The 105,839-nt window shown below is 40.1% G+C and overlaps 3 protein-coding genes across 3 annotated transcripts in view; 2 read left to right on the plus strand and 1 right to left on the minus strand.

Moving 5' to 3' along the window:
- PPP2CB (protein phosphatase 2 catalytic subunit beta) overlaps nt 1-14,948 on the plus strand; it is a 22,286-nt gene extending 7,338 nt beyond the window's left edge. Inside the window, exons 2-7 of the mRNA XM_090258313.1 lie at nt 2,198-2,407; nt 4,909-5,082; nt 8,780-8,869; nt 8,981-9,142; nt 9,897-10,015; nt 14,793-14,948. Coding sequence (XP_090114439.1) covers nt 2,198-2,407; nt 4,909-5,082; nt 8,780-8,869; nt 8,981-9,142; nt 9,897-10,015; nt 14,793-14,865 — 828 coding nt within the window. The 3' untranslated portion in view covers nt 14,866-14,948. The remainder of the gene's footprint in view (nt 1-2,197; nt 2,408-4,908; nt 5,083-8,779; nt 8,870-8,980; nt 9,143-9,896; nt 10,016-14,792) is intronic.
- An 11,351-nt stretch (nt 14,949-26,299) lies between these two features.
- On the minus strand, nt 26,300-45,725 carry UBXN8 (UBX domain protein 8). The gene is made up of 8 exons (XM_090258530.1): nt 45,591-45,725; nt 42,009-42,131; nt 40,285-40,355; nt 37,843-37,965; nt 35,373-35,510; nt 33,950-33,991; nt 27,641-27,715; nt 26,300-26,935 (listed from the first exon to the last, which is right to left on the minus strand). The coding sequence occupies exons 1-8, from the start codon at nt 45,676-45,678 to the stop codon at nt 26,768-26,770; spliced, it is 828 nt and encodes a 275-aa protein (XP_090114656.1). The 5' UTR covers nt 45,679-45,725; the 3' UTR covers nt 26,300-26,767.
- Nucleotides 45,726-54,430: 8,705 nt separating this feature from the next.
- On the plus strand, nt 54,431-89,845 carry GSR (glutathione-disulfide reductase). The gene is made up of 13 exons (XM_090258392.1): nt 54,431-54,795; nt 65,473-65,499; nt 69,045-69,133; nt 70,751-70,820; nt 73,131-73,278; nt 73,630-73,684; nt 75,705-75,804; nt 80,399-80,485; nt 81,924-82,082; nt 84,151-84,262; nt 85,952-86,083; nt 86,827-86,960; nt 88,940-89,845. The coding sequence occupies exons 1-13, from the start codon at nt 54,502-54,504 to the stop codon at nt 89,087-89,089; spliced, it is 1,557 nt and encodes a 518-aa protein (XP_090114518.1). The 5' UTR covers nt 54,431-54,501; the 3' UTR covers nt 89,090-89,845.
- The last annotated feature ends 15,994 nt before the right edge of the window (nt 89,846-105,839 follow it).

Genomic DNA, 105,839 nt, shown 5'->3' on the forward strand with positions numbered 1-105,839 from the left:
CTGGGAACAATACAATTAAAATGAATCCCTACATTTTACCCTACAGCTCTGGAGTACGGACTTGTTAAATGTGAAAGCAAAAGCTTCTGGGATAAAAATACAGGAGTGCCTTTTCGACTTCTGTGTAGGAATCAGTTTCTAAAACAAGACCCAAATAGCACAGACCATAAAGGGAGAAGAGTAATAGATTTGGCTATTTTAAAGTTTAGAAGCAACAACACAGCTTTAGTAGTACTAAGCAAAATGAAAACACCAGCCCCAGACTGTGAGAAGATATTTAAAATACATAAAGCCAGTACAAGGTAAATATTTATAATTCTAAAAAGAAACAAAACTGGTACAAATCAATAGGGAACATATAAACAACCAAGTAGAAAAAATAGGCTAATTTTGTGAATAGGTATTTCACACACACAAAAAATATCCAGTGACCAATAAACAGGATAATCTGCATTTTAGAAAGCATCAAAGGTGCAAATTAAAAGAAAACTGACTAATTGACAGGAATGGTAAGTCTGTTGACAAAGATACCGAGAAATAGGAACTTAATATTATGTGTAGAGAAACTAAAAATCTCTGTTTTAAAATGCTCTTTAGATTAGCAGATCCCTGGAGGAGGAAATGTCTGTCCCTAAACCCTCAGTCTCCCCACCAGTGTCAGCTCTTCCCCACTGGGTTCTGCCTAAGCTTCACCTGAGTGTTCGGCTTCTGTTGCCCAGTGTCATTTTTGCTACCATCACTGTCACTGTGAGGCTGTTTCTTTCTTGTTTGTATGTCTGTATTAGTTCCGGTTCTTACCTCTTGCCCTTCATGGTTTTCTGTTAGGAATCTCTCATAGACCTGGAAATGCGATAAATAGCTTTTTAGAATTTTATACGTGACAAGTAAAGAGGTCCAGAATAAGGCCTAATAGGTTCTTCTGGTGGCTGATGGGTAGGTGTATATACTTTTATCGTATCTTTTTTATTATAGGCCTTCTGCGGCCTTTTTATTTATTATTATTTTATGATTCTAGGATCTTTTTCCTATTAGGCAAAATTGGTAAATAGATGAAATGTAATAAACTTGAATTTAGTCTGTACATTTAATCTGTCATTGTTTAAATATAAGCTCTGTATAAACCCAGGGCCTTATAATGGTATATTCTAACTTGCCTCATAAAACATAAAACAGTTGGAATAAAGAAGCTGGAGTTTGTCTTATGAATTGGTTGAAGAATATGTTTCTTTATAAAAGAATTTGAATAATTTGTGAGTTTTTCTTAACCTATTTTAAGTGGTAAATAAGATTATCTTTTTAAAATACAGCTTTTATTGAGCCATAATTCCTATACCATATAATTCATCCATTTAGACTATACAGTTCAGTGGCTTTTAGTACCTTCACAGATACAGATCCATCAGAACATTTTCAGTACCCCCGAGAAGAAATCCTGTTATACCCTCCCCCAGGCTCCCCAGCCCTAGGCAGCCACTCATCAGTCTGCTTTCTGTCTATGTAGATTTATCTGTTATGGACATTTAAGGTAAATAGAGCCATACAATACGTGATAATTTGTGATTGCCTCCTTTCACGTAATACAGCAAGCCGCCCTTATTTACAGTTTTACTTTCCGCAGTTTGGTACCCAAGGCCAACCACAGTCCAAAAATATAGAACAGAAAAATTTCAGAAATAATTCATGTTTTAAATTGTATGCCTTTCTGAGGAGCACGAAGACATCTCTTGCTGTCTCGCTCTGTCCTTCCAGGATGTGACACATCCCTTTGTCCGGCATCTCCATGCTGCAGACCCTCCTCTCCATTGGTCACTTAGTAGCTCTCTTGGTGATCAGATCAACTGTTGGGGTATCTTAAGAGTGGAATTGCTGGATCTTAGGATAATTCTGTTTTTTGACTTACTGAAAATCTTCCAGACTGTATTCCACAGCGGTTACACCATTTCACATTTCACCCACAGTGTGTGAGAGTTCCAGTTCCTTCACATCCTCCCTCACAGACACTTGCTATTATCTGTCTTTAATTTAGCCACCCGCCTTAGGTGTAAAGTGCTATCTCGTTGTGGGGTTTTAGTTCTGTGATTTTATAAGGCACAATTCAGGTCCCCCGCCCCCATTTTATTTTAATACGTAAGGAATGATGCCTTTAAGTTTGATAACTTTTTTTTTTTTTTAATTGTTGATTTTCTTTTCCTAACAGGCTAAGGAAATTTTAACAAAAGAATCAAATGTGCAAGAGGTTCGTTGTCCTGTTACTGTCTGCGGAGATGTTCATGGTCAATTCCATGACCTTATGGAACTCTTTAGAATTGGAGGAAAATCACCAGATACAAACTATCTGTTCATGGGCGACTATGTAGACAGAGGTTACTATTCAGTGGAGACTGTGACACTTCTTGTAGCATTAAAGGTATGATTAATGAAATTCAATTTTTTTCAAGCTTTAAACCAGCAAAGGGCAAAAATGGCAGTGTTGCATTATCATCTGTTCTGTTTAATGATTCTTTCAGTTTATAACCCCTTAAAATAATAGCTGATTTTACATCTTTTAAAAGAGAGATGAGAATAATACATTAAACTTTACTGCTTGCTTCTGGTAAGTCATTCTCTTGGGAAATCCATAGCTGAAGTCTGGGATCATCACGTTTGACTCAGTCACTTATCCTTCATGTTTAGTCAATTAACAAGTCTTTTTATTTATTTTTAACAAGCCTTTTAAAATTCTTGCCTTGAAAAGGCTGTTATTCCTGTGTCTTTCTATTTTTACTATCTCCACCCAATTTGTATCTTTAGCACTTCCCACTCTGATTATTGCCATAGCAGTAATATTAGTAATGAATATTTCTGCCTCCAAGAAATGACCCCTCCACATTTTCCTTGCCTTTGCATGTGCTGCCAGATTAAATCTCTTTAACACTTCCATCCTGTCACTTTCTGCTCCCAAATTTTTTCATGTTGCTTTAGACTCAAGCTCAAACTCCTTGACTGGCCCTCTATCCTGTAGCCTGAATTTGCCTGCCAGTAGTTGGTAGCATAAACACTTTGTGTCAAATCAAAGAATTTTAGTGCTCAGTCTGTCTCCACATATTTCCTTACTCAATTTCTTCACAAGATTACCCTGTGATTTCTTACCGCTTGTGCCGAGACTCAGTGTAAGTTCTTCCATTAAAGTCTTCAACCATTTTAGCCTTATTCTTTTACTCTAAATTACTGTGAAAAGTATTGTCCCGCCCCTTATTTATGTCACATAGTGATTTATTTCAGTGAGATGCAAAAGTCATATACAATATTATACTTGTGGAGACCTCACCTACCTTGAAGCACTGAGTTTAATGCTGGACATGCATAATGGATGCTTAGTAAATATATATGAATGAAAGTATGTATTTGCAGCTTTTGGTTAATTAGGTTTACAGAATCTGGTGCTTTTTATGACTTATTAGACATATTCTTAACTAAATAGTATGTTTTAAGGTATGCATCTATATTTTGTTATGGAAAAGAGATTATTAATATATTTGAAATCGTGCCTAGATTTGGCAAAGGCCTATTTTTGTTGGCAAATACAATCTCCTCATGGGAAATAAAAGTTGAAAGGGGAGGGAAAAGTTAGTCTGTAGAGGAGTTTGTCTCAGGTCCAAATCTCTCATCTCCAAGTTACTTACAAAGGTGTTCCCATAAGACTGTCAGCTGATTTCTCAAAAGAAACTGCACACAAGAGGGGGCTGGCAAGAAGCATTCAAAGTAATGAAAAGCAAGGGCCTACAACCAAGATTACTCTATCCAGCAAAGCTATCATTTAGAATGGAAGGGCAGATAAAATGCTTCCCAGGCAAGGTAAAGCTAAAGGAGTTTATCATTACCAAGCCCTTATTATATGAAATGTTAAAGGGACTTACTTAGGAAAAAGAAGAAAGTCAAAACTATGAACAGTAAAATGACAACAAACTCATAACTCAACAAATGATTAAAAAAAAAAAAGCTAAGCAAACAACTAGAACAAACAGAACCATAGATGTGGAGACTTGTCAGTGGGGAGGGGGAGGAGGAAGAATGGGGGAAAAAGTTCAGGGATCAAGAAGCATAACTGATAGGTACAAAATAAACAGGGGTATGTTAAAAATAGTATAGGAAAGGGAGGAGCCGAAGAACTTTAAATGCATGACCCATGGACATGAACTAAGGGAGAGGGGATTGCTGGAGAGAAGGGAGGTTACCAGGCAAAGGGGAAAAAATTGGGACAACCGTAATAGCATAATCAATAAAATATACTTTTTTTTTTTTTTTTTTAAATAATTTATTTGTTTGTTGATTTTTCTTTTTGTTTATTTATTTTTTAGAGAGAGGGGAAAGGAGAAAGAGAGGGAGAGAAACATCACTGTGTGGTTGCCTCTCACTCGCGCCCCCAACTGGGGATCTGACGTGCAACCTAATCATGTGCCCTGACTGGGAATCGAACCAGCGACACTTGGCTCGCAGGCCGATGCTCTATCCACTGAGCCACAGCAGCCAGGCTTATAAAATATACTTTTTAAAAAAAGTCACAGTACAGTGTTCCGGGAAGATTTAAAAGATTAGTGATAGTTTGAGGATGAAGGTATTGGAGACGAAGAATCACATAGCAATTTATTACATTAATATAGTTGTCAGTTAATAAGGATTCCAGTGAAGGTTATAGTAAAGAAAAAGGATATCTACACGAAATATTTCATCATCATTTAATCAGTAGGATCTGGTTATGAATGAGAACTTTTTTTACTCTGAAAAATATCATATTTAACATTTAACTTACTAGCATACAAAGAGTCATTTAAAGAAATGGGTCACAGTTTAATGTATTTAACATGTCACTGGTAAAAATGTGGTTTATACCATGGGTGTTTTGTTCTTGTTTTTCTGCTCTTCCTCCAGGTGCGTTATCCAGAACGCATTACGATACTGAGAGGAAACCACGAAAGCCGACAAATCACCCAGGTGTATGGCTTTTATGACGAATGCCTACGGAAGTATGGAAATGCCAATGTTTGGAGATACTTCACGGATCTGTTTGACTACCTGCCGCTCACAGCTTTAGTGGATGGGCAGGTGTGTGTGCACGTGCTCACAGGGGTGGGTGGGTGGGATGGGATGCAAGGAGGAATAGGGCTTCTCTCAGTAACCTAGGGTCTAGATGTATGTGATGTGTTCTTTTGTCTCTTAGTCCTCTTTGCATCTTCCTCTTATACTTAAGATTTTAGAACAAGGACTTGGATAAGTTTTATGCATACTGAGACCACCAAATTTTCAGGTTACCAGAAATGTGTCTAAATCTTTTGGCAAGATAATATGCTAATATACTTCTTTATTATACATAAAATATGGTAAATAAATGATTAAGACCCTAATGTATAATACTAGTAAAGCAAAGCTGATTTTTAAAACTATCTTCACATGAGTGTTTCCTGGCTGCCATTAATAACTTTTTATTCCAATTTTTGTGGTAACCGCAAGCAGTCATTGTGTATTACATCTTTTTTACTAAGAAATTAATGCTTTGTTTTCACCTATAACAAGTATTGCAGACTTACTGTAAAACGGTATATAAAAATAAAAACATTCAAAAGTACAAGAAAAAAATAACATGTTTCCTATTATCCCAGTTTATAGACATAACTTCTGTGAGCATGAACTGATTTTAATTTAAATATAAAACATACCACATAACTACAGTTTTTAAACTAAAACCTCAGAGGTGTCAAGGCTGTAATAAATCTCTCTTGGACTGCTTGTGAGAATATAATTTGGTTAAGACCTTTCCTGTGTGATCCTGATCACGTTTTCCCAGCCATGATTTTGGAGTGTGGTCATTAGTTTAGAAGGACACCTTTGCCTGCACTTGTTAAAATGAAAGAAAATAATGTGATTTAAAAAAATTTTTTGTTTGTTAACCAAAAACACTAATTGGAAGGAACATAAGCACCCCTGTGCTCATTGCAGCATTATTTACAATCGCCAAGATTTGGAGGCAGCCCAGGTGTCCATCAGTAGATGAGTGGATAAAATAACTATGGGACACTCACACAATGGAATACTACTCAGCTGTAAAAAAGAAGAAAATTTTACCTTTTGTGACAGTATGGATGATCCTGGAGAACATTCTAAGTGAAATAAGCCAGTCAGAGAAAGACAAATAGTATATATTTAATTCATAAGTGGAATCTAATGAATAAACTAAACTAACAAGCAAAATAGAGACAGACTCATGGATGGAGAGCAGGACAACAGCTAAGGCAGGGGAGGGGAGGGGGTGGAAGGATTGAGCAAAAAGGCAAAATGACTCATGGACATGGTCAACAGTGTGGCGATTGCAGGGGCCGAGGGGTGTATAAGGGTACTAAATGGTAAAGGCAAAAATACAATAAAATAATTTCTTTAATAAAATAAAAATGCTTTGTTGAAGCTCATGTAATAAAAATTTTTGTTTATTTTATTCATTAGATTTTACTTAACAAGTGAGATCATATGGTATTGTTTTTCTCTGACTGGCTTATTTCCCTTAGCATAATACTCTCCTTATCCATCCATGGAAAACAACATGCTATTAAAGGATGTTAAATTTTAATTAAGGTTTTTATTTTAAAAATCAGCACAGTCTATAGTTACATAATTAATAGACAAAATTATTTCAGAAGGACAGCCTATCTGTGTTGATGGTGAATCTAGTTTTTAAATGGTGCATTAGTAGAGTTTTTCTTTATTGACTGTGTTTCAGTTAAATTATATATGTTTGCCATCAACCTCTTACCTTCATTGGGCCATTCATTTTTCCTATCACAGTTCTTTTAAGGAACAAAACAGCCAATACACACACCATTGGTGGCAGGTTATTGTTTAGAAAATCTTATGGGAAAACATTATATACCTCAGAAGTCAAGGGACTGAAAATTAAATAAGCAAATAGGGTATATGAACAATGGGAGAAGCTTACCTAACAGATATAGACAGTATATATATATAGCCTTTGGTTCATTGGTACCCAACAAACAGAAAACAGATAATCTTTCCACATATTCATTCCATCTTTCTTTTCTATTTTACTCCTTTCCATTTACCCACCCCTCATCTATTTTTATATCATGTCTTAAGTGACAGTCACCAATTCTAGGTAGTAAGACGGAGCTCAGACTAGACACTAAATAGAAAAGGAAAAAGAAAAACCTGCTTGAGAAAACTTACAGTCTTCAACTAACACTCAAAATTAAAAGTGAGAATCTAAATAATTTCTTAATGATAGTGAAGTATGGTGTAGACTAAAATTTTCAGATGTAAACAAGGGATGAAATGCAAGGAAATGCATATTACATTTGTTTTGTACTAAAAAAGAAAGGAAATGTTAAAAACATTTAGCGTAATGAATGCAAGAGTAAAATAAACTTAAAAGAATTCATTAAATATAAAAGCAGAAATGCATACAAAAAAATAGAGTTGATCAATATGGCCAAAAGCAGGTTTTTAAAAGTCTACTACCAAAGAAATATAATGGTCAAAACTGATCTAGGAAAAAAGAGGAAGTTCAGGTCACATAAAACAGTAGGGATGAGAAATAAGGCATTACCGTAAATATGGGGGTGCTTACATGTCACAGTAATGGGTGTAGCATTATCTTAATAAATTTGAAAAGATGGGCAAAATTTATTACAGCAAAATATTGTTAAATTGTTTTTGAAGAAATTAGATTAATGTAAATAGACTACCCAACTTAGAAGAAATTGGGAAAATAACTAGGTCAAGGTACTTTATAGGCTAATTTTAGCACCCTTTAAATAACATCATTTCTGTGTTCTGGGTTTGAGTTTCAAAAACCACTCCATACAGCTAGTATAACGCTGATACCAAACTAGACATGACAAGCACAGAAAACCAAAATCAGACGGTAACTGTTTGGGAAAAAGTCCTGTATTACTTATTATTTAAAACTCAGTTATTAAGGAGTAAAATAAAATAACATTAATTGGGTAAAGAAACATATGCTGACTGTACTTCTTAGCAAAACATCAGAAACCGTTTCATCAAAATCAGGAGAAAAATTCTCTCCAAAACTTGATTCCAGATCTCTAGAGGTTGGGCCTGGGAATAGGTGTTTTACCAAAAAAACAAAAACAGAAACCACTTAACTTGCATTGTTTAATTTTGTTTTGGAAATTCTAGCCAGTACACTGAGCAATTAAAAAGAATTAAAAGGTTTAAACATTGAAAAGGAAAGAAAAATATATTTGCATGATTAAGTACTCAGAAAAATCAATCAAAACTGAAAAATTATTGAATCCAATAAAAGAAATTTGTAGGGTCTTTGTGCTAAGAGGAAAAAAATGTATACATCAGCAACCAATGGGAAACTAGTATAATTGACCCATGGAAATTAACAACAGAGAGGGGATTGACTGGGGGAGAGGGGAGAGCACCAGGGGGGGATGGGACAACTGTAGTAGAACAACAATTAAAAAATGTTTTAAATAATCATAAAGAAAAAGAAAAAAATGTATTGATTGGTCACAAGGTCTCATTCACCAGAGAAGGGGGAAAAAGCACTATAAAATACTAGGACTTTTAAAGATAAAAGACATATAGAAATGTTAACACTCTGCTGTGATTTTTGTTTCCCTTTTCATTGTATCTTATAAATTCTCCACTGAATATTTTAAAACTATTTTGGAAAAAGCTATTAGGGTTGACATTTATGATCATTACTTACTTTCCATTAATTTTTAGCAACTAATAAATTTCTTTTTAAATTCATAAACAGATATTCTGCCTCCACGGTGGCCTCTCTCCATCCATAGATACACTGGATCACATAAGAGCCCTGGATCGTTTACAAGAAGTTCCACATGAGGTAAATTTAGTTTAAATTAAAGAAAAATAAATAATCAACATTGTAGTAAAGCTTAATTAGTTAAATATAACTACTAACAATTTATAACATGAGCTTAATTTTCTTTGACAGGGCCCTATGTGTGATCTGTTGTGGTCAGATCCAGATGATCGTGGTGGATGGGGTATTTCACCACGTGGTGCTGGCTACACATTTGGACAAGACATTTCGGAAACATTTAATCATGCCAATGGTCTCACACTGGTTTCTCGTGCTCACCAGCTTGTAATGGAGGTATGTCCTTTTTCTACAGGATGGTGATCTTTATTTCAAATAAACATATGTGTCTATAACAAAGCCTTCCTGCCTTAGAATAACAGAAGCGTTTTTCACCATTATCTAAGTGGAAGGAGAAAAAACTTAGCTGGCTTTAGCAAGTAGAGAGAGTACGTACTAGTTTGCTAGAGCAAATTATAACTCACTTTTGAAGTTAATTTAGACTTAGAGAAAAGTTACAAAAATAGTACCAAATAACTCCTTCGTATCTGAAAGTCAGATTCCTCAAATATAACTATTTTAATATTTGCTTTATCATTTTGTTTCTTTTTCCTTCCCCCCTTCCCTTGCACACATTACTTTCTTTTGAACTGTTTGAATGTCAGTTGCAGATATGATGTTCCTTTACCTCCAAATTGCCATATGTATTTATAGAAATACAGACTTTTCTCTCTCTAAAAGTGAATAAATTTTAAAAAGAAGAAGAAAAGAAATCTACCATAATGGAGGGGGAATAGAGTACAGATCATAGCCACAACTGCAAGCGTAGATTAAGCCAAAACAAGGCAGTTACTGAGCTCCCTGTAGTAATAAAACCCTGTGCCCAGCAGTTGAGCATTCCTTGCCCAGGTGCACAATATTAATGATGGATTCTGTGTAAGGTAACTTAGAAGACTGCGTTTCTACAGAAAATATTTGCAATTTTTAAGTTTAAATTTATCTGTGTCAAGATTAAAATTATATAGTGATAATACTTTTTTTAATGCCACAGGGCTATAACTGGTGTCATGACCGCAACGTGGTGACCATTTTCAGTGCGCCCAATTACTGTTACCGTTGTGGGAACCAGGCTGCTATCATGGAGTTAGATGACACTTTAAAATATTCCTTGTAAGTAACTTCAACTTTTAATTGTTATAATCACTTTTAGGAGCAAAATTAAAAATATAGATTATTAAAATGGGAGGTAGAGAATTTCTGATCCTGGAATAATGGAGTAAGCAATGTGGTAAACTGTCTCCCCAGTAAAAATAACTGTTTAACTGGAGATAATTTTTTTTAAACAAGTACTTCAAATGTTTGGAAGTTGTCTTAAGTATATATAGCAAATAGAGAAACACTTATTCTAGAATATCTATTAAATCTCAGTAATAACATCCAGAGTCTGGAATTGATGCCATAGTGGAATCCCTTCCCCTAGTCCTAGATCCCTTGTATGGAAACTACACTGCGCACTGCACTCTGCGTGGTATGGACAAGGATATGGGGGTTTTTCCCTTCCCTAGCTCCCACTCTAGGGCTGTGGTTTTACCCCCAGAGGCCCATATGCCAGCATATCACACCTACCCCAGTCCTGGGTTACAGGACCTCTGTTGCTGGTGGGTGCAGTCAAATAGGCTGAGATTCCCTTCCCCTGTCTAGTTCCTAGGGTGGAATCTGTACTCCAGGTGTGCATGGCAGAATGAGAATGCTGGGTCTTTGGTGTTCTTTTCCAGCTCCTGCTCATCACCAGGGGCTGTCACTAGGGAGTGGTGAAATGGGAGTATATAATACACAACATAGTGACTAGTTAATACTAGACTGTATATTGGAAAGTTGCTAAGAGAATAGATCTTAAAAGTTCTCACCACAAGAAAAAAATTTGTAACTGTAGGTGGTGATGGATGTTTACTAGACATATTACGGTCATCGTTTATTACAGTGTATACATTTATTGAATCATTATGTGTGCACCTGAGAATAATGTATGTTAATTACATCTCAATTTTTAAAAAATGGGTAACAGGACCTACGCACACTAGCTTCAGCAAAAAGGAATAAAATAAAATAATGTAGGGTAGCGGATAAACAGCTTCAAAGCAGTGACATAGAAGTTCTGTTCAGGGCGATATGCAGAACAAAAAGTTCCTCAGCTCTGCCTGGGGGGACTGATCTTACATAGAACAGAGGGTAGAGCATCCCAAGCCTAAAAATTTTGTTGAAAACAACGAGGATCATGGTAGAGAACAATTAAGAGGACTCTCATCACTCTCATACTGTTAGCATCAAGCAAAAGAGCAGAGCAATTTTAACAGATAAAAATAATGCAGAATAAATGAACGGAGCCTCAGAAATGTGGGGCATCTTCAGTTGCACCAGTGTAAGTGTATGGGAGTTCCAGTAGAGGAGAGGGAAAGGGGGACAGAAAGAATATTTGACGAAATATGGCTGAAAACTTCTTAAATTTGATGATAAACATTAATTTGCACATCCAAGAAGCTCAGCTAACTCTTAACTTAGATAAATTCAAAGAAATCCATACCCAGACATGTCAGAGTTAAAATGCTAAAAGTCTAAAATAAAAAATCTAGGAAGCATTAAGAGAAAAAGGACTTACAAAAGGGAACCTGACTAGGATAATCAACTGACAATCTCACCAGAAAGGCAGTAGGACAATATATTCATTGAAAGGGCTGAAAATAAAAAACTCAGCCAAGAAACATCCAGCAAAAGAAAAATGTCCCCACATAAGCAAAGTTGAGAGAATTCAATACTAGCAGGCCTGCCAGGAGGGTCTACTTCAGGCTGAAAAGCAGGTAACACCAGAAGGTAAATCAAATGCACATGCTCGCACACGGTGGCCATCGTAAAAGTACAATTGCAGCCTCTTAACTGATTTAAAAACCAGTTGTATTACACAATATGAATATGTTTTTAATATAGTTGAACTTACAGGAAATGTAATATATACAAATGTAGGATATTTGACAGTAACTATAGAGGAGATGGGTGGGAATAAAGCTTGTTGAAGAAAAAAGTAACACTAAATGTTAACTTGAATCCTAAGGAAGAATATGAAGAAAATAAAAATGAGGTTAATATGACAAAATCTATAAATATATACTTCTTTCACTCTCACTTCTTCAAGGTCATAAGATGATGTAAAATTAAAACAAGTATTTTGGGGTTTATAATTATATATATGTGTTTGTGTATATATGTATATAACATCAATAGCAAAAAAAGGAGAATGGAAAGGAGTTATTTATACTATATAGGAGTAAATTTCTCTAATGCACTAGAACTAAGTATAAATCTGAAGTAGAATTCATGTTAAGTTGTGTATTGTAAGCTCTAGAGCAACCACTAATAAAATAATTTTAAAAAAGTAATTGTAAAGTTGTTAAAGGAATTTAAGTGGTGCACTAGAAAATATTCTTTTTTTTTTTTTAAAGAAAACAGTTAAAGCAGGAACCAAGAAACAAAGAAGACACATTTTATTTTTTTAAGTATATTTTATTGATTATGCTGTTACAGTTGTCCCAATTTTTCCCCCTTTGTCCCCCTCTGCCCGGTACCCTCTTCCCTCCAGCAATGCCCCCATCCCCTTAGTTCATGTTCATGGGTCATTCATATAAGTTCTTTGGCTTCTCCATTTCCTTTACTATTCTTAACATCCCTCTGTCTGTTTTGTTCCTACCGATTATGAGAAGACACATTTTTTAAATGGAAGGTATAAATTCAGTCATAGCAATAATATTAAATGTGAGCAGTTCAAGCAATGCAAGCGCAAGACATCAGGTTTTTTTGGGATACAGTGCTATGATCTCTATAGGAAACATAATTTACATTAAAAAATACAAATAGGTTAAAAGTAAAATGGTAGGAAAAGATAGACCATGCAGATAGCAACCACAAGAACACTGGACTGGATAAAATGTCAGACAAAATAGATTTCAAAATAAAAATTGTTGCTAGACATAAAGAAGGATATTTCATAATGATAAAAGAGAAGGAAGGCCTAGACAGTTCAGCAGTAATTGTTGGAGACTTTATTGTACCACTTTCAATAATGAAACTAGGCAGAAGATCAACAGAGAAATAGAAAACTTAAGAGACAATATACACTATACCTAACATCTGCAGAACACTCCACCCACAACAGCAGACTAGAGTCTTCTCAAATGCATATGAAACATTTTCCACGTACGCTAGGCTATAAACCAAGCCTCAGTTTAAGAAGATTGAAATCATACAAAGTGCGTTCTCCAAACACAGTGGACTGAAATTAGAAATAATAAGGAAAACTGGAAAAGTTAAAAATATGTGAAAGTTAGCACACTTCTAAATAACCTTTGTTTCAAAGAAGAAATCACAGGGAAAATTAGAAATACTTGAAGAGGAATGAAGGCGAAAATAGAATGTACCAAAACTCAGGGGATGCTTTGAAAATAGTGTTTATAGGAAAATTTATAGCTGTAAATGGTCTATATTAAAAATCAAGAAAGATCTCAAATCAGAAACCGAACTGTTCACATAAAGGAACCAGGAAAAGCAAAGCAAACTAAACCCAGTGCAAGGCAAGTTTAGTGTGAAAATAAAACGAGATAGTAGAAAAACAACAAAATCAACAAAACCAAAAGTTGATTCTTTCTAACGTAAGTATTGACTTCTTTTTTTTCCAATGAAAAGGCTAGACTGGCCGAGAAAATAGTGAACACACATCAAATCACTACTGACCTTACTGAAATAAAAGGAATTAGAAGGGAATGCAATGAATAACTGTATGGCAACACATTAGGTTAACTTGAATGAAATGGGAAAATTTCTAGAAAGACAGAAACTACCAAAACTGACTCAATTAGAAATAGAATTCATAACTTTAAAACTTTCTACAAAGAAAAGCCCAGCCCCATTGTCTTCTCTAGGAAACTGACCAAATATTTAAAAAGGAATTAAGCCCTACCAGTTTGGCTCAGTTGGTTGGGCAACATCCCGCAAAACAAAAGGTCTCCAGTTTGATTTCTGGTCAGGGCACATGCCTGGGCTGCAGCCTGGTCCCTGGTTGGGGTGCAGGCTGGAGGCAGCCAGTTGATGTTTCTTTCACACCTCGATGTTTCCCTCTCTTCCTATCTTCCTCTCTTTCTAAAAATAAAATCTTTTAAAAATAAAAAGGAATTAACACCAATCCTTCAAACACCTTCAAAAAACAGAAGAGAGGGATTACTTCCCAGCTCATTCTTTGAGACCCATATAGCCCTAAAACCCAAATCCAAGACATTTTTAAGGTAACTACAGATGAAAACTGTCAATCCATATAGACGCAGGTATCTGCAACAAAATATTAGCAAACTGAAGGCAGCAATATGTAAAAAGGATGATATACCGTGGCCAAGTGGAGTTTACCCTGGGAAGGCAAAGTTTGTTCAAAACATGAAAATCAATCAATACAATGAACTATATTAATAGAATAAAGGATAAAAACCACATGATCATCTCAGTAAAGACAGAAAAAGTGCTATCAAAATCCAGCACCCTTTCATAATGAAAATAACAAGCTAGTCAAAGAAGGGAACTTCCTCATCCTGATAAAGGGCATCAACAAAAAACCCATAACTAACATTCTTAATAGTAAAAGACCGAATACTTTGCCCTAAAGTCTCGCATAAAACAAGCATGTCTGCTCTCACCACTTCCATTTAACTGATAATAATATTGCAAACTTTTTATTTGGGCACCAAATTGGACATTCTATTGGCTTAAATTTTCACCGAAGCTCTGTGAAAAAGTCGCATGGAGAACACCTGCAGTGACTTGCTCAGTCCAGGCATGACATTGATTGTTTGCTTACAATTGCAAATCCTTTAACTATTGGGTTTTTGTTTTGTTTTGTTTTTGCCATTTACAGCCTTCAGTTCGACCCAGCACCTCGTCGTGGAGAGCCTCACGTTACGCGGCGCACCCCAGACTACTTCCTGTAAATTCCTCTTGGAAAAACTGCCTTCGTATGTGGAAGTATACTGGCTTTAAAAAAAAATTATATAAATACACACACACACATACACACACAAAAGCAACAGTAATCTCTGTGTATCTGTAACAAATTGGGAATTGGGGTCTGTCTTGGCATTAAACCATATCATGGACCAAAACATGCCACCCTTATGACGAGCACTTAGCACAGTGACGAGCGCTGAGACTGACACGCGGTCCCTTTCTAGATCAGTCCGTCCTGACAGTTTGCCTGCTGTGTTTGTGGTAACCATTTTCCTCTTGACTGTTCAAGCGAAACAAACCCCTCCATCTCCTGCACTTACTTGGAAGTTTTAGTTATAGTGTTTAACTGGCATGGATTAACAGAATTGGAGTTTTTAAAAGAATTCACAAGTTAACTTTCACTTAATCCATTATCCTTTATTTTATTGAACTGTATAATTAATTGAAGAAAAGATTCTTCTTGGAAGTACGTTGTCATAGCATTTAAAGAGATTTCCCTTCATTTAAACTAAATTACTGTTTTATGTTGATCTGCATATTTCTGTATATTTGTCATAACAGTGCTTGCATCCTCCTGTTTGGTGTACTGAGCAAATAAACTTTTTATTTTAAACAAAAACATTGATTTACTGTGATATACTTGAAATGAAAATTTTATTATTTTGAAATTTGATATAAAATCTTGTAATGAACAATGGTGAGGTAATTTAAATTAATGTTCTTTGTATAAGGCTTGTTTATGAGAAAAAAATTTAAATAGGACCTGATATCTTTTAGACCATAAAAAAGCCATTTGTAGTTCTAAACATGTCATTAGGTGATTTGTGTTAATGTTTTTAATGTTTTTAACTATGAATTGTATGCTAAAACTGTAGAATATTATATAGCTGGGAGGTGTCTTTTAAAAAACAAAATATATGGTTAAGCCCCAAAAGAGTTTAGTAGAAATAGTAGTAATCATGCTATTCAAATGTAAATGTAAATTCCAAATAGTAGAGGAGAAAATAGGGGGTCAGTTTGGGGGTAATGATGGGGTTGAAAGAAACAAGAGAAAAAAACTATTTAAGTGTTTATATAAGAAAAAGATGGTATAAATAAGTGTGCATATCTCAAAATTATAATTAAATGTAGATCAGATTCTCTAATTAAAAGACAAAGGGTCAAATGTGTTTTTTTATATTTTAAACCAGCTATATACTGATGACAAGACACACACCAACAGCAAAGTGAATTGGGTAGATTGAAAATGAAAACATAAAATAGATCAAGATACATAAACAGAGGAAATTTGGAGTGGCTGAACTAACATTAAATAGACTTTGTGACAAAATTTAAGAACAGTGTCAATGCAAATAAAGTTAAGACTTTACCTGTATGCACATACCAAATAGCCTAAATATGTTAAAAACAATAATCCTTAGAAATGCGAAAACAAATTGAAGTTTTCATTTACGCTGACAGGTTTCAGCTAGCTTTTCTACTGAGTCAACAAAAGATGTAGAAGAAATGAATAATACATTTTAATAAGATGGTATAAACATATATAGATCTCTGCACTGTGACAGAGAATACACATTCTTGTTAAGTTATAAAAATTGGCAATTATACCAAAAACTCAAAAAAATCAGTATGTTACACCAAAATCTTGGACTACAATGCAGTTTAAAGGTCAGTAGCAAAAATATAATTTTTTGAAATCCATTTTGAAATTTTACTCAATCAAAGATGAAATAAAGGAAATTTAAATTTAGAAAAATGGTTGTAAAATATATATGTGTGGACAAAGCATATAGAATACCCAGATTTTGAAAAATTTAAATTAACTTCCGCATTTCAAAACTTACTATAAGACTAGTTTTCAAGACAGTATAGTATAGGAGTAAATGGACATAATAGCTCAATTAACAGAATCAAAAGTCCAGAAATAAATGCTTAATGTTTATAGTAAATTGTTTTTCAACAAACAGACAAAGCAATTCATTGAGGGAAGAATTTGTCTGTTCATCAAATAGTGTTAGGACAACTGTATATCCACATGGAAAAGGATGACCTTAGATACTCGTATCTTAGAAAAATATTCACTAAAAATGGATCATAGGCTTAGGTAAAATGCCTGATACAAACTTTTACAAGAAAACACAGAACCCCATTTAGACCTTGGGTTAGGCAAAGATTTTTTAAATAACAATACCAAAAAAAATGGTCTGTAAAATTTTAAAAATGAATAATTGAACCTCATGAAAATTTAAAACTTTGTATTTCAAAGGGCAGAATTAAATGAAAAGACTGTACTCTGCCAGAAAGTATTTGCAGAACATACCTGATAAAGGACTTGTATCCATATTTTACAAGAACTCTTGCCACTCAGTAATAATAAGACAACCCAATCAGAACATGGGCAGAAGATGTGAATAGACATTTCATTGAAGAAGCTACACAAATTGCTAAGAAGTATGTGGAAACATTAACATCTGTCATCTTGCTGTTTGTTTTCTATTTGCCTCATCTTTTTTTCTTAATTCTTTTGGATTAATTGGATATATTTCACGTATCTCCTGTGTGACTTATTAGCTATACCTGTTCATTGTTAACGTTAGTGGTTGCTTTAGGATCTGTGGTATACATCTTTAACTTTACCGTCTACCTTCAAGTAATGGTGCATAAAATTTAGTATAAGAACCTTGCAATGTAGTGTACTTCGCATTTATCCCCTCAAACTCTGCCATTGTCACATATTTTGCTTTTTACATGTATTAAAAAACCCCATATAACTATTACTTTTGTTTCAACATTAGGTTTTTAAAGGAATTTAAATAACAAAAAACTTATGTGTTTACTCGTGTTAATATATACTATTTCCAATGCTCTTCATGTCTTTGCATAGATTCATATTTCCTCCTGGTATAATTTTCTTCTGCATTAAAGACTTACTTGACTATTTCTTCTAGTCCAGGTGTGTCAGTGATGAATCTCTTCAACTTTTGTGTCTGAAAAATGTTTCATGTTCATTTTTGAAAGATATTTTTACAAGGTATAGAATTCCGTTGTGACTCAGCCCAGTGACCTCAAACTCTGCTAATGCTGTTACTTTGTGCTTTGGATGGGGTGGGGGGTGCTAGGTTTTCCCGTGCGCCTGCTTTCCCTGGTCTCTGCATGCCTGTATCAGAGAGGGGACCTTTTTCCTGCTCTTACACCTCCCCGTTTATAGACTGTTACTGCTTGTCGCTGGGTCCTAAGCTCGTGGTAGGAGCAGGTGAGATGCCCCGTTGTTCCAACTTGGCCTCAGTCGCGGCGTTTGTGCTTTGCCTTCAGAGGCGGGGTTTTCTCAGCATTACTGTTCCTCCTGCCTGTGGCAGCAAACCCTGCCTTGTATCTGTGGTTGGTCTGGGGCAGTGGCTTGCTTTTTCTGTACCTGCTCCTCCCTCAAGAGTAGAGAATATTGTATTTGCTTCTGCCCTTTCCCCAGCAGCACTAAGTATTTGCCTGCGTCCTGGAAGAGGCGGATGGATTTTGCTTTTACTGCTTTTGCAGAAACAGATCTCTACCAGTGTCCTTGTGGCCATAGCGTTTGGTTAGCTGCCCCCAAGAAGCGGGCGGAGCTTTGAGTGTGGTCCTCTGCAGCCACCAGTTGCCTCGTTGGCACCAAGGTGGCTTTCTGTGGTCGCCTGCACACCTCTCACCCCTCATGAACACCGGGTAAAGGCCAGTGGAGAAGAGTTTTCAGGTGAGTGGGAACTCCTTTGGTACCCAAGTCCCCCAGCCAGGACTGGCTTGGTGTGTGGCCTGTGCAGTCACACACAACCCCACACTTGCAAGGGCTTCATGCTTGCTTTAACTCTGCTGTCACCATCTTGAATTCTTTAGTTTTGAGCAAGAAGTCCTGTCTGCATTTGCATTTCGCACTAAGGCCCACAAATTAAATAGCCAGTCCTGTTCCAAAGTGATGCAGTGACCCACAGTTGGCCTTTAAAAATGTTAAAATCTTAGCTGACTTTTCCTTACCTTCTTGTGTAGCAGCCACCTTTTCTCCCATGCTCTGCCCAAGGGAGGGCTGTCCTCCGAGGGGATCGTCCTCTGTCGTTCAGTTTCCACGATTGCTTTGCACCTGAGGGCTCGAAAATATTGTGATTTTGTATATCATCCTGCTGTTTCTTGTTAGGGTTTAAGAAACATTCTTTGCAGCTTTCTACGTCCCAAGTAAAAGTCCAAAACTGCTGTATGTTTAGAACTTGTTATTCTTAGGCTTTCAATTTCAGCCTGCAGAGCAATGAACTAATTAAGGTTAGTCCTCCCCTTCCCCCTCCCCATTACCTTCAGAAAAAGATGGCTTTACGCTTTTTATTTCCTTGTCTCCCCAAACCAGAATACCTCTCAGTCACTGTCCTTATAGTAGAACAATCTAAAATGACATATGTTTTGATAATAGGCAGCTTACTGTATTGTTAAACTCAAATGAACTCATCTTCCCACATCAGTCTATTACAGTGAGGGAGTTTACAAAGTGAAGCATGACCAGAGATCAAGCGTAATAAAAGTAAGGGACATTCTCCAAAGATATGTGGCTTGTGTTCTAGAGGTGTATAGGTTAGAGAGTGCACTCCTGAGCATTTGGACTGTGCTCTTTTTAAATACCCAGAATATTCTTAAGTATGCTGAAAATGTAGGTCTTCAGCATTTTTCAGTTTCACTTTTTCATTGAAGTGGTTTATTAAAAACCATAATAAAATGAAACGACCACCAACTTACACCATACACCAAAATAAACTCAAGATGGATCAAAGACTTAAATGTAAGCTGTGACACCAAAACAGTCCTCGAGCAGTGGTTCTCAACCTTCCTAATGCCACGACCCTTTAATAATAGTTCCTCATGTTGTGTTGACCCCCAACCATAAAATTATTTTCATTGCTACTTCATAACTAATTTTGCTACTGTTATGAATCGTAATTAAATATCTGATATGTAGGATGTATTTTCATTGTTACAAATTGAACAAAATTAAAGCATACTGATTAATCACAAAAACAGTATGTAATTACATATGTGTTTTCCGATGGTCTTCGGCGACCCCTGTGAAAGGGTTGTTCGACGCCCAAAGGGGTCACGACCCACAGGTTGAGAACTGCTGTCCTAGGGGAAAACATAGGCTGGAAAATCTCAGATATCCCACGCAGCAATATTTTCACTGATACATCTCTTAGGGCAAGGGGAATGATGGAATGAACAAATGGGACTACGTCAAACTGCTGAAGGGTTTCTGCTCAGCAAAGGAGAACATCAGCAAGATGAAAAGGGAACCAACCACATGGGAAAATATATTCGCCAATGATACCTCAAGCAGGGGATTGATTTCCAAAATGTATAAAGATCTTATATGACTCAACACCAAGAGGACAGACAACACAATTAAAAAATGGGCAAAGGACCTGAACATTCTCCAAAGAAGATATACAAAGGATCCAAAGCCATATGAAAAAATGCTCAACATCACTAGCCATCGGAGAGATGCAAATAAAAACCACAATGAGACGCCCCCTCACACTGGTCAGAATGGCCATCATCAACAAATCAAGTGCTGGCGAGGATGTGGAGAAAAGGGAACCCTAGCGCACTGTTGGTGGGAATGCAGACTGGTGCAGCCACTGTGGAAAACAGTATGGAGTTTCCTCAAAAAAACTAAAAATGGAACTGCCTTTTGAACCAGCAATTCCATTGCTAGGATTGTATCTGAAGAATCCTGAAACCAATTCAGGGAAGCCTGTGCACTCCTGTGTTCATAGCAGCACTGTTTGTAATGGCCAAGTGCTGGAAACAGCCTAAGTGCCCATCTGTGGATGAGTGGATCAAAAAACTGTGGTACATTTACACGATGGGGTACTGCGTAGCAGAGGGAAGGAAGGAACTTCTACCATTTGCAACAACATGGATCGAACTAGAGAGAATTATGCTTAGTGAAATAAGCCAGGCAACAAAAGAAAAATACCATATTATATCACCTAATACAGAAGACTAATGAACAACCCAAACAAACGAGCAAAATTGAACCAGAGGGCATAAGCCTATGATCTCATTACCTGAGTGATTGTCTGATACAACAAGGACGCCAGCCTGTTAAACCAAGCACAGCCAACTGACCTGGAGTCTGCACGATCCTTCCCCATGTGGGAAGGGCACCCTCCCCACTACACCCCCAACTCTCATTAGGGATTTCTGGACCCAAGGGTAGGTAGGACGACGACCATGTCCAGCTTGAAGCAGCTAGAGGAGCACGAGACCTTTGCCCATTGTCCTTTATAAGATTATAAAGGGTCTTAAGTTTGAGGGGGGAATTGTTATTTTTTATTGTTATAAAAAATAATTAAAAAATAGTAATATAGGAAAGGGTGAAGCCAAGGAACTTCTTATATGCATGACCCATGGATGTGAACTAAGGTGGGTGGGATAGCTGGGGTAAAGGGGGTACTGGGTGGAGGGGAGCCAAGGGGAAAACAATTGGAACTATTGTAACAACATGATAAAATATACTTAAAAAAAAAACATAATAAATATGCTAAGTTGAAATAAGATTCAAGTTTGTTTTCCCTGGGGCTTTTTTCAAAGAAATTTAAGCTATTTTAAGCCATAGCCTTATTTTGTCACTTGACAAATTTACAAGTCTGCTTGCTCCTTTTTTTATCTTCAGCCTGTTATCTTGAAACATTTTATGGAAACTGATGCAAAAACCTCAATGTACCTTTTACTTCGTTTTAGTATTTATTAACCTATATCTCCACCTACAGTTCCCCCTCCCAATTATTTTGACGTATATTTTGGCCGTAATTCATATATTCTAGTATGTATCTTTAGAAAGCTATTCTCTGTCCCCCTTCCTTTCTCTCTCTCCTTCCCTCTCTCTCTCTCTCAACCACAATACCGTCATCACACCCAGAAAAAATTATTCCTTAATTACTGTATGTTTCTGATTTTTCCAGCTCATTTCAAACGGACTACAGTATGAAAGAACAGTGGTATTAACCAAGAATCTAAAGAACTAAGGCATCTGTTGTTCCTTTCCCTATATTCAGAGGAAGAATTAGCTTTTGCAACCAAGGAAACAATTGGTCATCTCTTTTTAGCCTTTTAGTTGTACATGCAACTGATAGTGTTTTTTTCTTTGTGTTAAAGGAAAATGTATTGCCACGCAAAGAAATGGCCCTAATGATTTTTGTGTTGCAAATTGGGAGGGAGGGAGAACGTTTATTCCACAAATTTTAGGAACTAGTTGTTAATTACTGAAATTTTGGCTTTTAAAAGATGATTTTTAAAAATATTTGTTTTATTTATTTACTTATTTATTATTTTTAGAGAGAAGGGAAAGGAGAAAGAGAGGGAGAGAAACATCACTGTGTGGTTGCCTCTCACTCATGCCCCCAACTGGGGACCTGACATGCAACCTAGTCATGTGCCCTGACTGGGAATTGAACCAGCGACACTTGGCTAAAAGATGATTTTTTAATGGTAATTATTTTCTGTAGTGAGTATCCTTGGAAATGGATGTGGATGGACAGTTGAAAATAGAGCCTGTGAAAGTCTGTGATCAGATCAGGTAAATATGAAAATGTTTCTCCTTTTTCTTTTGTATTTATATTTGCATTTGAGTCTATTCCAAAGACTAATAATGGGAGCTTACTGAACCTGTGAAAGGAATCCTGACTAAGCTATTAACAGCTATCAAAACCAAAGGGCGTACCCAGAAAAGTAAGTCATTCCTAAAGACATCTTTTCATTGTTGGGGGAAATGCCCTGAATAGTTATTGTATTAGTTATTTATTGCCACATAACAGATTTCCCCAAACATTTTAGCTTAAAACATTTATTGCCTCCCACAGTTTGTGGGTCAGGAATCCAGGAGCAGCTTAGCTGGTGGTTCTGGCTCAAGGTCCCTCATTAAGTTGCAGACAAGGTATTGGCCAGGCCTATAGTCTTTCGATATGACTGGTGCTGGAAGATTAATTCCAAGCTGTAGGCAGATACAGTATAATACAATGGTAAATGTTTGTGTATTTAAAAATATCTATAAACAGCCCTGGCTGGTGAGGCTCAGTGGATTGAGCGCTGGCCTGCAAATCAAATGGTCGCCGGTTCGATTCCCAGTCAGGGCACATGCCTGGGTTGTGGGCCAGGTCTCCAGATGGGGGCATGCGAGAGGTTACCGATCAATGTTTCTCTCACACATCATCGATGTTTCTCTCCCTCTTACTCCCTCCCTCCCCTTTCTCTAAAAATGAATAAATAAAATCTGTTTTGAAAAAGAAAGAAAAATACCAAAACGTAGAAAAGATACAGTAAAAATGTGGCATAAAAGATACAAGATGGTACACCTGTGTAGAGCGTGTAGCGCACTTGACAATGAATGGAGCTTGCAGCACTGGAAGTTGCTCTGGGTGAGTGAGTGAGTGGTGAGTGAATATGAAGGCCCAGGGTATCACTGCCCCCTACTGTGGACATAAAACACTGTGCGCTCAGCCTACACTAAATTTATTTTAATATAGTCCTTCAACAATAACTTAACCTTAGCTTCCTGTAATGTTTTTACTTTATAAACTTTTTAATTTTTTAAACTTTTCAACCCTTTATAATAACACTTAGCTCAAAACACATTGTACAGCTGTACAAAAATATCTTTAGATCTTTGCGTTTATAGCCGCACAGTAGGTTGTTTACACCAGGATCACCACAAACGTGAGTAATGTACTGAACTAGGACATTATGATGGCTACAGTGTCACCAGGCAGTAGGAATTTTTCAGCCCCATTATAAATCTTGTGGGACCACCACTGTGTACAGTTCATCTCAAACATTGTTATGGGGTGCAGGACTGTACTTCGTTTCTCTTAAAGTCCGAGTTTCCAAGAACCTGTCGATTATGTTAAGTGAGGACTTATTGTACTTCCGGTTAATTCTATTGATCATATTGATCAACCCTGGTACGTTGTGGGAGGGAACAACACAAAAGTGAATACCAGGACACAGGGATCGTTGGGGGCCATCTTGGAGGCTGGTTGCCACAGCCTGTACCCTCTAGCCCCTCATGATTCACCCTCTCCCAAAGCACCCAAAAGTAGACCCATTACAGCATCAGCTCAAAGTCCAGACTCTTGTCATCTAAATCAAGTCCAAATGAGGAACCTGGGTGTATGTAGTTCTTAAGTACAGCTCTCAAGTACATTTCCTCCTGATCTGTAGACCTGTGAACTAAAGATGTGTTATTGCCCCTCCCCCCGCCCAGTACACAGTGGTGGAACAGACAGGATGATTCCTGTTCAGAAAGACTGACAATGATGGCACACAGAAGTTCCTGGTCTGTGAGCAGGTCTGAAGCTCAGCTGGGCAAGTATTAGAAATTCCTTGACTAGAATTCAGTTCTGCTCCCTGCCAGGAAAGTACTTTCCAATCTCTCTTGACTCATTCTTCAAAGGCCTTGGCTTCACCTCCGTCATTCTTTTACGTGACAGGTGGCACAGGTTTGCAGCAGAGCCATTTTCTCAGCTTGCTTGAATTTTGGGGGTGGAAAAGCCTCTTAGTTTTTGCTTCTCTGCCTCTCTCCAGGCTACAACTGGTAGAATTATTTTTTTAATTTTGAATATTGTGAATCTTATTCTGAGGTATTACCTTTGACCTTCTCAGATCTTTTTTTGTTTTTTTCAATTAAAAATTTCAATTGTAGTTATTCAATATTAGTTTCAGGTGTATAGCATAGTAGTCAGATAAATAACTTAAGAAGCAGTCTCTGTGGTAAGTCTAGTACCCACCTGACACCGTACATAGTTATTATATTATTGACTGTATTCCCTGTGCTGTACTTTACATCCCCATGACTGTGTTCTCCCAATTTGTACTTCTTACTTCCTTCGCCTTTTTCAATCGTACCCCAAACCTCCCTCCTGACAACCTTCAGTTTATTCTTTTTATGTTTGTTTTGTTAGAATCCACATATAAGTAAAATCACATGGTATTTATATTTGTCTGACTTCACTTAGCACAGTATCCTCTAGGTTCATCCATGTTGTCACAAATGGTAAGATTTCATTTTTTTTTTTTTATGGCTGAGTAATATTCTATTGTATATGTGTTGCACAGCTGCTTTATCCAATCATTTGTCAATGGACACTTGGGTCTTATTTTCTTAGCTACCCCGTGTGTTTTGATTAGAGCATTTAATCCACTTAAAGTAATTATTGATCGGTATGTAGCTATTCACATTTTTAGTTTTTCTTTTCCTTCTTAAAGGAAATCCTTTTAATGTTTTCTGTAATACTAGTTTGGTGGTGATGAACTCCTTTAGCTTTTTCTTGTCTCGGAGATCTGTTTCAGGTCTTAACAAATGATTTTACATTAAGCTCCTGGCTTAATCTTTTTTATCTTCACCTGAGGATATGTTTATTGATTTGAGAGAGAGATATCAGTTGGTTGCTCTTGTATGCACCCAACCTGGGATGGAACCTGCAACCTAGGTATGTACCGTGACTGGGAATCGAACCCACAGCCTTTTTGGTGTACAGGACGATGCTCCAACAAACTGAGCTACCCAGCAAGGGCTTCACTTCATCTTTAGACCAGGCTTTCCTGAGAATATTCTTGATTTGATCTTTGCTCTGAAGCCATTTCTTAATTCTAGCTTTATTTGCCACCTCTAGAGGCTGGGAATCTTCCAAACCAGTGATCCCTGGTTTCTTTTTAAGACCTTTCTTTAGTTTATCTCTCTCCTCATTTTACCATAGGCAGCAAGAAACAGGTGGTATTTTCAGTGTTCTAGTTGGAAATATACTAGGCTAGATCATTTAATTCATTAGCTGTTTCCTACTTCCCGCGTAATTGCCAGCGATAGCATTGCTACACCCTCTGCCACTATATGAGGGTTTTCCTTCCTCCAGTTTCCAGTAATATGTACCTCACTTTCCTGCATGTCCTCGCCTGTAGTCTTATAGTTAGGAGCCTTTATCAACAATTTCAAGGCACTTTAAACTTTTACACACTCTCCTCAAACCCCACTGCCTGGTTCCAAAGCCACTCCCATATTTTGTTTTTATGCTGCAGCTGCTCCTCACAGGTTCTAAATGTGTATGTTCTATATTGCTCCATACAGATTAGCTCAAAACTTATCTGCTTAAAACATTTGTTATCTCACACATCATCAGAGTCAAGAATCTGGAAGCATCATTGCCAGGTGTTTCTGGCTCAGGGTTCTCATGAAGTCGCAATCAAGCTGTTGATAGAGCTGCAGCCTTTGGACTTAACTGGGGCTGGAGGTCCAGCTCCAAGACTCCTCGTGTTGCTGTGCAGTTCCTTGCACGTGGCTCCTGTCCCGCCCTCTGCCATGTTGGGTGAGTGAGTGACCCAAGAGAGCACCAAGATAGAAGTCAGTCTTTTATAGTCCAGTCTCAGAAGTGACACACACACACAACCTGTGAATTTTATTCTACGGAAGTTCTATAGTAAAACACCGCAAAATAACTGAATCACAGATTAAAGGCCAATTTTGCCTATTTTTAGAGCAAGGAAAGGAGAGAAAGTGAGAAAGAAAAACATCAATGTGTTGTTCGACTTATTTATGCATTCATTGGTTGATTCTTCCATGTGTCTTGACTAGGGATCAAACCCGCAACCTTGGAGTATCGAGATGGCACTCTAACCAACTGAGCTACCTGGCCAGGGCTCATTTGGTACATTATAAAATGGCATTCCAAAAATTATTATACAGAGAGCAGACCTTTTCTAATCCTTTGTGCCCATATATCCTCATGGATATCAACATGAAAGTGTACTGGCATGATTTCAATGTGAATCTTTTATGGTCCTGTAGGTCATGACATAAGTGATTTTATGTAGCACAGGAAGTTCTCATTTCTAGTTGCTTGGCTCTTTTTCTTCCACATTGAGTACAGTATCCACAGTTATTCCTATGTCCTGCAGTGACCAGCCTCCCTCCACTTCCAGAGGCCTTCTGGGAAAGGAAGTAGAAAGGCTGTATAGGGATGTGTGGTACCCAATTTTCAGCATCCAGTCAAATAGAGCCTAAAAGGTAAGAAACATAGTTGTCAATATTGTACACACTTGTGTCCCTCAGGGTCACTGTGGTATTTTACAATTCGTTCACTGTTAAGCTCCTAGGAATAATGAAACAGAACTTCTACCTCTTTTAAAGGAACTTTCTGGAGTGTAAAGAAAAATGGCATGCCATGGATCTTGAGGTGTGAACAACCTTTAATACATTTGTTTAAGGCCTAGGGACTCCAGGCACCCCAGAGTCAACAGAGGCATTTAACAAATAGCAAAGCCCCAGCTATAGGGAAGGGGAAGATTAGTCAGTAAAAAGACTGAGAACAAAAGGGTAACATTTGGGGAAAACATGATTTAGATCATAATCTAAGTCACATCAGAATCATGCAGGAACTGACTGAAGAGAATGTAACAAAGTTAATACCCGCTGCTTTTAAAGCATCTTACTCACCAAGCTGTGAAAATGTAATTATAACAAAAATAAAACAAAAATAAATAGGAAAAAAAGCATTGCAGAACTCACAGTTCAAAAGGACCCAGCATGCCAATTACCTACATTTCTGTAACAAAGGATACACATAAATTCCCTTTATCCTCAACGTGGGAGTACATGTAAGGGAGGAGGCTACCGGACAAGAGTGTGATACTTCTCCCACTGCGTGGGAATAAACGACTGCCAAAGTCAATAAAAAATATTTCTCAAAATATAAATGTCCTTACCTGCGAACTGCAAGACTTAAAAAACCTTCTCCTCAGGACCCTCCCGCTTGGACACCGGAGAGCAACAGTAACTACCTGAGGGAATAAAAATGTTCAGGTAAGAATTCAATCCACTGCTCTTTGCAATTCCAAAATTATGACATCTGTCATTATAAGAGCTCACGTGAGGTTTTATAGGAATTTAGCTCTGAGGGAGTAGACCAACATAAATTAGGTCCAGATAAAATTCTCTCTAAAGAAATAATTATTCTGAAACTGAAAAACATCTTCCTATTGGTTGAGATCTGTGACAAAACCTTCCAGAGATGAACCAGAGACTAAATTTTGTCTGCCCAGCTAACATCCAGCTTGCAGTTGGACTTCACAAGTGACCTACCAAACCAAGAAGCTCCAGTGCCAGCTCAGTCTAGACACAAGGAACTAGACTGGAAGGAGACACAAGGTCAGCCAGTCCACTCTGTCACCATAGGCTGTGCCCTTGTCATCCAGGCCAACGAGAGACGAGCCTCGAGTTGGCCCTGGAGGCGATGAGCTCAGAGGCCGCCTGCCCTGGGAACAGTGCAGTCCCACTTTATCTGCATTATGTATGAGTTTCCCCATAATCTTTCCTTTAACAACACTAAAAGTTTAACAGTCAAAATGTGTTTACAGCTGCTAGTATATTAATGGACATTCTAAAATATATAGTGAATTAGGCATTTCTTCTGATGTTCATTATTTATTTACCTGTCAGGAAACCCTATGGTCTTATCCTAACTATCCTGGGAGTTAATGTGAGTAGCACAGTATATAGAAATGGTGGTTTTACAGCAGCACCTACCACTTCAGGAAAGCCATGTTGGAAAATATTTTCATTCAACTAGGTAAGGTATTTGACTCACTTCCAGATCACCTGAGCTGTTATTTCTACTAAAGAAGTTTTATAATAAAACATCACAAAATAACTGAATCACAGATTAAAGGCCAATTTTGCCTATTTTTAGAAGTAAAATTTAACTTTTTTTTTTAGTTGCATTTTGTTTTTATTTTTTAGATTCAGTTGTTGATAGTTGTGAGTTTGTTGTCATTTTAGTGTTCATAGTTTTGATCTTCTTTTTCTTAAGTCCCTTTGACATTTCATATAATAATGGCTTGGTGATGATGAACTCCTTTAGCTTCACTTTGTCCGGGAAGCACTTCATCTGCCCTTCCATTCCAAATGATAGCCTTGCTGGATAGAGTAGTCTTGGTTGCAGGTTGCCTTTCATCACATTGAATACTGCTTGCCAGTCCCTTCCTGCCTGCAAAGTGTCCTCTGAGAAATCAGCTGATAGTCCTACACACACACCCCGGTAGGCAACTCTCCACCTCTCTCTTGCTGCCCCCAGGACCCTGTCTTTATCTTTCACCTTTGGCATCTCATGATGTGTCCTGGTGTGGTCCCCTCTGGGTCCAGCTCGCCGGGGACCCTCCATGCTTCCTGATCTGTATTGTCCATCTCGTTCGCAAAATTTGAGAAGTTTTCCCCATTTTTTAAAATTCTTGCTTCCTCATTCTGCACTGGTTGACTGTTTTTTTCTTCCTTATGTTCCAAATCATTGATTTGAACCCCGGTTTCCTTCCCTTCACCATTGGTTTTGTGTGGATTTTCCTTCATTTCACTTAGTATAGCCTGCACTTCTTATGTGTTTGCCGTACTCAAGCATATCTGTCAAGCCTGTGAGCATCCTTATCACCAGTGTTTTGAATTCTGCGTCTGTTAGGCTATCTATCTCCTCATCTGTTAGGTTGGCTATCTCCTCATCGCTTAGTTCTCCCACTGGAACCTTTATCCTTTCCCCCTTTTGGGCCATAGTTTTCTGTCTCCTCATTCTGACAGGCTCCTGTGTTTACCTCTGTGTCCCAGGTAGAGCTGTTGCTCCTGTTACGTTTTAAGGGGCGGAGCCCTAGGGATTTGTCAGTACAGGGTGACCTGTTTCACCACATTGTGGCACTGTATGTGGGGGAGGGGTCCGAGAGGGAACAATGCCGCCAGGCCAGCACTCACCCCTTTTCCAGGCACTTCTCCCACTTTTGCATCAGACTGGCACCTCTCTAGCTGTTGCCCTGGCTGTTGTTTCCAGAGTGGGTGGGTCTGCGGACGTTCTAGAACCATTAAACAAGCGGACTCTGCTGACAGACCTGTAGTTTCTGCCTCCGCCCCAACCCCCACTGGTCAGCACAGTCAGAAGCAATGAGGCTTGATTTTCCCTGGTACTGGGACCTTGAGCTGCAAGGTACAGTGAAGAGCTGGGAACGCTCCCAGGTGTCCATCCTGACTTTTTAAAACGTGTGACTGTGCTTTCTGCCCGCCTGCCGCTGCCACTGCTGCTGCCGCCGCCACCATATCACATCCTCTCTGCCCCCGTTCCGCCCCTCCTGTCTGGATGAGTATTTCTTCTTTATATCTTTGCTGGACTTCTATGCAGTTAGATTTTTCTGGAACTTCTGGTTGTTTCTAGTTTTGAGGTAGTTGTATTCATTCTTAGTTGTGGAGGGAGATGCAGCGTGTCTGTCTACGCCTCTATCTTAGCCAGAAGTCAAAATTTAACTTTTTCAATGACCTTTTTCCAAACAGTGATCTGAGAGGAGAATTAAAGCCAAATGCTTTATGAGAAACAAGGGTTAAAATACAGTGAATTAAATGTTTTCCATTATGATTAAATGAAACTTGAGAGAAACAAACTATTATTGTTTGAAATCTAGCAATGTTCTGTTATTACAATTACCATGAAAGTTGGTTGTGCAGTTTCCCTTAAAATGTTACTGACAGTGTAAAGGACTGATTATGAATGGGTAAAAGGCCTGGGCCACAATCCAGAATTAGAAAGTAAATCACTGTAACAAACACAGACTGTTAAATGATATCTAAATTAAAAGTAACAGCAAAAATTAATATTTTGTTTCCAGGTACTCCTTAAAATGAAATAAGACAGCGTACAATAATGAAAATAGTTACTAGGGTAATATGGTAACATTATATGATAATTTACAAAATTATTTTCAAATTATCGTAAATTCTACAGTTATTGTCTTTGCAAGTTAGAAGTAGAACAGCAACGTATGGTAAATCCTCTGTTGTGACTTCTATACCGCCATGAGTTATCTCCTCCTCTCATTTTTAAAGTTTTACCATATTGTTTTAGAACTCTAGGGATAGTTGTAATACTAAATATACAACAGGCACTAAAAAAATCAAGGTGTTCTATTAGGAAAGAATTGATTAATTATGTGTCACATCCTCCCTTCCTTACCATAAATCCATGCTAGTCGTTAGTTCCCTCATCTATTAGTCTGCTCCTAAATCCAAGCCAGGTTCCCACTCTAACGAGAATTTTCTCATATAGCTCATTATTATAGTCACAGTTATATGTACAAAAATATATAGACAGATAGTGAAATCTTTACCTGGTTCTGATACCCTTGAAAATGAATGTTAGTCCCTTTCCCTGGCAATACAGAGTCATAAAAATGTCCCTCGATTCTGTGGGTGACACCAGACATTTAACGGACCTAACTTTAATAAGGAAATAGAGAATTTCCTGAAAATTATTATGTCCAGTGTTCCCAAAAGTAAAATTTCTTTTTTATATATGTACTTATAATACAGTTATATAGCTTAGGGATTATAATATACTTCTTTTATTTTAAAGTTTTATTTTTAATTGATTTGAGAGAGAGAGAAAGAGGAAGAGAAACATCAATTTGTAGTCCCACTTATTTATCCATTCATTGGTTGCTTCTTGTATGTGCCCTGACCAGGGATCAAACCCACAGCCATGGCATATCAGGATGATGCTCTAACTAATTGAGCTACTTCAGCCAGGACTAAAATATACTTGTTTTAACAGGGGCAGGCTTTACGTATGATGATATGTCATGATTATGTAATCAGACATAGTAATGATAATAATACCAGAGCAAAATTGTTGAGATCACAAAATAGGAAATAGTATTTTTTTCAGAAAGCCAGAAACAATATGACTTCATAACTTACAAACACATTATTAGGTATCCTAAAATCTTGGGTAGCTATGGTAACTCTCATTTCCTACCTCAGGAATGTCTTCTTTATTTTGAAAATATTTCATTGAGGTGATAGATGGAGGATGTGTTGTCAAGGCACACTCCCCAAAATAGAACAAACACTTTCTTTTTGTTCTTAACTTTTATGATGATAATGGATACTCCATGCTTACTATTTTCATTTTTTTGAAAAAGTCAGCTACAGTGGAGGGGTGAAGCTGGGCAGAGAAGTCTGGAAGGACCAGGCTAACTGCCCAGAAGTGGCCATTAGATCAAAATCTAGGTCAGTGAGAACAGGAGAATTACTGAAAGATGGAGTGGGACATTTAAAGTCATCCAGGGAAATAAGACTAACACCTTGTGAATGGGTAGTGGGGAATTAAGAATGTTTAGCATTGACTTCTTAGAAGTCTGTGAGCAGTAGAAACAGTACAGATGGAAAATGCCTTACCCAATGATAATTCTGATAGAATCAAAATATTCCAGTATTTAGTTTTTCTTGATTAGTGTGGAATAGAATACACTGTAAAAGTATTGAGCAGTATCAACTAACTATACATTAGTGGTATTAATACAACTTCATTATAAAAGTTGCTTGTACTAATTAATACACTATATATGCTGTATACATTTTACATGTGATTCTCAGGTAATGATTATTTACCTAACTTTGTTGACTTTATTAACCAAAAACAGAAGAGGACCAAAACTCAGAGCAGGGAGAAGAAAAGAGGGATAGTATTGCATACAGAGTGAATAAGGAAGGAGTACTGGCCACATCCCAGGAGGCCCAGGTTCTCCCAGAAGATACCTTGGAAACCCTTACTGCAGCTTCAGCTTCAAGTGAGGAGCTGGGATGAGTTATTTAGGTTCATTCCAGCTCTAAAATCCCATTACTCAGACATACACTTTAGTGAGTTTAACACAGAATGTCGCCTAACAAGTAATGGAAAAGGGTAGAGAAGAAACCAAAATGGAATGACAATAAATAACTAATGGAGAGGAGAGCAACATCAACTGCCTCGGGCAGAGGTTGCTCAGCCTTTTTAGGGTCACAGATCTGAGACTGTGAAGAAAAACACCGTCCTTTTACATATAATAAAAAAGGTACAAATTAGAAAAATTCACTGACAACCTGAGATCTATAATCCATGCACCTTTGGTGACAGACTGCTATTTTGTGGAATATGATGTATTTCAAAGCCAGAGTAAATTCATAAAAGGTCTTCCCTGTCAAACCTGAGCTATGTTTAAATACCCCTGTATTATAAATTGTTGTCATAGATACCAAAGCAGAGCTTGACAGGAAGTGAGAATGTAGAAGTGTATGGACATTATATATCATAGGCATAAATTTATTACTTACAACAGGGAGGAATTAAAAGTTAAAAAAATTGTGTTTCTCCTGCATTATACCTTTTATTATCTCTGTCTTTGTAAGACTTTCAGATTTCTCTGATGTCCAAAGTACTAAATTTAAATGTTGGAAATGTGTTGACAAAAACGAGACGCTCCCAGAGACTTTCATGGCTATCTCAAAAATGGTTTTGAAGGACTTGGCATAGTCCCTGAGCCCCCCGTAATGCAGACCATCAGGGTTCTCCTTTGCCCGAAGGACTGAGTGGCTTTAAAGCACGTGCTCCCATACACTGGAGATGTATCTAAAAACCAGCTAGGCAGTGGCAGCAAGGCCGCACAGATGATAGCAAAGCAACTGGGCAGGAAGCAGCTCAGTGCAGTGTGGGGTTCTGTCCGGCCCTGCAAACCATCCTTCCATTTAAATGTCTACAAAGTGGCTGCGTTCTCATTTTCTCTCTTTTAAGGGGAAAACTGCAATTTGAAGTCATCTGCCTGTTTGATTCTATTTTATCAATAGTGAGTAACTAATTTGCTGACTTGAAGTTTTGGGAAAGCCCATGTATTCCTTTATTTTTTAAATGAATTTATTGGGGTGACATTCGTTCATAAAATTATAAAGGTTTCGGGTGTGCAATTCTATAGAAAAGCCCATGTATTCCATCTCTGCCTGATGCAGAAGGAAGGCTCTAAGCTCTAAAAAGCACACCCAGCAGACGCCAGGTTTCCAGACAGGACTCGAGCTGAGGGGCTGATATTATGCCACATTCAAAACAAGACATAATTACATGCAGTCACATAAACGCTTATGCTGTCCTTACTCTCAAACCCACATTTAGATGAAACATACTTGCTGATGTTAAAGGAAACAAAATATATTTAATTTTCAAAGGAAAAAAATAAGCTTACTTCTTTAGCTGCTTCAGGAGGTTCTTCAGGTAAATCTGGAACCTAAAGAAAAGTATTAGTAATAGGAATGTAAACATTTTGAAGAAAAAATTGTGTCAACAAGAAGAGTTCCCTTTCAGTATAGGTTTTAGATAAATCTAAGCATAGTGAAATCTTTTTATTCCACATACACATATAAGCTGACAATGAAAAGAAGAGCTTGGTTAATAAACATGGTTGGGGAAGCAACTGTGTGCTCACAAAAGATCATAAAAATAGGATTTTAGGTGACAGCTGCCAATCTATACACATTTAAACAATTTTGTTTTCATGATGTTCCAAGATACTATATAAAATGTACTGTTTAAAGAAACAGGATAAGTATTAAGTTCAATAAGACCCCAAAATTATTTAGGTTCATACATATATATGTTTTAAGAGGACTGCATATTTTTCTTCACTGGTCTGCTGCAGGACTAGCTAACAACCATTGCCTTTGGTAGCTTTTGTGATTTACTCATTGTTTCCCTGTTTCCGTGGATCTGTTAAGAAACCAGATGTTCAGACTTTTTCTCTTGTTAAAATACCTGTTACCAACAATTTCACCTCTAGGGACACCTTTTATTTTTTAATACTCTGGACTCCATGTTTTAAAACATCTTATCTAGCTAACATTAATTGCATTTATTAAATAAACCATCTGTTTTCCTTTGGTATCAAAAGCATGTGACAGTCCACTAAAATTTACCATCAGCATGAAATAATCTATGCTAATAACAAAAAACAAAGAATCTTAAATTTTTACTTGGTCCATACAGTTCCTGAGACCTTTGTAAAATGTTAGAAATTGTTGGAATGACCCAATTCTCACCCTCAGGCTCCATTAACGAAACCTCAGACTGAGAAGCAATGCATTAGAAACCACTTTCAAGGACTGAATAGATATCCTGCCAGCTTTCCCTAAGAGTCAGTACAAACAGGCTTATTTCTGCCCTTTGCTAGCTTTAAATTTAACTTAAAGATTAAAAATTTGAGAAAGAAGGAATAATAAACCTGGGCACTCGTCCGAAGTGAATGGTCACTAACCCATTCCCTAGAAGGGCCACTCACTGAGGGGGGCTTAATCATGTCCTAGCTACCCCCAGGAATGTTTCCTTAGTAAAACTATATTTTTTATTTCTACATAATCAAATTACTTCCTCAAAAGAAACAAGTATTTTCTAAACCTGCTGTCATTTATCTTCATAGTCTCCTTCTTAGTTTGTCTCAGAACATTAATAGTAAGCAGGAAAACTGAGTCAGTGAAGGCAATCACTCTGTAAGGCAGTGGGAAGACATCACCTCAATTAAAAGCCAGTTCTTCACTCAGTCTACCACCTCCCCCACAGAACAATATTCCTGCTACACGGTGATACATGCAGTGAGCAGGCAGTACGTAACCAACCTGTTCTGGCATGGGCCGTTCAGCAGGCGGTGAAACTCTGGTTGAAGGTGTAGGCAAGTTCCGTCTCTTTGCTGCTTTTCTGTTTGATGTTTCAAAAGATGTCTGACTCTCATTTTCAGGCACCAAATCTTCATCACCCTGGTCAAAAACAACAGACGACTTCAAAAGAGATGCTTTCCTTCAACTTTATTCACAATGGTGGTTTCTTTTACCCTGATGGCACTTAAGTAAAAAAATATAATTAAAAGTTAATACAAGACCCAAAAAATAAAGCACTATCTCCTAAGACAGGAAAACACAGAGCTTAACATCTTGTAGACACTACCCTTATCCAGCTCTGGGGTTCTCTCTGACAGATACAAGGCTGGGAGAGACCATTCCATTTTAATTGATCCCCACATTTTTCAGAAGCATGGAAGAAAGAAGACAATCTGGGTAATATCCTTTCCTCCTTTCAGGAAAGGAAGTAAGGCAGTGCAAGGAATTATGCCTTAAAAGCCTTAAAAGCTGTGAAAATAGAACATATACATAAAAACATGTCTCTGTATATGACCATGCAAAGCTCCCATAGCTGAATGTAGCCCTAGTATCTTGTTATATATAAATGTATTTTATTTCTCAAATTCAAACTTTGAGCTTCCATTTGAATTAATCACTTTAGGAGGCAAAGGATTTTATCCCAGAAATCGTAAAGATTAACTTTATTATCTATTAAAACATTTTCCTTAGCAAGATAATTCACTTAAGTGTCAAATTCTCAAATATATACTTATTAGTTCACTGTCTTTCTTCCATATATACTGACCTTCTAAAAGTTCTCTTTATCAGACTAAAACGGACAGGACTTTGCTGGGTAGTTTTCCCCATTCCTTTATCCCAAGAGAAGCTGATGGAAGGAGCGTGGGGAATGGAAGTCAAAAGGCCTTGATGCTGAACAGTGAGCTGACCAAACTTAACCTGCTTCACTGCAAATGACGGGCTGGATCAGCTGGTGGGTACACCTGATGCAGCTCTAACATTCCAGTTCTCATGTTCTTTGATAATCCTAAGAGCCTTTTAAGTCATAACACCGAAGGTCTACCCTGTCCGACTTTTTGTTGTCTCACTACTTACGTTAAAATATATATTGTGTTGGCCAAAAAGTCCATTATGCTTTTTCTGTACAATGGCTCTAGTAGTTCTTAGTTGTCTTGAATGTCATTCAAAACAATTTTGTTAGATTGTGACAGCTCTCATCTCAGTGTGCGTTTAAAAAGAACATATCAAAATGGGTGAATTTTTGTGCAGCCATTTTAATATTGAAAATTGAAGAAAACAAGCAACATTTTCGGTGTATTATGCTTTATTATTTCAATGCAACTGAAATGCAAAAAAAGATTTGTGCAGTTTGTGGAGAAGGTGCTGTGACTGATCAAGCGTGTGACAAGTGGTTTGCAAAGTTTCTTGGTTCTACTGACATCTTGGCCAAATAATTCTTTGCTGTGGGACTGTCCTATGCATTGGAGGAGGTTTAGCAGCACCCCTGGCCTCTACCCACCAGAAACCAATAGCAGGAGGTAGACAATGTACTCAAAATATCCAAATCAATAGTTATTAGTGAAAATAAAAAACGTATCCTTTATTTTACGGAAAAAAACAACAGACTTTTTGGCCAGCCCAGTACTAGTAGTGCCATGAAGACACAGCCTAAGTGCAAGGAGCAAAATGAGTAAGTCACACTGTGACCATTGCAGAAAGAGACACGGCAGGCTAAGTCAGGCTGTCGATGTCTGACACCACGCCACTGAAGACAAACTCAACTCAGAGGTGAAATCACTACATAGAGCAAATGCGTTTGTTGTTGCCCATCTTTCACATTAATTTTCTTACCCACCCTTCATTGTTTTATGACATATTTACCGATAGAAAATGAATAAAAACATTCTGTTTCACTATAAGAATCCTGTACACCTTTCCAGAATCATTTTCTTTACAAGATGGTGAAAGGGACAATATAAACAGAAAGCAAAAAAGCCTTTGGGACAAAAATAAGCTTACATCTAAAATCTACAGCCAGTTATTCTAAAACTTAATACCTTTATGAATATCCTTCTTCCTCTGTAAGAAAACAAAACTGTAAACTTCCATTAGCAAATGACAAAATTCATAGTCAAGGCCCAAGGAAGAAAAGTAAAAGGTTACTTTGGCTTTACAAAAACAGAGTCAAACAAAATAAATATGTGAGCTTATAATACCATGGAGATCTTTCTTAAAGAAAAATCTGAATTCTTTAATATAAAACACAGTATTATAGTTAACAATTTTCTTAAAGTCTACCTCATGTTAGACCTTTTCAAGGCTCTAAGTTATACGTTCTTAGGCACTTAACCATTATATAATCATTAATAAAGACTCCTAAAAAGGCTGTATTAACATCATTTGCAATTTTTAAAAATCAGTATTCAAAATATAAAATGGAATCTTTTCTAACCCCAAGTTTATGACCATTGCTTAACTTCCAGGTTTCACCCGTCATTCGATAAAAGCGCTCTTCCAGTTTTTTCAATTTCATTTCCTGGTGAGGCTTTAGAACATTCTCTATGTATCTGCTGGCCTGTTCAAAAAAATAAATCAGGTGTTGTTACTATTCATTACCATGCCTAAGATTTTACATCATCTAGAAAGTTGTACGAACCAGGTAAGAAAGTGTCTTTTCACACTAACTCAATTTTGCCAGAAGAGCAGCATCTTCCACTTTGCATCAGTCACTCTCTAAAAACTTGCATTTGCACATAATGCAAATAACACAAATATTCTATACTTATGCTTGTATGGCCGCCTGCCTCTATATGCTGTCACGTGTTTTCAGTGCAACCAAAGCTTACTGAGGGCTGGGGATGCAAAGATGGCTTCTAAGAGCCTGAAGTCAGGGCAGTTTGTGCAAGGTATGAACTCCTTGGAAAGAATGATGATTGATAGCTTGATCATGTTAAAGTAGAAACTATTTTTGGACTCAAAAGAAGTGGAAATTCTGGTTTTAAGATAACAGAGTGTAATTATTTCTGCCTCCCTCTCATTTTGAAAGTCATTCCAAAACAACCAAAGAAACAATAGAAACCCAAATTCCATTACTGACAAAACAAACAAATATTACAACACCCAAATCACTATATGTGTGGGCAGATGGAGAAGTTGTAACAGATATAACAGTGAGAAAGATGCAACCTAAGTGCTTGTAAAGGGGGTAACAATAAGAAGCCGGTCAGTCTAGTCCTGACTGGTGTGGCTCAGTTGGTTGGAGTGTCATCTCGCAAAGCAAAAGGTTGGCAGTTCAATTCCCAGTCAGGGCACATGCCTGGGTTGTGGGTTCGGTCCCTGGCTGGGGAGTGTACAAGAAGTAACCAGTCAGTGGTTTTCACATCAATGTTTCTGTCCCTGTCTTTCTCCATCCCTTCCCCTCTCCCTAAAAATAAATAAATAAAATCTTTTAAAATAAAAAATAAAATGAAGTTCTTCTTTTAAAAAAAGAATAGGAAATCCTAACAGACCTAACAAGAGGTTAAATCAGTAATTAAAAACCAACAAAGAAAAGCCCAGGACCAGCCTTGGCAGCTGTGGCTCAGTGGATTGAGCGCTGGCCTGAGAACCAAAGGGTCACCGGTTCACTTCCCAGTCAGGGCACATGCCTGAGTTGTGGGCCAGGTCCTCAGTAGGGGGTGCATGAGAGGCAACCACACATTGATGTCGCTCTCTATATATATTTCTCTGGTCCTCCCCCTCTCTATAGAAATAAATAAATAATCTTAAAGGGAAAAAAAAAGTTCAGGACCAGATGGACTCAACTGGTAAATTCTAGACAACCTTTAAAAAAAAGTTAATGCTAGCAGCACTATTCACAATAGCCAAAAGGTAGAAATAACCTAAATGTTTATCAGCAAATAAATGGATAATCAAATTTTGATAATTCCATACAACAGAATATTACTCAGCCATAAAAAGGAATGACCTACTGATACATAATATTTTGATGAACCTCAGAAAATATGTTAGGTGAAAGAAATCAGACACAAAATGTTGTGTTATATGATTCCATTTATATGAAATATCCAGAGTGGATAAATCCATACAAACAGAAAGCAGATTGGTGGTTGCCAAAGGATGGAAGGAGGTGGGGAATGAGGAAGTAACTATTTAAAGGGGATGCGGTTTTCTTTTTATTTACACTTAGGCTATGAATCCGTAGGGAATGGTTTCCTTTCCATTGGTTCTCACAAAGTGTGCTTCTTTGGGGGGAGCAGATGATGCTTCAGTTGAACCTACATACCTTTCTCTTTGGCTTCCTTCTTTTTCTGATCATTTTCCTCTACACGTTTTAAGAAGCTATCTTGGCTCTTAAGAATGCTTAATATGCTCAATACATTCATTCATTCTCTTGGCAAGAATCTTGCCCTTAACTTGATTATTTACAACAATACCCACCGCATGTTGGGTGACATTGTGGACTTTCAGTTTGCCATGGAAACATCTGTGGGTCATCTTGAATGGTGCCCATCCCCTTGTCTATAATATCACCTTTCTTGGAGACTCACATGTATTCTGCCAAAGGAACAACTCCATGTTTTCTAAAAGGCCTTAAGAACACATAGCAGGTGCCCATATCGTCCGGCCAAAATGTGAGATTTTCTTCTGAGGTGGAGAAAATGTTTTGGAACTAGATGGTAGTAGTGCTTGCACAACACTGTGAATGCTCTAAATGCCACCGAATTGTTCACTTTAAACATTAATAGTTAATTTTATGTCACGTGAATTTGACCTCAGTAATTAAAAAAAAAAAATCTGAGCACAAACACAGAGAGCAAAGGACCTAAATTTTAAATGCTCCACATATTTTTTGTATTCTTTCAAGTTATATTTGCTAAAAATTATGCTTTACCTTCTCACCCTGTGCCTCTTGTTGCTTTTTTCTCACAAGTTTTTGCCTTTTCTCATTCTTCTCTTCTTCTTCTAAGACATCAAAACATAAGTTTTTTAATTTCCAATTATCAATAAGTTGAATGCTATTTTCTCTGAAAATGAACTGTAGATCTTAACAGTTTTTGAGAGACAAGTCTTCAAAAAAAGATACGTTTTAAATAATGAAAATGAAATACAGACAGTTGAAACTAAGAAATCTGCAAGTAAAATAGTAAGAAAAGGTCTGTTCTGAAACAAGAATTGCAACATGTATTAGTATTATTGTAATTTGAGTGAGGCGGCTTCAAGAATGCTTATAATGGGCTTATAACAGTAAGAGAGACAGAAGGTGTGGAGCAGGCTGATTTTCTATTTATTCGAAAAAAATAATGACAATAACTATGCCCTATACACAATCTTAATTACTAATTAGTTTCAGCTTTCAGTGATGATGATGTCTCAAAATTGTCAACAAAAAATGTACCAAATAACTTGCACTCCTGGCAACATAAAGGTACAGCTTAAGGTAAGAAACTGTCAGGTGCATGTTTCCCTTATTTGTAGAACATAAAATACTTGACCTGCTAGTTTAACATGTGCAGCTAATATCCTCCTGATATCAAAATGTGCTTAGTACAGTTTCTTAGAGAAGTTACGATCAGTTATTTTAATTCTCCAACAGAGTAATTTGAAATTGAAGAGATCAAATAATTTACCAAAAGAAGAAAGAAAAATTTCTAAAATCTATGATTGCGAGACGCTTAAACATCTATATTGTCTCCTATATTGTGATTGAATAGTGTAAACTTTAAGAATTACGATTTTATTCATAGTTAATCTGAAAGGGCTATAAGTTAAGTACTGATAATTTTCCTTTTATATTTACATTTAAATAAACAACAAAACAAAACAGAATGTCTCAAAGGCTTCTAATACTGCCCCAGAAGGATTTTTGTGTCACACAAGGGAATGCCTTGACAGAGAGGGGCTTGCTGGTGGTGTGTGCACGTTCAGTACTGCCAGGACGAGAGACCTGGCTCATCTTTGAGGAGCTCTCCGATGTCTTGTGCAGGGTGGCCGACTTGGCCGATTTTGTGAAAATTGTTCACTCTAAGCCAGCATTCAGAGAGGCAGCACAAGAAGCTTCTGTAAGTATTGGCACCAGGATAAAAAAGTTTAACACAAATGTGGAATTATATCCAAGTTTGCAAAAACTACTAGCTAATAAAAGCCTTCTAATACAATTTTCACTGGTCAAAAAACAAGCATGGTTTCCTAAAATTAAGAGCACCTAACTATATATAAGAGAAAAGTGCGGAAATAAAAAATGCCAGAGTGGAATGAAAAATAATTTAGGACGAAAAGCCTTCAGGGATTAACTATATAGTAGATATAGTTAACATTTGTAGAGTCGTTTATAAGCTGTACCTATCAAACAGCAGTTAAGTTGCATAAATACAACTTAAAATGAGAATTTGCAATGTGCCAAGTTACAAGTTATATAGTTCCCTTATGATTTCTCATAAAAATGTTGGGATTTATGGTCCATAAAAAATCATGACTAAAGTTGTAATGATGACTACCTTGAAATTACACTGCACAAATTAATGGCAAAATGATTCTTATTGTGCCAAGTTCTAGTATAAATAAAGGAAACAGATTTCAGTAGAAAAGTGTAAAAGGGTAGGTAAATAATAAACTTACCTTTCAGGTAAACTTGGGGAGATTTAAATGAGTTAAGCCATGAGGTAGTCACAGAAATAATTAAAGTAAGAAGAGCAAGCAGTAAGAAAATCCGGCCACACAGCAAAATTATATCTTTAATTCCTTATGAAGGGTAAAAAAAAAAAAAAAAAATTAAAATTAAAAACACTTTTCTTGATACTAATAATAAATATTAACACATTAGAAAATTATATGTTCTAGAAAAGTACAGTAAAAGTTAAGTTGTGCAACTGCCTTATGATTTTGCATAATCTTTTGGCACCCAAATTCATCATGGTTGTCAATACCAGAACAAGTTTTCAGAAAACATTTCTAGAACATCTTCTGTCTCAGGAATATATGTATAATTCAAGTGAGTGTCTACATTATAAATATTATGACTATCACTAATGCAGAAATTCTGGTTTCCCTTCTACCCAGAGAAAGAGATAAAATTATCTTCATATTTAAGGAATTAAATAATGGTGATAGTATCGTCTTTTCAAATTCTAGTTCTATTTAAAAAGTCATTCCTACCGAAACACCAATTTCTTCTTTTTCACAGTTAAATTATGAAACTGTGTACTTTATTTCTCAATTCGGTCATTTGTAAAAAAAATGACCAAATACATGTTTGCCTAGGAAAAAAAGTCAGTATTTGATTTTACATTATTTTAAGAACCAGTGTAACAAGTGCCTACTTTGTGTAATATAATTTGCTAAACGGTGAAGGAAGGAAGATATAAAGTTGGGTTAAAAATAGTTTCTACCCCCCAGGAATTTTTAGTTTTGTTTTTTAAGTCAAACATGACCAGGCAGAGGGACAGAGGAACCGTCTTACCAACATGATGGGGCTGGTAGTTAGTGAAATAACTAAAAATTAAAGAAGGAATTATATATGCAAACATATATATTTATATTTTTTGCATCACAACCCCTCCGACTTTTGCCAGCATTAACCACTGATTCAGGTATTGTTCAATACAACAAGTAAATGTGGGGTAACTGGCCATGACAAAAGTAATGCAATACCTAGGGTACTGGCATTTAAAGAAACCACTCAATTATGGGATTTATGCTCCATAATATTGCTTTTTGTTTTAACAAGCAAGCAATTTGCAAATGTTATATGGGAATATAGAAAGACCTAATTTGTGTGTACACCTCTCAGGTAAAAAAAATTAAAAAAAAATTTTTTTTTGCACCTACTCTCAAGACCCCATGTACAGGGCACTTCAAAGGATAACAAATATGAGGAACCAGCATTAAATTATTTAGCTTAGGTACCAGGAAAAATGTATTGGCAATGAAGGCTTTTACAGCGGAGAAAAAGACAGGGATTGCCCTAGCTGGTGTGGCTCAGTGGATTGAGTGCTGGCCTGAGATCTGAAAGGTTGCCAGATCGATTCCCACTCAGGGCACATGCCTGAGTTGTGGGTCCCCAGGTGGGGGCATGTGAGAGGCAACTGATCAATATTTCTCTTCCTCTCTCCCTCCTTCCCTTCTCTCTAAAATAAATAAATAAAAATAAACTGCTCCTGCTTTTCGAAAAAGACAGATCATTTTTTAACATGTCCAAAAATACAACCCCAGTGAATGTAAGGGCTAGGAATTCCACTCCCCACCCACAACTGGAAATTCAACTAGCAGCTCCAGCTAAGAGTGTTAGTATCTTTAAGTACTGTTCCACACATAACTAGCCCCGCAGCTGCTGCACTGGGATGTATGACTGGTTAAATAGACTTCATTACTGTCCGTGGATAATTGCTGAACCATTATCAAGAAACCAAAGTAAGTGACCATGATTTCACAAGTTGAGAGAGGATTCTAGGAAAAAGAAATTAAGTAAAGTTTAAAGGAACTCGATGGAGATGGTGTTAGGAACCCAGCTGCATTTTCCAGACTTTTTGGCCTACTGTTGTTATTTAGACATTGTGTAAGTGCTGGGAATACAAAAACAAATTAGATTGGTCTTTGCCCTCAAGAAGTGTATTTCCCCAGGCTCAGAGCTGATCCTGTGAACAGATCTCCTTCTGTAACTTCAGTAACCACCTTCTCATTGACTAAGTGACTCATCTGTTGGTGCAAAGTAGACGATTCCAAATGGGCAGAGTAGAGATGGATGCTATAAAGGCAAAGGACCAAAGTGAATTCTGTAATAGGTAAATGTGAATTCAACATTTCTGTATGTCATTTGGACAAAGGTCTTGTAAGATTCCAGTACATCTTGAGTTGAATCAGGCTTCTGGAGAGACTAAAATTTTTTAAAGCATTTTATTTTTTATTTTTTTAAAGATTTTATTTATTTATTTTTAGAGAGAGGGGAAGAGAGGGAGAAAGAGAGGGAGAGAAAGATCTGTCTGTTGCCTCTTGCACACCCCCAACTGGGGACCTGGCGCATGTGTCCTGACTAGGAATCCAACCAGCAACCTTTCCCTTCACAGGCCAGCACTTAATCCACTGATCCCTACCAGCCAGGATTAAAGCTTAAAAAAAAACAAAACTCAAAAACAAAAAGTATTTGAATTTATTTCAAGCAACATTTCTGGGTAACTAACTTCTTAGAAGTGGCCGAGGGAGGGTGAAGAGACAAGTAAATATTAAAGCTGAGTTTCATCACGGTCTCTAACTTGAGAACTAAGGTGAATGAGGGAGATATGTAAACTGATCCCATCTGTCCAAAAATGAACTGGTTCTCCACAGTTCCTTTCATTGTTCCCGTTATTTTTGGCAGTACCAACGACTTGGCGTTGCTCTAGTCATCCTTGAGTCCCTCCTTTCCCTCATCCCAAGCAATCCATCAACAAACCCTGTGGTTTGTACTTTGTAAATATCCCAAATCTGTGCGCATTTCATGTTACCATCTTTGTCCCGGCCACCATCATCACTTGGCGACTTCAAAAACCTCATCGGCTCCATTGCCTCCACTATAGTTTCCTTCCTAAACATTCTCCATACTGAATCCAGTAACGTTTTTAAAACCGTAAGCTACTTAACGTCCCTACATCTCAGTTTCCTCAACTGTAATTGTAGATGATTATAGGAGTAACAGCCGCCTACAGTTGTAATGCTAATTAGATAATTAAAAAGCATTTAGTGGTAGGCTTATAATAGGTGTTCAATGACTGTTATCTTCAGCCACTCTCCCCCACTGAGCCAGTGATCTTCGTTCTTTTGCTTCAACTCGTCACCGTTCCTTTTGTGGGGAATGTTTTTGCCCCGGCTTTTCGAAGGGGTGGCTCCTCATTAAAATGTGTTTAGATTCCTCAGAAGGCGTCCATCCCATTGCCCTATTTCCTTTTGAGCATATCAACACAACTTCATAGTGGTGGCTGTTTGTCCCTGGGCTTTCTGCGTCTCTCTGCCTACACGTAAAACTTCGCCTCTGCAGGGGCACTTTTCGGACGAGTGGGGTCCGCGTCCCCAGGGACACCGACACTTACTGCGGAGGGACCGGCCCCGCCGGAAGAGGGGCGCAGCAGCAGTGCAGCCTGGGATTCGTAGTCAACGCTGGTACTTCTGCGCCACGTTCATGGGGAGGTTACCAGGGTGTGATTGCCAAGAGGAAAAGCCAGCACTTACCTAGGTCCGGGATCCCTCGCCGGAATTCTAGACACAAGAGGGGCACCGCGGAGAGGAGGAAAATGCCAACGACCCCGCGGGCTGCCATGGTGGGCGAAGGCCCTCCTCTTCCGGTTCCGCCTCCCTGGGGAAGGTGGTGAGGAAGTGTTCCCTGAGGGGGATTTGGGAGAGCTGGAGCGTGGAGGCGGGTCGGTACTCAGGCTTGTTTCTGAACTCATTATCTGTGGCTTTATGTAAGAAGAAACACGAGTCACCTCCCCGCATCACAAGGTGTCGGGGGAAGACGGCTATTGCGAAAGCAACGCTTGAACTCCAGCTTGACCGCGCCCCGGAGAAGAGGCCCGCAGCGCCTGCCCTTCGGCCATAGGACTCTGGAGACTGAGAGAGAGCGCTCAAGAGTAAAATCAACTGGAAGAGAAAGTGTATTCGCAGTTGACGCTGTGGGTAGACAGCCTGGCCCCTTGGTGTTGTCAGTAATGGGTGATTGTGGACTTTTGGATCCAAGCTACTAAGCGCCACCCTTCTTTGGAAACACCTGCCTTGCCTCTGAATGGATCCCTGTCGGTCCGTGGGCTTTGGTGTTTGCGGAAAGATGATTCGGCTGGCACCGAATTCCAGATCCTGGAGACCCGCCACCTCTTGTTCTGACTGCTTGTCAGTTTTGCCAATAGGTGTTGTTAATGACTTGGCCTCACAGATACGTGATCATGGACGGGAATGGGGCCACATGCTAAACATGACAAGCTCAGTGGAGGCGTGCATGGCAGCTTTACAAACTCAGAAAGTAACCACATAGGATGGTCTGAAATAAAAACTTTATAACTAAAAGCGGTTCATGGCGGGTAGTCATGTCCAAGGGCAGTATTTTTCCGTAACAAAGGTTAGTCTTGCCCTTACAACTGAGCCTGTCTTCTTTCTGCATGTAGGATAACGCACCTGATAACATGGCTTTAGAATAACAAGGTAATTTCTCTTTTTCCGGACCTCAAAGCTCAACCACCTCACGAGAGGCAAGACCACAAATTCCCTCGTTATTGTTATTGTGTTCATTGTCGAGTGTTAACTATCCAGTACCCGCCTATATAAAAGAAGTATGTGTCTATTCATTTTATTTTTTATACAATCCAAGAGGTTTCCCCATTTTGCTTTCTCCTTCCGCCCTCATCTATCATCTATTAATTTCATGTAACGCCCTTACATCTACCCCTCTGATTTTTATGTAGAAAAAAAAGTAGTAAAACTGCCATTTTCCGGAGCATTTTCTCAGTTTGTTGAGATTTTGCCTCCCGGCAGTTTGGCTCAAATAAACTCATAGAAGTTCATACAGGTTTGGGCATTTCTTAGGTTGACACTTAATTGCCGTCACATGACTTACCTGTATGGCGCTCCTGCCAGCCTGCAGCTCAGTTAAGCTATTGAGGTCCTAACAGCTTAACAAGATTTTATGCTTTGAATGTTTTGTTTCCAGTCCATAAAGCCTTCCATTTCACCCTTCAGTTTAATTCAAAAAACACTTACTGAGCCTCACAATTTGCCTGGTATTGTAGAGACTCAGATACTGTAAGTTACTGAATTTGTCCTCATGAAACTCAGTTTAGTGAGAAAGATAGCCCTGTAAACAGGTAAATAAAATACAGTGCCTGAGTGCTTATGATAGGGATACTCCAGGGTGCTGGCGAATCCTACCCCAGGGCTTGGGGGAAGGCTCTCCTGAAAGAAACCATGACTAAATTGTGTTGTAAAGGTTAGGAATGAGGGTGGGGTACAAAAGGAAGAGTGGGAGTTTAAGTTTAGGAAACAATGCAGAGGAACTACCAGCAGTTAAAATATTGGAGTTTAAGGTTTGAATGGAGGTGCATATCGGTTGGTGGGAGCTAGGACCACAGAGGGCTTTGCTTTGTATGAAGGCTAAGAAATGCATCCTGGAAGTGAACACGCAACAGATGAGGGCACCATCTCAAAATTGATCCCTAGGTGTGGTGTGATTTCCCACAGCAGCTTTACTTTGTTTCCATGCGCACTAATGCTATTGAGGACTTTTTGGGGTGCTTATTGGCTGTTCATTTAATCTTCCATTTTGAAGTATCTGTTCAGATGTATTTAACTGTATTGTTTCTCTTTTGTAATTATGAGGTGTAGGAGTGCTTTATATAGCCTCAATACCAGTCATATGTGAATATTTCAGTCTGTAGTACACCTACTTATTTTCTTAATATTTAAAAAAGTTTTAATTTTAAAAACCAATTTGTCAAATAATCTTTTACGGTCATTGCTTTCTAAGAAACTTTCGCTTGCCCTGAGGTTGAAGGGTTTTCCTATTGTTTTCCCTAAAGCTTTATATTTTAGCTTTTATACTTAGGTTTATGCAATTCTTTTTGGTTTTTTTTCCCCCTAAATAATGGGAAAGATGGCTGCTTTTGAAAGTACTTCTTCCCTAGGCTTTATTCCCAACAATTGAACACGTAAATTGCAAAAATAATTTAATTTCACTTCTCACTTCGTTTTAGAGATACCTTGATGTGCTCTATAGGACCTTGATCCGATGAATGTAACTTAGTGATCTGGTGGAACATATTCTGTGGTGAATTTGTAGATTAATGTTTTCTGTTCTTTTTAACTTGTATTTAAGCATAAATGTCCTTTAGCTTCCTATCTTTATGCAGTGATCCATTATGCATGTAAATTAAAACATATGACCAAGAATATAAACTATTTAAAACTGTAAACTGGTCAAAACCTCCAGAGCAGTTTCAGTGTTCAGCAAACTTAGTGATCTTTCCTTTCTCTGACTTGATAGCACTCATTGCTTTTTACCTTCATTTGGAATGCCATAATATTATTTTCATATTGTTATTGAACTTTTCATGTATATATGGACTTCTTCCACAGAGATTCTGATTTAGGAGCTATTATTCAAAGCTCCTCACTCCTCAATGGTATCTAAGTATGTCTTATAAAATAATATACAATAACAATACCAAATGTGGGCAAGGAAATAGAAAAACTAAGTCATTCATACATTGCTGGTGGGAAGATAAGGTGGTACAGCCAGTCTGAAAAATATGACATTTTCTTACAGAATTAAACGTGTGTTTACCATATGACCCAACAATTGCACTCTTGGGCATTTATCTCTCAGAAATAAAAACTTGCCCTGGCTGGTGTGGCTTAGTGGATTGAGCACTGGACTGTGAACTGGAGGGTTGCCAGTTCAGTTCCCAGTCAGGGACCGTGCCTGGGTTGTGGGCCAGGTCCCCATTTGGGGGTGTGAGAGAGGCAACCAATCTCTCACACAACAATATATCTCTCCCTCTCTGTCTCCCTCTCTTCCCCGCTCTCTAAAAATATTTTTAAAACTTAAAAAAAAATTAAAAATTCCTTTCTCCTTTGAAACTAGCAGAGTCATAGACTTTTACTTCCTTTCATCTTCTTTATGTTTGCTTAATAGAGTCATTTTCTCCCCATAGTTCCTGGTTCAAGATTTGTTATCTTTGACCCTTATATCCCCCCTCCCCCAACTTGTCAATTTCACTTCTTTATGTCTGTGCAATCTGTTCCTTCCCTGTTCTCAGTACTTCCACCTGTTTTCCTTGCCTCCTATACTGCCAGTTTCACTATCTCCAGTTCATTTCATATATTTCCAGGGAAACACACCTCTGAAAAATCTCCAGTGACTGTTTCTTTGGAGTAATGTCTAAATACTTGTGCCTGGTTACAGCCAAAATCTTCCAGGATTTCACCCATCTCCCATTACCCTCTTCCAGCTGCCTCTGGTCTAGCCAGTCTGCACTGCTCTGCTTACTGTTTCCAGTTTTTGCCAGGTGATTTCCTCCACTCTGTTATTCTCTTTGACGTGCTTATTTTCTTTTGGTCAGCCATCCTGTTTTACAGATGAAGAAACTGAAACTCAGAGAGGTTAAGTAACTATGACAGTGCCTGTGGTATGATATGAATCCAAGTTTCTCTGACTCAGACTTAACTCCCAAATACTTCAGTGCATATCTCTGAAGAACAAGGATCTTCTTTCATAACCACAGTACAGTGATCAAACCCAGGAAATTTTGTATCAATGTACTACCATTATATATTGTACAGGCCATATTTAAATTTCACCAATTGTCCTAATTCCATCCAGGATCAAGCCTGACTTTTAGTTGTCATATTTCTTCCGTCTTTAACCTGGAATATTTCCTCATCCTTGCTTTGTTTTTAAGACATGGATAGTTTTTAATCTATAAGGTTATTTGTAAAATTTCCCCCATTGTGGGTTTTTTCTGAGGGTTACCTCTTGATTAGGCGACATGCAGGACGCGTCGCAGGCACCTCATGTGGAAGCTGTTGAGTTTCCTTTCGTGCCTTGCGTAGGTGGTCCACGTCTCGCTGCCATAGAGGAGAGTGCTGAGTACGCAGGCTTGGTAGATGCGCAGTTTGGTTTTCTCAGTGAGGCTGGAATTGTTCCACACTCGCTGGTTCAGTTTGGCCATAACTGTGGCTGCCCTGGCGATTCTCCGGTTGACCTCCAAGTCAACTGACAGAGAGCTCGAGATGGTGGACCCGAGGTAAGTGAAGTCGTTGACAACCTCCAGGGTGTATCCGTCGATGGTGATGCATGGGGGAGTCCCCGTGCCTTGAGCCATAACGTTCGCCTGGACGGATAAGGTTCCCAACACCGAGGTGCTGAAGCGAGCCAACATGAGCAGTTTGCATGCAGTTCTTAGCGAGAGACGCCTCAGGTGGCTCGGCCATGTCAAAAGAATGGATGCAGGCCGTATCCCCAAAGACCTCCTCTACGGCGAGCTAGCAGAAGGCCAGAGGATGGCAGGGCGCCCAAAACTGCGGTTCAAAGACATCTGCAAAAAGGATATGACACAATGCTCCATCAATCTCAACACATGGGAAGTTCAAGCAGACGACCGCCTAGCCTGGAGGCTCAAGGTGCGTCACGCGCAGAGGCTGCGCGCAACGAGGAGGCGGTCCAGAAAAGATCGAGGCGGAAGCAGCGTCAACAGCAGCAACAACGGCCATCTGCCTTCACCTGTAACAAGTGCGGCAGGGATTGTCACTCCCGAGTCGGACTGCACAGCCATTCTCGGCGGTGCAGATAGACTCTCAAGAAGCTACGCCATCGTCTCTCGAGACGGACGGCTGCCGATGAGGTGATGACCTCTTGATTAATTCAGGTTATGGATTTTTAGCAGGAATACTACATGAGTGAAGCCATGCACTTCTTATGGCATCATGTCATGAGGTACATGATGACAACTGTCTCATTACTGGCAACGTTTAACTTTGATCACTTGGGTAAGGTGGCACGTCATCCGATGTAAACTTACCATTTTCCCATCTGTGATTAATAAGCAACCTGTGGGGACCTATTCAGAGACTGTGTAATAATCCTTTTGCCATCCAAGTTTCACCAAGTGGTTTTAACATTCACTGACAGTTAATGACAATTATAACTATTATAGTTACAAAAACGGTGACTTCTAACTCTCTTGTTCCTTCTACATTTATTACATGGCGTTCTACTGGAAGGAAGAACGTTCCCATTTTCCTCTTTCTGATCAGGAAAAAACCCTAAAAGCTTCAAAAAATAATTGGATACTATTCTAATTGGAGTGTGGTTGATACCCAGTCCCCTTCAGTGTGCTGGGCACCCCACCTGTGACCTGGACCTTCACTCCTCTGATTCTAGAGCGCTCAGCCTGTAGGAGATGGGCACAGGCAGTGGCCTGTCACCACAACAATTCAAATAAACCCACTACTTTGTTGTCCAATCGGTAGCTCCAGATATTGTTTAAAAAAAAAAATACCTCAGTCTGAGCAGGTTGAGAGGAAAATGCTTCTGTGTTTCCATCTCTACCCTATCTATATACTTCATCTGTGCATCACATTAGGGAGCAGAATTTCCCCACTCTACCCTTTACTTCTTCTGGCTAGACTAGTTATAATGAAATTGACACAAGACTAGGTTAACAGGAGGAAAAAAAACATTTTAATACATGTGCATGGGAGAAATGACAATATGATGCTCAGATCATAAAATGAGGCTCAAATAAATGATTGAACTAGGCACCCTTTTGTACTTTTTAGATAAACAAAATTGTGAGAAATTGACAGGACGAAGTTGGAGTACATTACAAATGAATCTAAGCAAGGTTTAGGTGTTTGCGAGGAATCTATGAAGTTCGGGCTTGGGCGGTAAAATCAGTAAAGGCTTCACAAGGTTTAAATATGCTTTTCAAGTCTGGATTTTATAACTTGTGATAAGGCTGCCTCTGGACCCTTCAGGAGCTGGGAGGGCACCTATGATGGAGTTTTAGTTCCTGCTTTTAGGGGGACAGAGGAGATTCAGAAAGCTCCTCCTGCTCTTGCTGCTTCTCAGATGATTGTGTTAGAAATAGTCAATATACCATTGTGGATTATCTTGAGTCAGACTGCCCTGGGTCCTGACAATCACAAAATTCATTATTCTTTTGCTTCCCAAACTAAGTATGTTTAGGATTCAGCTGAAAGCTGGGAAGTGTGTTATTTTTTTAATTGTATTTTATTGATTATGTTATTACAGTTGTCCCAATTGCTCCTCTCTTCCCACCCCCAGCTCAATCCTTCAAGCAATTCTCACGCCATTGTCCATGTCCATGGGTCATGAATATATGTTCCCTGGCTACTCTGTTCCCTATGCTGTACTTTACATCCCCATGGCTATTCTGTAACTACCAATTTGTACTTCTTAATCCATTCACCCTTTTTGCCCATCCCTCCAACTTCCCTCCCATCTGGCAACCATCAAAACGTTCTCTGTATCTATGATTCTGTTTCTGTTTTGCTTGTTCATTTTGTTTTTTAGATTCAATTGTTGATAGGTATCTGTTTATTGTCATTTTAATGTTCATAGTTTTTATCTTTTTCTTAAATAAGTCCCTTTAACATTTCATATAATAATGACTTGGTGATGATGAACTCTTTTAGTTTTTTCTTGTCTGGGAAGCTCTGTATCTGCCCTTTGATTCTAAATGATAGCTTTGCTAGGTAATCTTGGTTGTATATCCTTGCTTTTCATCACTTTGAATATTTCTTGCTACCCCCTTCTAGCCTGCAAAGTTTGTTTTGAGAAATCAGCTGACAGTCTTCTGGCGGCTCCCTTGTAGGTAACAAATTGCTTTTCTCTTGTTGTGTTTGAGGTTCTCCCTTTGTCTTTAAGCTTTGGCATTTTAATTATGTGTGGGCCTCTTTGGATTTATCTTGTTTGGGACTCTGTGCTTTCTGGACTTACATATCTATTTCCTTTATTAAGTTAGGGAAATCTTCTGTAATTTTTTTCAAATAGATTTCCAGTTTCTTGCTCTCTCTCTTCTCCTTCTGGTACCCTCATGAAGCAAGTCTTGGTATGCTTAAAGTTGTCCCAGACGCTCTTTACACTATCCTCATTTTTTTTAGATTCACTTCCTTCTTGCTGTTCTGATTGGTTGTTTTTTGCTTTCTTAAATTCCAAATCACTGATTTGATTCTTGGCTTCATCCACTCTACTGTTGTTTCCCTATAGATTGTTCTTTATTTAAATAGTCTATCCTTTGTTTCTGACTGGATCTTTTCTATGTTGTTGAAGTTCTAAGTTCCTTGAGCATCCTTATAACCAGTGTTTTGAACTCTACATCTAGTACGTTGCTTGTCTCCATTTTATTCTGTTCTTTGATTTGGACCATGTTTCTCTGTCTCCTCATTGTATTAGGTAGAGCTGCTACATCTCCCAGGCTTGGTAAGTGGCCTAATCTAATAAGTGTCCTGTAGGGTCCAGTGGCACAGCTTCCCCTACTACCCAAGTTGGGTACTTGAGGTGCTCCCACTGTGGGCTATGTACACCCTCCTGTTGTAGTTGAGCATGTGCAAGGTCAGTTACCTCAAAGTGGTCTGCAGATGGCTGCTACTTGTACTGGTCTCAGAGATGCCCAGGTGAGGCCAACCTGTGAACCAAGACCACCTGCTGCTAGTGCCAGGCCTGGGGCAACTTTGTGAGAGGGCTCACTAAAGTCAGATGCTGCTTGTTTGAGAGAATTTAAGAAAATCGGAAGCATGGCCAAGATAAGCCATTTGTATGGAAAAGCCACTGGAAACAGCCTGGGTGGGCCCAAAAGTTGGGTGGTGCAGGGCCTCAAGGAATCACCAGGGTGATGGTTCTACATCTGTAATATTGATGTAGTTGGGTGAGGAGGCCAGCCGTGTTTACCTATGCCACCATCTTGACAGGAAGTCTTGAGTTTGCTGTTTAAAACAGGGGTCCCCAACCCCCAGGGCCCAAAGACCGGTACCACCCATGGCCTGTTAGGAACCTGCTGCACAGCAGAAGGTGAGCAGCGAGCATTACTGCCTGAGCTCACCACTCCTGTCTTCTCTTCCCCCCACTCTTCCCCGAAAAATTGTCTTCCCCAAAACCGGTCCCTGGTGCCCCAAAGGTTGGGGACCTCTGGTTTATAGTGTAGATTGCTGGGTCGGCAGTCAGAAGCTCCCATTTAGTAGATCTGGTTAGAGCCTAGAAATCAGTACTCCACATGGTCTGGGATTAGACTTTGAGAAACATCAACCTACAAAATAATGGAGGGCAGTTCTCCAAAAGCTGGATGAAATAAAGGAGGTCCTTCATCCTTCCTCTACTCACGGGCCTTCAGAAACCTCCGTCTAGTTGTTGTCACTCCAGTGCGGGACCCAGGTTGGGTGACTACGGAGGCGTAGTGATCACTCCTCCCACCCCCAGCTCCTCACCGGCCGGAAACCCATTCCCCGCCCAGCACCCCATCCCGCCACGCCCCAGGTGCTTAGTCATCTCCGTGAGGCAGAGCTTGCCTGGGGCCTGCTCCCCCTCCTTCCCGGGCGACCGCCCCGGGGCCGTCCCCCTCCACGCACTTCCGTGTGCATGGCCTGGCTGCTCGGGGCCCTGCGCAAGAGCGCGCGGCCGAGCTCGCGGGGGGTGGCGCGCGCCTTCGCTGGCTTCCCGCTGTGTCAGCCGCAGCCGGTTAGTGCGGTGGCCCGCGCAATGGCGTGCAGGCAGGAGCTGCAGCCGCAGGGCCCGCCGCCCCCCGCCGGCGCCGTGGTCTACGACTACCTGGTGATCGGCGGCGGCTCCGGCGGGCTGGCCAGCGCGCGCCGGGCGGCCGAGCTGGGCGCCAGGGTCGCGGTGGTGGAGAGCCACAAGCTGGGCGGCACTTGCGTGAGTACCGGGTGCTCCTCGCGCTTCTGTCTCTGCTGCAGCGTTGCACCCCGCAACCCCGCTTTCCCTTCGCTTCTCCAGAAACAGTCTGCGCTCTTTCCCCGCACAGTCCCTTCCTCCGGGCCCCTAGGGTACCGCTCCGTGCTGCGATTGCTGCTTTAGCGCCGCTGCTGAAGGCAGGATCCCAACAGGTTTAGATGAAGGACGGGTAAAGGGGCGTCCCTGCGGTCCCCAAAGCCAAAGTCCCTTCAAGCCCAGGTGCCAAATTAGCGATGGCCGTAGGTGGTTAAATCTAATGTGACTGTCCCGCGTCCTTACTCCTCAATGTGGAAGAATATTTATTGTGTTCCACGCTTGAGTCCATAACCAGATCCATGATATGCAAAACTGCATCTTAAAAAATTGCAGGTGCCTTGTGTGTATAGGGGGAGAAGGTGGAGGATGCCCTTGAGCAAAGTGGGTCCTGGTCCTCTCCCTTCAATTTCAAGGGCAGAGTGATTTTTCTCACCCCTGGCTGCACATTCGAATTACCTAAGGAGTTGAAAAAACTGCCTGGGTTCCGCTCTCAAGGCTTCTGATTTCATTGAGGTGCAGCCTGGGGTTGGGATTCTTAGAAGTTCCATAGGTGATTCTGAATTTCAGCCAAGGTTGAGAACCACTGATTACAGGCTACCTTGATATTGAATTAACTATTAAATGAATTTTTAGACTTTTTGCTTGTGTGTGTGTGTACCCATGCACGCACGCACGTGTGTGCAGGGGGCATATTTTAAAACTACCTGAAAAAAGGGGGTTGTAAATCGTGTGATTGAAAGATATCATTTTTAATAAGTTTTGTTCCTAAGTTATTGCTGTGGCCTTTCCTATCATGAGATTTGGGTGAGGTACTTGTTGTTAATATTTAAATGCCTCCAAGAATAACCTGGGATTGGGGATGGGTTCTCTGAATTCCTTTGGAAACTGATGTTTAAGTTCTGCTAAATTGGGAACTCCTTAAGGGCAGGGATGGGTTCATGTGTTTGTGCACCTCCTAACAAATACCTGGCTCAATAACTATATGTGACATTGTTACAGGGAAGGAGTCCTGGCCCCCAGAGGGTCTGCCTAGAGGCAACTGCTAGTGTGTGGGTTCTGATTTAGTGCAGGAAAGTCTGCACAACACGAGTCCAGGTGATTTTTAGAGGACGTTTATTAAAATGGGAGACACCAAAACAAGGAAGGACCTAGGACAGAAGAAGCAACAGGAGAGGAACCAGTGGGGAAATGAGCCTGGTCAGGGCTGCTTTGGCTCACTGAGAAGTCAGAAAATGGAGCCTTGGGGACAGGGTCAGGGGGTTAGCCCGGGGCCAGCTGCCACTGCCCATTGCTCCCTGGTTGCAAGCCTCATGGGGTCCCTTGGGGATTAGGAGATATATGCCTGTGGGGAAGGTGAAGGGGAGGGGAAGGGAAAGGGACAGCATACTCCTGGAAGAGAAAGTGTGCCTTGGACCCTCATTCTGAAAGGTTTTTAAGTCTGGTGGTTTCGAGGAAGTCTTGGGGAGGATTCAATAGAATATTTATCAGCTTTACGCTGATGTACCAAAATGAAATGTATTCCCTTAACTTCAGTTGTCCTTAGGTGTGGTTGGCAAGTGGCACTAATTAGATTTCTGCCCTCTCTCTCCAGAGTAGGGTGATTTAAGCTATTTACCCTCTAGTTGGGGAGAAGTGTAAACTATTTAACTCTTACGTGCCCTTGGTTACAGAAGAGAGGATTTACTAGATTGCTGTCAATTGCTTGGCAGTTGAACTGTTTCCTCCTTCCGCGTGTCCCAACTTACTAGCCTGACTCAAAGTGAACGAAACTTAATATTGACAGCTATAAAAGGGCTGACTCCTACATCCAGTCCTCGTTTTTCAAGTTCAAAATGAAAATGGGATTGAGAAAAGGAGAAAAAAATTCGTGTTAATTATCAGCTTTCACCTTTACACCTTAGACCAGAGAAACTCAATTAGAAGTGTGTCTCTGCAGGAAGATCGAGGGGTGCCACTGAAAGGTCTCCTAACAACTTGATTACTGCTCATATTTGTATTGGCAGCCAAGTGGAACCAGGTGTAGACCAGTGGAGTCAAACCAGACCTTGGTACTTGAGTCCTGGCTGAGAAAGAATTCAGAGCCCAGACTGAAGGTCTAAGAGACCGTTTATTTAGCCCTGGCCAAGTTGCTCAGTTGGTTAGAGCGTTGTCCCGACACACCAAGGTTGCAGGTTTGATACCCTGTCAGGGCGCATACAGGAATCAACCAATGAATGCATAAATAAATAGAACATATCGATGTTTCTCTCTGTCACTTCCTTTCTCTTTAAAATCAATTTTTAAAAATGAATTTAAAAAAAGAGAAAGTTTACTTAGAAAGTCATAAAGGTAGAGAAAGTGAGCCATAGAAGAAAGAGGCTCAGGAAACAAGAGAGGCCAAAGGAGGGCCCTTTAGAGCTCCGGAGTGAGAGCGGCAAGGGGACTGGGGTGGGGAAGGGCATTGGTGTGCTGGGGAGAGAGTGCATTGCGTCTTCAGTCCTGAGGGCTTTTTTAAGGGTGGGGATTTTAGGGGCGGTCCCAGGGGAGGATTCAAACTATTCATCAGCTTTTCAGGCCTGTCCTTTCAGGGTCATGGTCTCCAATGATTGGTCAGCACCCGGACAGGAGGTCATTAGTCAAGTGCAGCTGGCCCTGATGTCAGCCAGGGCATCCCTTGTCAGGTTTAGCCGCTTTTCTGGGCCTGAGGCTGAAACAACTGAGGCCTAGATGTTTGTGATGCAGGTCAAAACCTCGTTGTCCTGGGGGCTTGATGCTTAAGGCCTATTCCCCTGCCTCCTCTAAGAGGGTGTAGACTGCATTGCCAGTGATATGCTAGGGAAGGAAAGGTCGCCCTGGGGTGAGGTCCTTGTTTTCCCTGCTTTGCCTGTTGCTTAGGCACCTGGGTCTTTCCGCTCTGGTGACCTTCTGCACCTGGCCTATCATCCCTGCTCTGCTCAGGTCTATCTAACTGCCCACCACATTTGTACTTCATTGCTTTTCTTCTTCACTATTTATTACATAATAAGCTTGTGGTGTTCCTGGTCATTATCTGGTTCTACTGGTATTAACCAAGAAGGGGCTGTCCCATTTTTAAGTTCCTGTTAGTAATGTGGGTACACAAAGGGATAAACTACTTCTGAAAGTGAGCAAAGGACAATCAGCATTTTTTACTGCTTTACTGCTTTCAGAAGAAGCACCTGGCCTTTCTTACTTCATTCTCCTGCAGCAACTTTTATTTTCCTGTAAGCATTGATGTGTTGGGGAAAATCCTCTCCCTTTTCATGACATTCCATTTGGGCTCATCTCAAACTGGCTTTTTTACAAGGAAGGGTTAAATAGAAGAGAAGATATAACCAACTCATAAGACATGAGTTTAGATTTGTTCAGATTCCAGTTAGCTGGGCTGTCCTCAGTTGCAAAAATAAATTTCTTCTGTGCAGGAATTTCCAAGCAGGTGTAGGGAAACTTGAGCCTTCCTGAAGAACATCATTTCATTTGTTCATGTCTTTATTTCTTGTATTCCAAGTGCTAAATTGGGACTGGCTGAGAGAAGAGGGTAGATACCTCCATTTGTAAGACAAACTTCCCTCCTCTCAAAGTATTTACAGTATAGTGGGGAACAAAATGTAGACAATCCACCCCAAAGTGAGATGGCCTGTATTAATTGCTGCATTAATAGCAAATAACCATAGCTGAGAGGAGAGTTGCAATTAATCATTTCTCCCTGGTCATCATGGGACGGTTTCATGGAGACAGTATCTTAATGCACTTGGTGGGTAAACATTTTTTGTGAGGGTAGAGTCAGAACAAAGGTCTAGAGACAGGGTACGTTGTGTAATCAAATCTGACTGGAGCAGAGGGTGTCTCTACTGGAAGAGATGGGAAGCTAATGGGTAGGTGATTGTGGTAAAAAGGAATGTGAAGTTTCTGAAAGTGTCACTGGAAGGGAACTGGCCCAAAGCAGGTCTGCCACAGGCCAACTGGCAGTGTGTGGGTTCTTGACTTTGTGCAGGAAACATTTCACAAAACAAGTCCAGGTGACTTTGAGAGTACATTTATTAAAGCTGGAAGCAGTGAAACAAAGGAAGGGCTTAGCAAGGAAGCCGCAAAAATAGAGGGCCTAGGCAGTGCTCTGCTTTGGCTCCCTGGAAAAGTTATAGGAAAGAAGTAAGCCAAGGTGCGGCTGCTCTCAGCTCCCTGGAAAGTCAGAGAAAGGCAGCCCTTGGAGACAGGGTCAGGGGGTCAGCCCAAAATGAGCTGCCTGTTGCTCTCCTGGTTACAGGTCTTGTGGGAACACCTAGACTGTAGGAGAGAAAAGTAAAGATACGCACGCCTGAGACGGAAGGAAGTCCTGGGCATGCTTGTCTTGAGGGCTCTTATGTGTTTTCTAAAGGTGGGTGTTTTAGGGGAGGGTCGCAATAGAATATTCATCAGTTTATGCTGATGCACCGCAATGAGGCTTATTCCCCTGACTGCATCTGTCCTTGGGTGTGGTTGGCACAAATGGTACTAATGGGATTTCTGTTACCTATCACACCTGAGGCTATGTTAATAAGGTGTCTTTCGCAGAGCTTGTCGGCAGGGGAACCAACCTTGTGATTTCAGGGTTGGCATTTCAGTCCTACCCCCTTGACGTCGGGGGAGGGGAGAAGAACTGGAAGTTGAATCAATTGTCAGTGGCCAACTAGTTAATCATGCGTATGTCATGAAGCCTCCATAACAAACCCAAAAGGGGGGTTCAGAGAGCTTTCAGGTTGGTGAACATGTGGTGTTTTGAGGGGAGTAGTGCACTCTGAGAGAGCATGGAAGCTCTGTACCCCTTCCCCCATACCTTGCCCTATACATCTCTTCCATCTGACTGTTCCTGAGTTATATTCTTTTATAATGAACTGGTAATCTAGTAAGTAAAATGTTTCTCTGAGTTCTGTGAGCTTCCTTTCAATTACAAGACAATGCTCCAACCAACTGAGCCACACTGGCCAGGGCCATATTCCAAACTTTAAAAAAAATGTGCCTTGAATAGCTTTCAAAAAGCTTAAAATGTACATGAGGAGTAATTAATGGTATGTAAGAGTGATTCAGAATGTTTAGTGCCTTATGACAATTTGAGTTGCTTTTAAAGATTCCTGGGAAGCTGGAGAAGGTTGACTAGAGGACAAGCAGAGCATATTTATTTAATATATTGAACTGTTATCTACTTTTGGAGAATTGCTTTTGGAGTCTGTCCTCGTTGAAGCCTTTTAGTGAACTTAAGCTGCAAAATTGTGGATGAGAAGCACTTTGCCAAATGAACTGGAGAAGCCAAGTCTGATTATAAAATCATCCCACGCAGGGCTGGCATTAGTCTCCCCACTAGGATTCTGCTGCCTTTCCCTCTTCTGCCACCCAGGAAACACCTGCCATCTTTCTTCCTTGGAGTGGGCTTACTCCATATATCCCCATGGCTTCATCAAACACTTGGGAGATGAGAAATAGCATGTTCTTGGCTTGTTGAGATGGGAGGGCCAGCTAGGTAGAAAAACATAAATTGTTCTAATTGCTGACATTAAGTACTTTATTTTATTAGGCTTGAATTCTGCATCTTTCTGTCAGTCCTATGAGCTCCTGATTCTATTGCCCTGTGAATCCTTATTGTAGCATAATCTCATAAAAAAGTGGAAGTCAACAACTAGAAAGTGTATTACCTAACTTTCTAGGGAAAAAAATAAAAACCAAATGACTGATAATTTGAGAACTCTACAGAAACATAACTCACTCCTTTTAATTTCTAAGCGCAGAATAATAAATTGTAGGGTTATAATGAAATTACAGTGGATATGCTGTTAGCAAATAGAATTTTAGAGGAATAGAAAGTTACTATTCGACAAGACCCACTTTTTCAAACATTTGCAATCTTAATGGGATTTAGGCAGTTTCATTTTAATCTGGGATTTCATATCAAGTCCCTTGGCAAGTGTGTATGAGGTTTAGGTTTCAACATAGGACAGCCAGAAAATATTTTGCTATAAGAATAGGCTTGTATTCTTTGGGCATATAGAGAACCAACCTAGTTTCTTATGGTCATGATTAGCAGGGCTATAAGCACCTGTTATAACTTATATCTAGAAGGCATTTGTTCCCATATAATAGAAAAAAATTGTTTTATAGAAAATATTGAAAACAGACAAAAGAAATGAAAGACTCTCCCATCTAAATTCCACTACCCAGGTAAAATCATTGTGGTTTATTTCCTTGTTCTAATGAATTATACAAGTAATGCATGATGGTATTACCATTATACACCACGTTAGCGAGATACAGTATTCCCTTACTTATCATGGGTATTATGTTCCAGACCCCTCCGCGAAGTAGTGACCTTACATCTCTTCTACACTCTTAAACCTACGTAAGTTTAACAACATACATATACAGTACCGCAAAAATCCCGTGATATAGCGAAAAATCTGCGATAAATAATTCAATATAATATTTTTTTAAATCCCGCAATAGAGTGAGGCCGCGATAAATGAACAACAATATAGAGAGGGACTACTCTATATTCAGTTATTTATCGTGGATTTTTTGCTATATCGCAGGATTTTGCAGTACTGTATACGAATGTTGTTAAAGTTACGTAAGTTTAAGAGTGTAGAATATGTTTAAGAACATTAGTGTTTATAAAAGTGTGGGAAAGGTTAATAAGGGACTGGGAATGGTTTATAAGTAAATAAATACTAAAATTAAGGTTCCTACTTTGCGGATTTTTGCCTATCGCGGGGGGTGGAGGTGTCTAGAACGTAATACCCGTGGTAAGTGAGGGAATACTGTAAATGATAAAAATCATGATCTTATCAATATATGCAGAAAAGCATGTGAAAAGATATAACATCCATTTATGATTAAAACACTCAGTACAATGGGTATAGAAGGAAAGTACTTCATCATAATAAAGGTCATATTTGACAAACCCTCAGCTGATATCCCAGTCAGTGGTGAAAAACTGAAAGCTCTCCTCTAAGATCAGGAACAAGAAAAGGCTGCCCATTTTCACCACTCTTATGTACTGGAAGTTTCAGCCAGAGCAACCAGGCAAGAGAAAGGAATTTTAAAAAGCTTCCAAGTTGGGAATGAAGAAGTAAAATTAGGGAGCATTTGAGATCTTGCTTTCTGGCAGCAGCATCACTTTGGCTTAAATAAACTCATAAAAATTTTCTCTCTTAAAAAAAAAAGGTAAAATTGTCACTTTTTGCAGGCAGGATTCTTTATATAAAGACTGCACCAAAAACCTATTAGAAAAAGTAAATAAGTACAATAAAGTTGCAGGATACAAAATCAGTGTACAAAAATCCATTGCATTACTATATGATTACAGTGAAATTTTAGAAAAATAAAAAAATGCAATTATTTTTGCAATTGCACCAAGAAGAATAAAATACCTAGGAATAAACTTAAAGGATATGAGGGACCTGTATACTGAGAACTACATACAAAGCATTATTCAAAGTGATTGAAAAAGACACAATGAAATGATAAGATTTTTTGTGTTTATGGATTGGAAGAATCAACATAGTTAAACTTGCCGTATTACCCAAAGCAATATACAGATTTAATGCAATCCCCATCAGAATCCCAATGTTATTTTTTAAAGAAATAGAACAAAAAATCATCAAATTTGTATAGAACCACAAAAGACCCTGAATAGGCAAAGCAATCCTGAAAAAAAGAACAACTGGAGGTATCACACACCCTGACTTCAAGTATACTACAAAGCGACTATAATCAAAACAGCATGGTATTGGCCGAAAAACACACAGACCAACGGAACAAAATTCAGAACCCAGAAAGAAACCCACATGTATATGGGCAAACAATCTTTGACAAAGGAGCCAAAAACATACACTAGAGAAAAGGAACCCCCTTCAATAAATGGTGCTGTGATCATTGGAAAGCCACATGCAAAAGAATAAAACTAGACTGCTATTTGTTACCATAAATAAGAATTAGCTCAAAATGGGTCAAAGACCTAAATATAAAACCTGAGGCAATAAATCACATAGGAAAAAACATAGATACTAAACTTCTGGACCTTGGTTTAATAGAGGATTTTATGAATTTAAGTACCCTGGCTGGTTTGGCTCAGTGGATTGAGCGTCGGCCTGCAAGCTAAGTGTCGCTGGTTCGATCTTCCAGTCAGGGCACATCAGAGAAGGAAAACTCTGACTCCAAAAAACCTCCGCTGCCTTGCGGCATACCTCTTCAGGGGAAAGGCTAAGGGAGTAAACCCCGACAGAAAATCCGGAACCGGAGTCCCTAAGGCGGTTTGACGCTGCAGTCAACACCGGCAACTCCTGCGGCGCACCTGAAGCCAAGCTGTATTGACTCCGTCTTTCCCTTGGACCCTTCAGCTGCGAAGAGAGGGGGGGGGGTCTGCTGCATGGGCAACAGCAGACCCTCCATATCACCCTGCCCAGGCTCTGTAGCTTCAGCTTCACTGGAGAGGACACTCCAGCGTCATCGCAAGATGTCGATTCAACACGGGAGGAGACAGATACCGTGTCACTCCCGAGTCGGACTGCACGGCCATTCTCGGCGGTGCAGATAGACTCTTAAGAAGCTACACCATCGTCTCTCGAGACGGACGGCTGCCAATGACGACGATGAATTTAACCTCAAAGGCAAGGGAAGCAAATGCAGTAATAAATTAATGGGACTATATCAAACTAAAAAGTGTCTGCACAGCAAAATAATTCATGAACAACTAAAAAAGGCAACCAACTGAATTGGAAAGATATTTGCAAACAACATCTCCAATAAGGGGTTAATATCTTAAATATATAAAGAACTTATAAAACTCAAAAACAACAACAAAAAACAATCCAATTAAAAAATAGGCAGAGAACATGAACAGACACTTCTCCTGGGAACACATACAGATGGCCAACAGATGTATGATAAGCTGCTCAATTTCACTAGCTATTGGGGAAATGCAAATCAAAACTCCAACAAGATACCAACTCACACCTTTTAGAATGGCTGTCGTCCACAAGACAAATAATAATAAGTGCTGGAGAGGCTGTGGGGGAAAAAAGTAACTCATTCTGCTGGTGGGAATGTAAACTTGGTACCATTATGGAAAACAGTAAAGAAGTTTCTCAAAAAATTAAGAATAGTTACCATATAACCCCAGCAACCCCTCTTGGGTATCTACTCAAAAAACTTGAAAGTATGTATTTATAAAGATTTATGTACCCCTAAGTGCATAGCAGCATTATTCACAGTGGCCTTCACAGTGGCCAACACATGGAAACAACCAAAATACCTTTTGATAGATGATTGGATAAAGAAGATGTGGTACTACTCAGCCATAAGAAAAAATGAAATATTGCCATTTACAACATGGACAGATCTTGAGAATATCATGCTAAGTGAAATAAGTTAGAAAAAGTCAGGAACCATATGATTTCACTCATATGTGGGATCTGAAACTGGAACTCACAGGCACAGACAATAGTTTGGTGGTTACCAGAGGGAAAGGGGGTGGAGGGCAGTAGAGAGTAAAGGGGGTCAACTATATGGCGACAGCAGATGGTTTGACTTCGGGTAGTAAGCACACAGTGCAATATGCAGAAGATGTATTGTAGAATTGTGCGTCTGAAAGTGATATGATTTTATTGACCAATGTTAGCCCAATATGTTTAATTTGAAAAAAGGGTGGGATCTAGATTCTCTTCTACAACCAGCTCCTCTGTTAGGGTACACTGAGTGGTTACCCATTCAGTCAAGTCCAAATTCTTTCACCCTTCAATATTACTCTTAACCCAAGTTTCTATTTTTATTTTTAAAAAGTTATTTTAGGGTGTGGTCAAAAGGAAACAAATGGATATACACAGAAGTTTGTATGTAAACATAATATCACAGCTTGTTTACAAGGACCCTTGGGAAGAATTTCTCTAGTCTAATGGGTGCGAATAGTTATTTTCTTAAACAACTAGTTAGTTTTTACATGCAAGCATACAAGTATTTGTGCTTTCCTTTGTGTTCTGGCTCCTAGAAGGCTGAGAACCAAATCTGTGATCTGTTTCTAGTAAGTGTGTAAGACTTCATAGCATAGATGAACCTCGCCACTTGATTCATGATTGTCCTTTGGTCTTGAAGAATAATGTAGATTTCCCCAGAGCTTTCCTCAGAGGGGACATTCTGGGTGTTTTACACAGGATACGCTATAGTGAGGGTCCCAGAAACCCTCTAGGGCAGCCGCTCAGATGGTTGGGTTGCTCACCCTTAGCCAGATGGCCCTCTCAACCTCCCGCTGCTATTTCTCTGCTGCTTCCCTCTGGGTTCTGCACAAGCTTGGGCTCTGCCCTCTCCTGACGTGGGCCCTGAAGTGCAGGACCCCCCTGGAAATGAAACTGTTTTCTCTCTCTGCTTTTCTTGAGAAAATGATGAGTAAAATTCTGTCTCATCACATAAGAAAACAATGTTCATATATTTTTCAATTCTTAAAATAAAAAAGGGAATAACTGTAAGTTGTGACTTAGAACTGAAAGAAGTCTCCTAGATGGATGCTTGGGGTTTATTTCTTGCAGGTTTGTTTTATGGCTTGAGTTTAATATTAACATATGTCCTTTAAAATTTTTTTCCTAGGTGAATGTTGGATGTGTACCCAAAAAGGTATTTCTTATTCCTTCTACACTCTTTTTGCATGTTTGGTTAAATTATGATTAGAATAAGGTTGTTTCTAAATGTTTCAGTTAAAATTTCTTCTGCAAAATGTAACTGAGAAACCAACTAAAAGTGGCTTAAACAATAGACTAGTTTTTCCAATTTTTATTTTTTAAATATCACTTATTAAGGAACCTGGAAGTGGAAAAAAAAAAAACAAGCCTGGAGTTAGGCAATTTCTGAGATTGGCTTAGCACTTAAGGATATCTGAAAAGACCCTGGCTTCTTTCCGTCTTTCTGTTCAAATAGCCTACGTGCAAAATCAACAGTAAACGCCCAGCCTCATGGCCACAGGAGGGCTCCCAGAGCTCCAGGCTGGGTGTCCTCCCCCAGCACCGTTCCGCACATTGCTTTAGGTTCTCTTGACCAGGACTGAGCTATCCCTGCAGGGGAGCCTGGGGGAGGGAGGTGCTCCTGGGCAGATAACCACAGAAATAATCGGCTCCTGGACACTAATTGCATGATGCGCACAAAAGAAATTCATCCTGGACATTCACCCGTGTGGTCAGTATTCACCACATGGTGACAAAGTGAAAAGGTTCCTGTGGGGACACAGAGGGGAGGTAACCAGGAACGGAACACAGTGTCTGGTCTCAAACTGCTGATTCAGGTCTAGAAGGAACAATGACCAGCAAAACATCTGTAGTCATGGCATAAAAGAAAAGCACTGTCTATCTGCACAGGATAACTTTTTCTCAATAGGGAGATCCAGCAAGGAAATAAAAGTTTATACCCATCTCTCAGGTCAAGTTCTGCTGTGGCCAGGACCAGGGGATGGTGGTGGCAGATGGCCACTCCCCCACATGTGGCTCTAGTAGACTACTGGAATCTGGGGTGATGCTGCAGAGGATGGGATGTTTGCCTCAAGCCATCTGGTCTTTCACCTGCTCGGGTGAATCTCTGAATCCGTTTTCCCAGGGACACTAGAACTGTTTTCTCCTGGAAAGACATGTCAAGATTGTCACAGGTTTTTTGGTTTGTTTCATTTTGTTGGCAGGAGTTTTTCTTTTTAAACACAGAAATCGATTTACCTATATATTGCTCATGTTAAAATTATGTTTCATGTGACTTTGGGTATCTTATGGCAACTCTAAGGTTGAATTTCTCAAGTTGCTTGAATGACATTTCTGATACAGGATGTGGATGCCTTTATGGTAAGTTGTCTGTTGAGAGAGCCGCTCTGTCCTTGGGGCCTAGTCCCCATCTTTGCTATCCAGAAATTCAAATTTATTGGTTTACTCAGGAGTGAATTGCTTATCTGACATCACACAAAATTGTTTTATAAAATGATATATTGACTTATTAGTTCAGAGTGAGAAAGATTATACCTGGACCTACTAATTAGGACAAGATAGCTTTTTCTCAATAGGAGACACAGCTGGCAAAGCAAATTCTTGGATGAAATTTTCTTAAGTATTTCCACTCAGTTCTGTAGCCGCACGGACCCTCTTTAGCACTGTAGTGATTAATTATTGGTCCTAATAGCTGCAGTGCAGGTCACAGCCACTGAATTCATCCCTTCCTGTGACAGAGAAGAAGAAATGGCAGCTTTTATTTCCAAAGCCGCCTCTTGCTTATACTTGCAAATGATTTTACTCCTTTCAAAACATGTTATAATCCTAAATTTACAACACTTTGCTACTTAGATTACTTTTAAATTGGCAGCTTTGGGGTATATAAGCAAATATCCTAATCTCATCAGCGACACAAGCCCGAGTTTAACTCCAGAAAGGTTTCTGTAATCTGTTTTCTGGTATAAGTAGCTTTTTTTTTTTTTTCTTTCTTTCTTAGGAAAATTTCTTTTTTTCTCTGGGACATTTTTTCTCAAATGTTTGCTTTCCTTTTTGTCTTAGATTTTGGAATCTGTTCTACTTAGAATCGTGCAATTATGAGTATATGGGTTACGTATATTAGTTACAAGGTAGTTTTATGTAGTTTAAACCAATTACGGTAGTAAATCTGTTATTGATTTGTGCTATCTCATTATTTTATTTTATTTATTTATTTTACCTCATTTTAAAATACCATATGAGCTGATCCTGAATAATGAGCCAAATTTGTAATATTTTGTTCCAGTATATTTCACTTACTCTTCTGTTCTGACCGCATGTACTAGACATGTACCTTATATGTTTATAGGACTGTACTGAAGATCACTTGGTAATTACCTCTTGTTTTGTAGAGACTGGAGCCTAGAGTAACTGCCCCAGCACAAGGATAGAGTGAAGCAGAGGTAGAGAAGGAACCAGATAGATGGGCCTGCTACTACCCGATTAGGTCTCAGCTTAAAAGCCAGTGCAGTTCAGATAGAGGCACCTTCTCCAGAGGGTTAGATGCTATAACATTGTACATACTTCAGATGAGAAGTAAATAAATATGGTACCTCCGGATAACGTCAGGTATAGTGGTATTTCTTAAAATAACAATTTATTTGTAGTATTGATACATCCTTCACATTCATTGTTTAAGATAAAGAATCTAGCAGATAAAATAGTTCATTCTCTATGACATGAATTTCACCTCAATAACAAACAATCCAACAGAGTTATCAGTTTATTCATCTTTAGGCATAAAGGGAGAAGGTGCAAAGAAATAATCTTAAGACTTGTCAAAAGTGGAGTTAAGACTTGCCTGACCAAGAAAAAATGGTTTGGCTGTCATCTTGAGTCCTGGATGCCAGTCTGAATTCAGTTATCACAAAGATCAGTTGGCATTAAAAGGCTTTTACAGATTATAGGCTACATTCATCAAGAGATGCAGTAAGCCCTTGAGTTCCAGCTTTCTGATTACATTATGTTCTTACAGTGGCATATTTGTAGTCCTGAATACTTAATAATAATTCATACTATTTTTTAAAGTATATTTTATTGATTATGCTGTTACAGTTGCCCAATTTTTTTCCCTTTGCCCCACTCCGCCCAGTACCCCCTTCCCTCCAGCAACCCCCCACCCCACTTAGGTCACATCCATGGGTCGCGCGTGTAAATTCTTTGGCTTCACCCTTTCCTGTACTATTCTTAACATCCCCCTGTCTATTTTGTTTATACCAATTATGCTTCTTGATTTCTGAATTCATACTCTTTAAGTTTTTAATCCTTAACTCTACCTAATAGCTTCCTTCCAAATCACCATACTATAAAGTTACAGATGCAGTTCCATTTCCTTGAACTAATCACAAAAGACAGGGCTTAAAGAAATCTGAAACTTCCATTAATATTAAATGTTAATGGAAGGACTATGAGCCTTATCCTGCTTTTACAGAGCTTATAAACTAGGGAATTTAACTGTGGCAATAATTTTCTCCCACATTTCAGAAGCCTCCCTATAAAATCTATCTGGTCATATTTCTGAACTTTCTCTTCTAAAATGTCCAGTTTTGTTTTTAATTTAAAGGTCAGTATTATTATTTTCTCTAGTACATAGTTACCTTTCATTCACAATTTCCGTCTTCCCTCAGGACTCACATACCACTGCTCTGGGTGCTTTTTTCACAGGTAATGTGGAACGCGGCTGTCCACTCTGAGTTCATGCATGATCATGCTGATTATGGCTTTCAAAGTTGTGACAGTAAATTCAATTGGCGGTAAGTCCTAACTCTCAGAGGGCTCTTTTTACAAATATAAATATTTTTCTTTCATAATTAAACGTGCCATTTTCTTTCATAATTAAACATGCCATAAAATTTGGGGGGCAGTTATATTGTGGTAAAATATAGGTAACAAGCTTTGGGAGATGATAGATACATTTATAGCCTTGATTGTGTGATGGTTTCACACATGTATACTTATCTCTAATCTCATCAAGTTGTGTACATTAAATATGTACAGACACACAACATAAAATGTTCGTTATAGCCTTTTTAAAAAACTGATCCGAGAGACAAGAGAAACATCGATTTGTTATTCCACTTGTTATGCATTCATTGGTTTATTCTTATATGTGCCCTACCAGGGATGGAACCTGCAGCCTTGGCTGCCTTATCAGAACAATGCTCTGACCAACTGAGCTACCTGGCCAGGGCCCGTTTTAGCCATTCTTAAGTTGTCATTTCAGTGCCATTAAGTATATTCATAGTGTCATGCAACTATTACCACTATCCATTTCCAGAACTTTCCTACCATCCCAAACAAGAACCGTGCTGTTCAGTGTACCCACTGAACACTGATTCCTCCTCTCCCCTCCTCTGAGACCCCGGTATCTATGTCTGTTCTACTTTCTGTCTCTATGAATTTGCCTGTTCTAGCTACTTTTCTGCCTGGCTTACTTCACTTAGCATAGTGTTTTCAAAGTTCATCCTTGTGCCATATGTCAGAATTTCAATCTTTGTAAAGGCTGAATGATATTCTTTTATATTTATACACCATATTTTGTTTCTCCATTCATTTTTCAATGGACTTTGGGGTTTTTTTCCACCTTTTGTCTATTGTGAATAATCATGCTATGAACATTGATTGGTCTACAAGTTTGTGCTTTGTTATTTTGGGTCTCTATAGACCTAGAAGTGGAATTGCTGGGTCATGTGGCAGTTTTGTGTTTAATTTTTTAAGGAGCTGCCATGCACTTTTTTTTTTCTGTTTAGAGAGAGAGAGAGAGGGGAGGGGAGGGAGAGAGAGAGGGAGAGAAACATCGATGTTCAAGAGAAACATCGATTGATTGCCTCTCACACATCCCCAGTTGGGGACCTGGCCTGCAACCCAGGCGTGTGCCTCGACTGGGAATCGAACCGGCTACCTTTCAGTTCACAGGCTGACGCGCAATCCACTGAGCCACACCAGGAACTTTTTGGAGCCATCAAATTTTTTAAAATTTTTAGCGAATTCACTTATTTATTCAACAAATATTGAGTGGCAAATGTGATTTGCAGATTATTTATTCCCTTAGATGCAGTCAACCCTTCAGTTTCAGTAAGCTCTAATACTGCCATGCTAAGCACTGTGCCAAAGCAGCTCTCCCTGTCTTGTGTGCAAAGAAAAATTGTATTTATGTACCGTGGATGCCAACTGAACACTCTTCATGAAGTAAAATAGGGGTTCTCCACATAGGGGAAACGGGCGGACACAGTGCCTGACTGTCTTTAGAGACCTTGACTCGTGGGGTCCCTGCTGACAGTCTGGGATTCTCTGTTCCTGAACAGTTGCCCTAGTTACTGACTGAAAGTGGAGAATCTTCCTTCCCAGCACTGATTCAGGTCTCACTGCAGGGTTATAAAGGAGAAGCGGGATGCCTACGTGAGCCGCCTGAATACCATCTATGAAAGTAATCTGACCAAGGTGAGTGTGCTGGACTTTGGATTTAGAGAAGTTGCGGTTCTTTGCTGGAGTATGCTAGCAGGGCTGGCCAGACTAAAGCGTAGCCACTGCCTTTGTCTCTTTATTGTTTCTGTTACTTCTTTTATGATGAATGATTTTGAGGTTGACCTGTCAGAGAGAAGCCTCTGACTTGGTAGGCTAGTCCTTTTCTACAGAGAAGGAGCAGTGTGTGCCAAAGTTGGCAGACTAGGTCTCAACTGATGGCTGGATGGACCTTCAGTGGGTCTGGCCTTCCACTTAGATCCAGAAGCCAAACACGTAAGAGAGTGATTATGCCAGTTTATTAATTAAAATCAGGGGCATTATCTAGCTGGAAACCTGCCATTGTTTTTTGCTCAGTGCAGCCCTATCCTTGGTGGCTAAATCTACTCAGGAGTTCCAATTATGGTTCAGAAGGTTGTTTTTTGTGAATGAAATCTCATCAAGAAAATTGGGCGAAGGTGGGTTTGCCTTTAGCAAATGCATGGTGTCCTTGGCTCTCCTGAGGCTTTTTCCACCTTAGTGCTTAGCAGTGAGACCTCTCCCACCTGGGACTGTGCCGGAGTTGCTGACAGGCTGTGTACCGTCAACTCCTTTTCCTTGGCAGTATATATCTCAGCTTCCTTCCTTTGCCTTTATGGTCTCACTTTGCAGTTTCAAGGCTTGAACATAGTTTAGGCTATATTTAGATCAGTAGAGTCTCGATATTATTCAGACCATGGTAATCGCATTAGCAAATTGTTTATAAGCCAGTTTTTAGTGAGTGACTTCTACAGATGGCTAACGTCATATATTTTTATGTTGATTCTTACCATTCATAGGGTTTCTTTTTGGATGGTGATATTTTCTAATCTTTTTTTTTTTTTTAAGATTTTATTTACTTAGTTTTAGACATAGGAGAGGGGAGGGAGAAAGGGAAAGAAATATCAATGTGTTGGTTGCATCTCATGCGCCCCCTACTGGGCACCTGGCCTGCAACCTGGTCATGTGCCCTGACTGGGAATTGAACCAGCAACACTTTGGTTTGCAGGCCAGTGCTCAACCCACTGAGCTACAATATTTTCTAATCTTAATCCCCAAAACAAGGAGAAAATATTTGGGGGCCTTTGGTCCCTTAGGTACTGATGATAAGGTATTTTAAGTCTATTAGACATGAGTATAGAGATAACACTTGCTATACTAAAACACTAATGTTAAATTTTATTAAAAAGTGGAGCTAGGTAAAATGCAAAAGAGATAGGAAAATCCCTCAAGAAACAGCATTTTTAAATACCCACATATCTTGGTGTGCTATAAAACTTACTATGACTTTATGGGGAAGCAATTCTAAATAGGAAAGGAACCTTTTTGTCAAATATCCTAGGAAATGAAAATAAAAATTTCATCAGTTCCTCCCCCCAAACTATTATCTATATTATTGCCACTTGACCCATATACCCCTTTTTTGCCTGGCACACATAGGAAACGATTACCTCCTGAAGGAAGGTTTTCTGGAGGCTTGTGGTTTTTTTTGGCATTGATCTTGATTCAGCCTGATTAAGCAGGGCATGGACATGGCAGGCCTGGAGGGCGATTGGAAAAGAGACAATGACTCAGTTCAGAACCAAGCTTGTTGATTCCATTAGCCTTGTAAATTACCCCCATTTGCATGCCATTGCATGTATCAGAGCTGGCAGAAGCTTGCTGGCAATCTCCAATCCCCAGATCGAGGCCCTGACACCGTAAGAGCAGATGAGAGTCAGTTCTCAACATCTCTGGCATAGAACTTCTTTGTCATGTGATTTTGTGGTAATCTTCCCACTTTGTTTAAGAAGACAGAAGCATTGCATTTTTCTGCCTTGGCTGTAGTACTTCTCTTTTGCCTCTGCTCCCTTGCCTTTATTTATCTTTTTGTCTTTCTCAGCCCTCTGTTCCTCCTCCAGACAGCATCATTGTGTAGTGTGTTTTCATTGCAAGGGAGGAAGACTTTCTTACTCAACTCTTGGGGACAAAGATATAATCGTTTTCTTTATGGGAGTGACTTGTGTGTATATTTTTTGGTCTCCAGGTTTTGACCCAAAATAGCACCTTTTATTTCTTCTTATTTTGTACACTTACAGCATCAAATGGCAACCCCCTTACCTAACTATGAATGATCAAAAATTCCGTAGAAGCTCAGACATTGAGAGTAGTCTTAGCCTGAGCAAACCCAAAATCAAAACCCTCAGTCGAGAAATAGAAAACACTGATAAGTTGCAGATGTTTTTGTTTTATCTTAAGAGCAGTTCGTGTCATGCATGGTTTCTTCTCCAGGCCCGTATAGAAATCATCGTTGGCCATGCAGCATTCACAGGTGATCCCAAGCCCACAGTAGAGGTCAGTGGGAAAAAATACACTGCTCCTCACATTCTGATTGCAACAGGTGGCTCGCCCTCCCATCCCCAGGAGAGCCAGATCCCAGGTGAGTCTTCCAAAGGCGAACGGTTGTTAATGGCAGCCAGCAGGAGTTTATTGAAAGGGTGGGAGAGTGAAGCAGAGCCAGCAAAGAGTCTACTCTGAGAGCTGAGAAAATTTTCGTTTCACAGAGATATTTAATAGTTATTTAGTCATCACTGCTCTTATTTCTAGAGAGAAAATAAGAATGTTGACTCAGGGAGGGCTTGGTTGGCAGGTTCCCAGGTGAGGACTATAAAAACTTGTCAGAACAGAGAGTGTGATGGTTGGGAAAGGGTTGAGTCTTGCACAAACTGTTGTGATGATTTTCCAAGAGAAAGCCCAGTCTGTGTGATCAATATTGTGTTTTCCTACATAGGTGCCAGCCTAGGAATAACGAGTGATGGCTTTTTTCAGCTGGAAGAATTGCCTAGGTAAGCCGGGGTTCTTCCTGACTCCGCGTTCATTCTCCCTCAATGTCTCCTGCTGACATTTCTCCCCGCCCCCCAACCATTAAATGCAGGCATTTCCTGAATTCCATTCTCCTGCCTCTTCTCTTTTTATGACTTTGGGTATCTCATTCACCGGGACCCCTCATTAAGTGACTCAGATCTTTCATGCCTCTGGTCAGAGGCCATGGCAGAACTTTTAAAACCAGAATCAAACACAGATGGTTTTGAAGAATAAATAGTAAAGCCCTAAAACTATCTTCTGTCTTCAATTTGATACAAACTCAATTGATAATGTGTCTCAGATAACTAATTCTGGTTTGTTTTTTTAATTTTTAATTTTTTATTTGAGAGAGAGAAACATTGACTTGTTGTTATACGTATTTATGCATTCATTGGTTGATTCTTACATGTGCCCTGACCACGACTGAACCACAACCTTGGCATATTGGGACGATGCTCTAACCAGCTGAGCTACCTGGCCAGGGCCTGATTCTGTTTTTCAAAACAGCTAGTGCAGAGGGATCTCCATAAATAAAAGCTCTGTCAGTCTCACAAAAATAGATTTTCTGAAATCGTTTTTTATATGTGTTTGTCCAAATAACCATAGTAAACTTCTGTCATGGGTTTAGATACATAGGGAGAAAAGGGATGAGGAAGCTGCCAATCACAGGCTTTCCAGGTTAGAGGGATCCTCCCTTCACTCCTGAGGAGGTGATACCCAGAGGAACTGGAACAGAGACCCTTCTAGCCAGGGCCTTGATCTCCTTCTGAGTAACACTCTGGAGTCAATATTCTCAGCTGTGCTCCTCCCTCACAGGTGCTGCAATCCGATTTGAGGTCTTAATCCTGTGCCTTTATAAAGGCCTTCATGGGGGATGACTGAGAATTCATGGTGGCATGCTCTCCTCCAAAGAGCACGCCCACACCTTTCTGCCCACACCTTTTTCCCTCTCCTGCACGCATCTCTCCTTTTCTCTCCTAAACCCTCAGGGACCCCATGGCGCTTGCAGCCAGACAGCCGTGGGCAGCAGCGGCTCCTCCCAGGCTAACTCCCTGAGCTTGTCCCCAAGGCCCCTTTTCTGTGGCTTCCAGTGAGCCAAAGCAGCCCCACTTAGGCTCTCTCCTGTTGCTTCTTCTACCCTAAGCCCTTCCTTGTCTCGCTGTCCCCAGCTTTAATAAATGTGCTCTTTAAAAATAATTATGCGCACGCCTTTTCTTTAATTCATCTGGAGCCACAGTTGACACGAGACGAGGGTTTCTTTGCAGTTCCATCACCGCAGTGAAAATGTCCTGTTAAGATACGCAGACCAGGTGATCTTTTGAGTAAAAGAAAAGCGGTCTTTTTAGTTTTGCTGTCTGCAGAGCATCAAACGTGGCAGAGAACAGCCTTTCTTCCCTGTGGTCCACCCTGTACTGTTTGGTTTTAGGATTAAATGCCATGACACATGTGGTCATGACTCGTCTTGTTTAGGTGATATAAGTCAATCTAAACTTGCCCTCAGAGACATTTTATTGTATGGATATCTGTCCTTTAAATATTTTAAAGTAATTTCTTTAAAAAAAAAAGATTTTATTTATTTATTTTTAGAGAGAGGGGAAGGGAGGGAGGAAGAGAGGGAGAAGATCATCAGTGTGTGGTTGCCTCTCACATGCTCCCAGCCAGAGACATGGCCTGCAACCCAGGCATGTGCCCTGACTGGGAATCAAACCAGTGACCCTTTGGTTCACAGGTTGGTGCTCAATCCTGAGTCACACCAGCCGGGGCTAACATCATTTCTTAAACTTGCATTGCTAGGAATAAATGGGTTTAAATGAATTAATTCAAATTGTACCAATGTCCGTTTCTTAGTTTTGACAATTACACCATGGTTGCATGTTAACTTTGAGAAAAACTGGGCAGAGGTGTACAAGACATCCCCTTACTAGCTTTTCGACTTATCTATACATTTAAAATTATTCCAGACTAAGTTTATTTAAACATGTCAACCTGCGTTCACTTTAGCCGCAGTGTCATTGTTGGTGCAGGATACATTGCTGTGGAGATAGCTGGGATCTTTTCTGCTCTGGGCTCAAAGACGTCACTCATGATACGGCACGATAAGGTAAACTTTGTCCTTTCACCTTCTCTTTTCTTAATGTTAAACTTTAAAAAAATTTACAGGGAGAATTTCCTCTCATGTTGTCATTAAATACTAGGGTACAAAGCATGTGGCGGTCAGTTACTTTGTTGCATGTGGGACTGCATAGAAGCCATTTAAGTTAGGCCTTAAGTCCTTTCCCACTACCACCTGCTGGTTGATAAAAATGATTTTGATTTCAACAAACTGGCCCGTATTTTCATCATGAAGGGCTAGATAGTATATGCCTTAATTAGGAGACATGCAGGCTTAGATATGAATATTAGCTAAATTGAACAGACTTTTATTATTCTGGAAGTCAATTTTGTATGATCAGGTACTATTGGATTATTAACACTCAATTAACTAAGTTCTGTGCATTGAAAGGAAACATCCAAAATATTTACACACTGATGTTCATGGCAGCATTATTCACAGTAGCTAGCAGGTGGAAGCCAGCCAGGGTCCATTGATGGATGAATGGACAAACATAATGTGGTATTTACATACAATGGAATATTATTCAACCTTAAAAAGGAATGGCATTCTGACATGTTACAGAGTGGATGAACCTTGAGGACATGCTAAATGAAATAAGCCAATCACAAAAAGACAAATACTATTTGGTGGTTGCTAGGGGCTGGGGGGAGGAAGAAAATGAGGAGTTGCTATTTAATGGGGTACAGATTTTCAATTTTTCAAGAGGGAAAAGTTCTGGAGATCGGCGCAATAGAAATATACTTAACACTCTAGAACTGTACACTTGGAAATGGCTAAGTTGATAAATTAGTGTTATGCATTTTTTTACCACAAAAAAAATAGATCTGTTCAAACCTCATATTAAGGCCAAAAGAGGTTTTGTGACTGCTAATTAGTATCAAAACTGAGAGTCAACTAAGGTCTCAGAAGCCCAAACCAATATTTCTTTTCTGTTAAAATTCTGCCTCCATGTTTGTCATTAATGATGAAGTGTTGCTTTGTATGTTTGTTTTTGTTTTTGTTTTTAATTGTGGCTTAGCACCATCAGGTTGTGGAACAGTATTAAAGCTTTCTGAGACATGGCGTGGGGCAGCAATAGCTTGGGCAGGTCATTTAATGCTTTTGGAACAGGATTTATCAGATCCTTGGCCTCTCAAATGCTATGATTCAAACTCTTGATTATTTGAGCAAATGGAGGGAGATGAGGGAAACTGATAATCCTGGTTAGTGTGTAGTCTAATCTTGAGAGTCTAAGGAACTGTCTTGTTGGCTCTGAAAATTGTCATACATTTAACTCCCAGAAGAATTAGGTCCTGAATAATGTTTTTTATATGTACAGGTACTTTGCATTGGTGGAATATATCCAGCAAATTGGAAGGAAGGAGGAAGGCAGAGGGATAGCTACTCTGAATTTAACATATAAATAAGCCAGTAAACTGCAGCAGTTTATCAATAGAGTGGTTCATTTCCTGCATTTGGAAAAGTGGCTTGTTTGCCGAGAGCCACATCTGCTTGGGCTTCCTGCCCTTTCCCACCCTCGGTGCATCAGGCTCCTCTCCCTGGGCTCCCTGTCCCAGCGTAACTCTCTCCTAGAACTAGCCTGTGAATAACTCATGAACCCCACCTTCACCCTGCCAGGGCTGTGTTGCATGTGCGTTACCAGAAAGAAAGCTCTAGAGAAAGAAAGAAGATGTCTATGAGAAAAGAAAAGTTGCTAGACATTAACAACTTTTTTTTTTAAGATTTTATTTATTTTTTAGGGAAAATAGAAGGGAGGAAGAAAGAGAGGGAGAGAAACATAGATGTGCAAGAAAGCCGTTGCTTTGCTGCCTCTTGTACACCCGCAACTGGGGACCTGGCCCACAACCGAGGCATGTGCCCTCACTGGGAATCAAACCAGCAACCTTTTGGTTTGCAGACCGATGCTCAACCCACTGATCCACACCAGCCAGGGCAACAACTATTATTTTAAATTCTAGTCTCCTGAGGGCAGTAATGGAAGCTGTTATAAGATCATTGAAATCCAACTGGAAATAATATTGAGAATTTTGAAAAAGACAAAAATCTTGGTAGCAAAAAACTTAGATTAATTATTATGTCAATTCTGTTTCTTATTTCAGTGATGTTATACTATAGAAGTCATGTGGCTCCTAATTAACTCAAAGTTCAATGATTCTCCTAGGCATGGAACTTCATAAGGGCAAGCAAAGAATAGCTATTTCAGCACCTTAAGTGAAAATTAACAAATGATAATGATACTTATCTTTGGGGATATTAGATACTAAAAACATTGCTTATTCATGTAAGTGCCAAGTGCTTTTTAAATCTCACAGTTCTTCTTAATACTATCTGTTAATTTATCCACCGTCACTGGATTCTACAGGCTAGTTCTGTGCCTTAGGTTGTTTCCTCGTTCCCAGTTTATTTGTCTTTAATTGTGTCGCCTTTTGTTTGAAAGAGGCCTGATCATATCTCATTAGATTTCATTGTCTTCTTAAATTCATTTAGCTGACCTTTAAATCTACTGCATTATCAATGCCGTGATCTCCCCTATGACTATTACCATCTTTGAGGCTGCATACCTTAAGAATTAGGATAGACTTTCACCAATAATATGTAGGGGAAATGTAGGTTTTTCTGTTATATTTCAAAAAACCTGCCTTTTCCACTGAGTGTCCTCTTCATCACCCCTGTCATCATATCACACCCCTGTCATCATATCACCAAGGGCGTCATCACCTCTGTCGTTACCGCCACCACCATCACCACCAAGTCCTCCATACAGTCCTCCTGTGGCATATTGATCTACTGTTGTCATTTGTCAGGTCTGAGTGTCCCTCCAAGTATATACTGAGCCCTCATAAAAGCAGTCTCCTCAGATGCGCCCCTATTTTCCAGAGGGAGTTGAACACTCTCTAGCCTGTTCCCCACTTTGTTTCCTCAAATTCCTTCCATTCCAACCAGCCTACTTGCTATTCCCCACCTGCAACCTGGTCCCATTCCTTATATTTATACGGACTCTTCTACTTCAGGTGCTTTCCCTTCCCAGATCATCAAGGTCCAGTGCAAATCACACATTCTCCAAGAAATTTTTCCTGTTCTCTTCCATGCAATTTCTGTCTCTTAGAAACCACATTATCTGTACATCCTTTAAGTTAATTATATGCCTTTTATTCTGATAATTTATGTCTTCCACAGAGTAGAGCTTAATACATACCTGTTGTTGGAGTGAATGATCAGTAATTTACAGTGTTGAGCTCAGTTTAGCTTGCAGGAGTTACATGTCTCTCTCTTCCACTGGAAAGGGAACAGCGGTGTCCATATGTGAGTTCAGCCCACCTAATACACTCACAGCATGCGTGCTAACCTTAATGATAGCATTCTCACAGCGACTAAGTGAACAATGACTGTGAAGTAGGTGAAGTATCAGATTATTGTTCTAACAGCAGTGCTAAAAACTATGTAAATGCCTTGGAAGATAGAATTTACCAATTGCCTTGAACTTCCCACCTCAACTTGGTATTCTGAACTCAATTAAGTAAAAATAAAATCTTTCTACAGATGTGGAGGGGAGATTAATGAGCCTTGGTTCTAAGAATATGAAGTCCTGTGTCTTTACTCCCCAGTTAGTGACACTAGAAACTGATCTGACAGATGTGGCAAGAGAGTGGCTTTCTATACCTTCGTTCTCCCACGTCCCCTGTGCCTTCCCAGGGTGTATAGGCCTGAAAGGGGTAATGGAGCAGAAACTGTCTGCCCCAATAGACACACAGTGGTCAGTTCTTAGTGGTCCCAGTGTCTTTAAATGGCTTCAAGACTATGCCACTAAAGAAGCAGGTGCATAATGTCATGGAAAGAACTTGATCTGAGGAATCAGATTGAGCTGAATATCAGTCCTGGTTCTAATACTTTCTAAGGGTCACTCCATGTCTTGGAGTCTCAGCTTTCTCATCTGAAAAAAAATGGGGATAACATCACCTACCCCATACAATCATTAGAAAAATTTGAAGATGAGTAGATAGATGGATAGAGAGACAGATGTTCTCTAGGACAACACCTATCATAAAAGAAGACATAATGTTTTTAACTTTGTTGGGAACTTTTAATAGGAATGAAATTCATATTTACCAAATTTAGATCCCTGAAATAGCTTGAGATCTTAACTAGTAAGACTAAAGTTAAAGAAAAAATCTTCAAAACGATGCTGTTGATTTTTCTGCCTAGATAAGGGGATTTTACATCGTATCAGAGGGAAAGCTGGCCTTGGAATACTGAAAGGGGAAAAAAATTTCTGGTCCCTTATGGAAAAGAGAAAAAAGCCTGGGAGGAAGGGACGTGGTGAAGGTAGTGGAAGCTTGAAGGCTGCCTATATATTTAACTCTAAAACAGGAGTTGGTGAAGTCAGATGTAATACAGACATCGGTGGGGACGTAGGAAAATAGATCCATGAAAACTGCACTCACAGTGTGGCCATGAATAAAGGAGGTGCTAAGAGGGAGGTTGATACTGAAATTTCCCTGCCAGGTTTGTAGCATATCTTTAATAAGATATAATTACTCTTTCCTATGTCCACCCCTCTGCTCTCACTGTGTGTATACAGGTACTTAGAAATTTTGATTCACTAATCAGCTCCAACTGCACCGAGGAGCTGGAGAATGCAGGCGTAGAGGTCCTGAAGCACTCGCAGGTACGACCGGCCCGGCGCACGCTGACAGCCCTTTCTGTCTGTCTGTCCTGAATCACACTTTGTGCTTTTGGCTTCGCCCTATTAGATTTTTGGGTTTTTTTTTAAGATTTTATTTATTTTTTAGAGAGTGCAGTAGAGAGGGAGAAAGAGGGGGAGAGAAACATCAATGGGGACCCGGCCTGCAGCCCACATGTGTGCTCTGGTCAGGAATTGAACCAGCGACTTTTGATTCACAGACCAGCGCTCAATCACCTGAGCCACGCCAGCCGGGGCTATTAGTTTTATAGATACAAACACTTTTATCTACCTCAGTCAATTTATTCCTTTCTAGAGTACTACCAAGTCTTTTCTTTATTCTAAGCTGCTATATTTCTCATTAATGTATTAATGAAGTCAAGGTATAAAAGATTAGAAATCTGGTAGTTGACTTTAGTTAGAACTAAAACTTTAATTTTTGTGCTTAGGTGCCTTATTGAACATCCTTATTTTTCAGGAAATATTATGGAATCTGTTTTTAAAGCACACACTTTTGGGGTTTGCAGGTGGAAAGAATTACAAAATGCTTTACCTCTCAGGGAATCACCTAAATTTCAGAGTTTTCCTGGAGCATTAGCCTTGTAAAAGTGGTTCTTTTCCCCCCGCGTTTTGCCCTTTCACCATAGGCCATGTCAAGTAAACTAATAAATGTCAATATGCTTTGTGAAGGTGAAAGTGCTAGATGGGTGCTGGCGTCCACATCAGCATCCTTTGGGACCTTCACTAAGCTGTGCATGGGCTCCACTCTCCTGACCTAATTCTTACCGTCCCTCCCCTCATTCTGGTCAGAAATGTCCAGGGAGAAGCAATGACTGCGCGTTATGAAAAGTTTCTTAGTGAGAGTTTTCGTCTTCCTTACACTCCAGTTGTGCTCTGCTTAGATTTATGACTCTTAACACAGTTTTGTTTTTTTCTTAAAGATGTTATTTATTTATTTTTAGAGCAGAAGGGAGAAAGGGAGAGAAACATCAATCTGTTGCCTCTCGCACGCCCCCAAATGGGGACCTGGCCCACAACCCAGTCATGTGCCCAGACAAGGAATCAAACTGGTGACCTTTTGGCTCACAGGCTGGCGCTCAATCCACTGAGCCACGCCAGCCAGGGCCTTAATAAAGTTTTTAAAGGTGTAGTTTAGGATACTTTGTTTTAAGCTGAAGTATTAGGAGGGTGACGTGAGCTGCCACTTCTGGCCATTGGCTGGATGATTTGGGGCAACTGAGAGACATTCTTGGCTCCCAGGAGTTCTAATGTTGGTGGCTTTGGGTCAGAAGTAACCATGTCATCACATAAGATGCACATGTAGGATTCAGTGGGGATTTTTTAAATGTTAAGAATTTTAGTTTCCTCTTGGCTTTCCTTTCTTCCTACCTCCCCCACAGTTAACACATTTTTTTGCCAATAGGTCAAGGAAGTTAAAAAGACTTCCTCAGGCTTGGAGCTCTCCGTGGTTACTTCAGTTCCTGGTAGGAAGCCCACCTTGACTACGATTCCAGATGTTGACTGCCTGCTCTGGGCCATTGGGCGGGACCCAAATTCCAGTGGCCTGAATTTAAACAAAGTGGTAAGCTGATTTCGGCTGCCCGAAACATTCTTAAATCTCTTAGTAGCCCTGTGTTTCCCTCAACCCACCCAGAGCCCCCTAAACTTTGGCTGGTTCTGTTAGATTTTTTTTTCTTTATTCCTTGTGTCCACTTTGTAACAAAAATCCATTGCTGCTTATATGAACTTAAAATATTTTATTTTTTAATGGCATCACTCTAGATCAGGTCCCTGCCACCTCTAATCTAGACTGTCTAGCAGTTTCATAACTAGCCTCTTTCTTACAGATTTTCTTTCTACTATACTTGTCTCTTTAAAACCCTGTCATTATTCCTTATTGCCTGTAGCTTTAACCCAAATAGCTGGGTGTGTAAATGGTCTAGACATTGTGGCACTTGGAAATGGGAACAGGTGTGAAGCTGATCCACCAGTGTTATAATTAGCATTTTTATTTGTGCTATTACATTTTGAGGGAAAGTCTGGTAGAGTAGCTTGGGGCATGGGTCCCAGAGTTTGACCCAATTTTGAACCTTAATTCTGTTACTTACCAATTGCATGGCCTTATTAGGCAGGAAGCATAATTACTCTTTAAGTTGAATTGCTTCATATGAATATGGAATAATAACAGTACTTGCCTCATTGAGTTTTAGAGAAGAGTAAATGAGAACGTATATGGAAAGTAATTCACTGAGATCCCAACTTACAGTATGAATCAATAAATGGTAACCACCTGCTGTTGATGGTTGTGATGATGGTGGCTTTTTTGAAATGCTATTCTATTCTACTAGTAATAATAGATATTTTATATGCTTGAGGTTTATACATTTGATGGAGCCTCTGGAGAACTATATAATATTTTGGTGTATGTTCTGATATTATAATCTGTTATAATGTAGCTTCCTTTTTCATTTTTATAAAAGATATATTTTAGCATTAAAAAATAAAATATCCAGGCAGTCATTTTGCTTGTTTTTAGTCCTATTGTTCAGTGAAACTTAGTAAAACTATTTTCATAGTGACAAAACCAGCCATTCAGCTTCTTATCCTTCAAGAGGTATTTTGCCTTTGTACAGATATAGCCATTAGCAGGTCCAGTTTTCAACTATATTTGCTGAATTAAAAAAAGAATGAGGCAAAGTTTTTAATCTCATTCAATGTGAAGATACATTTTGTAATGCAGATTGAATGATTCGTATGTGTAGGTTTTGTCCACATGCTACTAAACCTAGTTTAATCTTGCCAACAACTCTGAGGTATCAGGATGAGGAAACCAGGAGCACAGAGCTAATAACTTCACTCACGGCTAGAAACTCTGGGGCTGGGAGGATATCTGTGTTACTTGCCACTGCATTCACAGTGACTAGGTTAATGCCTCATTTGTACTAGAAGTTCAAATGTTTGTTGTATAAGATTTCATAGCTAGTATGAACCCAGCTCTGTCTGGCTTGAAAGGTAATATACTCTTAACTCACTAAGCTTCCTACTTCCTACTTCTGTTGTCTCTCTGCTTCTCACACGGGACTATATACAGGTAGAATCTAGAAAGCCACAAGATAAGTATGACACATCTTAGAGCAAAAATTCAACTCAATATATGGGAAAGAAGTTTTGGTTTAAGGAAACAGCAGTATGTTTTAGAGTAAAATGCAAAATTTGCTTGGATTTTAAAGATCAAATGGTAAGGTTCAAACAAATCTGGTTTTGATGACTGTTTCAGGCTGTGACCCTCCACGGTATGAGTTAGTGTCCTTCAGGAGGAGTGCTTCAGTGGAAAAGGTTGAAGAGCATGTCCTAAATGGATTACATGGGGAGAGCAAGTACCACATCTGATAGTTGAGTGATTCCTTTACATTTTACCTGGCCAGTTGAGTTGTACATTGCAAAGTCAAATCCTGTTAAAAGTCCTCAAATTTGGATAAAATATTTCCTTTTAAAATTAAGCAAAAGCTATGAAACTTGCCAATTTGCTAAGATTTTTTTCATCTTGTGGTTCTTAAAGAGTTCACACCAAAGAGGTGCCTGAAATGAGGTAGACCCAGAGATTTATTTGATAGGCCAACTATTTATATGATGTCCCTTCACAATTTTAGGGGATTCAAACTGACAGCAAAGGTCACATCATTGTAGACGAATTCCAGAATACTAACGTAAAGGGCATCTATGCAGTTGGGGATGTATGTGGAAAAGCTCTTCTTACTCCAGGTAATGTTTCTTCTTTTCTTGGGTAGGGGAGGCTCTGTGTGTTATATAAAATTGTTTAGCAGTTCACAGTCAAATCAGCTTAAGCAAGGTTAAAAGGATGAGTGTCTTTCTGTGATTACAATCATAAAAATACATTGAAACATGTTGATTGGGTGCCTCACATTTTCTGAATACTACTCATTTTTACTTTAAAAATGCTCAGTGAAGACTGAAACTTTTATATAGATGGTACAGTCACCATCTGAAGAACACTGTAAGTTAGAATCTGAGTTGTATGCGGTTGACAGTGGAAGGAAATGGCTTTGGGAAGAAGTAATGTAGTCTGGAATTCTTATATGATGTTTAGTCTAGCAAGACTGACCCTGTCCTCTGAATCCCATACCTCAACCTGCTCCCTGAGTTAACTGGCACCTTTTCAAGTTCGTTGTCCCACTTCTGCCCATTATCAGCAACACTCTGTGTGCTTTCACTCCAAACCTGTCCGGGACCTCCCCAGCCATTCCAGAACGGCCCTGGGTCTTACTCAGAATGGAAAATTCCCTAGGTACACACCCAAAGCCTTTTGGCATCTTTGGGAAGTTCTCTGAACAAAAAGCAAAATAATAGGTAAAGCTTGAAAAACTTTAAAACATAATCTTAACAGCCCTGGCTGGTGTGGCTCAGCTGGTTGGAGTGTCACTCGGCAAACCAAACGGTCACAGGTTGGATTCCTGGTCAGGGCACATGCCTCGGTTGTAGGTTCAGTCCCTGGTCAAGGAGTATACAAGAGGCAACCAATCGATGTCTCTCTCCCATCGATGTTTCTGTTCCTCCCTTCCCCTCTCTCTAAAATCAGTAAGTACATCCTCAAGTGAGGATAAAAAATAAAAATGTAATCTAACAGTTGAAAAGTATGTCAAAGTGAAGAAATTTCTTACATATCCTACTTAAGTCTTATTTTTTGGGGGTGGATCTGTCAATTTGAAATCAATAAAATTAATAATTGATGCTTTTACTGAACTTAGGACTTTATTCTAAGACTATTAGGAATAAAAACAGGCTAAGGGAGAATAAACTTGCAAAAAATATAAGAAATAAAATAATTTAAAATAAATGTTAAAATAGTGTGAACTGAGCATGGCTATAAATTAAAACTAAAGATATTTGAAACTAATATAGTTTGCTCCATAAATATTGTATCAAAAAGCTAATATCCGCCCTGACTGGTGTGGCACAGTGGATTGAGTGCCAACCTGTGAACCAAAGGGTTGTTGGTTCGATTCCCAGTCAGCGCACATGCCTGGGTTGCAGGCCTGGTCCCCCCCCCAGTTGGGGTCACACAAGAGGCAACCACACATTGATGTTTCTCTCCCTCTCTTTCTCCCTTCCCCTCTCTCTAAAAATAAAATAAAATCTTAAATTTAAAACAAAAAAGTAATATTCTCATTAAGTAGATAACTGTCAGATTAGTTGGGAACTTGTGAATGTGTCTTCTTTCTTTTTTTGTCGTAATAGAATAAGCTGCTAGTTTTGAATTGTTAACTAAGGCATTGATATGTCTTTATTATATTGAACTAGGTAGTATAATGAACATTGATGTAAAACTTTGTCAGAACTAGTATGGTAAGCTAGATGGCTAAATGGTTACAACAACTCTGCTGTGTCAAAATGAGCAATAAGCTAACCACTGATTTGAAAATACCTTTGCAGTTGCCATAGCTGCTGGCCGAAAACTTGCCCATAGACTTTTTGAATGCAAAGAAGATTCCAAATTAGACTATGACAACATCCCCACGGTGGTTTTCAGCCACCCCCCTATTGGCACAGTGGGACTCACAGAAGGTAGGTATTTAAAAACGAGGATCACTTATGGGTTCCTTCCTTCCATCCCCAACTTAAAACTAGGTGTCTGTCAGCTGGCCAGATCTGTCTTGACCCCCCAAGTTACACTCCTTTTTGGTTCACTTCTTGTCATGGTTCTAATCTCCTCCCCAACTACAGCCACTTTGAGAGGATAATTCCTTTTCTCCACACCACCATATCTCTTTGACTGTTTTCGGCATTTTTATTTGCACTGATTTCAAATTTAAAGAAGTGTTATAGAAATAGTACAGAGGACTCCTTTATACTCTTAACATGTTCACTTTATCATATTGTCTCTGCACGTGTGCGCACACATACACACGCACTTCAGTATATTTCCTAAGAATAAGGCCTTCCCTTACAGACACACAGTGCCGTTTTCAAATGAGAACATATAAGTCGATACATTATTATCTAAACTTTAGACCTTATTCAGATATTGCCAGTAATTTCAAATCATGGCATTTCTTTAACGTTTTTCCTCCCAAGTCCAGCCTTCAATCCAGGATATTGCACTGCATTTAGTTTTTAGAACTCTTTGGTCTCCTTTAATTTCGAAACAGAACTCCTCGTCTTTTATCTTTCACGACTTCAGCATTTATTTTGTAGACTGTCGCTCACTGTGGCTTTGTTTGGTGTTTCTTCATGATTTGATTAGGTTGTCTATTGTGTTTCTATTAATTCATTTTTTTGATAGATCCTTTTTTTCCTGTACATTATAGATGAGGCCATTTCTAAATATGGAAAGGAAAATGTGAAGATTTATTCAACCACCTTTACCCCAATGTATCATGCAGTTACCGAAAGGAAAACAAAATGTGTGATGAAAATGGTTTGTGCTAACAAAGAGGAGAAGGTATGGGGATAACCCAGTAAGCTGCAGAGGGATTTCAAGGTTGTCAGGGATGGGGGCATTTTGGTGGGGTCCAGAGGGAGCAGACCAAGTAGTGAAGCCTTCTCTGATTCCACCATAGTGGTCCCACTTTTATCTGTCTGTCTGAATATTGAGGTTCTTTGTACTATTTCATTTAGAAAGAAGGTTCCACTGCAAACATTAGGGGAAAGGTCAAAAACCACAAAAAGCTCACCGTCCTTGACCAGTAGGCCAGAATAGATAGGACACTCAGAAATATTGTTAAATGTAAGAATTTAATCCCAGGCAAATTTAATATAGCCAATCAGTGAAGCAGAGGCAGGTTCAGTCAGTGAAATGATCTATTTTGAGTTTAACTTTTTGAGGAACTACCAAACTATTTTCCAAAGTGGGTGCCATTTTCCATCCTACTCAGCCATACATGAGGGTTCCTCCAGTTTCTCCACACTCTGGACAACACTTGTTATTCTGTTTTTTTCTTCTAGCCATCCTAATGGATGTGAAGTGTGGTATCTTATTGTGATTTTGGTATGAATTGGAGCAGGTGTTTTTAAAACGGAATGTTTGAAGTATAGGTTTTGTTTTAGTGTTAGGTCAGCCTAGTGGGCTTTTCTACAAATTGAATTAAACATTGAAATGCCACTTAGCAGTATGCCTTGGAAACATGCCTCCCCGAGGGACAATGGCTTAATTAAAGATTCAGATGTATTTTTCCAACTTCTCGTATCAAAAAGAGTATGGTCTGTATTCGATTCAGTGGCCACTTCCAAAAGCTCTAAGACATAGTCCCTGGCTCATAGAAGTCAGCATCAGTGAGGACTGGCAAATGCAGAGAATCAGAGCAAAGAGAAGAAAGGAAGTGGGTGGGCAGCAAAACGCAGGTCACTATTTCTCGACTCTGAATGTTCCTCAATACCCTAAGCTTTCCAGATGTTGAATCAGCAGGGACCCTACTTATCTCTAAATATCAGTTATTTCTTCATACCATTTATCATTCATTTGATAAACATAACCTGACAGTATAAGAAAGACTAAGAACTGGGATATGGAGAGGAATAATATGAAGTTCCTGCCATCACCAGAAACTCTGGTGTTGTAAATTCAATTTAGATCATAATACATATCTAAAAATCTGGCTCTTTAATGCATATAGAATACGTGATTTGGGATTTTTGTTTTAAATTGAGATATACTTTTTTTACTTGTAAAAAGCACATGACGTAAAATTTACTATTGTAACCATTTTTAAGTATACCATTCACTAATATTAAGTATATTCTTGCTATGTTTTTAAACAAATTATTTTTGTGGCTGAATTTTATGTTCTCTAACTTTGTTTTTCAATGGACTGGTTACCCTAAGAGTATTTGCTGAATGTGAACATTAACTCATAATTTTAAAGTATACTGAGAAACTTCACTGGAAAATGGCCCTTTGGGCAGTCGCCCTGCATGTGTGGCCCGAGTGCCTCCTAACAGCCATTGTTGCACTTGGCCATATGGACAGAGTGGGGAGCAAAAGCAGACACGGTGCCCTTCATCTGGATATGAAAGTTTGATGGGAAAGATGGACTGTAACTATTCAGTCCCAAAATAAGTAAAACATTGGAGTTGTGATAGAACCATAGCGGAGAATTATTGGTAGTGAGGGACCATGTGATAGTTAAACTTGCTAGGAGAGGAATGTGTAGCTATCTGAAGAGTAAATGGGCTTTAACCCTGAAAGAGGAGAATAAAGATGTCCAGACAGAGTGAACGATTTGTACGAAGGCGAGAGAATGGGGAGTAGTCAGGACAGAAGGAAAGCCAGTGAGGCCGAGCGCCTGCAGGGGCCGCTGTGTGAGACGGGCTGTGTAGGGCTGTGGAGGCAGGACCACAGAGGGGCTTGTAGGCTGGGTCATCAGAGATGTAAATGTTTTAGAGGTTTTCAAGTGTTAAATATCTTTCTCTTTTGTTTCCCAGGTGGTTGGGATCCACATGCAAGGAATTGGGTGTGATGAAATGCTGCAGGGTTTTGCTGTTGCGGTAAAAATGGGAGCCACAAAAGCCGACTTTGACAACACGGTTGCCATTCACCCTACCTCTTCAGAAGAGCTGGTCACACTTCGTTGAGAAGTCAGAGGCTTGTGGGGCTAGCAGTTGGACCAACAGACCTTCTGAAATGAACCAGATAATCACCTTTACTTAAACTGTTTCCATTTAATGTATTTCTTTATTGTAATCAGGATCTTCCGATAGTGGACATTTTCAGTAAATAATAGAATTTGTTTATGTAATGGGAAATTTGTTTTGTTAGTCAAGATTGATTTTCATTTGATTGCTTCTCAAAATAATTAATATTTTGAAGTTTTCATTTACAGCCTTGTGTTTGCTGGTTGTTTTGTTTTTGTTTCAGCCTCATCCCAGGTGTAAAACTAGGTGAACTATGATTAAATTAATGTTCTTGAAGGAATATAGCTTGCCACTTTTTATAGAGGAAGATGACAGCAGATGTTCACTTTTAAATAATGCAAGAGCACAGAATTTTTTTTTGTTTTGGAAGCCAGTACTGGGCTCTTCATGTTATAAAGGTGCTTCAAGGATGTGACCTTCCTCTAAAAACATGTAACACAAGAGGCCTTTCTCCCTTATTTTATTCTTTCTTTAAATGATTAAAAATTATTTGTTGCCTTTATGAGATGAAGTACATCAAACTAGAAGTGATTCAAGGAGAGGGACTCAAATACTTCAAAAGTCCCTTCCTCTGCTAAGAGTTTATAGTTCAATGGAAGATTTCAGTTTTTGTATGTGTTCTTGTTATTTTATTTTTTTCTGAAAACAGTTTTCAAAAACTTGAAAATAAAATCACATTCTTTTCTTCTTATAAAATTTGTTGTTAATAATTTATCGGTCACAGTTCATTTTCTAAGAACATTTCACATTGGAGGACCAGAGGTCAACACTGAGCTACCCTAAGAAGACCTAGAGTCTTATGGGGGAGAAAAGAGGTTTCGCTTTTATAAAGACCAGAGGTATAAGAAAAGCATTTAGCATATTTAATAATTGTGCTGGAAGAATAGTCTAGAAATCACAGGTTTTTAGCTTTATTTCCGTTAGCCTTTACCAGCTAGGTAAGTTAAATTTTCCCATGGCTTTCATTAGTGACATAATGCCCACTGACTTATTTCATTAAGCTTTTACTGAATGCCTTTCTAGTTGGTGGTGGCCCGGTTTGCTGCACTGAGTTCAGGTTGGATCAATGTCAGTGAAAGAAAGTTTCCACATTAGTAATTAGGTTATGTGATGATTGCAGCAAGAAAATAGGGTCTAAAAACCTGAACATGGACCAGACTGATATAACCACTTCCCCATCCTATGGAGCAGCCTAAAGTATAGTGGGCCAAGGTTCTGGGCGGCACAGACATGGTGGGTTTCTCACAATGCTCAGGCCCCAAACTTTGGACGTGACTCCGTAAAGAAAAGGGAGGGCTCAGTAGTCACGTCTACTTTAACCATGTAATTTTGTTATGATCTCAGGTATCCTTTGAAGTGCCTGTATAATAAACCAACACGAAAGGAACCTTTTCCAAGTATAGTCTTTGTTCTCATCAGTCCTCAAATGGTTCAGCTGTGAGGTGATCCGGCCAACAGCTTCCATTACCTCAAGTGCTGGGCAAAGTCAGAATATACAGGGCAACCCATTGTGCAACATCTGCTGTGTTGTCGATGCTCAGTGGGTGGTTACTGAAGGAAATACGTGGTATTTGGTTGCAAGTAACCTTATAGTCTAGAATAAAGAGCTGAAATTCTACACAAAGAACTGCAATTTAGAGTAATGTGTTATGATGTATTGATAAAAACGGGATGCTTTGGGGAGTGAAAGGGGGCACTATTAATTAAATGCAACAAAAGACATACATTTTTACTTCTGCAGAAAAATGGGACAGTGTCACCCTAGTTATTAGGAAGAATTACACAAGCTCAGAGGAGGCAGAAAGTGCCATTTTGCTTGGAAACCTGAAGAAGACTTTGAAAAAGAAGGGTTAGGTAGGATTTGGAATGAGGATGGTGGAGGAGAAGGTTACATGTGGAAGGTACAGTGAGACAGAGTTGGGCAAAGCATTCATGGGAAATGAGTTCATTCAATGTGGCTGGAGCATAAGCGTGAGTGTTTGTTTTGTTGGGAATGCCCTTCCCTACTTGTTTACAGTCTCAGGGTTACGGACTTAGATGAAAGTTCAAGGCTCCCAGAGGTGGTTTCAAGATTCCGAGGCAGATGCTGCAAGCCTTGTGACCTAACCTCAGAAGTTCTAGAACATCACTGCTGCCATGTTATTGGTTAAGCACGTCAGTATGGCCAGCCCCAATTTAAGCAGCAGTTAATGGGAATTCGTTCCTCAGTGGGAAGACTGGTAAAGAATTTGTGGCCATCTTTATTATATTCTTAAGATTTTATTTATTTATTTTTAGAGTGGGGAGGAGGGAGAAAAAGGAGAGAAACATGAATGTGAGAGAGAAGCATTGATTGACTGCCTTGTGACTGGGGACTGACCCCACAACCCAGGCATGTGTCCTGGCCAGGACTCAAACCATCAACCTTTTGCTTTGCAGGCCGATGCTCCACCAACTGAGCCACATCTGTGAGGGCACAAATTAGTGGTCATCTTTAATCATACACATCTGGAAATTCATTTTACAAGACTTGATGAAAACCACCTTTGTGAAGACTCCTTTAATAGTTTTATATTACATGTTCCCATAACACCTTGTCACATAATAGGTTTACACTACCTGTTTACCTTGTGTATGTCATTTTATACTTCATGTCAATAATTTCTGTTCTCTCTGTTTCACAGTATCATTCTGTATGCCATGTAGCAACTTTGGCTACAAGAGAGCAAAGGTGTGTTACTGTGTGATTTTTCACGCTAGCATCTATAGTACAAAAGAGCCAACGTTTTAATCATTTACATTTTTGAAAAATGAGTGGACAGGATTTTCAGGTCTTCAACCTTTTTCCTTTCCATGAATCTGATCTGGATGTATATGAAGAGCATTGGAGGGGGATATAGAATGTGGTTTCCATTGTGCCCTACTCTGAGAAATGCTCTTTTATTGCCATTGCCTTTCATACGATTGATTCTTCGGTAAAGATCAGTCAACATCTTAAAGGTAAGAATGATTTTATATAGGGGACGTGTTAAAAGGTAAAAACTGTTGGATGGTAGTGCTGAGGTTATGTCTAGTTTTTATATAAATTGTTATGGCCACAATTCCTTTTTAAGTTCTCTGTAAGTTATAGTAGCAGACATTTGTCTTTTTGGCTGTTCAGCACCAGACCCTGAGTTTGTGGACTTTCAACCTTATGAGTGTTGGGAAGAGACAAAGCCCATCTTCCCACATAGAACCCAAAAATATTGGATGCATGCTGTTCTCAGGCTCCCTTGCAGCTAGGGACAAGGCACATGACATAGGCTTGGCCAATCAGATGTACCCACCCCCGACTACTCAGAAACCAGTGGTGCAAAGAAACAGGGATGAGAGCATCCATTCTAGTGGCCATGGCAATAACATCAACGGTTGGCAGCCTGGCAGCAGAACCACTGCCGTCCATGTCAGTTTCTAGCTATGGTGACGAACTCTGTGGCAGCCATGGTGACCTCACTGGCCAATTTCTGAGTCATTCTGGTCCTCAGATAACATCATTGCATTCAGTGTTATTTCCTTCTAATGGTGGGAAGCCACAGGACCTTAATTATTGTTTATATCAATCAGCCTGTGGTAAAATTGGTTTCATTATACAATATTTTACTTAGAGTTGCAGAACCTGTTGATGGCATTGAGGACTTACTGTAATTTGTTATTACAGCCCAAACTGAGACAGTCCTTTCCATTACAGATTAGGAAACATCAGCTTTTGAGAGATTAAATACTGACTCAAGGTCATACGGCCGTACTGTAGTAGATAGTGGAACAGAAGTTTGTGCCAGTTCTGTGTTGCTCAAAGGCCAGTATGTTCACCCCTGCAGATTCAAAGTTATTAAGTGGAGGCAATAGCAAATGCTTGCTTTGTTGGAGAAAGTTTGAGACGGGATGACAGGATAGCAGAATATACTGCCATAAAATATGCCACTTTGGCATAAAGGTCATCTTGAGCTGAAGGCAGTTGAGAAGAAGTTAGACAGAAGGGAAGCTTTCTGCTTTCTCCCTATTTACGTAAAAGTAGGACATAAATTTGTAAAATTATTTACCAGGAAGGAATACAATTAATCACTGGAAACAACGTTAGGCCTTTATCATCCCAGAGATGGCCCCAGAGGAATCTATGTAACAAACTTTACTATCCCTTATCTTCTATTAGTTTGCCCACATACTTGCCGTTGCACAATTTACCACCCGAGAAACTCAAAGTTCTTTTTACTCAAGGTCTTGTCACTTTTTTAAAAAGTTATTGTTCTTTTTTTAAGATGCTATATAAGCCCAAATTCTAACCATCCCCTTTGAGTTACGTATTAGGGCGTACACCTATATGTGTAGTACACCTGCTAATAAACTTGTTTTTTTTTTCTTGTTAATCTGTCTTTAATTTGTCTAATTACAGCCTCAGAGCTTAAGATGGGTAGAAGGAAAAAAGTTTTTGATACCTTTTGGAATGAATGCTAGAGAAGGACATAGAATCCTGGAAAGCTATTTTCAATATAGGCAGTATATGTCAGAAGATAGGAGGAAAGTCCCCATGGAAGGAGAGACCCTCAATGCTAGAGAAATCCAGGACAGATGATGAGCAAAGTACTTAGTTTTGCTCTTGGTTTTGTGGATGTGGATTAATTTTCTTTGTTGGCTATTTTGAGAATTTAGCTGTCTAGTTAGTTGAGATGGATTGCAGAATTACGTAATGTAAAAAATTAAATTATAAAATTAAGCCACTACATAGAAAAGAATGAAGTTCTGACACACGCTATAACACCGATGAACCTTGAAAACATTACATCAAGTGAAATAAGCTAGACACAAAATAACAAATATGAGGCATATTCAGAAAGTATCCAGCCCTGTACTATGAAAACTAGAGACATTAATTGATAAAGATACAATATACAAGAAACATTGTACACAGGACAATGACGCCTCATTCCCCTTCAAAGGAGGGAACTTGGGACCTCACACAGTTCTCCCAGCATCTCTCCCACTGTTCAAAACACTGCAAAATTCTTTGTTGGAATCTCCATCAGCTATCCTGTTGTATTTTCCTGAATCTCATCAACAGTCTGAAATCTCTTCCCTTTCAAAGGTGATTTTAGTTTCGAGAAAGCCAGTAGTTTTTGGAATCCACAGATCAGCTTCTAGCTTTCTCACTGTCAGTCACTGATCTTTGTCGATTGCAGCTCGTACACATTCAACATTCTTGGGTGTTCTACTTGTTGCAGGCCTCCCAGTACACAGATCACTTTCAAGAGATTCTTGTCCATCTCTGAAGCATTTGTGCCACACTTTTATTTGTGCTGCACTCATTGCATTACCCCCAAAAGCCTTTGGAATCATCCAAAGAATTTCCGCAGAGGACTGTTCAAGCTTAACACAAAATTTGATGCAGATTCGTTGCTCTACTCGCTCAGTCATTTTGAATGCGACGACCACATAGTAGTACACATGGTCATTCAACGGTGTCTACTGTCCCCGCTGACCAGTACAGTGAAGTCATCATTGTTCAGCATGTACATTCCAGTCCACTCTCCTTGGTTGCCAGGTTACATTGACATCACACAAACCATTCTTGTTATATTAACAATGGCTGGTTGTATTATTCCATTTACATAACATATCTGCAACTAGGGCAAATTCCTAGAGATAGAAAGTAGATTAGAAGTTACCAGAGGTGGTGGGGAGGAGCTATCGCTAAATGGGTACACAGTTTCTATTTGGGTTGATGAAAAATTGTGGAAGTAGTGATGATGGTTGCACAATGTAAATGTAACTAATGCCACCAAGTTGTATATTTTAAAATGGTTGAAATGGTAAGTTTTATGTTACTTTGTTATATATAGTTTACCACAATTAAACAAAATAGTAAAAAATATTCACTATTTTGGATTTAATCCCAGGGTTATATTGAGTTGTACTTTTTTTGAATGGGAGGGTTTGGATTGATCAGGACAGAAGAAGGTTTCATGAAATATACAGATTACATTTCCTTAATGAAGTCACCACACTTTCTACCAAAAAGTATGAGTATGCAGGGTATAATAAGCACTCATGAGTTAAGACATAATAGCTATTGCATTAGTAGCTTGAATCATTCTTCATATAATAGGCCACTAGCCACACCCTTCTGACCTGAAATACCAAGGATGCCAATATGAAGGTGGTTTTAAATATAATAAAGGTTTATTTAAGCATCGATGATTGAGACTTTGAGTATATTATATAAATAGCCATGTCCCCATAAATAGTCATGCCCCACACATCAGAGTGGGATATTTTCCCTATGCCTACCCTAATCACTGGTTAGTGGCTGCCTCAGAAGCAACCTATATTGTGTAACAAGGATAAGAAGGCAGAATAAAAATATGTGTTTACCCCCAAACCTTGAGTTCTCTGAAACCAAGCTAATTTGGGCTGATGTTAAATTGGTCATGACAGAGTCAACATTACCATCAGATAAATGGAGTCCTTTTTTAGTTCATTTGTAGTATGTCCACATGTAAGTGCTTCTGACACAAAAATGGCTTAATTACAGGCCATTGAGGGAGCCCATTTTTGTCTTCACTTGAGAAGTATCTTCAAATTACAGGATATCACCCAAAAGTGTTTTGAATGAATTCAGTCATTGCTATCAGCATTCTAACCTAGTAATAGGCAACAGGCAGTATAAACAGGAGTGATGTCATTGGTTGATAACATCCATCATTTATACATTTTAACAGTTTGCTGGGCTCTGCAGGGGAGGGTTTCAAGTTGGGCAATGATAATAACAGCTAATATTTAAGCAAAGGAGAGGCAATTGAGACTTGGGGTTTTGGATTATAAATAACATATTCTAATATTGGCATTAGAAGGTGTAACTGTCCAATATCTCTTCCAACTGGCTGAAACGAGACAAGACATTGAAATAAAGGACTAATTGTGAACATTGAAAATAATTAAACAAGGAGGCCATTAGATTGCAATGGCTCATGCCCTGGCTGATATCTTACATAAGCAAACTGAAACCTGAGCCAGAGTTAACACACTTGAATTAGAGAAAATGAAATTTAACTAATCACAGCCTTGACCGGGTGGCTCCGTTGGTTGGAGTGTTGTCTAATACACCAAAAGGTTGCAGGCTCCATCTCTGGTCAGAGCACATGCCTAGGTTTTGGGCTGGATCCCCCGGTCAGCCAGGGTGCATACAGGAAGCAACCAATCTATGTTTTTCACTCTTCCTTCCTCTCTCAAACAATGAAAACATATCCTCAGGTGAGGACTGAAAAAAACAGACAAAAACCCCCTACTAATCCCAACCTACCAACTGGGCTTTTCCAAATAAGGCAATTGCTTAAGCTATAGCCAATCAAATACTTTTCTTTGATTTGTTTTCGCGTTTTAGCTATAAAAACCTTTCCCCCAGCTCCAGGCAGTGGAGTGTTCCTAAGCTTTTTTAGTAGGGGGCTGCCTGATTTCAATCTATGTTTATGCAAATAAACTTCAAATTTTTAATGTACCTCCGTTTATTTTTTAACAGTTCATCGAGTGCTTTCCATGAGGTAGATTTAGTTCTGTCAAAGCATGATTCTTTAATGGTTAAGCTCAATTCTCACATGAGTAGATAATGAACATGTATCAAAGTTTTACTTAACACAAGTGGAAATAAATCAAGATCACTTAAATAAGAACAGAGACTACAGAGCTTTCTTTCTAGCTAGAGGGTCAGCCACCATCACTTGTGTTTGGCAGAGATTCAAAGGCAATCAGAAAGAGGGGAAGCTTTACAGGCCTACCTTGGAGACAATGTGGTTCCATTCCAGACCACCAGAATAAATCCAGAATGGCAGTAAAGTGGGCTGTAATCTTTTTGCTGGTGGTGGGTCTTGGCTTCAATATGTAAAAAATGCAACATCTGTGAAATACAAAAAAGTGAATCACAAGACGAAGTATGCCCGTATAGTGAGGGGAAAAAAAGAGGGGAATGCTCCTGGTATGTTATGATTAAAGGTTGTTGGCAGGGGAAGTTGGAGGTGAAGTGACTAGAAGGGAAGCATATTTGGTTTTCTCTAGTTAGTCCTGGTGTGTGTTTCGATGTATGTGTGTGTTGGAGTGTGTGTGTCTAAAATAGGTAAGTTGGCAGCCTTTGAGGAAATTCTGATCATTCTGAGTTGTTCGTGGCAAAGGTTGTGGCTTGGTTTCTTATGTGGGTCAGTGTTTTATTATTATTTATGTTCTAGTCATTGTCTGTTTGTCACGCACAGGCCGTGGTGACACGAAAGCTCAAGCAGTCGCTGACCATTCTCATTGATCTTTCCTCTCCCAAAGTTTCCAAGGCAGGTGAGCCAGGCCATGTGGTCGGCTCCTACTCTTGCGTTGAAGTCTCCAAGGAGATAGAGAGCGTTACTTCTGGGGATCTTGGATAACGCTTCGTCCAGTGCATGGTAGAACTGTTCTTTCTCTTCGATGGTGGCGCAGAGGGTTGGGGCGTACGCGCTAAGAATGCTGACTGGGCCGAAAGTTGTTGACAATCGGAGGGTAAGTAATCTCTCTGTGCCTCCTGTGGGTGGCTCTATGGAGTTAACAAGCGTGTTCTTCACAGCAAACCCAACACCGTGCTGTCTTGGTTGGTCCGGAGACTTCCCTTGCCAGTAGAAGGTGTAGTTGGTTTCTCTGATAGTTCCGTTGTCGGCCAACCGGGTCTCCTGTAGAGCCGCAATGTCGATGTTTAGTCGTGCCAGTTCCCTATCGATGACAGCGGTTTTCCTGGCACCCTTGATCCACGGAAGGTCTGCAGTAAGTCCGGGGCACATGGTCCTGATGTTCCAGCTAGCGAGGCGAAGAGCCGGAGGCTTCTTTCTTGTTGTTTGCTTGGAATTAACTGGTGCGGGTGTTTTGTGGCCCACTTTTCGAGAGGCGCCTCTCTGATCCCCACGCACCCAGTGGGGCAGGCGAGCCATGGCGAGACAGCACCTAATTGGCTGGGGCTGCCCAGCTTGAGGCGGGCGGTAGCTGTCCAGTGAGGTGCGATGACCTCTCCCACCGTCAGAGGAGACCCCTGGCGCTTGTTTCCTTCGCCAATCGGATGAGCTTATAACCGGTATCTGTCTCCTCCCGTGTTGAGTCGACATCTTGCGATGACGCTGGAGTGTCCTCTCCAGTGAAACTGAAGCTACAGAGCCTGGGCAGGGTGATATGGAGGGTCTGCTGTTGCCCATGCAGCAGACCCCCCCTCTCTTCGCAGCTGAAGGGTCCAAGGGAAAGACAAAGTCAATACAGCTTGGCTTCAGGTGCGCCGCAGGAGTTGCCGGTGTTGACTACAATGTCAAACCGCCTTAGGGACTCCGGCTCCGGATTTTCTGTCGGGGTTTACTCCCTTAGCCTTTCCCCTGAAGAGGTATGCCGCAAGGCAGCGGAGGTTTTTTGGAGTCAGAGTTTTCCTTCTCTGATTTTAGAGATGTCCTTCCTCTTTCCTCCTTTACAGGAGTAGAGATGGCCCACTTGGTGTCTGAGCCACCTGCCCCCTCCAGGACCTGATTCCCTGATTCTGATCAGAGGGGGATGGGTGGAAGGCTTGGGCTTGATCAGCTCTCAGGAGTCAAGGTGGTGGTTGTATGAGGTCTCCTGGCCCCAGAGGGCATAGGTGATTCCAAAGTGCACAGAGTTCCCTTCCCACTTTCCTTGCCTGCCTTATCCAAATCATATTCCTATTTATCTGTGGCTTCTGCCTTCCTTTCTTCATAATCTGCTTAACTACAAGAAGGCATGGGAAAGGGGTAAGCGTAGGAGGGATGCCAGGGCAGGGCACAGATTAGGGCGGCAGTGCCAGGACCCCGGCGGCCGACCGGCGGGGACGGAGGTCCGCGCCTTTTGTCCGGATTTTTCAGGCAGGGCGCCTGCCGCCGTTTCCTCTGCCTGAGTTTTCGTTTTCCGTCCAAGATTATACCTTTTCTCACACCACCTTCATGCACAGCAGTAGGTCCTGGTCTCTCTCCGCCTAGCGGTTCCTGCCGCTTCTGCCGCCACCATCTACTCTGTCGCTGCTGGAAGGAGGGTTACATCCCCCAGGATATGAGAGATGCCAACATTATCACCATGTACAAGAACAAAGGAGACCGCAGCGACTGCAACAACTACCGGGGCATCTCTCTCCTCAGCGTCGTCGGCAAAGTATTCGCCCGGGTCGCTCTTGCCCGCCTGCAGACCCTTGCTTCCCGCGTCTACCCAGAGTCCCAGTGTGGCTTCAGAGCTGGCCGATCAACAGTGGACATGATCTTCTCCCTACGCCAGCTGCAGGAGAAGTGTCACGAGCAGCATAAACCACTCTACCTCGCCTTTATCGACCTTACGAAGGCGTTTGATCTGGTCAGTCGAAGCGGTCTCTTCAGCTTGCTACGGAAGATTGGCTGTCCGCCACATCTGCTTGCTGTGGTCATGTCCTTTCACGACAACATGCACAGCACGGTGTCCTACAACGGCGCAACCTCTGAGGCCTTCCCAGTCAGCAGCGGAGTAAAGCAGGGCTGCGTCCTCGCGCCTACGCTGTTCGGAATCTTCTTCTCCATGCTCCTCCAATACGCCTTTAAGGACTGCAGCGAGGGTGTCTTCATTCACACCAGATCCGATGGCAAGCTCTACAACCTGGCCCGTCTACGAGCCAAGATCAAAGTCAAAGAGGTGCTCATCCGTGAGATGCTCTTCGCCGACGACGCAGCTTTGACATCACACTCCGAAGAGGGACTCCAGCAGCTAGTCACTTGCCTTTCCCACGCATGCAAGGAGTTCGGACTAGCCATCAGCCTGACGAAGACGAATGTTATGGCTCAAGGCACGGGGACTCCCCCATGCATCACCATCGACGGGTACACCCTGGAGGTTGTCAACGACTTCACTTACCTCGGGTCCACCATCTCGAGCTCTCTGTCAGTCGACTTGGAGGTCAACCGGAGAATCGCCAGGGCAGCCAGTTATGGCCAGACTGAACCGGCGAGCGTGGAACAATTCCAGCCTCACTGAGAAAACCAGACTGCGCATCTACCAAGCCTGCGTACTCAGCACTCTCCTCTATGGCAGCGAGACGTGGACCACCTACGCAAGGCACGAAAGGAAACTCAACAGCTTCCACATGAGGTGCCTGCGACGCGTCCTGCATGTCGCCTGGCAGGATAAGGTCCCCAACACCGAGGTGCTGAAGCGAGCCAATATGAGCAGTTTGCATGCAGTTCTTAGCGAGAGACGCCTCAGGTGGCTCGGCCATGTCAAAAGAATGGATGCAGGCCGTATCCCCAAAGACCTCCTCTACGGCGAGCTAGCAGAAGGCAAGAGGATGACAGGGCGCCCAAAACTGCGGTTCAAAGACATCTGCAAAAAGGACATGACACAATGCTCCATCAATCTCAACACATGGGAAGTTCAAGCAGACGACCGCCTAGCCTGGAGGCTCGCGGTCAGGCAAGGTACGTCACGTGCAGAGGCTGCGCGCAACGAGGAGGCGGTCCAGAAAAGATCGAGGCGGAAGCAGCGTCAACAGCAGCAACAACGGCCATCTGCCTTCACCTGTAACAAGTGTGGCAGGGATTGTCACTCCCGAGTCGGACTGCACAGCCATTCTCGGCGGTGCAGATAGACTCTCAAGAAGCTACGCCATCGTCTCTCGAGACGGACGGCTGCCGACGACGACGACGACGACGACGACGAGTCATTGTCTGTACAGTAAGTCTCTCTCACTCCTTGAAAATGTAGCTGGCAGAATGATAGAACTGATTCCACAATGGTATGAGGCACTGGAATCTATATAACCACTGGAGGAAGGAATGATGAAATAAAAATTAATTGATCGATAGTGGCTCTTATTTCTTGATTTTAACCTGTGAGATTTTTTGTATTTGATGTCTGCTCCTTTTCCTCATTATACCTTGTAAGGTTTTTTACCAGTTAATCTCTGGTTATATTGGGTGGTAAAACCTCTCAGCTTTACCAGTTACATTTCTCGAGGGTGTCAGATAAACATCAAGTGAGTTTATTACAAAATCTTATAGGATGAAACCAATTTTTTAAAGCCACACAATCATTTTTGGGCTTTATTTTCAAGTTTTAATCTTTGCAACGGTCTAATGCAATTGTGGTAGTACCATTATCCCCAACGAGAAAACCAAAACAGGTTAAGCAACTTGAGTAGTAACCAGTACTAAGTAATTAAACGACAGCTACAGACGCGTTGAGCACTGGCTGTGCTGACGCTTTGGGTTGCGAGTGAGGAAAGGACACAGAACGCGGACACACTCCAATACATTGCAGGCTGTGTGGGTAAGGCCAGTTACTCTTTGTCGCTTTATTTCCTACCCCTTTATGTTGCTTCTGAATTAGAAATCCTTTTCTGAGCGGGCTCCCAGGTGTGCTGGGAAGTGTTCACACGTGTGGTGTTGAGAATTCAGAAACGGCTTCACTCCAGGATTTGCTTTTGCTGGTTGTGCTGTCTTGAGCTTTTAGCTTCCCTGGGCCTCTTGTTTCCTCACTTGAAATAGAGAAAGTTGGACCAATGTTCTTTGAAGTTTAAATGCTGGTAACGGGTGGACAATAAACTTGAAAAATCGCGTCGCCATGTGACTTAGACTCCAGGGCAGCTGGAGGAGGATCTGGTAGTTTTACATTTCTGCGACGGAAAGATTTCTCCCATCTTGGCGGTGGCTACGCGCCTGGCACCTGAGTTGGCTTCTCTGCCCCGCCCCTGCCATTCTCCCGTTGCCATGGAGATTCGGGACGCTCCAGCTGGCTTATTTGCCTCCGGCGATACGCCTAGCGGAGCACGTGATGACGCACGCGCACTCTAGGAGCAGAGGCACCGCGGTGGCTGCCGGGATTGAGATTTTAGCAACCTGACCAGGAAGTGGCGGGCGGGGCTGCGGGTCGAGCGGCTCTCTCCTCCGCAACCGCCACCGCCAGTGCCGAGACGCCGGCCTGGCGGGACCGCGCTGGCTGTGCGTCCGGGCAGGCGGGGGCGCTGACCTGGAGCTGGAAGCGGCTGCCACGCGGGCGTGGGTGGCTGGCCGAGGCGGAGGTGTTGGGAGGCGGCGTCGGGTCGCGTGGGGCGGCCCTCCTCGCTTAGGTAGGGGCTGCGGCCGCCGGGTGAGGGATGCGGTCGGCCTGTTCCTCGGCACCGCCTCCTCCCGAGGGGCGAGGGTGTTTTCCATCCCTAGGAAGGCTGGGGCTGCGGTTCCCGGCGCGAAACCCTTAAACGCCGTGACAACTTCTTGGGAGCATTGTCTCTTAGGCCGGCGCTTTAATTGAACGAACTTTTGGGTTGAGAAGGGGAAATTCGCAGTTGAATAGCCTCTTCGTAACCCCCAAGTTTACATTAGCAGTAACCGAGTTGAACTGTGGAGTTTGGGGAACCACGGTGTCCAGCCAACTAAAGGCGGTGGTGTAGATGCTCGTTCACGGACCGCGTGTGTATGTGTGTCTTTTAAGCTGTTTTGGGGGGCACCTAGTTTATAATGATTTCTGAGCTTTAGTTATAATAGTTTTGTTCTCTGCAAAGCGTCAACACATTTCCAAAACGAAATGCTGCGGTACATTCCCCCCCATCTATATGTTGTTGTCATTTAAGATGTAAGCGATCTCTTCTCGGCTTGCCGGCTGTTCGCTCAGAGCCGTGTTCTCAGGTGCCCGCGGCCCCTCTGAGGCTCAGGCATGGAAGGAAGCAGACGAGGGAAGTAGGAAGGTCGAAGGAGAGCGAACGATATATTGGAGAGAACGTGGAGTCAGAAGATTGTGACTTAATTTTGGATTCTGAGTGTCCATCCGTGACACGTGGACACGTGAACTCTCCCAGCCTCGTGGTGGTATTTTTTCAGTGCGAAACGGGCAGGGCGATGTGTCCTGTCTACCAGACCTGTAAAACCACAAACACTGAGAGGTCTCCTGAGAAGGAGGAGGAAAGTTAGGCGGCGCACGCCTCGGTGGTAGACATTCAGCTTTCTGCTCTGGGTGCCTCTGAACGTTACGGGTACCACAGCTTTGGTGAACAGGTCTGTTTTCAGGTGTGAGGCAGCGAGCGCTGATTTAGGAGGTAACGATATTTGGGGTCTGGTCCAAGTACTTGCAGCTGTTGTGACCTTGCCCGTAACTCTTCACTTCAGATTTTACATATTAAAAGAGGAGTAAAACGGACACCTGTTTATCTCATAAAGTTGTGAGGATCAAGTGCTGTAACCATTGAGGTTTTTGGAAACTGTAAGACTTTTTATTTAAGGTTGTATTAAAATCGTGATTAAAAGCCCGGGTTAAGTACCTGTCTTCACAAGGTGACACAAACAGAGGTTTCCTGTTTTAGGCTTGTTGGCCCCCCGTTATCATCTGAATTCTCCTTTCTGTTCTCACACTTGCCCTCCCCGCAAGGTGGTGTCTTTTCTTAGTTACCACAGTATAATCATTGTTCTTTCTTTTCAGATGCAAATCAAAATAGCAATACCCAAATAACATATTTGTATAGTTTTACTCTTTAAACAAAATTCCTTTCTCATTTTTTTCTTACAGTTGGGCAAGATGTAGACGGCGTTGGTAATGTCCTCATTTTCGCTTATGATAAAATTGGATTTAGAGAGGTATAGTGGATTGTCTAGGGTCATGCCGCTCTTAGGGATTAGAACCGAGGGGAGAAGATAGGTCTTTGATTTGCGGTTCTGTGCCGGTGACTGTTCCTTTCTTATTTCACTGACGTTTTCTCTGGTTATTTCTTATCAGTGCTTATATTTTTAACTGTAAAGCACTCTTAAGTCACATTGTATTTATTTATTGTTAAGCGAGGTGCTCAGTGCTTTTAGGTTCTCAAATGTAAGCCTTTTGAAGGCAAGAGTTTATTTTCCGGAACCTTTCAGATCTTGCAGTACAGTGCCTCACAAACAGAGGACATTGAATAAATGCTTGTAAAACCAATAACAATGAGGCTAGAGCAATTTAAAGATGTTTTTATGTTCATTATTCATTTAACAAATATTTATTGAGCTACCCATGCTTTAAGGCTTTTAAAGTATAAGGTAGTCTTTTTTTCCTCTGGGGCCTTTCTACCTGAGTATGAACACTAGTCTTAAAACTGCAAAAATCATTTACATTGCTCTCCGCTTCAGAGACTCTCCATGGGCTTCTAGAGAGAGCTCAGTCAGACAAGAGAGGGACATTTTAAAATATCCTATTTTTTGCACCATAAGACACACCTAGGTTTAGAGGAGGAAAATAAGAAAAAAAAAATTCTGAACCAAATGGTGTACTAGAATATTTAATAAAATATAACAGAGTAATATTTCAACCATGTAAAGTGAACAGCAGTCCACAGTGGTATTAAGAACCATCATCACTGTCATTAAAAAATGAGGAGAGACTTTAAGGTTCAAGTACTCTCCTAGTTTTCTGGGAACCCCAAGAACTCATCATCGCTAGTGTTAGAAGTTATGAAGCTTAGTTGCTCACAATCACTGATATCACTTTGCTATTTTCACACTGACCAGATGCCCTGAGATTCAGCAGTAAAGTGGGACATTTAAGCATCCCCAGGGGTTTCATGTGGGCCCACCGCTTCCTCTTCTAACAGCTGTCGCCACCGCTGACAGACCAGGTAATACACATCATGGTCTGTGACGCAATATTCGCTCCATAAAACACACAGACATTTTTCCCCTGCCTTTTGGGGGGAAAATGTGCATCTTATGGAGCGAAAAATACGGTACTTGTTGAAAGACCTGGAGCTATCTTGGTTGTGTCGAAGTTGCTTAGAATTGTAGTTTTAGAACTGGGGAAAACCCAAAGAGGTTTAGTGTCATTTCTATCCTAATCAGGAATTTTCTGTAGATATTTCTAACAAATATTAATCCAGCCTCTTCATTCTTAATGATAGAGTTGACCACTTTTAAAATATACCCTTTTATTTGTAAGCAATTGTAATGGTTCTCTTCCTTTCTCTCTCTCTTTTTTTTTTTTTTGCAGTGATCCTAAATCTTAAATATGCTTCCTGATTTCTGCTCAGTATTCTTGATGTTGTTTTTAGAGCAGTGTTGTCAAGTAGAAATACAATGTGAGTTGCAAGTGTGAGCCACACATGTAATTTAATATTTTCTAGTAGCCATAGTTTCTAAAAAAGTTTTAAAAATTAGGGGAAATTAATTTCAATATTTCACTGAATCCAGTATATCCAAAATGTCACATCAACATATAATCTAAAATATGTCATTAGTAATTTTATAAGTTTTCTTTGTACTAAGTCTTTAAAATCTGATATATGTTTTATACTTAGAATACATCTCAACTCTACCCGATTCCAGGTACTTAGGAGGTACATGAAATGGTGCTAGAGTTGGCCAGTGGCTACCATACATGGACAGTGCAATCTAGAGCTTTGGAGCATAATTTTTTGTTGTTGTTAAGGGTGGGGGGAGTTCTAATTTTTTTCTAGTTTTCCTGTTTTGTTTTTTATAGATTTAGGAGTGAGATTTTTTTTTTTTTTTTTTTTTTTTTTTAAGATTTTTCTTTATTTTTAGAGAAGGGAAGGGAGGGGGAGAGAGGGAGAGAAACATCAATGTGTGGTTGCCTCTCAAGCGCCCCCATCTGGGGACCTGGCCCGCAACCTAGGCATGTGCCTTCACTGGAAATTGAACCCGTGACACTTTGGTTCGCAGTCTGGTGCTCAACCCACTGAGCCACACCATGAAGA

This window comes from Furipterus horrens, unplaced genomic scaffold, assembly GCF_987537825.1.
Source record: "Furipterus horrens unplaced genomic scaffold, mFurHor1.1.pri manual_scaffold_12, whole genome shotgun sequence".
NCBI lineage: Eukaryota > Metazoa > Chordata > Mammalia > Chiroptera > Furipteridae > Furipterus > Furipterus horrens.

Coding starts and splice junctions, on each gene's coding strand:
- UBXN8 (XM_090258530.1), bottom strand. CDS start 45,678: ATGGCAGCCCGCGGGGTCGTTGGCATTTTCCTCCTCTCCGCGGTGCCC. Junction 35,511..37,842: donor GCAATGGTCATAAACTTGGG/GTTAGAAAAGAT, acceptor GTTTTTGACCAG/GGTGATGAAGATTTGGTGCC. Junction 33,992..35,372: donor AACGGCCCATGCCAGAACAG/GTTGGTTACGTA, acceptor ACTTTTCTTTAG/GTTCCAGATTTACCTGAAGA.
- GSR (XM_090258392.1), top strand. CDS start 54,502: ATGGCCTGGCTGCTCGGGGCCCTGCGCAAGAGCGCGCGGCCGAGCTCG. Junction 69,134..70,750: donor GACAGTAAATTCAATTGGCG/GTAAGTCCTAAC, acceptor GTCTCACTGCAG/GGTTATAAAGGAGAAGCGGG. Junction 80,486..81,923: donor AGGTCCTGAAGCACTCGCAG/GTACGACCGGCC, acceptor TTTTGCCAATAG/GTCAAGGAAGTTAAAAAGAC.